At 46.2% G+C, this 144,179-nt stretch overlaps 1 protein-coding gene across 1 annotated transcript; it reads left to right on the forward strand.

Annotated features, from left to right (window-relative positions):
• Positions 1–34,104: 34,104 nt before the first annotated feature.
• Positions 34,105–121,568, forward strand: LOC131258567 (GATA-binding factor C). Its single transcript, XM_058259916.1, has 9 exons — positions 34,105–34,291; positions 73,001–73,314; positions 73,375–73,471; positions 87,903–88,048; positions 99,296–99,304; positions 112,705–112,839; positions 120,894–121,077; positions 121,206–121,393; positions 121,545–121,568. The coding sequence occupies exons 1-9, from the start codon at positions 34,105–34,107 to the stop codon at positions 121,566–121,568; spliced, it is 1,284 nt and encodes a 427-aa protein (XP_058115899.1).
• The last annotated feature ends 22,611 nt before the right edge of the window (positions 121,569–144,179 follow it).

The raw sequence follows: 144,179 nt of genomic DNA on the forward strand, positions 1-144,179 counted from the left end.
TTAGTTTTTTTATCCTACAATCCAAGCACATAATTGAGCTGGTCAGTGTAAAAAAAATAATTAAGGGATGGTTATGAAATAGGATTAGGTAAATGAAGATCCCAAATCAAACGTACGTTGCTTTTTTTCAAGTGAAATTATATCCGTCACATGTTTGATTATACTTCAAATGTTTCTTGCAACAAACAAAACCCATTCGCTCGGATTTATTGCGTTCAAACTTGTTGATGAATATTATTATTTTCCATTGTTTCGTGGTTCAATCATCGGTTGAAATATGGGCAAATTTTATCCTACCACCATGGACATATTTCATTCCACTTGTTCGAGCGCACACTGTTTATGTCCAACTCGTGTCTGGCCTCCTTCCTAATGCTTGCCAACTTTTTCACTTCACAAAAGCGTGCTCCGAGCCCTGAGATCTCCATCTTTGAGGCTCGAGATCACCGGGGGTTCGTCTGCAGCGTGTCAAACACTGAAGGCAAAATCGCTGCGAAACGAACGCCCCGTTCCAAACGCAACCGCGCTCGGAAGGACAAAAGCATCAAAAGGACGAAAGCCAAACAACCAAACAAACAGTCGTTTCGGCAAACAAGCGCAGCCCACCATCACCACCATCGGGGGCTCGAATGCGAATGAAATCATGTTCACCAACACATCGGCAACGGCAGAAGGATAAACGGGGGTAAAAAATCTGTCCCCGGGAAAAGGATGCTACTGGTGCTGCGGTGCGGCCGTTTCTGATGCTGCCCGTCCCGTGCGTCAATGTTGTCTAATGCGACAGAGCAACAGCGGCATTCGCATTAGCATCGAGCCTTGCGGACGTGCGGGACCAACCAGGCCAGGCTGGCTGGCTGGCAGGATGGCTGGCTGGTGAAAATGAAGACAATAGAAATACGCTGATACGGTCCCGCTGATAAGCGCCGAAAGGGAAATGTGCGCTTTGTTCAATTTAAAAAGGATAAGAAAATGAATTGATGTTGCCTTCGCTTCGCCTCGGCCCGGCGATGTTGGCGATGATGGCAGCTTTTGATGATGGTTTGCGAAGCATCTCCATCGGTGTGGAAAACATTCGGCAGCCAGAGTGGAAGGACGGGACGATACGGTACGAGGGAACAATAGGAAAATGCGATGCGAGACACATTGTAGAGACGAGAGCCGGGAACGCACGGCAGAAGTACAAGTGAATAGAAGCAAAAGGAAGCTGGGAGTGACAACAGTTTGGTGAAAACACTTTGGAGAAATTAACAAAGCGAGTTTGTTTTTTGAAACTCGTCCTCAACTCCTGAACCCTGTACAACCCCATGACGAAAGAAAGGAGGTGATAAGTTATAGCATTTGCCTGTGGAAATGAAGAAAGTTTTAGCAAAGAATCATAAGCATAAGGATTCGTTTCGAAGGCATGAGTATTCAAGGGAAATATTACGAATTTTTAAGTTATTAAACGATTTAAAAATTTGAATTCATAAATAATTAGAAGATTATTATAAATAAAAAGGTGTCTATCAAAAGGAGATGTATCATAGAAAAAGCATGAAAGGCAACTGTTTGGGGAGCCGAGTTTTCCAGAACGCTGAAATTTGGAATTGTATTCATTATGTTATTAAACAATTATTTACTTGTCTCATCAAATGCTTGATTACGTTTTAAATTTGCTATCAAAAACACTTGAAAAAGTAGGGAATGTTGCAACTTAATTATTTGGAATTTGATGGGTTTTGATGATGAATACAATAATTGACAATAATTATGCCACAAGAAAAAGTTTTAAAATTTATCCCTTAAGCTTAATCTGAGAAAGCAATAGTATTCACCTGAACCAATGAACACAAAACTATTGATCAATACTAGAATCTTTTCGTGGAAATTATGAAAATATATAGATTAGCAAAAGAAATCATAGATCTGTGTTCAAAGAAAAGTAATTTTCTTCAGAACTGAAACATCCTAAAAATTATGCAAGAAGTAATATGGGTGTGTAAAATATAAAAAAAAATTAATTAGTCATCAAATTTAATTAATGTAAATGAAAATACATAATCAAACTCAAATTCTTCGATTGTTGATGATTTCGCACGTAAAAATCACGTAAAGAATGTTGAATATAATTGTGGCGGATTCTCGTTTAATCTTAATTTAAATCTTATATTACCTAATAAACATTTGAACGGTGAAAAAGTTACGTAGTGCATGATTTTTAGCCTTAACTTATAGCTGCTTAGTGTCCTTAAACCGCCGCCGCTGTTAACGCTGTTAATTCTTAAACAAAATTTATTTATTATTTATCTAACCAGGTTATGAGACTAAAAACATCTGTGTCAAACCGGGAGTCAAACAAATTTGACCATTTTTTCTTTCATATCTACCAATAGGTCTCATTTGATTACCGATTTGATTTGTTATGACGTGCTCGATGAGCCGCAGTCCGTACAAGGATTGACATTTCCATCAACGTTACGAACCAGGGTGTTCTTTTTCCTTCAAAAAGCTTTATGAAATACACGTTTTGGAAAAGCTGACACAACCGTCCTGCATATGCCCGCTCACACGCTGTCCTACGCGAAATTTACGGCCCCCGATTGGCGTTCTTTTAGCGGACGACCTCAGCGTAAGGACATAACTTTGAACCTGCTTCCGTAAATCTCGCAATGTATAGCCCGGTTTGCGAGAGTTACAACGGTGTTTCCTCTAAATCACACCAGGCCTGGAGGCGGGAAACCCTTGTGCCGAGAACGTACAGCGAACGTTTAATAGTGTCAAGGCAAGGAAGCGGTTTTGATAGGCGGCACTACCCAAAAAACAACCTAAAAAAAGAAATTCTAACACGGTATCAAACTAGGGTTTGCGAAGGCGCATTGGGCCGGGGAAGAAAAACCCGAACAAAAAATCACTTGTATTTAGATCGAGATGACACTGGCACCTAAATCTTGTCGTGCCGGAAAAATCCGTCCAACAGAAGCATCCCGATGCATTTGCGGATGTCCAGCAGCCAGCAGGGAAAGCCTTCCCATAAATAAACCGATCCAGTCAAATCCCTCCATCGGCGTCCGGAATCTCGGGGCTGGAAAACGCATGCACGTGAGTGGGAAATTTGTGTGTGTGTTTGCGCTGGATTTTTTGGGAAATATTTTTTTGTCATCTACACCGTAACATCACGTTGCGCAGAGTTCTGGGAGCGATTTTTCGTATGTTGGTAACATGAAACGGAAAGCGACATCCGTTTGAAGGTTTGCACAATTGTTACAAGTATCTGTTGGGAAGTCGGTGAAGACTACAGTGAAGAACTTATGTTAGACTGTGTCATGAAAATATGATTTGAATTTAAATATGTGTAGATATACAAGTTGCTTAATGGTAGACAAAAAGATTGTTAATAATAATTCTTATGCTTTTTAAATCGTTTAAAATGTAACACTTCGTGAGAAGACTTGTAACAAAGAGTATTCATTCAATAAACAAATTGACTAATGATCATCGGTAATGTTACGCTGAAATAATCAAAACAACAGTAGTCAATCACTGTAAACATTCCATTCTAAAATACTACGGCAATGAAAAAAAAACCAAACTAAAAAGAGTCTAGAAATAAAACCGTAAAACTCCACCATATCCTTCACTGCAACCGTCCACCCTGCAAGTCTCGTACGGCCAGCATAACACCCCGCTCAGAGTCGACAGTTTTAAGGATCTTTTCATGTCCTTCCACGATATCCGGCGCGGATGTGCAGCTGAAATCTGTTAGTAAATCTATGTTTGTACGTTTGTCACTGTGGGCTCCATTTTGTGCAGCGTTTACCACGCGGAATGCATGTTTGCCGGTATGCGTTGTTGGGGCCGCCGTGTGCGCTTACAAGCAAGGGAAGTCAAAATCGTAAATCTTCTAGATAACGCTCCTTTATGCGAAACTGTCCGAAGAATTTTATTTTATTTTATTTTCACGATTTTCCTTTTATTTTCCCCCTTTTCCAATCATCCTACGCTGTTAGGATGTCTTTCAGTTGCGCTCTGCGCTTTAACTCCTTCTAGTAAGGATCCAAAACTTGACTTATGTCTGGGAGTCCTTGTAAACGTTTGAAACGTTTTACTTCTCGACTGGCTTACGATTCTCGAAAAGATCACCTCTTACATTCTTTGCAATATAGATCTTGATGTATACAAAATAGTAGTAAGGATAATCCAATATGAAAATTAATAAGATAAGTTTGAATTATTGTAAGTGCTTTGAACAAAACTAAAGTGAAAAACTTGTTCCCTTATCAATTTGAAAATGTATATACGCTTAGAGAACGTTCGTTTCATATTTGAATTTTATTTGAACGAATTATTATTACTTAAGCTAACGCCAATCGTTGCAGCTTCCTACTATCACAAGGCAACCATTTTACTAACAAACAACACGAACGTACGGTTCCTACCAGCATTCAGCTAGGCGAAGGAGATAGGACGCCCGGAACCCTCGTCCGGAAGATAGACTGCACCGATAAGCAATTCTTCCGAAATCTGCTCATAGAGCCGGCGTTCGCTGTGCTTACCGTTACGGTTCAACCTTTCAGCACTCTTCTTTTTTTTTTTTTTATTTTTTTAGCGGTAAATACGGTGAAACGCCAGAGACGTTCCATAGCCGTACCATAGCTTTTAGCCGTACCTCAGCCCTACTTGGTGGAATAGCTCCAAATCACGAGCAGACGGAATGCGAAGATGACATCCGCTTTTTATTGAAGTCGATCCGGAAGCAAAAATGCCAGCAGCGCGAACAGGCAGCCTCATGTCCGGAAGAACGAGCCAAACGAGACGAAACATTTGAATGGCATCCAATTTGCAGCTTTCAGCAGCATGAAAATAGGCGTTTGCTTAAATTTTCTTAAATAGATCTTTTAGGACAGCGGTGAATTTATTTAAAATTGTGATAGATTTTAATGTACAAACAAACTGTAAATTAATTGTTTCTAAACAAAAACTGAGGTATTAAAACTATGTCTAAATCTTGAAGTATTCATTAACCTTATTCAGTTAATATACCTATCCAAAATATCCAGAATCAAAGTATTTCTTCAAACCACTTTAGTATGTGTCACGAAAATAATGGAAAAAAATGATAAAACAATTACACAATTATTTCTTATCCTGCTTGAAGGAAGATGCAATCAAAGAATTTAATCACATAGAAAAAACAAACCTCAAAATATTTCTTCCTATTCTTTGCATCTCTGTGTGAAGATAGAAAAACAGAAACAAGATCAGCCGTGGAAGAATCACCCGAAACGAATACTCTAATTTTCCGTGACTAATTAACTTCCAAACACTGGTCCTTTCCTTCTCAAAACGCGCGTGGGTAACGAACGAACGAACGCAACCGATTCGCTTGGGAATGGCTGAAAAAAGGAAACCCGTGGCAAAAGCGTGAAGATTCGCTTGTCAAAACAATTTTCGGTACACGCGGAACGTGGATGAACGTGCGGTCGGGGTCGGGTTTGGGGGATGTAATGAGGTTGGTTCTGTTTCACCCGCTCTCACCAGCGCTCACCCGAACCTCGGCGGGAGTTCCCGAGAAACCGCAACTAATCGATTTCCGGTTTATTGCCGTGAAAGCGGTGGCCACGGCGCAAGTAGGTAATTAAATCGTTTCAGCACACCACGTCAGTGTCCAGTCAACGCTGGCTCAAGTCTCAACCAGGGAGAAGACATCGGTGTAGGAGCAATGTTGGTGCTCCTGCATCTAAAGACCCTTGCAGGGCGACACTGTGGAGTTGTTTTGACAGGTTCCTTCGTCACGCGGCCCGGCCAAGGGGTTCGCAACGAGTGGCACTCCGAGAGGGAAGGGCTGTGTTAATTGCGACATGGTCGGTTTATTTGCAATAATATTGGGACATAAAATTGGGCGCGCGTATGCAAAAAGTGCAGTTTACGAGCGGCAACGACGGGGCATCGGCTGGTAACCGAGATCCGCCAGCCACACGACCGGGACGTTTACGGGGGTTTCCGATTTGCGAAGCTTCCGAGAGACAATTTACTGCACCAGATAAATCAAAGTAAACTGCCCGACATAAAAGGCTCCTGGGAAAGTGGCGAACATGCGTGAGAACAACTCGAAGGAATCGTGCAAAAGTGGGTAGAATGTGTGTGGAGTAGGGATCGGCAGGAACATGGTAGGGCTCGGGCACTTCGATTTCCACCGATGCGTAATGATTTTCCTTAAGTACAATGCAAGTGAAAGGACAAGCAAAAGGGCTTCAAACGTCACAGATGCCGATAAAGCTTAGAAAGTTCAAAGGATTGCAACAAACTTGAGATATCAAAGCGACCCGACACTTTACTTTACACTTATACACAGCTATCGGACTGGATGACACCAACTCAAAGTTTGTATTGTATTTTTTATCCTTCATATAGCATTTGATAACTTGGAGCGAGTTGAACAATTGGATTAGTAAATGCATCAATGGTAACGATTCTCTTGAATTTCAAAAAACAATACCACAATTTAAAAAAAGATAGAAAAACATCACAAATAAAGACATTGTGAATCAAAATATTCCAGCTCTAATGAAAATGAAATTGAATTCTATTCTAATCATGATTTAACAACTCAATAGTGTTTCAGTTTTTAAAGAATTCGTATAAAAACGAATTGATCAAGAACAACTTTGTGGCAAAGAAATGAGAACAACAAAAATATAAATGAAGATATTATTAAAGCATGCAAATGCCAATGGCAATGACAACTTGAAAACGGGGGTTTGAAATCTACTAACGTTTTGGATCAACTTTAAATATTTACGCATTATAGAAACACATCAGAATCTGAGCCAACAGTAGAAAGTGAAATCAGAATAAAATAGAAATATAAAATTAAATATCTAATATAAAAATATACATATTTAAATAACTTCTTAATCTTTGACAATGTAATTGATTAAAATTTTGCGGAGAAGCAGCAAAACATCTAAATAATATTCATGCTTAAACTTTGTTTATCATGTTTTTGTTAATTCATAATTTTTACGAAAATAAGATGATGCTAGAACAAAATGTAGCTATGTTCAAGTTTTATTTAGTTTTTAGTTTTGTTGATTTCGTATTTAATTAAACCAGTCCCGTTAGAGTGGCGAAAAATACTTTTTTTTTCAATACTGAAAGAAATTTGATTCTTTTGAATTCATTGAAATGGTAAATATGCAAAAGTATTGATGCATGACTCACTGGAATAGTTTCACCAAAAAATTGCGGTTCAAAAGTACCAGAAAAAATGGTTCGTCTGATAGTTCTAGCATTAAGGTCTATATTCGTGACGTGATTTGTCAAACATAGACATAAGATTTTATTCAAAAAGAGTTGTAAGAGTATTTTATTAAAGACTAACATTTTTCCTTCGCCCTGTTATAAACACGAGAAAAATGAGAAAACCCCAACAAAGCAAAACTCTCAACGAAGAAATGCTCGTATTTTAGTAGTCGTAGAAATAAAAACAAAAATCCAAAACAAATCAACCTATTTGAAATGATACTATGGTATAAAAGTGTGTTATTTTTAATTCAAAAAACCTGAAGCTTGGACACACAACAAAACATAAAATCTATCACAAAAGACAATGCGACCAAGCCTCCAATTCTAATAAAATGGGAAAAGAACTTAAACTCCCAGTGATCCTTCACATAAAATGTTCCATTTGATGGCGTATTTGTTTTATGGACACTTAACCTCGAAATCGAAAAAAAAAAATACAGAAGAGAAACAAGCAACGTAATCCCCACGCAAACGTCACTACCTCGGTCCGTTGCTGCCATCCAGCGAACGTTTGCCTCCAATTTGTCACGTACACGTAATATCTGGACAATTGGGCCCCGCAGAACCCAACATGATGAACATGTTGTCTCAAGGACATGGGGTCGACCCTTATCTCGTTGGATTTACGTGTGGATCGCATTCAGAAACCGATCCTCAGTCGCCATTTTAAACAACTTCAAAAGCAAATATATCATGTCACACGCTTTCCGTGACAGCTTGCTTCTCGTGCGGGGAGGCCTCAAACGGCCTCCCGGCGTTTGGTCGGTTCCGGGGCTGGGAAATTTAAAATCTGTGCGAATCTCCCAACCCTCTTCCCGCTCCACTCGCTGCCTTTTCCTTCGGTGGGGAATTTTCTTTTCGATTCCACCAATCTCTTTCCTGGCAAAAGACGAATCCAGTAACCGCCTCATCCATTTAATTCTCATTTCGGTTGAACGTTGGCACGGAAGGCACCAGATGAACGGCTGGGGATTTCTTCGGTTGGGCTTTTCCTTTTCTTGTCACCCCTCCACCACCCTATCCTCCTGACGGCTTCCACCAGACAAACGCTAAGACGAAGGTAAATCATGCGATTTTCGGCTGGGAAAGGCATAAATTTTCCACCGCCTTGCTGTCAAGCGCAGCATCAATATCAGCAGAGCATCTTTATACTTTTACCCGAGTTGGTGGGCTTTCTTTCCTGAAGGAACAAAAAGAAAAACCTAGGAAAACTTTATCCATCCTCCATTCTCATCGCACCGTTACCTACCCACAGTTTGGCAGGACACAAAGGAACTCAAATACACACACATACACACACACACATACACTCAAACACACAACTTACGGAAAGCCCCAACATAGAAGCAGAACCGCCAAAGACCTCTGGTTCCGAAGTGGAAAACAAACGACACGGATCTTCTTCAGCGGCTTGCGAGCGGACGGCAAGTGGTGATGGAGGTGGTGGTGGAAGAAGCGATGGGTAATCTGCACCACCCGTTTTCCCCAACCCTCGCCCATGGACACGGGAAAATGGAAGCGAGGCGGTGCATGGCTCTTCTCTCGCAGGATCCGTTTCCTATCCGTTTGATTTCGACTTCTTATGCTTTCGGTACTATTTTATGCTATTTTATGCTGCTTTATTTCTACGCGGGCGTTTGCGCTGTGTACGTGTATGTGTATATGTGAGCGTGTATGCCCGTTTGTGGCGCAAACCTTTTTTGTTGCTCTCGTTTTATTTGCTTCTTGCCATCTTTTCCCGCTTTTCCTTTCCTCGTCGGTTCTCGCGCGCATCCCTGAACTTGCCATTTTTCTTCCATTTTTTCCGTCGCATCCCAGTTCCACACCTCACCCCTATTGAACACATACACCCATACACACACACCAACATGACACGATGTTTAATGATCGCAGATAAGGCAGGATATAAATTTTATTTTCCCTTTTTTCCTCCCACCATGCTCGCACCCACCCGGTTTTTCCTTCGCCATGCGTTTTCCACCGTCGGGTGGCGGTACGAAGCGAGATGAGCTTCAATCGGGGATTTAGGATTCGAATTCGAACGAAACACCAACCCGGGGAGCTAAACAGTGGCCCTCGTAAAGTGACAGACTGGGTGAGGGAGGTAAGGGGGAGGGAGATGGAGGCTAAGAATGGTGCCGGAATTAGGTTTTCGATTCGCAATCGAGGGACGGTTTGGTAAATTTTATCGAAGACAAAATGTTTCCCCATCGCAAGGGCGGGGGAGAATTGAAATGGCGTCTGCAAGCGTCAGCAATCGATGGAGGAGTTGGAGCTGTTGAGGGGCGATTTAAAAAATAAGCATTTTCTCCACACTCGGCACGGGTTGCAGTTCGATTTGTCAGCAAAGTCTTTGCAATCTAGAAGATAACTGTTTGTTTGGTGCAAAGCTGATGGTATGAAATAAAGTTGCTTTTACTTAATGAAGGAGTTTATATTGATGATATGTTTCGAAATTCGGTTCTAGTCTGTAACGAGATTCAATCGTTGAATTATAGTTACCTTAATTTTTCGTCAGCTCGCAAACTAAAAATAATAAAATTAAATACAATTTTATCAACGACTTTTAGGAAAAAAGGCAATTAATCATCATAAATGTTTTTGCTTAAGTAAAGTATGTGCCATATAAATGTGAAGTTGAAACCTCCAAATAAAGAACCTCCGAACCCAACGCAAAAAAACTAACTTGAACCATGAAACTCCTTCATTCCCGTAAAAAGACACCAAAAGTCGTAAAGTGTTCTCGGGCCACCAGCCAAGGTATTATTGGACATTCGGGCCGCTGGAAGCTGTATTGAGTCGAAAAATTGAAGATTTTATGGGCCCGTTAATTTGTTTCGTCGTAATTTTTGGCTCTGCCCGTGGGGTATTTAGTTTTGCGTTGATCGAATCGGTCGCCACATTTTGAGGCAAGGTTTTTGGGCTTTTGTCTTTCGCCAAGCGTGCCAGCAAGCGTGCGTCCAACTATTTTCCGGCCTCAATGGGTGGACATTAAATGGTGGTGCCCGATAGCATCGGTCGATTGTGCGTGATCGAGCGGAGATGGATGGAAAAATGATTTTACCGTTTGACCGGAGGAAGAGTGAAGAGAACTTATAAGAAAAAAGGAAACCCAAGTTTGTTAATGTCCACCTATCCACTTAGAAAACTGAAATCTATCCTGGTGGATCGTTTATTACCACGAATTCGCGGAACGCTATTCTATGGCTGAAGTATATTTTGAGTCATTTGATTTGTAGGCCACGCGTATCGGTTGCCTTTTTAAATGGAACGAATAAAGCCCTGTTTGGTTTTTGTTTTAGCACGAACTATTTATTGTGCATCATGTTTCTGGCGATTATATTTCACGGGTAGATATGATACTGGTTTGCAGGATTATTTCATCATAACAGAAAGCATAACAAACAGAATGAAAATTCTATCTGAACAGAGATTCCTGAAACATGAATGCAGTTTTTAACCGACACATTTTCCCATGTTACTTCATCTTTTCAACCCACAAAAAATGTTTCCAATGGTACACCAAGTGTTAAACATTGATTTATTATTAGTTAAGTGTACAATGGTTATGAGATTCTTTGTAACTAATGAAGGGTTTGTTAAAAAACGAAACAACTATATCATAATTGGTACGAGGCACGATTGCTATATCAGTTAAAAATGTGTAATGACAAAATGTAAAATGTAATAACTTCTCATTAATACGGCCGAATGTGCTGATGAGATTTAGAGTAGTATCAGCATCGATTGTGCCACAAAGAGTGTTTAGAATTATGAATGGAATTTGTAAAAATTAAGAAATTCACCGTCCAGAAATTACAATTATTAAAGTAGCATTACAATATAGAATGCTGCACCGCAGAATTACATTAAAAAACTCTTAAATTTATGCTCAAACATCTAGGCAGTACGATTAAAAAGGGTTGGTACATTTAAAAAACACATAAAAACTCCATGTTTTACTGTATGTGTAGGCAATTGAAGCCGAAATTTTAAACCATCTCAGCAAAACCTAGTCATGAGTTAAACTTCAACTTCTTTGTAGAAAAATATCGCCCAATCATCTTCGATGCCGATCTGCCACCATTGCCTTGCGTTGAACGATGATAATCTTATCCAGCGAGCAGTAAGTTGTCGCTCTTGATGGAAAACGCCATTAGCCATTTCCTAGTCACCATCGCGCAGCTTCCTTTTTTTTTTTAGATTCTCCAAACCCCAACGCAAAAACATAAGGTAACAAAGAAAGCCCGCCCGCTACACGGGCGACGAAACGTCATCCCACTCTCCGTTTGTCGAAGAGCAAGAGCACCGGCACGAAATACATTCTTTGGCGAATCGGAAAATGTTAAGACGCATGATTTCGGATTTTCCACCATCCCGAGTGCCATCTTGGGATTTCTTCATTCATCAATTTGACACCGAAAACATGCGCCCGTTACGGTGTGCTTTTCCAGCGACTCCATACATCAACCGTGGCGTTGGAAGCGCAGGAAGCGGGCGGGAAAAGACGTTGGCAAGATAAAGCGAGAAAATTGGATCATCAAACGCGCGCCCAGTGTGGATGAAGAAAGCGAGCACAGCAGCAAGACATTACAAAAAGTGCAAAAATTAACGCAACTTTGCAGGGAGGAAAAAATATATACACACATAAACAACACGGTTTTTGCAACGGATTTTCAACTCCACTGTTTCCCGGCAGCCATAACCAGCCGCTCGTTACGCTACGAGCGAAGCTGCGGAAAAGGTACGGCCACAATTTTCACAATCTCGGAGACGATTTTCCAGCACAAATTATAAAATTGGATTCATCCCACGCATGCGTTCTCACACGGCTTGCTTCGTTTGAGTTTCAACTCGGGTGAGAAAAGCGAAGCAGTGGACCAAGAGTTGCCTGGAAACGGAAAACGAGTACCATTTTCCGAGCCTCACGGCTCTTTGGAGAACGTTTTTCGCGAGAACTGTGCATGCAGCATGCTGGATGCTGAGACGCTATCCTTTTCTATGCTCTTGCCTTCTGCGAAACGCCATTTTCAAAACAGGCGGAGCCAGCGTTCGCTCTGTCATTCGAGCTACAGTTACCGGTTCACCAACCTTCACCGCTGGGAAAACAACATTGTGAATACCGGTTCGGCTAGCCTATCACAGCACGACGTGCTGTGTGTTGGTCACTAACCCATACGCAACTTACACCAATACACGCGCCGCATTGCCCGACACGCAAATGCACATGCGAGCATAACGACAAAGACTGTAAAAGTTATGTTTGTGAGTCACAAACGGATCAGTGCGAGCGTAACAATGCAATTGTTTGTAGTCGAAAATTGCATCTGTAAACGGCGTGACTGTAGTAAGGGGATGCAATCGATTGCATTAGTCGCATAACATAAACCGTGTCGGATGGCGCAAACGAGAATTCTAGGAATAATCCATGTATTTTAAGTTGTTAAATTAAAAGAAAAAACTTTGAGATTTGAAGAAAATAAAAGTACAAATTTTGTAGCAACGGCATGTTTATCAAGCATTAGGAAAACTGACCAAATACAGTACATAGCAAAATTAGTTATTAAAAACGAGATAATTATGTAGCTCTGTGGAATCAATATATTCTAAAACTTGAATCGCCCCCTCGAGTACACATCACTAGCCAGGCAGCTCCATTTGGCCCGCGTGGAAAAGGGGGAAAACTTTGTCACCCTTCAAAACTAAACTTTTCGACAGAGCCCATTTTTCAAACCTCCTTTCTCACCGTCCGCTGTACCCTCCGCCCCGGCCCCTATTCCCATTGCTCAGCACATTTTTCCCCACAAACGGACGTAGTAAAACCTTGGCTCGTACAGCTTTTGGAACGTTCCTTCGATGTCGCATTCTACGCAACCAACCGACGCTTGAAATTATCGATTTTCCCTCCACCGGCAATGGAGTCCGGTGAATGCGTGTGTGTGTGTGTATTTGCGAATACAAACACTCATACAGAGGCGTTGCCACAGGCACGTACCCAGGACATCAGAGACGTGCCTGCGAAAAGTCTGTTCTTCGGTAGTGTTTTGGAGTGTTTAAGCGAAGCGAACGCACACCACGGAATCGATTTACTTAACACCCGACCGTCCGGAGAGCGCACTGTAGGGTGGGCAGACCCAATACACTCATATGCACAGACGATCGAGCCGCTTTTATTGGCCGCCCATAAGGATGTCTTTATAACCGGACGTGGTGCTGGCACATAATCACTTTAAAAGCTTACGGTCTCGTTTCACGCTTTTCATCGCCTTCAATGAATTAGAGATACATCGTAAGTGTGCTTTTGTCTGTATATGTGTGTATGTGTGTGCGTGAGCGTGCCTTAGTGGGTGGGCTTCCCCAGAAAGAAAGGACCCTTTTTCGCTAGCCTTGCGGAAGGTCCTTTTATCCAGGAGCGTTGAATTTTGGACACATTGTACTAGCGTCTCGTAATGAGGAGCATACAGGACGGCATGGCACCATGCCACTGGCCAGCTAAAAAGAAAATAGGCAAAGAGGGAGAGAGAAAACATATAGATATCGTGAAAAGATATATATCCCCGTTGAAGGATCGGCAACTTTAAGGCGATAAAAGTGTCTGAGTTCCGACGTGCAAGACGTGAGACGGTTGGTGCCGAAATCGGTTCAATGAACCTGCTGGTAGTCATAACCCAGCCAAGAAGGGGTTTTATATGGTTTTTGTGAAGGTATTTAGCCATCCTTGGTACGGGACACTGACGGCAATGGGTTCGTAGCATGCGATATAGGACTGTTGAATACTAAAATAAGAACAAAAGTATTTTTTTCAAAGCTATACATCCGAAGTAAAAATGTGCTTTTATATTGCTTCATCTTAATATTTTTTAATAAATATTTAAACTTAAAAAAGTGTGCCGTCTAAAAACTAATTCTATCCGTGTTTTAATACCAAATTTAACAAAATAAAAAACTATAGCTATATTTAGTAATCATTTTGTCCTAGTTGATAAAGAGTCGAAAAAAAAACATTCGGTTTGAAGCTACTTAATACGAAATATCTAACTGAGCTGACTTAACCTTTCATCCAGACATACTTTTCTCAGGCAAAAGATTTCATTTGCATTTTTGTTATTCATTGGACGACATTTGCACAGTCTATGACGAGAAACCAGGTTTCGTAACGGGAGGTAAAGAGGTGATTCGAATGGAAAGCAAAGGTCTGAGTGGAAAATTCAAAGCTCACTCATCATGCAATTGACTATTCCGTTTGATATTCCAGACCGCAATTACTCTACCCTATGCACCTGTTATGTGCGATGACATTTAAAATTCTCTTTGCACCACTGCAGTTGAAATTTGCCTTTCTTTGCCAACTTGTACTTGCAACTCTTGCGGTTCCATAAATTCATCTCTAGGTCCCTACTTTTTCACAAGGCTTCTCTTTTTTTCTCACCCACTGAAAAGTTAAATCAGAGCGAAGAATAGCTTTGATGAATCGTTCTGTTTTCTTGGTATCGTTCAGTTTACTTCCATCACTTCATCTTCAAAATATTCTTTGGCTCATGTGAAGCAGCAGAAATAAATGCGAAACAGTTCAAAAGGAAAGTTTATTTATATGAGAGAATAGTCCATATATGAAACATTGAGACTCAGAAATGTTTGAAGAAAAATTTGCAGCAACAAAGAAAGAATGCTCTAATCTTGTTAATATTACGTTCAATAAATAAATTGAAACAAATATTCATACATAGATAGATCATGTTTTCTAAGTGTCAAGTAAAATACATTTCGCACATTTGAAAACCTACATTTTATTCTATGCAATATTGAAGAATTCAAACTGTACTTAGTTAAAGAAATGCATCTATAAGCTTGCTTTAAATATATAAACTTCTATAGAATCAATCGAGGTTTTTCATGTTTCGAGTTAGCCAAACTTCTGACCAACATCCGATAATGAGATTTGTAGATTAAACGTAAAAAAAAAAAAAAACATCGGCAAGCAAACAGAAATGCCCAATTTGAAGGCACCCGTTACGGATGGACAATCGAACGAACGGAACGGAAGCGAACGAAAATAATAATGAAAACATGCACCACAAGCATCAACGAAACGAATGCAAATTTATTTTTATTATTTCGATGGCTCACGGTCGGTTCTGTAATAATACTTACGTTTTCCCCGCGCACAAGTGCTTGCTAGCATTCCAGACTCGAACGACCATTCTTTCCTTCGCCCGTGGCTTATTGTTGCATGATTTTCGTTCGGTTTAATTTCCATCGAACTGCAAAAAAAAAAATAATAACAACAACATCCCACAACTGTCCTTTGCAACCGTCCTTACTGTTCGCCTTATTTTCAATTCATTTCGTTACATTTGTGTAGGCACGTCCTGCCTCGGTTCGCTTCACCCCAGCACGAGTTGTTTCCAGTTTAATTTTTCGGTGTTGTGTTGATTTTTGTCTCATTTCGTGGAAAATCGCTTCATTCAGGATTTGGGATTCGTTTTTGGTATCTCCCAGTTCGCAACCCACAACGGAATCTCCATTGGACTGCTTTAGACGCTACAAACTCTAGCGTGCTCGCTTAATGATCCCTTGAATCCGCTGGCAAAGGTATGAAGACGGACCAAACAGAAGCATTCGGTCAAGGTGGGAAGGAAATCGATGAAAACGGAAAATCTCATCACAAAGCAGAGAATTGAAACTGCAAAACCATAATGAATTCTTCCGAAGATGGTACAATTTAAATTGAGTATTTAGTTGTCTCTTCGAATGGGAGTAATGGAAGCAATACAATATTTTGTCCTCGAATCTACATATTGTTCAAGTGTATACCAAATTAGTTTATGAACATTTGTTTACCAATTACCAGAAACAATTGTTTGCTACTGAGTATTATAAAAAATAAAATGTCTTACTCGTATACATTGTTGAAATGTTCACTATATTTTTTTTTTAGAAAAACATGCTCTACTATATTACGAAAGTCTGAAATGTTTACTCTGATTTTTCATAACATTAAAGTTAATTTCTATCGGGTTACATAAAAAACAATCCACTAGAATTCATATGATAAATGTCATGAATTGACTTACGAATTGTTATGACTTTACGGCAAGATATGCTGTTTATTCAGAAGCTTTGAAAAGATTAATTTACAACCTGATACATAAGAAAACACTATTAAGGGGCGTATAATGTTTTCACTTAGTCGTTCAAGAATAGTCGCAGAATGTCACGGCTGCTTAGTAGAAGTAGAAAAATTAATGCCTTAGAAATAAAATTAGCTTTTTATTCATTTCTGCTGTATTCAATGCTTTTCCTCTTTAAAATAAATATCTCCTAAATAGTAAACTTTGCTATTTTGTTGGGCGCATCGAACAAGGATCGTTTGGATCCAGCCCGCATGAATCTAAAGCCGCATAAAAGAGCATTCCGAGCCCTGGAGGTTTAAATGGCTCCAGCGAAGCTATTGCTAAACAGTTCCCTGATGGCTTTTCCGAGCCACTGGACTTTTGCTTCTGATTTCAAACATTATTCCAAGCATTGCAAAGTAAGTACAGCAACGTCCTCTACTCGGGGGTTAGAGTAAAACAGGGTGCAAGTGAAGGGAAAAGAGCATCCACATCCGGCCAGAATGCTTTTGACATCATCGCACTGGCTGATGCCATTTTTCCCTTGCCAACCTTCGACAACGGACCCGGCCATGATTTGGTGCTCGGTCGCTCGTGCGAATGCTTAACTTCCTTTCTCCATCGGACACGGGATCTGCCCCGGGCCCCTCCCTGGCGTACCGTGTGGCCGGAAGTGAACCGATGGCTTTCGGATGATACGGAAGCGGGTGTGGGTGGCATGGTGCCGGGCATGGCTTGCAGTTTCGCAATAATTTAGTACCACGTCAAAAGCACAACGAGGCAATCATAAACATTTTTCGGTGCATATTCTTCCCGGCTTTCGTTTCGATGGGTTCCTTTTTTCCTCCCTTCTGTGTGGCATGCTCTATATTTCCCTCCCAAAGCTCCCACTTCCGTTCCCTCCAGCCCCGCACTCTTTCCATTCTAATGCACATCTTTCCACACCACGGTGGCCGAGCAGATTTAGCCGCTGGAACGATGCCCGAAGCTCGAAAGCTCAGCCGGACCTGATTTAGGCGGGCTTCGGCAATGCTTTAATTATGCAAATTAGGTCATGAAAATAATGAATTACCCTTTGGCATGCACCTTTCAGCACATTTCAGCAGCGCAAGACAGCGCTCACCACCGCGAAAACCTCGGCGTCTCGTCGTTGGGCTCGCGGCCTTGTTCTGGTATTGGTGGTGGTGGTGCTCGACTTTTTCCTCGCCTTTCGTCTTCGTCGCCGTCGCCGTCGTCGACGTCCACCGCCGCGTCGTGGTTCCGGTGGAGTGCGCTGGTCAGTTCCGGGAAGTGAAAAACATCGATGGAACAAAACAGCAGAAAAAAGGGAAAAGGAAAAGAATGGAAATGGTTAAAAAAACATCTTCCAACACAATCCACTAAACGTCGGGGGTCGCCGTTCGGATGGGAAACTAGATGCCCTTTAAAAACTGGATAGACGAAGTAGGGGAGCGGGGTCGGGTGTTGTCAGCCAGTTTTCCCAGCAAACGGTGCGGAATTTCCCTGGGCACGTTTTCATCCCTCACATAACGGTGTTGGCTAAGCAGAGGAGTTGTGTGGTTCAGTACGAGTCTTCGGGACAATGTCTTTGAGCCGACATTTTTCCCTACAAGTGTGACACTACAAAACATTGTATGGTTTGCATAATCTTAAACTTTTTCATAAACCCAAACCTATTTTGGTTATTAAAATTCTAGATGATATTTTCGTGTAAATGGTCTTAATGCAATAATTCTTAAGCCATTTGCTCATAATGTTGTAATTTCAATCATATACTAATTAATCATTATATAGCAATTTTCAATCCTTCATTAAAGAAATGGATGTCTTCAGGTAATATACTTCTTTAAATGGTAAAGCTACTATTCAGGAGAATGTCAGATGAGCACTACCTTTTACCATTTATAGCTTTACATAGCAGGTTGGAAGTTTTTCTGAGTGTAGGTTTTTCTAGGTGCCTAATTGCAAGTCAACAAAACAGCAAGATCAATTACTAAAAGCATTTTTAAACTTTTTTTAAAGGTTGTATCATTCAAAAATAGCTCTGGACTATGTGAGCATTAAAACACAAACAAACAAAACATAAAAACATTTTTTATAGGATTTAAATTGAAAATATGAGATCTCTATCAATAATGTGGAAAAATGTAGTCGAAGCAGTATAAAAAAATTTTCAGTTCAAGTCATTCAAACCAGTTTTAGAAAATTCCTCTAAAACTCTAAGCTCTAAAAAAAATCTTTAAAACACAAAACGTTAAAACAAAATGCTGGGTAAGAAAATACCGGTTGAACGAATCTTTCTGTTAACATTCAAAAACATAAGCTAATTTTTCGTTAAAAAAAAATAGTTGCTTGAAATAAATTAGTGTTAAAATGAGATGCTACTTCACTCACAACAATATAAATTGAAAGATTGGAACATTTTTCTCTGAAATAATAATCTTTACATATAAGTTATTTTCAAATTTATGCTATTTGAATATGATTAATGTGATGCGGCGACAATCTCGTACATTAGAATTGCAATACATCTTTCTCGTAAAACTAAATTCCTAATCCCGTGGCAAGCTGTTGAACCAAAACGAATAACCCTCCATATTGCATGTCAAATAATAGAGGCAAAGCACACATCTCCGACCACTAATGCCATGTAGGAAAACCCCATCGCAACAAAACAACAACAACAAAACTCACACACACACACAGACATACACGGCTAAAAAACATAGTTCAAACCACCCAAAATCCAAACAATGCTGCGGCCAAGCGGTAATGTGTCAGTGGAACATCTGTTAATCGGCCGTAAGATAAAATCGGCGCAAATCGCACATTCAGTCCGCCTTTTGGACGGGGCAAGCCCCGGAGGAAAACGGAAGGAAAACCCACCGAACTGCTTGGGTGCGGGATTCGGGCGTTCTAATCGCTCGGCATCTGCGCCGCACAGTTTCGAGTGACAATCGTGCGATGAAATCTCAACCACCGGAGAGTCCGACAACCTCGCGCACCGTTCAATATGGGACGCTTCGCTGCCTGCTTCGCCTGGGCTGTGAGACTTCGGGGAGGGGAGGGGGAAGAAAAAAAACCCCCTACCCACCGTTTAATGGCTGGACATTAGGTGGAAATTATTTTATTCGCCAAGCGGGCTGACAATCGGCGTTCGGTTGGAGAGATTTTCGGTTTCCCGTTACGCGAAAACTGCGTGCGGGTTTTCCACGATTGACAGCTTTAAGCCGAAGCGAACGATTGAAACCTTCCGTTCGCATTTGTCGGATTTGTGGACATTTTTTTTCACGACGGAGACGGTTGGCGAGATGGTTTCGGCAATAGTCATCGAAATTAACGGCCATAAAATCCTTACACCCCTTTCCCGCGCAAGCAACGCGAACAAACGCTGACCGTGTCCTGTCGAAATAGCGTCCTTACAAGCGTATTCGTTCGTGCTGGCTGTAGTTTCGGTGTATTGTGGCGTTCTGTCCGGTTTTGGGAAACCGTGTAGCGTGTGCCAGGGAAAATCGCTTTCCCAGACGCACCACCAAGAGAGCACATCTTCGATCTCTTTCTGTCGCCTTCTTTTTGTCTCTGTCCTATCGCTCATTAATGCTCATTTTACAATCCCCACCCACGATGGTGTTTGGTGCTTCTGATTCGCTAAGCGACCCAAACCGGTAGCAAGACAAAGAGTACCTGTACCAATCCCCCTTGGTGCGAAAGAGACCACAAATTCCCGTCACGCAGACTCCGCCTTCCGTAGCGAGAACGAAAGAGAACCCACGCGAAAAGGTGAAACGAAACGGCGAGATCGCGCAACCAAGAGCGAGAAGCGGCGTGCCTGTGCTTGCGAGGGAAAGAAGACATCGGCAACAGATAGTGCCTCTCCCTCACACACACACCAGCGCAAGCAGGCCGCGTCGAGTTCGACGTACACGGGGCGCCTCGTCAGTTGGTCGAAGACCGTTGGCGTGGTTGCGCGTTTTTGACGTTTCCTGTTCCGTTGTGCGCGCGGGGTCCGTTTCCCGTTCCGTTTGTGTGCCGCCGTGTGTTTTTCCGCATTCAGCGGTGCTGCAGGTCCGTCGTGCGTTCGTTATCCTGACTACTCCCATCGACGAATGTTAAACTTTGTGTAAAAATATCTGTGCAAAAGATTGGAACGTGCTGTTTCGTTTATTTGAACGAAGAAAAGTTTGAAACCCCAGTGGAAAACAAAAAAACATCACTAAGGGTGGAAAGAAAACAACAACTTGAGCATCCTTAGTCGCAACAGGACTAAGCAGGATTTGCGTGATGTACTGGAAGGTGAAGCAAACGCATCCGATGCGAAAAATAGTGAAAAAATAGTGAAAAGAAAAATTAAAATCATCAGTTTTTGACAGAGAAATAGAGTGGAGAAAAATATACCATCAAAAGTGCCGAATACACATAGAATCGAATAGTTAAACAATAACTAGGATTAAAAGTGTTGCAGAGTGGAATTTAATCATTATCACTGCGTGAAGAAAAATCGCTGGAATTGTGCTAACCCAGTTTGTGTTCGTGTGAAAAAAGGATAATCCTAGTACTGACGGCCACTACCGTCCCTGTGTGTTTGTGCGCGCGTCTGTCGCGTTGATCAACAACCCGTGCTGGAGGTTTTCCGCAACCAGAATCGCATTGCGCCGGAGTTAGCAAACAGAGTTTCACTCGTGATACTATCGCAGGTGAGCGGAACGGGCGGGTTTTGTTGTGCAAGGAGAAGGGCAGTGGATCACAATCTTAGAGAAAACAAAAATAAACGGAACCCCGGTTACACGGGGGTTTCCGGAACGCTGACGGTGCAAGTGGCTTGCTGTATGAAGGTCGGAGCCGGGAGGCTTCAATAATTCGGGAGGGCCTGGGGTCATAAAACGGTTAAAAGCAATCGAACGGCAATCGAACAACAAATCAAGAGGACAAGTACCATAAACAAAGTTGAAAACTCACGAGTGAGGCCCGGGAAGAATTGAAGAAAACCCTTTTCTTTCACGGTAGTTGACTGAGGTGGTTTATGGTGCGTTCGGCGTAGGAAAGAAATGTACTTCGAATTCGATTCGTTCATCTCTGTGCGTGCTAGACTTGGTCACTTTTCAGCTAGACACACGCACACACAACCACACACACGTACACACCGTGCAAACAACGTCTCCCGGTGCGCAGCGTACGTTATCAAGCTTGTTATCGGCGTCGTAAATTGGTAATAAATTTAAAAATTTTGACAGCCAAGTGCCCTCGATAACAAATTAATCATTGGAACGAACGAGAGCGTTCGAACCCTCGGTGCGGGAAGTTCTTCTTCCCTTTTTTTTCCTCTCTTCGGCCAGCACCATAATGTGCACCGTGTTGTATTGGCCTTATCGGAAACTAATTTTTGATAATGTACCAACCGGCTCCTAATTGTATAATTGATGTGATTCGGGACGGAAGCGTGTGATTTGCATACGTCTCGGAGCGTGTGAACTTCGGTTTAGTCAATTGACCATGAATGGAGTGCGTGCATCCTAACTAGGATGAAGAATAGGAATTTAGCTGAGGTTTGAAATACGATCGAATAAATTTGTGCTTATGCTCCGTATGAACTGGTTGTTATGCACCTGCATTCCCTGCGCCCGAACGTCTTATCATTCGAAGTACAATTAAAAAGTAAAATAAGACCACCTCCAATAACATGCAATAAGGTGCCCTCCAACGTCGTAAAGGATGGCGCAATGTCCGAGTCCAAGTGTTGGGAAAAATAAAACTGAAAACCTAGAAGACAGCAAGAATCTCTCCGAGAAAACAATAAAGCAAACCGCAAGCAGTATGGGAAGAAGAAAACACACCCAAAACGGTCGCTTATCGATCAAAAAATCGAGCGCTAGAAAGGTTGACAAGAGTGTCGATTTTTGTCTTGTATCACACTTCCGTTATCAAATAGCCTATCGCGCCTAAGATGTATCAGGTGTGCCCTGTCCGCGCGGCCCAGCGGAGGACCCCTAAAGTGGACCGTGTTTGCCTTTCGGGGCATTGATTTCCTTCACCCTCCTTCCGTCAGGGAAGTGTTATTTTACCTTTTCCAGTTCGACCGACGGCACTTGTTCGGCATTTCGTTTCGGGTGGAGGGAAATTGTGCGTACCGTTCGGTGGTGCGCTTGAGGTGATGTGTGATTGTCCAGACGAGACAGCCGTTTTGGGCCGTTTGTCAATATGTGTTGTCGTTTATGGGCGCTCTTCCTAGGCTTTTTTATATTTTTAGCAAGCAACACCAAACTGACCGACTTCTTGTCGGGACTTGTCGAACTTGATGCGCCCAATTCTGCCGCAAACAATGCGTTCGCTTGTTGTGCCGTGCGTGTAGGGACCCCCCCATTCCCCTTCTCACCTCGGCACATGACGCCCGGTTTGACGAGATAAGGGCACCTTAGGAAGGAAATCTACCACGACTGTGAAGACACCTCTCCGTACCGCCCACCAAGCCTGCCACCGAAAGGAGTTATCGATCGTCGTTTTCCCCCCTTCTGTTTGCTTCTGCTTGTGCAATCAAATTAATGGATTTAAATTAGGCACCAACACCCTTACCCACCTTCGTCCGGATCGGCAGGTTCGTTTTGTGAAACAAATTTGTTGATTTGTACACTCTCATCTCATTAGCGCTTTGGCTCGCTCGAAGGATCGGTGCATCATCAAATGATGCAAAAGATGGCAAAAAGCAAAAAACAACAACAAATGAGCAGTGATTACGCGTGATCAAAATATAGGAAATTACTTCTTGGTGAGAAGCAAACACCAACGATTTGCTGCAGGATTTTTTCGATGCGTGTTTTCGAGCTTCGTCGCTTTCATTTACGGTGAAGAATGTCGGAAATAATTTCGTACAGAAGTTACCAATGGTGAAAAATACGTTATCATTTAGTTTGAAACCTCTTCCCACCGTGTATTTGTTCCAACCATGGGAAACACAGTTGCTGTTCATATAAGAAAGTTCTTGAGGAAAAAATAACTGGAATCACTAGCTCGAGCTCAATCTTCCAACGTCCCTTGTATCGTTTGTGTGGGTTGGGATGAAGAATTAAAATTTAATTAATTCTCTTAATTGACCATGATTTGTTTCCGAACGGAGGGATTCGGTGCCGTCGGCTTTCTGACTCATTGCACTTTTCGCCGCTTTAGATTTTTTGTTTGCCGAGGAAGCATACGTGATCTTTTCCCTTTGACTCTTTCTTTTACCGGAGAGTTCCGCACGGTTCCGTGGCAACATTGTCCACCAAAAAAAGATCTTTCCTGCGATGGATTTCTTGGAGGATGTGCTCAGCCCCGGGAGGATGAGGAAGCTAAAGGGATTTCTTCGATAAGACCAAGCGAGCAAGTGGCAACGGAAGGAGGAAACGAATCAATAAATCAAAACATCACCCCAAAACTCGCCGCAGATCCGGGGTTTTGCCATCGATCGATCGATTGATCGTTCGACGGGAAAGAGCAGCAAGCTTCCCATACGGAACGGCGAACAATTCCCTCATTTGGGTCCGTTCGGGTTGCCCTTTCGGACGGTGCAAAATTGGTTTCGTTGAATAAAATAAAAAAAGACACAAACGAAGGAAACGGGAAGAACGGTCCATGGTTCACGGGGAAGGTGGTGGCAAGAAAAATGACTCCTTCACACCCCTCCTGCGGACCAGACTGGGAAGAAGCGGGATTGACCCCGGAGGGATTCACTTAGAGCCACGAAGCAAATTATCCGCCAAGTGTAGGGCACACAAACAATGCTCTCCGTAGCACGTTTCCCTTATTTCTTACCACACGCTCACCGGTACGGAGAGTGATGCATTAACGAGGCCGAACCGATTTCTTGGGACTCCCGGAGTTTTCAAAATAGGCTGTGACCTCCGGTGAACCAACGCGGACCGTGCGGACGGTACACTATTAGGAGCTAAAACAAACCACAATCGGACGAGTGGAAATGGTGGAAACAACAACAGAATCCCACCCGGGATCGGGAAGCCAAACGATGGCAGAGATTCGAGGATTTGCCTCGTTGTTGTTCTGTGGGTTTGAAATCGATAATTTTAATTTAACATTTTGACGCTTCGCCTGGTGGTGCCTCTTGTTTGACTTTGGCTCGGATCGTTCCACGCCGGACGGGGCATCGTCCATTTATCATCGTCCTAATAGACCTCGATCGATGCCATCCCGCTTCTCCGGAGGTCGTCGTGCCCGTTCCGAGAAATTCTAGCCTGTCGTCCGACCCGACTGGGGGTAGTGGGCTTTCCACAGCCGTTCCGCGGGCCCCCGGTGGGGTGTATTAATTAATTACTCAAACACATCTATTCCGAACGCAAGATGGTCCCGGCTGGGAATGCTGGAAAGAAAGTTATTGATTGTTTCGGTGCGTGTGTTGGTGGTGGAGGTGGTTGCATGAAGATTTCCTTCAATTTGGGATGTGTTTTTCTTTCCTACCTCCGTGGACGAGCCCCGTGCCTCGATCTTGGGACGGTGCCACCGGTTGTTGAAGCTGTCTTCGGCCGCGCCGAGTGCCGAGTCCCGCTGGGTGGTGCGAGTCCGCGTTGGGTGCGAGATAAAACAATTTATCACCATAAATTGGCCGCACGGCGAGCGCGATGGCGGGCGCGCAATTATGCCGAATGCTGGACGAACAATAAAAGCGAAGTAAAATCATAACCGGGGCCGTTTCGGGCGGGAAGGGAGAGGGGGGGGGGGGGGGTGGAGAAAAAAAAACGCACACCGGAATCGATTCGTATGATCGATGGAAAAGTGTTGCCAAGGGACAGGTAGCGAGAGAGAGAGAGAGAGAGAGGGGGAGGGAGAGCGAAAGAGGGGGGGAATTATTTTTTCGCGCCCATCGGAGGTCCTTGCCGAACGGAATGTGGTCGCGTGCGTGCATTTGTCTTACGGCCGGGCCGTGATCGTGTGAAAGATAGGCGTCCGAAAGGCGAAAACTGTTCGATGGTGGGGCCGATTCGGGTGGCCGAACACAATAGGAGGCTGCGGCTGAGTGATGTGATAAGTGATTGAGATTTATTGACTGCCGATCGCCGGACCGCTGCGGGAGGGAAAGACCATTAGGCATATTATTTTCTTCTCACACAAAACACTCACTGTTTCTTCTTTCCACGCAATTACCGAAACAAATCAAATAAATTTAAAAAGAGTCACTTACTAGCAACAGCGAAAAAGAAAATTAATTTTATTACATTTAAAACTTAGTTTTTCCCCAAACAAACCCCAAAAAGGGAAGAAAAGCGAATCAAAGGCCACCGGCAAACCGATTTCACGCCCCGAACAATTATTCAAATCAATCTAACGTTGCGATGCACATTCGAGGTTGTGCTTCTGATTTAAGCGAGCATTTTGTTTGCATTGTTTGTCGCTTTTATTTTTTTTTTTCTTGCCCATTCACATGATCTTTTATCTTATCCTTTTCTTTGCCGCCAGATGGGTTTGTTTGGGTCCCATGGTGATGGGTTTGCTGGAGCGCAAGACCATTTTTCCCTCAATCGTCACCTCAAAAATCGTCCACCGTAACGGATTCGAATCATGGAGCAGACGGGGAATTTAAAAAAAAAACAATAACCGTAAAAGAAACCTAAAATCTCTCCAGTAGGAAAAAGAAGCACCAAAAAACTGCGAGGCAGTTCCCAGTGCCGAATGCATAAAACAAAAAAAAAATCCGCCTTCCCTTAACTAACGCTCGAGAGCTTGTGGGTTTTGCTTTTTTGAAAGACCCGAAAAGCCACCCCGAAAAAATAAAAGACACAAACGGCACCAACTAAACCCTCGAGAAGACAGTGGAGGTAGGAAAAATAAAATAAAATAAACTACACACTCACAAGGCCCACACAGTCGACATAAATCCCAAAACCTTTCCCGACCTGTCAGCCAACGATTAAGACGGGCGCGGCATTTTATGGGGCCTCACCTCGTAGCTCGGTGGTCGGAGGAAGGGCGCGTGTGGTGCGAAGCCGTGGCTACCAAATCCACCCACGTGAACGGCAGCTCGATGGTAAGATTCGGGAGTTTGCTCCGATCCTCCCCCATGCCACACTGTCCACCGTTCGGCCGGTGGACCCTTTCGGTGCACTTGGTTGCGCAAATAAGTTGTCACTGTGTGCGAGCGGCTCGTGATTTGTGCGCACGATTCGGTCAAGTGATTTGCCACCGAAAAGCAAAACCACCAGACAATAACAAAAGTGGAATAAACACAGGCGCGCTCAGCGCTCGTACGCAAATAATGGGTGATTTTAGTTTTCAACCCTTTCCACGAGACACATCTCACAAATGAGATGGTTGGTGGTAGAGTTTTCCCCAAATTTTTCCTACCGACAAAAGACTCCGACCCATCCAAGACGGCGCGATGTTTGAGCTTGACAAACACACACACACATAGACACATCCCCATGAGGTGCTTTTAAGATTATCATAGTTCGATAATTTTGGTTTTCGGTTGGTTTGCCTCTTTATTAATTTTGGGTGAGCGTGGAACGTGAATTACGACGATTTGGTGAGTTTTCAGTGCATTAAAAAATGGTGGCTGTTATTAAAATAAATTCATGATGATCACCATCGTGGATCAAACATAAACGTTGAATTCACCGGCTCTTCATTGTTTCTGTGTCGTGTCAATGGGGCACCTTAAAAAGTTATGCAAATGAAAAACATTTAACACTCACTTTCATATTTTTGCCTAGTTGGAGGTGGGCCTCGGTCACATTTTCTTCTTGAAGCATTCAACGCACATAAATAAAGATCAAAGACATAAAACCAAACAAAAACAAAAACGATTTGCGAAGTGATATTGTGGGGGAAGATAAGGAACAAATGGGTTACGAATGGATTCGGTATGCAAAACGTTTGGTTGGGAAAATGGTTGAGTAATTTGGCAAAGTTGGTTATTTGAAGGAAAAGCTTTTTCCAAAATTTGGAAAGGCGCTTTTTGAAAGCACATTTGCTATGATTTACAAAATTAATATAATTGGGCCATAAAAGCAAAAGTCTGTTGTGAAATTATAGAGAAATATAAAAAGGCAACAAAGAACAAGAGTTTAAACCACGAGGAAATGAACAATGCTACTCGCTTGGGGATGGGAACAAGAAGTCACTACAAATCGTATAGCACCAAAAGAAGAACAACAATTAGTCCCTTCTCGGTGCGCGCTTTTAATTGGTGGAAAGAACAGTGTGTCCTTCCGTAACATTACACGATTTTAATGTGTAGCGCTTCCAGGGAAACCTCCATCCATCGGAAGCGTCGGAATCGTTCGCGCGCACCGCAACATCGCTATAAATCGCCATCGGAATCGGTGTGGACTCCCGTTTTCTGATATGGGCAGCCCTAGGTGTGTGTGAGTGTGTGTTTCACGAGGGAGTCGAGTTTAAATTAACATCCGGCAACCTGCTCGGATAAATCGACACACAAACAACAGAAGAGATAGAAGGCAAAAAATTAAAACAACCCAATGTGGGGGAAGGGGAACGGTTCCAGAGGATGTGTGGCCACCACGGGTGGGAAATTTACCACCTTCTCCGGCGGACGTCATCGTCATCGGTGTGGTTTCCATCATCATCGTCATCAGCGCACCATCGTCCGTGGTCATTTTTATCGGTAGTTTTCCATCGTTAGACGAACGCACGGCGGGCATCCCGTGGAGGCAACCGTACTCCTGGTCAATCCAATCCAATCCAGCCCGTGGTGGACGCGGACAGGATGGAAGGAAGAGAGTATCGGAAAGCATCTGCAGCCGCTCGCTGTAGTTGTTAGTCATTTGTAACTACTTTTAACGATCGGTTGTTTTCTTCACTCTCATAAAACTGTACTACAATCGTATAATACGAATTAACGACAGTAACGAACAAAATGATTTAACGAACGAGCAGGCCGTGCGCGGACGAAGCGAAAAAGGGGGCGAGAGCGAATGGGAGGAAATTAAGAATTGCGCCTCCAACGTGGAGAAGACATGGGCAAGCAAGAGAGATTTAAAGAAAAAATGTAATACGCAAGACGTACTAAACTTAATGTAAAACATAAAACCACGCTGACCAACTGGAACTGGTCGACTAATTGCGATTGGTGCTGCCTCCTCGTAGTAGCTTTTCATCAATTTTCCATGCTATCATTACCTCCAGTACCGAAGCAACGGGTTTTCCGAATGCCATTGACATGGGGTTTGATTCTTATGCTTAGTTTACACGACGCGCAAAACTGTGAAAATACAGGCGAAAATATCATTTTTCTGTCACTTTTTTTCGCTTCGTGTAGACGTTCCTATTCGTGAGCCGATGCAGATGTAAGTACATTCAATGTTGATTTGATTGTTTAACAGTAAAAAAAAACAGCACAAAGGTATTGTGTACACCGAAATCTCATCAACAACTACTGTACATCATCACAAACAACTATTTTCCATCCACTGGCACTCTATACCAGGTGCGCAAATTTTTGCAAATCTATTTTTCACTCGGCGACCGAAAAACAGATTTTCGCTTACTTTGACAGTTGACTGCCCATCTGACAGCATTTTACCGCTAACTCACAGCATTTTGCCGTTTGCAAAGGTTGCTTTGCGCTTCGTGTAGACCAAGCATTACAAAAAATAAATAGTTTTAAAAAAAAGAAGAGTTTTAACGAAGAATTGTTTCTTTTTTCGATTTTTTAATAAATCAGTATCCTAACACTGTTAGTGTTTTAATTTAGAATCTGCCATCTCCTATCCCACGGACGTCCAATCCTTCATTGGTGATGATTGTGGCATCCTTTTCGGCTTGGCGCTATTCTGATGATGTTCTCAATGCTTGGAGTTCACTTGTTTTGCCCCTTTTTATAAAGCCTATATATTTTTGGTGTGCGTTTCATTTCTTTTACGACACCGTCATGATTTTGATGGGACATATAACATGCACAAATGGGGTCCCTATTAGGGCTGACACCATCCCTGCGCCTACCCCCCACACCCCGGTTCGGCCGGACGATACCACTTTCGTTCGGCGTGGTACAGTTGCGTGGAGTTTTTTTATTGTTGAACTTCACGATGTTTCATTTTTATTGCAAGTTTTATTCATATAGTTTTTTTTCTTGCTGCTGCTGCTGGTACTTCTTAAGTTTCCACTCACTTTACGAGCCACCGATCCAAGATTGCCAACAATAGTACCCACGAGTGCGAGTGCCGGTGTACCACGCGGGAGGGCTGGCTTCGGCCGCCATTAATGTTATTATTTCACTTACTACTGTTTCTGGACTCGGACGAGTCGCAAAAAAAAACCATTAATGAGTGTTGGAAAAGACCGGCCAAGGGGCGAGTGTTTGGGGTGGAACTATTCCTAAGCTTGCCGGGCAACAGAAAATCCCTGCTCTCGAACCAGAAGCAAACGGGAAACTGTGGCCCCCGGAAAACCGGAGGCCGTCGTAAAACGAAGGGTACTATAAAATTACAGTACCAATTGTCGTCGTAAAACTGACAAAACATAGCGCGCACAAGAGAGTGAGGGAGAGAGAGGGAGAGAGAAAGAAAGAAATGGATCTGCTGACACACTGGAAGGCACATGATTTTCTTTTAATCAGCAGAAGCGGGCAGTGTTCTTGGAAGTTGAGGTGGGTCCGTGGTCAGGAAAAGGCACAAAATGGCGACCGTCCTTTGGGGCCAGAAATGCCAGGATATCAAGCGCATTTTATAGTGTTGTTGACACTTTTTTCGTCCAAGATCAGGGGGGTTCCTTAAAATCTCCATCTATGTATATGATCTACGGTAGCTGCCCTGGTGACAGTAACCTTCTTTTACTGGAGGTTAATGATGGCCGATGCTAATATATCTACGCCGCTTCAAAGAGAACTGCCGTAGGAAGTGTGCGGAAAATTATCTGATTTTCCTGAAGCTATTGCGACTCCAACAAATGTGCTTCCTCACAAAGGTTACAGCGTTGCGCTGCTTCCTTCAGTTGAGACACCGTCGAGTTGACTGACTGGTTGATAAGACCAACATTAGAAGCCTTCTTCCTTTCGCTTCCTTTTCCACCCGGCGACCTCCGAATGTGTGGATCACTCATCGCGGTATCGTTTTCAACTGACTGGTGATTTAATTACACTCACCATGCGTTCGTGTCGCGCACGGCGGCAACCAAAAGGGCAGCGCCATGTTGAATTGTGTAAAATTGGCAAGCGACACCCCGCCCGGCGCGGAAAACATGGCGCTCGGAAGAAAACCGACTAGCGTTGTCAATCGTTGTTGGTTGTGCCTTTTTTTTTTACTCAACTCCCCCACCTTCCTCCTATCGAAAATAAACACACATACACACACACGAAACACCGAGACACAAATAGCGACTTCCATAGATAAAGATAGAAATGGTCCCTCGCCTAGCTGTTGTGAGTTGGCTGCGTTGTTGGCAGGAAATGTCCCCAAACGGAAGTTGGCAAAGGAAAACTGAAATAGGGAAAAGGGTTTAGAAGCACGCAAACGACGACGCCAGCCGAAGAACCGGCCATAAAATTAAATTATTCAATTGAATACGACTTCCAATTTCATCGATTAGGTGTCGATGGAGGTGTCTTTTCGGTGCGCGATCGTTCTTTTACCCTTGGTTTTATTGGTTTGGTATTTGGAGGGTGTTAATCGCAGAGCTCTTTAACTCATTTGTGAGTAATAAGAATAAATTATCTGCATAAATTTGGTTCAAACAAAACACTTTGTTCAGTATTGTTATAAAAATTGTTGTAATCTATAGGCAATTTGTGAAAATAAGCAATGTTTGAAGTATTTTCGGCACAATTCACCTAACGTAACTAATCCGACGTAAATAAAGTAGCTTCACTTGCAACAGGCCTGTAACAATGTATCATCCATGGTGAAGGCCCGGTGCGATATGACGACAGAAATATGATATCGTTCACATTGTACCGCTCCAAATCGCACGGTACCTCAACGAGGATGACGAATCGAGAGGCAAAAGGCAGAACTGCTAGCCAGTGCCCGCCCTTTCGAGCCCTCACTCGACAAGGGGCCCAAAACGGGGCCGCACTTCACTCTTAACCTTGGGAAAACGTTATCCCGCTGGCAGATCGCTTACGAGAAGATCGGAACCCTCCCCGGGTGTATCGATTACGTCGCCGGAACCCGAACGCGCACTTACAACGCGTCTCTTAAACAGCTTCATTGTTGCGTCGGGACATTGTTTCGCGTGAGGAGTGGAGGAACGGAAAAAAAGCCTTGAGAGCGCCGTCATCCAGCCGAGCCCACCGAATTAGGAAGCGGGTGCTCGGGTAGGAAAATCTCTTCGAGAGGCGTGTTGCTACCCGGGGACGTTCCCGGCTGCAGGGATTGCTTTCCCACCACATTGGCTACATTGTTGCGCGGGGCCGGAAAAAAGTTGACATCGACACACAGGGAAACTATCAACTGCCAGATTGATACTTTACTGGATGAAGGTTGTTTTTTTTGCACCCATCGACGGATTTATACGCATGACGTACGACTGCCGTGTGAGCGCCATTTTGTTGTTTGAAAAGACGGCTCTCGTTGCCTTTCCCAACTGGCGCTTATCGTTTTATTGTCGATCGATTGCTCGAGAGCAACCGTTTGTTGATTGTACTGTCAAGCACGTTGCGCACTAGAAGAACGTTTCAATGGCGCAAAACGGGGACTCAAACGATGGAGAGCTCGTGTTGCTTCGAGTAGCTTTTTATTTCTTCGTTACAATTACATAACAACCATTTGTGTACTATTTGAATTCATTCCTCTTTCTAATTAATTAGATTTGTTTATCACGTGTCGAATGATTCTTCCTTCTTTCCCCGTATTTGTGTTCCTTTTCTGATAATTTGCCCGAAGTACAGTTGGCAAAAGTGGACTGACACCATTTTAAATACATCAGCACCTCTTCAATGTAAAAGCAACGCCAGCCGACGTCCACTCACCCCCCGGTGTCCGCTTGGAAGGGACGTGGACATCATTTCAATGTCATAAATTACGTGAACAAACGCTCGCGAGTGAAGGGGTAGGGAATGGGCAGGGGGCGATGCGCACGTTGATAGCGGATGGCAATCACCAGTTATCGGGTTGGTAGTACACGCTGATAGCATCCGCATTTATTTTTTCCTTGTCGGTGAGGCGCCACAAAATGGTTTTGAGGTAGAGATCCAGCCGCGGACATAAGTCTTCATTTTCGTCGACCGAGGAAAAAGAAGGAAGCTGCAAAAAGGAGCGTTTACCATCGGACAAGCAATCAGTGTCGATTGGGGGATCGATCTGCGGGCGAGTGGATGTATTTTAGAACGTTTCGAGGCGGCCTTTTTGTTATCGAAATTTAAGTCCAACTTGTGGTCATAGGAGATGTGAAATTTAAAGTGATAACAATATCACCTCGCACGGTAGATAAGGACTGTTTCTTCTTGTGACAAGATGGTTAACTGCAGGTGACCGATCTCCCATCGAGAGCCTGCGTTTAAATATGAATATATGCTACCTGTATGCTCCGTAAGAGCTTAATTTTCCAACCAACTTCATAACTAATGATAGATAATAATTTTCTTACTATTTCTCATTTTTTTCTCCCTCTTTTTCTTTCTCATTTACCAACAGCTTGAATAGAAACACGTTGACAGCCGCCAAAGACGTCGTGGAAGTGGAAATTCTACCAGCCCACCGATTTTTCACGCCACACGCCCAAAAAGCCCAACCCGAAAGGAAGGACGAGCGGGGAGAAATAATTTGTTTCACTGAATGAACAGCAAAATTTGTGTATAAATTACAACCCCCGAAATCATCATCAGCCCAACTCGCGGGAAGAAAGCGCGGGCCTCCGGAAAACCCCCCCGGGAGCACGCGAACGCGAAAGGAAACCCCACGGGGTGGGGAGGACGATATTTATCGTTTATTATTATTTCGTTTCGATGACGAATGAACAAAAGGAGGGCAGCGTGATAAATAAGAGTATGATTCCGTGATCCGCGTACGGGTTTTCGCAGATAAATCCTCCGCCGGACTCGCTTTCTCGCTCGTTCATACTCCACGCCTCCTGCTGGTGTCCTTCTCTCCGTCTGCGGCTGCACGCGTGTGTGTGTTTGTGTGTATCGGCGAATCGGAATTCGGTCGTGCTTGAGTTCCCGAGTGCGCGGTGTTTTCTACTTTTTGTTTGCGTTGAGCAGAAAGGGACAATTGCGATCCACCATTTTGTACGAGCTTCGAGCGCGCGCGCGCGCAAGACACGGTGCGTATGCAGTTGTTGTATGCGTCCAGGAGATTGTGCTGCGCGGTTGTGTGCGCGGTGACATGATCGTGCCGGAGCGGAAAGGCAGATCAGCTGGACCGGGTTCGCTGTGAGGCGGACGAGAACGGAAGGGCTTCGAAGGCGAGATCAGATCAGATTCGCGGATCGATCGGCCGAACATTGCGCGAACGCCCGCTCGCCCCGCTTGCGTGTATGAGTATGTGGTGAAAATGTCACTGGGAAAAACTGTCTGAACGGCGGGAACATCGAGAAATAAAGTCCCGCGCATCGTAACGAACTTAGGACAACAGCGATTTCTTCTAAGTTTTCGACAAAGATCACCAATTCGGCGAGTTATAAGAAGAGGAAGCTTTCCTCGTACCTGTGGCCGACCGTTCGGCAAAGTGTCCGTGTCAGTGTGTGTATGTGTGCGTGTGTGTGGGTGTGTGTACGGGGTTTGTGAAGTGAAAACTGTGTGAAACAATCGGCAACCACCACCAGCAGCACAATGGATATGACATCAGCAGCGGAGGCACGGAGCTGGTACGACAACCAGCGGCTCGGTGGGTCGCCGGGAACGTCGGCCGCCCTCGGTCACCAGACGGCCGCCGTCGATCCGTCCGAGATGAACCCGTTCTATCCGCTCGAGAATAGCTCCCATCGCCGGTACTACCCGACTAGCTACGGACCGCACGGTAAGTCCTTGTTGAAACAATCGGTGGGCCTCAAGAAGACGACGGTACACCGCAATCTCTAACGGGGTTCTCAAAGAGTGTACCACGTCGTACTCTTCCCCCCGGGTTTTCGAAGCCTCAAACATCGACGTCAAAAACCTTCGACAGAACCCGGTGTCCCATTGTTGGCGTTGTTTCAATTTCAATTACATCAAAAAAAGTAATTAACAATAATTACAGTCCAACCAGAAGAGGTTCGTTCGCTGGCTCACCCTTCGCGGCTGGGGAGGTGGGGGCCACACAGGGTACGTGCAGTGGCTAATGCACGTGAAGGTTGTCGGCGGGGGCGCGGGCAGGGTAAACTAACTGACGGTGGCGCAGGAAAACTGCAATTGAGATTTCCATCAAGAACAGCCGAGACGCTTGAACGCGTCGCGGAAATGTAATTATCGCACGCCAAAAACGTGTGCTGTACCTCCAACCGCGGCACACTACCGTACGTCCAACCTAATTTGAGGTGGCCGTTTGTGACGAGGGGCACCCGAAAAGAGAAAAAAACAAAAAAAAAAACATTAACTTGGACGCAACACACAATGCGGCGGCGCTACGAGCAGATTCAACGGTAATTACTTTATCATTGAATTTTATTTTGTTTTTTCCTCGACCACCGCGACCAGCATTGGATGGATCGGCGTATTTGGCGACAAGCGACCGTACGCATTTCGCATCATACCGAAAGACCGGGCCCACCGAAAACAAAAAACCGGAGGGTTCCATTACGTTCCAACCGAACGCGACAACACTTGGGAAGGTTCGTCGCTTGATGGGCCGTTGAAGTTTTTCGTCTCCGGGCGTTGCATGTCGAAAATGAAGACGCTTTTCGTGCCTGAATGCAATTCATCCGCCTTCAATGGGTCTCACTCCACACGCTTCTTACCCTTCCCCCCCCTCCCCGTGCACTTTTTGCTGTTCTTCGCGGATGGGAAAACGGAATCGTTTCTTTTTTTTTAATTTTAACTTCTCGCTTTTTCGTATGTGTGCATGCTAAAGTTGCCATGTCCCACCGCGGGTTTGGCTAACGATAGGGAAAATAGCTAGCGGACGCGTGGTGCTTCGTTCGGCATGCACCATCCGTGTGGTGTGTAATTAAAAGATGCTTAATCTGGCCGCGAGTAACAGCGCTTCGTTGCGATTGTGGCCAAAATGTTGGTAATTTGGCAGCGCTGGTTTGGGAAAGTTCTAGCACCGGAGTCGGACGGGAAAGCGGGAAAGATACGCCGTGGTTGGCAAAAGTTTTTGATGAGGTGCTGCTTGTGCTTGGGTGCATGTTGCAAGGTTGGGGTAAGTCGAGAAACCCTCTTTCCTGGCTGATTCCGTTGGACGAGAAAATCATGTCAGTTTAATGAAGCGAAGACGAGCGGTAGACATTAATCTAAATGTTCAATTCTAAGCTATCTTCCAAGAGGCTATTTTTAAGGAGCGAGCCTCACGCTGTTCCGTTTTAGAGCGGGGGGTTATTTGATCGGAGTCGTGCAGTTTCGTTCCCGGTTCTGATTAACACTGTGTGTTTTTTTTTTTGTCAGCAGCGAAAATGAAATTAAATGCGACTCCAAATTTGAACCCATCCTAGACGAAAAATTCTACTACCATTTGATTGGCTTTGATGCGCAATAAATATCACGATCGTGTTTCATTCGCAATCACCAGCGGGGTGTTCGTTCCCGGTCGGTTAATGGCTCCCCCGTTCCGATCGGGGAGGATTTTTAATTTAAATATTTGATTTACTTCCCGCTACCAGACGCACATTTACCCAAAAACCGCTGCCGAATCGGTTAACGGTCGAAACCGGGGAAGGTATATTCGTTGGCGCGTTGGGCGAGTAGTTCGTCATTTCGCTGTGAAAGCCCCCGGCGGGTATCTTCTTGGAGTTTCTTGAAGAGTTACCTTTCCGCAACCGGCCATTTGTTCCTAACCAGCATTTAATCGTTCCTAGGAGGTGGTAAATTTTTTACTGCTTCTGATTTTCGAACCAAGCCAAACCCCGGGTGCGCACGGGTGGCTATAAAAATGATAAAAACAAATCAACGAAATCCGAAGACGCAACGCAAATGATCCACCGTGCTAAGGGAGGGAGTAGAAAACAAACGACGAAGTGTGTCACCTGTAACATCTTTTCGACCCCTCGTGCTCCCACCTTTCCCCGGGTTGCGTGGAGCACCCAAAAAAAGGGTGCGGGTCACCAGCGAGTGATTGATTGATATCTCATCATTCTACCGAATTTTTAATGCCAAAACACAGCCCGAAAACGAGAGAGCTAAAGCGACCGTAAAGCAGACATGGAAAAATAAAAGTGTCCAGCCTCCGCTGCTGGTCGTAAAATAATCGATAGCACGATACGCACGTCCCGGCGTTCGTCGAGCATTAGCATTCGGGGTGGATTAGGCTTCCGTGAGTTTCCGCCGGTTTGAGGCATTTGGCCGGTGGACAAGGTCGAACGGAGCTTTCGTCCAACCCGCTCACTAGGAATCGAACCCCAGTCGCTTTATTATAGACTACAATTTTGAAACCATTTTAACGACGCGCTTGTATGAAACCATTCCTACTTGGAAGGGATCGGGGTGCATACCAGAAATGCGACTGAATGCCACGAAGATTGACTTCGTGCACGTCGTGACACTTTAGGACTGGGCGCTGGAAACTCCTTCTCCCCCCATCCACCCGGGAACCGGGTTCCAAACCCCTTTCCCCCGGTCGTTAGCGGGGCCTAATTCAATCAGCCCTCCGTCTAGCGCGCCAGACCGCAGCATAATGAGGCCGCTAGAGACGCCGCGAAGTGGCAAAGTGTCGCAAAAATCTCGATCGCGCGCCTCGAATGTGCTCCTTGTTTGGAGAGCGCCAGCTCAAGGAACAATCCAAGGCGCCTTGGAAGAAATTGGACGGAGACAAAAGGATGGGCCGCGCACGAGGAATGTATACGTCAAAATAAAACGAAAGGCTAGCGAGACCAAAGTCCAAACGAAAGAAGAAAAAAACACCTCCACAATGAAAAGAGAGCTTTCAATTGCTAGAGTATGCAATTAATTGCTACTTTCCGTGCGGTCGTGGTCACGGCAGCCGGGGGCATTAATCTGCAAAAATTAATCTGTCATCTCGGACTGATGTCTTAATTGAAGCTAATTACCACATTTGTGTCGGCCGGCGCGGACACTCTCACTCCCTCTCGCCCATTCCCTTGAATCGCTGTCGCTGCGAGAAACTGCATTAAAATCCTTTGGCGCAGCTGCTGACTCCCGGTGCTGGAGCAGCCGCCTGGAACGCCTTCCAGCCCAGCGCCACTTAAAATTCCATCCATCCATCCATCCATCCATCGGGTCCGATATGTGTGCCGTGTGTTCCGTCGATCGCGTAAGCATTTGACCTCACACACATGTGCTTTCTTCACGCTTCACCCCATTCCCCCCTCCCGGTTTTGTCCGGAGTTTGGAGTCCGGTGGCGGCCCAAAACATAACATCAAACTGTCATAATTCAATTTAGCGTTCCGGCTACCAAGTAGGCTTCTGGTTTCTGCGATCCGAACGCTGATCCGAAACACATGCGGAGCGCCAGGCCATGCCGTGCCGATGGGGCGGCCTCCAAACCGGCGGCAACAAACAAACGTCATCGTCGGCGGCGGCGGCGGATCGGCCTGATTTTTATTTTTCTCCGTATTTTTTTTGTTTTCATAGGACGATCACATTTCGCTGATCGCACCTTTGGCCACTTTACTCCGTCGGAGTCGCGCAAAGAAAGGCGAGCCAAAGTGGAACCGAAGGAGCTGGCGAGGCCTAAATTAAAGGCTTTTCTTAATAAACACATTAAAACAAATAGGTGCTCCTTTTTCGCCCCGTTTGATTTTATGCGGCAATATGTTTTTTTCCCTCTGTTGTTTTGGCCCCCTCTCTGCTTATCCTTTTCCACTGGCCCTGAGCGCCGAAGAAGATGACCATCAGCTTTGGCCGCGCAAAGGGGGTTTTCCCTGCCCACTCACACTCGGGATGGTGGGCGCTTCTCTAGTTAAAGATCCGATGTGCTCTAAATGTAACCAGACGACGAGGCCATTAAGGGAAAACGCCGCCACGGTCACAGGTTAATCCATTAAAAGGTTTTCCCTCCTCTCTCTCTCTTTCACTAGTAGGTGTTGGAAAGCAGCACGATTTCGGGGGTGAATGTTACGCAGGAGTTTCGCTGTGGACTGATTGTATGTTTCATTTTTTTGTTGGTTTTCTTCTTGCTGCTGGCCACGCATACATGTTCTTCTTCGTCTTATTTTGGTGATCGCAGTCCAGGATCTCTCTTTATCGCTTCGTTCTCACTCTCTTTATCACGCAAGCCCGCACTGGTGAGGGTTTAACGCTCCCTGCGTGTCAGCCTTCCCTCGGCGGTTGATGATGTTGTTAAGTACGGATAGCAAGACATCCTTCCACGCGCCCGCCCGCCTTGAGCTTCCTTAAGAACGAGACGAATCCCGGGAGGGATTGGGGGAGGGGTGATCTTATTTTCTCTTCCTACTTATCTCTGCCGTTCACTCGTGGTTTAAAATTGCAAGCTCACGCTAAATAAAATCAAATTATGTTACAACATTCACCCGCACCCGCCGAGTCGGGGGGTGAGAGGGATGTGAGCGGGGCGGCGTTGGAAGGGACCGGCGTGAGCCTGTCGTCTTACCGTGTCCCGACATCTGTGGCATGTGCGTGGTGATGTGAGGCACTCGAGGAAAAAAAACCCGTGTGTCGGAAGAAATTTCGAGGAATCCGAGGACTCGGAGGGAAAACGGCCTACAAGAGGGTCTGGGTGAGGGTCTTAAGTGAGGGGAAAATATTTTGAAATGTTTCCCGAATGTGGTGCACAGTCTTGTTCCGCACGCCAGTGAGTGGTTGGCGCCGAAAAACGCCAAAACACATTCCTCTCCGAGTAGACTACGTACAATTGCTGGACACGATTTTTCCGCACCGAAACAGTTTTCGAACGGAATGGTATATTCATTCTCGATCAACCCGGTTGCCTGTTGATTCCGGTAACCATTTTATTGGCCCAGTTTGTGTGTGTGCGGGGAGTGTTTGTTTTACGAGCCGAGCGTGTTTGGTTCGCCCAAACACCGTAGGAAGGGGATGCCCTTTTCTCGACTTTGGGCCGAGCTTCATCCCGCGGGTTTTCGGCCGGAGGAGCTTCCAATCACCATAACACTGCCGGGGCCACACACTCATTCCTTCGCTTAAGGTGTTCTAGGAATCGACAAGCGTTATCGCGATTGATTGCGACCACTTAAGATGGCCAATAAAAATCAATCGCCTAACGACGGGCTCGGCACGGCCACGAGCCATTTTCCCGGACGGGTCCTAGGTTTTCATTTTTATTTACCAAGTTTTTGCTCCACCCGGTTGGTTGTTTGTTTTTTTTTCCGTAAATCTTACGTTACCCTCACCGTTGGTGGGACTCGGACAAGTCAGCGGATTGACGAAAGCTCGTTAATTAACCCTGCCCAACCCCCCCTTTCGGTGGGCCGTTAGGAAACCTGCTCCGCTATTAACGAGCCACCGATCCGGACGAAACTGTGGAGGAAAGTGATTTTTCGGTGCCATTTGGGTTGTTTTTAACGTGGCGCGTAAAAGATGTCTCCCGAGAGCGCCGGTAGTGTGAGGCGAGGAGCGTTAGGAACGCTAGCTAATGTTAGCAAACCACCCGTTGTACATTAAATTGAAATCAAACCCCAAGAACGGTAAAAACTTCTTGGCCGGCATTCACAAAACAATAAAACAAACGAAGCTTCTTCACAAGATTAAATGCTGGTGAAATCTACTAAAGAAAGTATTACTTCACCCATCGATTGCTTAAAAAAAGGCCTCACCTGAAGCCAAAAGGAGGATTGGTGTCCGTCCGGTTTCATGTAAACGGAAACTTACATCAAATTAGTTCAAATTCGTCGATGGTAGAACATTTTGAGGCGGAAGTTGAAGGGAACTAAACTAGAGTTGTGTAGTTCAGATTCAGATTCATTAATCTGAATGATTCTCTACGTTTTAGAGATTCATGAATCTTTTCATGAACTGTGCCAATAAAAGAATCATGGAGCTTCATGAAAGATTCATGAAAGATTCATGCAGATGCATCAAGGCTTCGAAGGATTCAGAATCGTTTGGAGATTCGAATCCCAAAAGATTCATGAATCCATCTGAATGAATCTTAGATGAAAGATTCATATGAATAAATCTTGCAGAAAGATTCTTAAAGCATAACACTAAACTAAACCCCCCTAAAATGTTCGTAGTGGACACACTACACTCAAGGTGGAATCAAGCGCCTGATTGATCGCGTGCTCTCTCTGTGCGTACGTATGTGAGCTGCAAGAGGTAAAACACTATGTCGGGATCGTATGCGAACGATAACGATCGCAAGAAACGTGCGTACGGAACGTGGCCGCGCATGAGCAGGGAACAAACAAGACATGGTCCTTCGGAAAACGACGACGAAACGACGGTTAACAACTGATACTGTTCCGTCCTGGCAGTGTGTGTGTGTGTGTGTGCCGTAGCGAGATGCATCGCGTTCTCCGCGGTTAATGAGATTGTAATGAATCGAACGCGCTCATAGCGGTTGCATTTTACATCGAGGGCCGACCCGGGTCGCAAATTTGCCTTACGATGCGTGCACGCTGGAAGTTCACTGAAGCTGTCAATGGGTTCGCATGTTCGCTCGGTAGCACCGGAAACTGAAGCCACGGGCGCCTTCCTTGTACCCCTGGGATGTAAACGAGAGCCACTTGAGGCTATCCGTGTGTAAGCTAATCCCCTCCCGAGTTCACCGGGATCGGATGTATCCCTTACCGGGAGGCCGGGAACTTAAGCTCAGCTGCGCTTGTCACGGTAAGCTTAACCCTCGCCGGTAGTCCTCCGGGACCCTCGTCCCTATAAGCTAGCGCTCTATCCCTGACCGGAGCTGGCGCCACTCGTCTGGCTGGACCGTTTTGGCTACCCGCGCTCAAGTGGCCCCGAACTGATCCCCGACTGAGCCAATCGGCAAAGTCTTCCGAAGGAGAAGCCGGATCGCACATCATCGGGGTTCGGTAAGCATCGGGTGTGGATTTTGGAGTGCGACGCGCGAAAGGATTGACGAGCCGAGGATCGGCTAGCGGTGGGGTGGCTTATGTGTATTTATGTGCCTCACCCTTGTTTCCCTTCGTCATCTCCAGGGATCACCCTCCCGGGTAGTACCTGGAAGTTGCCTGCACTTTGATGCACTTGAGATTTTACGATTTGTTTTGACCATTAACGGGCGATGCCAAGAATGAACATGCAAAAAGGGAACTTGTTTCCGAGTCCAAGAGCGAAGGAGAGAGAGAGAGAAAGAGAGTTCTACACCATGTCCAGAGGAGGTACGTGAAATTCGCAATGGCGTACGGTGAAACCGGAAAATCAGGAATTTCTTCAGTTCTCAACTCAAGAGGGATGGTCCAAAGTAAAGGTTTACCATTGAAAGATAATTTCACTACATGCTAAAACAAGTTTTCTAGGGAAGGAGTAAACACTTTCCTTGGTATCTTCAAATTTAGTGATTTATTAAAAAGGTTAGTTTAAGCAACAGTCAGATAAATAGTTGTAGTAAATTGTAGACATTTAATCCATTTAAAATGGGGCTTAAAACAGCCAGTTAAGAGTGAATTTCGATCGCATAGACCATAATTTGCATATTTCATCCCTTCTGCTTTGGATCGTTGTCCGATCGGGATCCCTCCCATTTTGTCTACCAGATGGTCAACTAGCGTGAATCACGAACCACGAACCACGTACACGAATGATTTAAATATGAAGTTATAAAACAAGCTCGATACAACTCGGTTCTCACTCTCGGTTCTTGGACGCTGGGCGGACGCTGTCTTCGCCTGTAAACATGATCTCCGTGCTCGTAACGTGATGATGTTCCGCTTTTTTTTTTGTTTCTTTGTATGTTTCCTTCCAGCTCAGGTTTATGCAAGACTGAGTTCATATAAGCTCAATCCATTTTTCCAGCAATCCAGCTCATTCCAAAAGGCTTGAGGCTTTTTTCTTCTCATTTGCATGTTTTCCTTTTTGAGTGTGGAACCCATTTTAAATTTTTAATACTTACTTACGATGTACAACTAGCTTATAATTGACCAACAGTTTTTTTAAGTAGGCTATTCGAAGTAATTTGATGTCCTATTTTGCAAACGCAGGTGCTGAGTGGGACGAAACACCGAAAAAGCCCTCTCGAGGAAGACATTCAATCAGAAGAACCTCGACCGCTGGAAAATATTAACAAAATGAACCCATCATTCATCCCCGGCAGCTGCCAAGTGGCGCCGTCTCGTTGCGTGGCAAGGTTGGGCCTAGTTTTCCGCCCCGAAGGCACACGAAGGAAACGCAGCAAGCAAGAGGACGGGTGCCGCAAAGAACACGCGGAGAGACATCCGGAAGAGCGGAACACTTCCGAAATAGGCTCGCAAGAGGAAAGGCAACACGCGCTGGAAAGCTGGCCCGGAGGGCACGGTCCACGGAAAACGGATCGCCCTATGAGGGCTAGGGTCCTCGGGGAAAGGAACTCGGCCGGTTCGGTGGGAGCGTGCGAGCTCAGGTGAAATTGGTTGTAATTATGTAAAATGATTATTATAAATAATAATTACATCCAAGTTCCCGATGCGGCCGAGATAAGGTTGAAGTGGATTCTGGTGGCTTTTTTTTGTGTCGTTGCTTTCCTAAACAACTCTCGCTTTCGGGCGGAAAATTGGAGCAGATATACAGTTTTTTTTATCTTCCCCCGTTGCTGACAAGGGCCCAAGGGCTCCCAAGAAGGTAAATTAGAAGGTAAGCTAAGGGCTCCGCAAAGAAAAGTCACTGCAAGGCATACGAAATTTGAGGAAAAAAAACACCTTTTTCCCTTGTTATTTGCGAGGGCTTATCACGATTAAAGTACGGCTTCCCTCTTCGTTAGGCTGGACAATTTCGATTACGAGCCAGCAAAACAAATTGTGCCCGTGCAACTTGCGGAAGTGATTACAAGGTGGTACGGTAATGTGTGGAGTGTAGAAAAAAATTAATTTAATTTTCCAATCACACTACAAAGACGGGAAGGAGCTTGGAGAAGGGGGGGGGGGGGAGGGGGGGCAGCGAGTTTTGTTTTCAGCAGAAGCAATCTCGTTCACAATCTTTCCTTTTTCTCCCATTTTGAAAGGATAATTTTAAATGATTTGAAACTCCTAGGATCAGATAGTGCAACGTCCCGGGAATTGGGACAAAACACGGCGTTATTCTTGGCCTACAGAGTCTCCATAGTCCTTTGCTACATACATTTTTCGGGTGGTTTAAATTTTACTTTCAAATGTTTCCATTGCGCCACCGTTTTGTGACACGGCTAAAAAAGCGAAAACGAAATCGTTCTCTACCGTTCGATTCTCAATAACTGTCATCCGGGATAGGAGCAAAAGGTCTTCTGACACCTGGGAGAGAAAATACAAACCTTAGCGCTGGGAACAACAAACGGCAGTATCCAATTTCAATGATAATAAAGTGTTGGAACACACTGGAGGCAAGCGTAAACGTCCCTTATGCGTCCGAACAATGGGCAACCGCCGAAAAAGAAGCTCCGGTGGTCGGGCTGCAAAACGGTAAGATTTTTAACGGGGCGTTCCGAACAGGGGTGCTTCCCGGGAAGGAGTTAGGAAACTCGGGAAAACGAGATGAGCTCACCACCGATCCGAACAAAAGCCCAGCCGTCCAGTGAATAAATCAGAAAGATGCGGATTTTTCTGGACTAGGGTTAAGGCGGCCGGAGGGAAATGTGTGTGTTGTGGGACACAAAGGAAGTGTCAATGAAAAGAAACAAGATCACTCGAAGGTGCGTTTTCGAACAAGAAAGGTTTGAAAGTGTGTAAGACTTTTCTAGACGGAGCAAAAGGGTTCAAAGCCAACAAAAAAAAACCCTTTTCAGACAATAGTGTGACAAAGCCCTGTTTGGGGCGTTGCTCCATTGTCGTGGGAGAGCGTCATAAGAGTCAGCGAGGTCGTTAACGATTGACACATCATACACCACGTCCATCGACGCGGGTTTGAAAAAAGCCCAAGAACAAGGACATAGTTTTAACCATTTCTTGGAGAGCAGTAAATTTTTTTGTTGACCATTTGCAGAACGCACAAAGCAAAAGAAGGGAAAAGGGAAAACAAAACCACACACCCAATGCCCTTGGCGAATCCCTGCCGCAAGCGTTCCTCCGTTTAAAAACCCCTTCGATCGTCGATCTGAATAATAAATTAGTGCATGTTGTGGAAAGCTTTACGAACTTTGCCAACTGCGCGAAACCAAGCCGGACGACGTAAGAACGAGTGTTTAGATTTCCGCCATTCGGGTCCGGACCCCTGGGCGGCGTCGAAACGACCTGGTCAGAACCAGGTGCTACGCTGCAATCACCACCACCGCTGGCTTCCCAGCTGGGATTAATACCGGACGCCGGTTTCGAAATGGAAGGAGTTGGAAGCGACGCTCAGCTCCTTGAGATCATTATCCAGCGAGAAACCGAGCGGGAAAAGGGGGAAGGTTTGGAAGTGAAGAAACGAAACGGAAGGCCACTGGATACTGTGGCCAATGTGGTACTACTGTCAACCCCGTTGGGGGTTCGGGCCCGGTGGTTTCGAATGCTGGGAGTGCCTCAGCCTTCCGCATGCGACAACCAGACGCTCGATCGGGCCTCACGCTGCGATCGTATTATATTGAGAAATTTATCGTTATTTCTACTCTTTTCCCCCATTCCCTCGTCGCAGTTTCCGCGTGTTGAGCTGCCGTTTGCGTTGTTTTTCACAATCAACCCGGTTTGCTTAACAAGTGAGCAGTTGCTTTCGGGTAAACAGATCCCCCTCCGTACGGTTATTAATAAGCGTCGAAATTCATCTTTCGTCGTTCGGCAGCGCAACGAAGGACGAAATGAGTTGTGACTGTTTGGGTGGTTTGGGCGTTTCATCAACCAAAGGCAACGCAAAGGATATCGAATGATACCGAGACGGTGGGGGAAAGGACACCTCGAGAAAAGACCTCTAAAAAAGTACGTTGGCTTGAGAAAAAAGGGAACCTCAAATCCAACCAATGTGGACGCCATTTTGCACGAAAGTCATTGACATGCGGGAGACTTCCGAAATGGACCCCCACCTTTGGTCGTTATGGTTTGGTTTGGTGATATTTTGGTTTGCTTTTCTCACGCTTCTCGCTACATCTCCCCCTCGAGGGGGGGGGGGTCACCCACCAAATACTCTCTTCCTCACCAAAAACTTCTTACTTTAGTTCGTCTTTGCCTTCTCCATCGGCAATCGGTGGGCAAAATCTGCCGACTCGAAAGGTTCGCAAATCAGGCGGGTTTCAGCCTAGAAGGGACGTTAAAAAAGCGCAGCGAAAACCAGAAAAAAAGAGGAAACATAATTCATAAATCAAGCACACGTAATGAATTCTCAACAAAGCCCGGCTGGGAATTGGTCTTCAGCTTTTATGTTTATTTGGTTGGCCTGGTCTGGCTTTTCCTCGTGTCCTTCGGTTGTGTTGCCTTGTTCCTCCTTCGTTTCGTCTGCAACCGAATGCCGACATCGAAGTTGTAATATTTGGCACCTACGAGCTGTTAAAGTCCTGCTCCAATGGGGCGGCGCGAAGTCGGAAGAAGAAAAAATGCCATAAGTCACCGTGTAAAGGGTGGAAGGGTCCGGGGTGGATTCGGGGGGTTTTTTTTGCAGCACATTTTCCACGGCAAAGGAGTACAAAAGGGAAAACGGAGGAGCTACGCACACATTGACTACACACGTTAGCCCGGCCAGGTTCGCCAGGAGGTTCTCATAATTTATCAATAATTTATTATTGGCCTCGCGTACCGTTCGCCCTCCCGTTCTTGCCCGGGTGGGGGGAGTGGGAGAGTCGAAGGGGGTCCGATGCTGGGATGGGAACCTGGCCAAAACTCTCCTAGGCCTGGGACGCGCAAAATGTCGAACGGAATAAATTTGCCCGCGGTTTCCCCTGGCAAAACCGGCAACTCATAATTCTTAAGCCTGTCCGCCCCTCTTGCAAGTACATACATACAGGCGCATACATACACACACGTACGGTTAGGCTCCTCCCTTTCGCACGTGGGACAATCCTGTGGCGGAAAAGGCTGAAGTAGGCGAGCTTTAGGTGACGATCGTTGTCGAATTTAAAATAAATCGCCAAAAGGGGGAACCAACGGCCAACATCCACCGGAGCCACCGACAAATCTCTGGCTAGCTGGGCATCCTTTGAGGCGGAACCGTGCGACTGGCGAAGTCGTTTGGAGCGCGCGCGCGTCCACGTTCGTGAAGGTGTCAATTGACGTTTTTGGTCATGAATTTTAATGAGAACCCGGTAGAACGCCGAAATGCCCATCGTGCTGCCAATGTATCATTCTGACGCGGCCAGATGCCCGGGGCAAACGCCCATCCGGGAACTTCAAGCCACACCGAACAGTTACTTTTCCGCAGAACCAACCGAACTCTCCGTTCGCGGTCCGTTTCGTTTTGACAGCTGTCATAATAATGCGCGTATCCGCGCGAATGCCGGCGGAACATTGCGTTCGTGGAAAGCGAATTAAAAAGTCATTAATTGAAAACGATCCTGCTGGGGCGGGGGAGGCCGGAAAATTCCACTTCAAAGGCGAAGGTTCTGGGAAACTTTCGGCCGCTTTGAAACGCGAATCGTCTTGCGAGCATGCGTCGCTTGAGCAAGTGGATTTTAACCTGCAATGGGGACATTTAAAAAATGTGTTCACTTGTTTTTCAATTCAATAAAAAGGAATTGTTATTGAAACAAATTGATTATTCGCAAGTTTTCAACATGATATAGTTTGAAGAGAAAATCAACTAAAACACAATTGAATGGATGCTAAAGGATCACTAAAGGGTTAGTTTCGAACATTTCTACGAAACGATTGCAAAAAGTCGCAAAAAAAAGGAACTCAGGGAATGCAAAGGAACTTTGAAGGGTTGCGCTCTCATTTTTCATTTTTATTAATTAGTCCCATGCTGCCGACGCATAAGCCACGCCATGCACGTCACCATAACGGCACGGAAGGGACAAAACAGAGGCAAACAAAACAAACCGCACAGAAGAAAAAAAAAAAACACACGGAATGAAAACCAGAACGAAGCGAAACCGAACGGGCCACCGACAAAGCGACAGAACATAATCTCTAGATGTCTGGCGCTCAATTAATTCATTAAATATTTACATAATACCACTTGCCTGCCAGAGTGGCTGGCCGCGGGTGCGCGGGCATTGTTGCGCCATCCGGCGAAAGAATGCATCGCCACCGTCTCCAAGCCACCCCCTCTCCTGCCCTCCTCCCCGTTCCTCCACCGCGATGCATCTGCTGCGCCATTTGTGCACGCACCGTCACCGGGCGGCTTGCTCGTGGGCCTGGCGCTTGGTCGGCGCATTGCATCGCCCGGTTGGTGACCATCGTCGCAATTGCGGGGCGCATCGCGGAACGCCACAGAACGGAACGTGCACGCGCACACCACTGCGAATGGGTCGCGGGTCGAACGCTCATGGCCGCCATGCATCGCGGTGCATTCGCTGTGACCTCCCGCCCGGTTGCAAATTGCATGTGCATTAGCTGCGGCGGTGCCTATTATTTTATTAGCTTCATTTTGGGTATTCATTTTATAATAATATATACGAATGTTTATTGCTTAATGGTGGGCTTCGGTTTGGGGCCGTGTGGGTAGCCGGCACCTAACGGCCGCGGCGCAAAAGGGGAAAACAAACGGGGAACGGATCGTTCGATGGCGTGACGCGCGGTTTTTCCGTCCGGTGTTGGCGAAAATTAAAGTTTTCACGCGCGAGTTATGCGTTTTCCTTAAGGCACCCTCTACCCTGCGCACATCCTCACGCAATCGGACAAACCATGAAACACAGCATAAAATTGCACTCAAGTGTGAACGTCGGGTGGTTGCAAATTCCAGTGCATCTCGGAAGACGAAGCGTCACTTCGCACTTGCGGTGTTGTAATTGTCAATTGTTTTGGCGCGGGTATGACCACATGCATTCACACACACATATAGAAGAACGTCATGCAAAATTGCGTATTAAAGCGGAAAAGAAACATAGAGTTGCAGTTAGCATGAAACCTAGCGTAGTAAATAAAAGTGCGAAGATTTTCATAGCTAGGAAAACATCATTCAAAAAAAAGGAATAACCATTTAATGGACCAGAAAAATAAAATCCAATCCTTTTTTAAACATTTAAAATAATTTTAATTAAATCTTAATAAACAAAGAACCCTTTCTATCTGCATTGCGAAGAGATAAATATAAACTTATAGCAAAACTTGCAATATCTACCAATTAATGAATATCGTTTTTATATTCTGGTATGAAAGGATGTTCTTTTTAAATTGATATGACGAAATGTTTTGTGTTAATTTAATCGCATATTTTAACCAAATCATGTTTGGGTTAATATTTTCAGATAAAATTTCACTTTCATGGAAGGAAATTTCCTCTGAGACCTTAGGATGGATGTTGCTCATTTGTAGAACTTCTATTTATTGAGAAAGTCTATCTTATGAAAAACTTTCAGATTGTGACTTTCTACAGCACTTAATGTTGTTGAATAGGTCTAAGATCATGACTTATTTGGCTTTACTTGTCTTAGTGATCGGTTTAAATTGCTTGTATTGCTAATAAACTAATTTGACAGTATTTTCTTTCAAACACACTCTCAACGCTCCATCGAATGGTTCGGAAATCTTTAAATCTGGTCCATTCACGCTCATACCGAACTTCGCAATCGGTGTGCGGTTTCCGACCGTTTCGCGCTACCGAACGCGAGAAGCGGCAAGGTTGACGGGCCAAGGAAACATCCTTATGCGCCCGGGGATGGCGGGATAATGAAGCCTTAAACGGCGTTTACGCCGAGAATTGATCGGCACGCTATTTCACACCTCTTCGACCTCGCACCGCTTAACGCTTGTTTGGGTGTTTTGTTGCGGTTTTCCATTCCCTCAAAAAGTACTAACTGGAGCTGGAAACAACCCCCATGAGAGGTGGCACATAGGTGTGTATGTGTGTGTGTGTATGTGTACAAAATGCGTGTTTAAGATTGACCGGTCATTTTCCATACCAAATACAGGTGCGGGTAATGAATCAAACCGCTCATTTCACTCCCGTTGCGTTGGCATCGTACGAATTTGCGGTTGTACTTGCTGCAGTTGCACTTGCACCTTGGTCGGCGATAGAAAGCGTAGCACAGGAGTCGTTTAGCTCGACCGAGTGCACCATTATTATTGTTGCTTTTTTTTCCTTCTGCATTATGGATTGGACTTGACTCGCGCTCTTTCAGTTTCCCCCTATATATACCTTGCGTTTTATAATGGTTGCGTAACGATTCACGAGTGCATTTGGAGCGTATCCCACTCCTTCCGAGTGGCAAAAATAATGTAAGCAAAAGAAAAAAAAACGACCCAACCAAACCACTAAAATGAAACGCAAACCGTCAGCTCCATTTTTGTCGCCTATTCTCGACGTAAACGTTCTCGCTTTCGTTCGCTTCCGAACGCCGAGTGTACGTTTAATTATAATGAATGTTTGGAGAGGTGTTTGATTTTCGAACTGCATGCGATGGCATTTTGCAACCACATTTGCACACCTGCTTCTCCCACTCGGCCTTTTCCTCTCGGCCATCGGAAGCCATCGGAGTTGTGGACAAGTGGCGTTGCAAATTCCGCAAGCGAACCTTTCCGAAAACCCAGCCTAGGGCCATTCGACATCGGTCAACCGGAGTGGGCAGCAAAAACTCCCTCCAGGGGGAAAAGGAAGGCACTGCGGTGGGTTGGCAAATAATAGTGCCCTCCCGAAAACGAACCTTTAGGAGCGACCGGATGAAACCGGCCTTCTTTTCTCCCCCCGGGGCATCAAGGGCCAGCGTTCGAGGCCGCCGTTCGTCGTCTATTACTAGGCAGCCCGTTTTTATTACTTAATCTCGCGGCCATTGCAGCGTACCGTTGTGTTGACCGTGTGGGCGCTGGACCCAAAACCGTTGCACATTGCACTGTTGTCTTTCGCAAAAGGCTCGCAAAATGGCACTCTTCGCTCCGGGGGCCGAAGGGTGGCGTCGTTCGATGTTTCGGGGATGTGTCGGTTCGAGTTTGTTGATTTGCTTCGGGCAGCAAATGCTGTTGGTTGCGGGGCAAATATTCCTATTTGCAATGGACAATTCGGGGCCCGTTGGGAGTCGTTTAGAGATTGGGATGTTGCAACTGTAGGGTGTGGTTGCACGATGCGGTCGGTTCTCATTGCGAAACATGTTTGGAGGCGATGAGTTATTGTTTAATTAGATAACGGCACACGGACGGAGGCATCATTGAACAGTTGGTTTTGGTTTTCAGGCATCCATGGATGAGTAAACAGAATTTTAATATTTTGTTTGATTAAATAGACATTTCAACACCATATACAGAGCAAATGTAAATGAAAACAATACATTTCAAAATCTTTTAAAGTTGCTCGGAGTTGGAAAAATTAATCCAAGAAGAAAAGCTTAAAAATGGTAGTATAAAATACAGAAAGCTACAACATTGTTCATAAAGTATAATAGAGGAAAATTTGTTGCAAAGAACAGACTGTACAGCAAAACTGTCGTACTTCGATACACACAACAAAACAACAACATACTATCAAAACACCTGTAATTGAACCAATTGTTGACACATATGGTTCAAATGCCGAGGCACACGGACAGAGGCATCGTTGAACAGTTGGTTTTGGTTTGGTTTTTAGGCATGCATGAAGAGCGAAAGTGTATTTTGTTTGATTACACAGATATTTCAACACCACATACAAAGTAAATGTTAGTAAAACCAATTCATTTGAAAACCTTTAAAGGTTGCACGGAGTTGGAAAAATTGTTCCGTGAAGAAAATCAAATAATCTTATTGCAAAATTCAAAAAGCTACAAAAGTTTTCGTAAAATGTGACACAAGAATGTGTGTTTGTTGCAAAATACAAAATGGTCAGCAAAACTGTCGCACTTCGATGCCGCAACTAAAACATCCATAATTGAACCAATTATTGAGACATATGGTTCAATTGCCTAGCAATTATATTTACTAGAAAAATTGTCTAATGCGCATGCTCGCCACGTCATGGCACACCTCAATTTATCCTGCAACATTAGAAGAGCGAGAGCGGGAGAGCGCGAGGAAGCACACCGTCTAAACCTTCGCCAACCAAGGACACATTTACGACCAACTCAAAGCCTTCAAGCGCCAGCGAGACCAATTTATGACCGTTCGGAAAGAACGCTTCGATCCCACGGCAGTCGATAGAAACTGCTTATGCTGATGACGATGACGAAGATGATGATGATGATGGGGACGAAGGAGCGGCCACCGTTAAACGGCTCCGAATGGTGGTTTCATTTCGTTATGCTCGCCCCCTCCCCGAACGCCGGGTGAAGCGGTGGCGGCGAAACGGCGAATGGATTATTTATGCTTATGAACAAACGACATCCTCCTGTTATGTTGATTTGATGTCTGAATTGTGACCTGCTTCCGTCCGGCCCGCCTGCGCTCGGTGGAAAAAAGGGCTCCCAAGTGCAGCACTGTTCGTCCCTCTCGATCTCCCGTTGGTTCCGCAAGCATAAACGGGGGGAAAGATCTTGCCTTGCCAACGGACGGAACCTCCGGGAGAGGCACGGATAAGAATGGATGGGAAATAAAAACGGCGGAATCCGGCTTCCCCGGAGCACGCGAGAAGAAAAAGAATGGAATGGGGAAAAAAGGTAAATAAATAAATCAAATCGATTCGATCTCGATGAAATCAAGCTGATTAAAGTGATTATCACGTGAGACACACGCCACCCTGTGCGCGAGCCCGGACGGAACGGGATGCTGGAAAACTGAAATTCTTCGCATCCCTCGTCGCGTTTTGTGTTCCGTTCTCGCGGCTGTTGTTGCGAGCTTCTGCATCGGGGGGTTTTTCCTTCGACTCCAATTGGAGCGTTGAACTGAGCACATTAAAACCATCATACAGGGTGCATGCCCGCGCCAGGAGGAGACTTAAATCATCGAATCCTGGGCCCGAGACCGAAATACAAAAACCTTAACTTCTTCCAGCGCTCGCAAAGACGAACGAAATGGACGCGAAGGTGCGCACCGGCGGACTCGCGAGCAAACGATAATTATTCATCATTATCGTATCGTTCATGGTGCGCCCGGTTCCGATATTCCACTCGCTTACACTCTCCTCGCTCCGCTGGACGAAACATTCCGAAAGATTATTGCTATTATTATAAGCTACTTATGAATGAATCAGAGATGGAAAAATGCTCCAACGGACGGGAAGCGGACGGGCGGGAAGAGGCTCCGTTCCGCCCGGTCGATTGATTTCTCCCGGAGTCCCAAAAAGCCAGATGTGATAATTGAGCCTGATTTGAGGTGGTAATTGATTTAAATTGTAAGACGATTAAATGGTTTCTTCCGAGGCGCGTACGCCACGAACGTCTTCTTTAGTTGGCTTCTCCCAGACACGATGGGGGGAGGCGGGGAGGTGGGTTGTCAATAAAAGGGAAGCAGAAAAAGGCCGGAGTAAGATGGAACAGAAATTCATTCATCGAATTTCGGTTCGGTTGCGTGGTTTGGGAAGGCATTTCGATTCGTTTCCAGCGCTAATTTGATTACCCGTGAGCTGCTTGACACGGAACTCTTTTCCCGGACGAGGGGTTTGCGGTTCTGAGGGAGTCGGATTTGAGTTCGCCAGACACGCCAGACTCCAAGTCGCAAGGAGCTTCGAATCGTGTGGTGCGTTTTGCGCATCCCACACACACACACACACACACACACATTGGTTAAGGCAGCCACGTGGTTAAGTATCATTAAATAATTGACGCACCCATCGCAAGTAGCCATCTACACCTTACTTGATCGGCTTTTCTTTCTCGTTTTCCGGCGCACCATATAATTTGTGGCGATGTTTGGGTTTTTCGGTTATTGCGGTTTTGCCCTCTAACGCCCCACAGTTCGGCACGAGATCGACGACTGAGTCCGGTGCGTCTGGATTGCGGTTCTGTACTCTTATTTTCTCGACACCACGACGATTAAGAAGTGGCGATCAATGGCAACCCTTTCGACAAACGGGAAAAATCCATCCGGGTCTACGGAAGCTGCTTCAGGGCGTTCACCGTACGACTTCCAGGCAATTGAGCCAGATTCTGTCCAATTATTAGACTTCCCTTTGGTCGACAGGTTCGTTCGACAAGGCCACAAATTGTACCGAGACATAAGTGACGTCTTACGAGAAGTCAAATTACTTCTGTGGGGTGAAAAATTCCTCACCGGTGTAAGCTCGGGATATGCTTAGAGCCAGGAAGTCTGGAATGAAATAAAAGTGACCTTCAATAAAAAAAAGCTGTATTCCGTGTCAGCTGCTGCCAGGTTCTTACGTTTTTCAACCAACTCCTAGGAAATATTGCGTAAAGAGGAAAAATTGAACCTAATTGAAGCTAGATGCCGAGTCATGCACCGGAAACACCCTGACAGATGTAAGGCGGAGTGCTGCGGGAAAAGTACAGCGTTGGGTCTCGGTGCCATTTATGAGAAATTATGCGAGCGACAGCATTATACCAAAATTGGAGCATATCCTGGCTGGAAATAACTGAATCGTATGGCATTTATTCTTGTTTAAATCAACACGTTAAATGCAAAGTAATCGTCTGCGTGGTTCGCTTGCTCTCAATCAAAGTTTTGCTTCCTCCAGCGGCGGAGTTCGTAAATTATTCAAACGAAATCAATTCTCGGACTCTCTGTCTGCAAACGACACCCCGAAAACTGGACATTTCCGCAGGACCACACCGAAGACTCGACCAAGGGCATAAAACACATCACACCTTGTCCTGCGGTGACAAACAACTTGCCACAAACACACACACACTCACGCAGCTTCCTTCCTTCGGGTTCTGGCCCACCAGAGTGCATAAATCTAATTCAATTCAAATCAGTCAAGCGCACCGTCCCGGCGATACGCGCAGAGCTATCGGGTTCCGGCGATCGGTGCGATCGCATCAATCAAAATTCGCGGCAACGCCAGCGAGTTCCCGTACACCCGTTCTTTTTGTGTTTGTGCCTCATTTGAGCAACGCGTTTCCCCCGACGAAAAACATAAAGTGAAAGAAGGAGCCAGCATCTCACAAAACTGCAACTGGCTGCGCGAGCCGCATCGCGACGTCCGTTTGTCAATGGAAGGAATCGGTCGGTTGTCCAACCCCTTCCCTCCCTTCCACCCCCTTCGTATCATCAATCCCGAGCGAGTTCCATTATTTATTGGATTTTAATAATTCATAAATAAAATCAATAAATCTGCGAATCGGTGAAATCTTCGCCGCAGCAGCAGCAGCAGCAGCTCTCTCGTGCTGCGTGCAGAGTGTTATATCTTTTTTTGCCTTCCACCTCTCCACCCCTCCCACTCCTCTTTGTGCGAATGCGCCTCCCGTGGGCATCGAGAAATCATAATGTAATAAATTCAAGAATTCCAGGAGGTCCAGCTTGCCGTCTCCATCTTCGGCGCACGGGAAAGCGGGCGAGAAAAGGCAGTTGGGTTTGCGCACCGCAACGGCGGCTTTGTCAACACTACCGCAGGCGTCCTCGCAGCATCCTTTTGTGGTGCAAGGGGTGGAGGGGGAGGAGGGAGGGTGGGCCTTCTGACGCAGGCGACGCACCGGCTGCCATGGCCTCGGAACTGCTCGGACTGTTTCGGGCCCGGTCTGCTCAACTCATAAATCCGGAGCCAGACATTGTGGCGAGGTGTGGTTGGCTCTGCCCTTAACCTCACCGTTTTGGGGATCGAAGTGGATCGAAGAGGGGGGGGGTCTGCAGGTTGGCCAAAGTGAACCGGACAAACATTAAGCGGAAACAACAGAAATGACAAACCGAAACAATTCGGACCAATAATCCCAACCGGACGAGAGCGTAACAGGAAGACAAGCTCAGGCGCAGCATAAGAAAAAAACGAAGGGAAAACTTGGGCTAAAACAAAAACGTACAGCGATGCATGCTTCAACAAGGGCAGCAAAATGTTTCACACACACGCACGAGAGCAAAAAAAACGGATTCACAAACGAATAAACAACAATGCAGTCGCGCGAATCATATAAACTGTAATAAATAAATAATAAATTAAATAACTGACCGCCGACGCCGCCATCGCGAGCTCCAGGGGACGAGCATAAGTGGTGGGTTGCTAGGGGAAATGGGGATGGGAGAAAAAAGGAACACGAACGGGACAGTAAAGCAGGCATCAAAAATACAATGATAACGACACTTCTGCTGCGAAACAACGGCGAAACAAACGAGGAAAAAGAAATATAAAACAAACACAAAACCATGCAGCAGGGGGACAATCCTTGTCGCGTTTTCGCACTGCAAGACGCTGGTTCCTTGGGGGGTTTCTTATGCCACAAAGCATACAACAAAAACCTCCAACGAGATGAATTTTTGATGTGATTCCGAAGGAGTTTCATTCTCGCAGGATGAGGTACGAACCGGGGATGCTCCGGACGACTCCGTCAGCCCATCTTCAAAGGGTTGGCTCGCAATGATGAAGTGATGCTGCATCACACCCCCTTTCTTGGGGCCCGTATGTGCGGAGGCCCCAAAATTCTGAGGAATTATGCGGCACAATTTATGATGCGACTTTTCCGCGTGCCGCCCGGCCGGCGTGGAAGTGAAGATGAAAAACCGACGGGTGGGAAAGAAGCAACCGTAAGGAAAACACACAACCATCGCGCGGTTTGATGCTCGATCACTCGCGCAGATCGGAATCGATCTCATCGCACATAATACATGTGTAAGAGATAGGGTTTATTGTTAACGAGACAGCTTTGCGATATCGTGCAAGGTACTGTAGGGTTGGCATCACCTTCTTTTTTCTCTCGTGTTGTTGCCTCCTACTCCTCCCTTTCAGGTAGATGATCTTACGAGAGGCTTCGCTGCGATCGGTATCGAAGCACAGAAGCCGTGACTCGGGTGACGATCGAGGTGATGGGCTTTCGCATTCCTGTTGATCCTGGGAGACCGGCGTGGGGCGTCCAAGGAGGTGGTGAAAAGCATGCTGAAGTGCGTTGTATAAATAAAGATTTGCAGTCAATCGTAGTTCATTTATCATCGGGCACAGGAAAAAAAAGGGACCAAGACCGAGTGGCGGTTTCCTATTTCAACTCATCGTTCTGCGACTTGCGAAGGCATGCGAAGTTATTCTGGCGCAACCTTACATTTAATTCATAACGAACAAAAAAAAACAAACAAACACACGCTTGTGCACACATTTCGATGATAAAAATATTTGCGCCATCGCGGACTTACTCCTGTGAGCTCTACGAAATGGTGGGAAAACAGGGAAGAAGAGGTGGCTTTTTGTGCTAACAAATATTTTATCCGTTTCGGTGTTGCTTTCAGCGTTGACCAAAAACGGTACATTTCTGACCAACAGCGAAATAAAAAGCTCGTGATCGTTCGAAAAGCTACAAGCAAATTGTACGATGTTTGACCGGAGACTTCGGAGTCGCGAAAAGTGGAGTTGAAAGAATCTTTTTCTCGCTGCAGAAACGTTGTCCGAGTTTTGTCCAGCAAACAACAGGATGTTCGCTGCATTTTGACAATATTTCAAAACGTAACCGAGCACTCGTACACCATCTCGGGGAAGTGTGATTGGGAACATTTATGAATTCTTTTCATTCACGGTCTTCAAAGTCCATTCGAAGTGCGGTTCGGGAACATGATGCCTCAAAATTTTTTGTTGCAGACTGACGTGGAATAAATTCGATCAATTCGAGAACCAATTTGAAGGTGCGATTTTGGGAAGGCAGCAAGAAAAAAGGGAAAAATTGCCCGCTTTATTAAAAATCATGTTTTCATTTTGCTCCGGAACGCGAAGACGCGGTGTGTGTCGCATTTTTAAATGCCGGCCCTGAAGAAGAGGTGCCCAAACTGACGCATCACGAAATGGCGTCGGGATGACACGCAGATCGGTGCGATTGATTTTCGTCTTCGCTTTCCACCCGATTTGCTACTCGCGAAGGAAGAATTGACATATTTTCAACAATGTGCTTCAGTACGAATTTAATTCAAATTAATTTTTAAATTTTTAGTATTTTGAAACCCAAAAGATTTCTAGAGCTACAGTAAGAGCTTACAGTAAAAATAACAAAACGTAAAATGAGTTATCTTTTTTTAATTGCCTTTGATTGTGGCAAACAAAGCAACAGAATATTCTAGCCTCTGAAAGTATCAATTAGACCCAAAATAAAAGGTAATCCCTTCTGCTTGAAAACAATGGCAATGGCCACGGCTCCATGCGCACATCAATTTGTTTGTACACAGGCAGCGACAGTTATCTTAAAAATGCGTTAAATATCCTTCCATTACGAGCTCCGGTTTGCGGCTCCAATCGCCGGAACGGAACACGATACCGGTCTACCGGAGCCCTGTTCGGTTCCTTCGTCCACCACCAATTCAACAAACGGACCAGGGATTTCCAAAGGATCCATAATCCGGCCTGCACGGACAGAAGCGGAAGAAAACAATGACCATTCTCCCGCCGGCGTATCGCATGTTCGACAGCAGTCTCTGGTGCGATACGATTTCATCAGCATATTTCGGTAATAATCCCCACCGAAGGAAACAAAAACACCTTCCCTCGCACACCTCACGGTGGAAACGCGACCCAGCGGGGGGACAGTGGGTGAACGACCACTATCACATCATTTATTTGTCGGTGGAAATGTCGAGTAACAAAACGGGAGGAATAACAACAAGCGAAAAGAAAAATCTCTTTCCCATTCGTTTTGGTGGCAGTGGTGGAGAGGGCAGGGGAGGGCAGCAAACGACAAGACTGGCGCCATTTTTCAACCCTCTCGGGGATCGCCCCGGAGAAAGGGACGGGCGGCCGGGGGAGGGAAACAAATGGAAATACCACCATCGCCATCACACACCATTGAGGTTTGAGTAAAACATAACCTATTACAAATTGATACTTTGCGGTATTTGTTGTGGTGGCCATTGGTTCGGTCGGTTGTCGACGATCGCTGGCGGTGAAACGAAGGTGTATGGAAAACAGGCCCCAAAACCGTACCCGAACCCGGGAACGAACCAATGATGGACGGGTCCGCCACGCCGCGGACAACAATGTAACGAAATTAAGCTGGAAAACAACAAAAAAAAAAAACAAGCCACAGGAGACGAACCCCCGGCGAAAATGGATGAACCAGAAGTGAAGAAACGAAAAAAAAACGGCCACCCTTCCCATAAGGTAACTGGGCTTCCATAGTACAATTTCCATGCTTTGTGCGTGACTTTTCCTTTCTTTATCATTTTTTTTTCAAATTTTCCTACCCTACTCCCAGCCAGCTGGACAACCGTGGAGTCTTCCTCCATCCGGTAGGTCATTTTTTATGTTTTGGTTGTGCTTCGAACGCCACCAACACATGCAACGATCGGTCCCTCTTGTCCTCCCAGGGCCGGCACAAAGGCCCTACTTTGGCGGTTTCGACGTAACGCTCGAGTAACTTTGCGTTCGTGATCCCGTTTGGCGGTCGCATGGTTCGGGGTCGGTCCTTGCAAGGCAATAGGCAAATGGCGATAATTACTCCACCGATACACACACACACACTCTGATATGTTCAGCTTTTTGAACCCACGCAGACAGTCACAAGGGTTGACCCTTAATTTTTCTATCCAACCGGTGACCCTTTCCGGTACTAATTGTAACAATCATCACAAAGCTCCGCTAAGCTAAGGTCTTCCGAGTGCGTTGGAGTAGAAGTTTATAGGAGTTTTCTAAATGTAAGATCAAATTAAAACACAATCTTTTTTGTGTTAAATGTTACAGGACTTTTTACCCACCTGACATTTGTTTTGATTCCATCACCCTCGTTCGCGGGTTGGCCATTAACATAAATTACATTAAATAATGCAACGGATATCGGGTTCGATTTACCCATGCCACCCTCCCTCCACCCAATCCAAGGTTCTTTGGCTTGACGTTGGCCGATGGCCCAGTTTTTCTCCGTCACACGGAAGCCAAACACGATGCCAGTTTTCCATTGCGTGCGTACCCGTTTTCGTTTTCCCGTCCGTTGCTCCGTTGTATTCCGAATATTCATATACTATTAATCTTACTCCCGGGAGCTTGGTGTAGGAAATGGGCCACAATTTTGTGCAACATGCTATACGCAACACTTTGCAATCGCACCGCAGATAGAGCTACCCGGCTTTCGTGTCGCCGGCCGGTTGTTTGTAGCTGCCGTTTGGCGTCCTGTGGGAGTGTAAGAGGCTTGTACAAGTTTTTTTCCTACACCCCAAAGGGGTGGAAAATTTAAACTAAAACAAACAAACAACCATTCATTTATCACATGCCATAGTGTTTTTTTTTCGCCCGGTTTGTCCACCCGACAGACAGAGAAATCACTGGGGTTGGATACGGGGATTTCGTTTTTAAGTAATTAAATTCATTATTCCTATTATTCCACACAACCATTTCGTTGGTTTGAATTTTCCTGATAGCAAAATTATTAATCTGTAGAGGAAAGCGTTAAACCGAAGTGTTGAAACATCGTGTTATTATTATTTTATATATTGACATATGCTAAAGTTTCGAACAGTTTTTTACCATATTTTTCATTTAGTTGATTGTAATATACTTTTCACTGTGTACCACCCCACCTTCAAACGGTTCATTTAACCCATTATCCCTTAAACTAATAGTGCACCCAACCGGTGTTTCCGATCTAGATCGACAATCTTAATCCCATCCCTGTCGCACTCCTCAATAAACTATTTTTCTCATCTCCTTTCTCCAAGAACATATAACCCCCGGTGCTGGTAAAGCCCTTATGCCTTATCGGACCATCACAAGCGGGAAACGATGCGTTTCGATTTTATGCTTATCTCTACCGGTACAATCGAATAGAAACATTTGAGGGATGTCGTTGTTCTACCGGGAGAAGAGGAACAGCAAAAAAAAGATACGCGGGAGCAAGTCTACCCACTTTTCACAGCTTGAGCCGCCGCTATCCAGATTGTGGCCCCGTTGGAAGTGTTATTGTACTACATAAATTAGGCATGTACCCGACGGCGCCATCTTCCACGATTTTCACGCACGGAAATGTAACCACAGCGTAAACGAAACGGATGACTTCTCAGTGCCAGAGCGGAAAAATAGTTTACAGGAATTGAATCCCCGCTACAGGAAGCCGTTGGCCGAGGTTTCACTCGCAAGCGAAAGAGAAAACCAACCCCTGGCGTGCAGGGAAAAGTCCTGCTGCTCCTAGGGTGGGCCGAAAAATCCTCGGGTGGTTTTCGATTTCCGATTCGCTAAACGACGATTTCGGATCGCTTATCTCACCCGGTCCGATCCGAGTTTGTCAATCGGCTTAACGACGCCCGGAATGGAGCGGCAAGGGAAATGGCGCCGCCGGGTGTCGGACGGATCGTTGAGTGCCACCCGTATAGGGTGGACATTTATTTGAGTGAATAAAGAAAATGCTTAGTAGGGTACGTGTTGTATTAATGCAATTCACCCTTCTGCATTTGTGGTACATTTTTTTTTTCGGAACCGAAAAGGATGAGTTTCTGTTAAATGTCAACCACTTCACAACGAACGCCGACAGAATAAACCAATTGGAATTGTTCAGGAGAGGGGGGGACAGGATATAGGAAGAGTATGTTAGCTTTGAGGGGTCATTGGATTTTTCTTTGCGCCTCTTTAAAAATGGCATATGCATCCAATCGAAAGTGATTCTTTGTTCGCGCCCCATTTTTAACCAACGGATGAAAAATGAACCGTTTAAAACAGGGAACTTCTTCACACACAAAAAAACCCACTTCCTGGACAAAGAATCCAGTGGCAGATCCTTATCGGAACGGGTCCGTTTTCTTTTTTCACATCAGCAGCTCCTGCAAGGGGCTCGAAAATCCTTCTCTAACCGACAGTCCTCTGGACGTGGGCAAAATGGCGCTATGGGGCAGCTGTCAGTTTTCATGACCAATCTGGATGATGGCTCTCCATGTGCGTTGATGAGTTTCTGTGTGTGTGTGTGTGTATTGTTTTTCCGTTGCGTCACTCGTACACTGTTGTTACACCAAACGTACTTTTCCCGTCCCGTCCATTAAATAAAGGCCATTCCGGATGACGCGAACGTTGTCCTGGAAGGCTGTTTAGGTTTATATTTTTATGTGTCCCTATCAAAGGTAGGAGTGACTAAATAATAGACGACCGAAGGGGAAATAAACCCTCTCGGATGGGGAAACGACGGGAAAAAAACAAACCCACAGGATAATGATTAAAGGCGGTAATGATGTTTTCGTTTCTTCGCTTCTGTTTTATTCCATTCCTATGTCCTGGAAGGATAGTTCTCATGTGTCGGTTCGATGCCTCAAATAATGTGAGGTATTTTTAGAAAGCAAAGAACATACACATACACATCGTTATTTCGTGTGTGGTTTGATATAAATTTCAACAACTACGCATGTCCAGTTCGGTTTCGTTAGGAGCCTCAAATCCAATAACATTCAAGCCATCCAACAAAAAAAAGGAAGTTTTCAAAGCGTCTAAATGCAAATGGCTACCGAAACAAAAGAGGTAATAGATCAATAGTGTGCGATCAAATTTGTTTGTGAATAACTTTTCTAAATAGTGTAAGAGAATGTTTATTAGATAAGGAAATAAATAAATTGAACTCAGACTGTAGGAAAATGTAAAAGTAATTTATGAGAAAGCAACAATACTTTAACTATAAAGAAACTACCAGAGAGATTTACAAAATTTGGGTACGGGAAAAAAAATTATTAGAAGTAAACTATTCAACACGATTAAATTGTAAGAGAAAAAATGTGGTATTCTCCTCCATTTAAATTGCAGTAGAGTTAAATTAAAATGAAAATCTTCATCAATATGGAATTATGTCGCCATAATTAAAATATTGAGCTTGTGCTTTATCATTTGTATCCTATTTTCGAAATTGATTTGTCATCGCCTGCGGTTTGCAAGGTGCTCTAACAACCAACGCAATGTTCAATAATAAAAGGAAAACTACAACCACCGACAACACAGTCCAACAAGTAAATTATCCATCCAGAATAGCGAAGCGTGCCAGGCGAAGATGCCTCCGTGTGGCACGAAACCGGCCGCAGAGGGAGAGACATTCACCTGCTCAGGCCTAATGCGCCTCAGCTGATAATAAATACATATTTCCGTGCTTTAAAGTCTGCCCCTAAGGACGTGACCGGTGTAGCCGTCTCGACGTCGGCTGGGGCTAGCGTTTGGTGCCCGCCTCGGAAGTGAGGATTTTTTGTGTTTAATAAAACTTTTAAGCTCCACACGGAACGGTCCCTCTCGGACCGTCGTGTTCTTGCAATGTAACAGGTTCGGTTTTGATCGCGCAAACGAAGAGTGAAGCGAGACGAAATGTATGATTACAAAGAAAGGAACCAAAAAAAAACACCAAACAATGTGCGGCGTCCAAGGATCACTGACTTTTCGATTCCGCTTCTTCGGAAAGGATCGGTAGTCCTTAGCGTGGCCGCCAAGAAGGACCGGTCATAAATTAAGGACAAAAACGCACGGGGGTTAAAAACCTGCCGTCCACTTTATACCACGGGTGTGCGCGCGTATTTTGGGGCAAACGTTTTCTTTCGTCTTGCCTTTGCTTTCCGTTTGATATTTGTTTCGATCCTCACGATTTAGTGCGTCCCTTTCGGACAGGTGAAGGCAGGTGATTTGAACGCCGAACCATCGATGGGCTGCTAAAGGTGTTCTGCTGTGAGAGGGCGCTTGAGGGTCTGGCCGAAGTGTTGTAATGTGTGTAGAAATATTTTTCGAAGTTGACAGAGTTTTAAGACAGCCCTGTGCCTGACGGTGTATTTCTGGCGTATTAAAATTTCTGTTGATCAGCGATATGTTTTGATGGCTTAAGTCACACGAGGAAAGCCACGGTTTATTTGTTGTTTCACCTGATGTCGTTGTGAGCATTTTATCAGTGTTGTTTTGACATCGACATGTCCTACGGCACTTTGGATTTGATCACAGGAAAAGAAAAACGGGCATTTTTTGTTATACAAATACTTTACAGGCCAACATAATTACAGGCTTATTTTACAAAAAATAGTTATTGTTTTACAAAAAATGGGTAAAAGTGTAAATCCACATGTGCAAGTTACTTGAAGTGGATATATGTGCACAAGTGTAAATATGTGCAAAAGTCATAATTAAATTTGAATATGAATATCAATAAAGAGTGACAAGATGAAGGTTAGATTTACTAGGTGAAAGGTAATTGTTGTTTAACAATTTTAGAAAGTGAAAGTTTGGGGTATAAAGATCTCTCAGCTTAAAAAGGTCCTTCCACTTCCAACTTCGGTAAATTGGAAAATTTAAATTTTATGCACAAACGGATTAGTATTGCTCTTGTTTGTTTCCATTTTTGCACCCTGCGAATTGGTTCTGTTGATGATTTGTTTGCTGGCGCAAGTAAGGTGTAAATTGAGGACCGAAGAAAGTCAAGAATGGGGCGAGATGCGTAGAGAGAAAAACGACCTCCAGCCTCATCTATCAAACCAGCTCGGTGGATAGATGGATGAATCTCGCCAGCCAGATCGATTGACCATAAATGAAGAAATTAACTGCATTTCGAAACGGTTTCGCTTTATTGTTGCACCGTGCAACAGTTGTCTATCCTTGCTCGCAAGCGGGCGGCTTTTAAATTGTTTTTTTTATTTCCAACCTACACTTGCCTAGACGCATCTCTCATACGTGATGAGTCGCGGCTCCGTGCCACGTTTGTGCAAAAAAAGAAACCCAGCGAGGTATGCGGAACCGTCCGGTTGTTTTTTTGCGTCTTCGGCGAAAAATGGCATCACCATTTTTTAATTAACATTCATCATAACCACTCGCGAAGGTCTCCGGTGTGGGCCTTTTTGTGTCCCTATTTTCACTGCGCAACCAGCGCTGCCCGGCAAAGGGTAGGGGCGAGGAAAAATAAAACCATACCGAGCAACGCAACGCGACCAATTGCATGCTCCGGCATAGCAATCACGTTAATGTCGTGCGATCTTCATCGATTACCGGTTCGGAGCACCGTAGATGAAACCTGGCGCGAGGATGGAGAAAAAGGTCAAGTAGTCCGAGTGAGAGGAGGGAAGAATGCACGGGGAAAGTATGCGAAAAATCCCCACCCAACCCCATCCATTTTCCCTTCCCCACTAAGTGGTGCATTCTGACCCGATCGGTCCCGCAGTTGGAATGGAAAGCATCCTTTAATTGGAAGTGCGTGAACGATCCTTGCCGGGTTTTTTCCCCCTCCACTGGCCACATTTTTCTCCATTTCCCAGACGGCAATCGGAAACGTACGCATACGGGGAAACGGGTGTGCGCGTGTGTTAATTAATAATATGTTCGAGGCTCCAATCGCTAGCTCCTTTTATTGCCCTTCGCTAGCTGCAGTTTTTGGTGATCAACACTTAATTAATCCATTTTCACACCTTGGTTTTTGCACAAGGGCATCGCGCCATATTGGACGCGGGATCGAGCAGGAGTGTGGCATGCTTCCTCGTATGGTAAAATCGGAGGTTTGATCGATGCGTGGCTGCTGCATTCTGCATACCATGGGCAGGCTTTCTCGGGCTCGGCGGGATTGGACTACGTTTATGGACTTTTGGACCTGGGGCACGTAAACGCCTGTGCCTTGCACCTTATGAAGCTATTTCCAGTAGCATCTAATTGGATGGGTTAATTAAAATACAATGCGGAACAAGGCAAGAAAGTAGGCAAGCTTTTTTTATCGAGCAAGATCAGGTGTTTTTCAGTATCACCTCTGCTTCTGGCGTTCATTTTCACTCGTTTAACAATCAATTCGGTTGGAATCAAAAACAACATGCCGTCACTGCTTTCGAAACAGTCGAATCGATATCAAAGTCCCGCTCCAAAAACCAACCCCGTTTATACTTTCATCCGATTCGGCTGTGATCAATCAAAGCACAGGATGCCGAACCGATGATCCACCACAAAACAAAAAAAAAAACAGCAACTGATCCCTTCCGAGCATTCTAATCGAGGTCAATTACACGTTTTTAATGCTTCAATTATATTGTTTGCCGGACGAAACCGGACCGGAAAACGCACACCCGAACGATGCAGCTCCAGCTGCTTGGAAAGCAGCTCCTTTTTGTGCACATTTTGCGGGGGAAAATGCAACGGTAATGAGGCCTTCATTTTTTTTTTGTTGGCGTTGCCTCATCTTCCGTTTTTTATGCTGCCCTACACAATGCGGGGTGTAATTCTTTTTGTCTCAAATTCCAGCTCCCTTTCCCCCTGCCCGGATTGCATCGGCGCTTTGACGACCATCCGGTCGAGGGCCCCGAGTAAAGAAAGGAGAGTGAAAACGAACTTTGGAACGAAAAAAACCATCCAGACGCACCACAAACGAAAGAAGGGTTGCTCCCAGCTGCAGGTGAAAAATCGTCACATTTGCAAGCGCAAAGCGCAAGGGACCAAGATAAACAAAGGGAAAGGCAACCGAAAACCTTTGCTGGATGGCTTGAAGGACCTCAAGTGGGGCCAAATAAAAAAGAACTACTCCGCCGAACCGCGACGGAACAAACGAGACATATCGTTAAACGTGGACCCAAACAATGCCCTCCCCGATGTCCGTCAAGAAAAGGCCCAGCCTTTCAGGGATAATCCATTGATTGAATGTCCACCCGCGGGCCGCGCGCGTAAGACTCCATGGCCCCGGAGGTTGATTCCGATCCTTGCCGAGCTCGTCAAACCGGATGCTCTACTCAACTACCCGCACACCGGCCGTTCGCGTGGAGCCTTAAAAGGGATATGCTGACAAAAAGCCCCCAAAATTCAACCGATCAATTGAATTGAATGGTCGCTGCGCTTACTGTTGCCTCCCCCAAAATGCAATCCACTCGTTTCCTGCGCTTGACGAAAGGCTCCCGGCTGCGAGGGTCCGCAACATTGATTCTTTTCCCACCATTGAAGAAGGGCAATGAATTGAATTTACACAGTTTGACAGTTCGGACTTTCGGCGATTGGAACGAGGACCGTTTTTTTTCCAGCACGAGGTCCCTCGTTGGTCGATCGGAATGGTTAACAATGTTTTTGCCAGCTTCAGAACACCGAAATCCCGGGGCCATTTTCTTGCGCTCCGGTCCGTGAACGTCGGTCTTTGCTGTTGCGGCCCGAAAGTGATACCGTACCATCGCCTCGGCGAGCGGACAATCTGGAGGAATTTGACAAAGATCACATTGTATACAGCGGAAAGTATGTTTTAATGATCGGCCGGAATGCATTCGCATGGGCCGAGCTGCTATGGTCGTTCGGGGTTTAGTTTTTTCCCCCTCTTTCAATGACCCTTTGTATGGGAGTGTGGCTTCTGGGTGGCGCTGGTGGCGCTTTCCAATCGCGGTCCTGTCGAGATAAGGCTAGGCGCTCCCGAGCGTCCATTGAGCAATTTTTCGAAATAAATAATCGGCACACGGTGGACCAAATGAGAATCTTCGATCTAAAGATGAGCAATCAAAATAATTTTACCGTGTTTTTCAAACATTTTATTTTAACACGTTGAGTACCACGTCATCCAAAAGTGGGAGACAGCAGCAGCTAATTCTAAAAAGTTTATGACCATAAATAAATGAAAATTGAACATAAAAACTATAGTAATATTAAAATTAAGTAATTTGGGAAGCAAAGTTTTTGGTTGGCCTTCGAAAACCATGGGTTTGACAAATATTAAAACAAATTTTAATTAAAAAGATTGTGCTAAAAAATGGTGCTAAAAACGCTTGGTACTCATCGCGTTAAATTTGAGGAATTTTGTTTATGACGGACACCTGTCTTTGATAAGATTTATTTTATGAAACTAAATACTATCTAGAAAACAAATTTTTTTATTGGAAATACAATTTATTTACTAACGGCGTTTGAAATAAAACAAGTTACATTAGTTCATACAATATCAAAATATCAAAACACTCACCAATTAAGAGAATTTTTTGAGACCATTCCCTTCCGGGACTCGGATAAATGTTGCCGCTCTGGTCCACTTTTAGAACATTATTTTTTCCAAGAAATCCATGACTCTCGTCGGAACGGTTTTCGAGAAACATTAATGCTGCCCTCGTGCGTCCGTAACGTTGGGCGCACGGGTTCCTCCACGTCACGTTTCATCGCGTCCGTCGTCCGAACCCGTTTCCCGGGGGCCAGCACTGCTCGCGATTAGAACAACTTGTTCGCCCCGCCGTAATCTGATCTCCCGGGCGCGATGAGTGCGCACTCCGCGCTCGAAGCATCCATCTCCACGTCCCCCCGAAGCAAACGGGGATGAAAAAGAAAACATTGAATTAATTAAACAATTTCGCCGGATAGAGCGACCGAGAGTGAGCCGAACGCCACCGTCTTGCCACTCGATACACGCGGGAAAGCGAAGGAATCGAAGGCCCGGGTTCCGAACCCCGTGTCCTCCACCTTCGTCATCGTCGTCGAAACGGTGCGTAGATTTATAGATTTCGATCGTAATCGCGCCGATAGGAACGCCGGGAACTACGGCGACGAACCCGCGAGCGCGATACGGCGATAAGTGATCCGGGGGCCTCGATCTCCGGGGCTCGAGATCCAGATCGGACACCGCGATCTCGCTTCCAAATTAATCGTTGACACTTTGTGGAAGAGCCTTTCGTGGTCATGCCGTTGGTCAGCGATGATGAAGAAGTTCGCTGTTAACACAGCCATAGGCAGCTTCCTGCTCGGCGGGAAATCGGAGCCCCGGGGTGATGCGCGACGAAACGCGATGAAACGTTTTGTTCGACGGCTTGTTACTGGTTGCTCTTTGTTCGATAATGCTGAAATCTGAACAGCCGGTCGAAAGATGATACCAGCCACATGCTGTACATTTTCCAACCACATGGAATTGAGGACTTCCGCAAAATTCCCTTCAATACGGGGACTGTTCTGGCGCATATTCTGCACGGTTTCTCGAGTGTAATAAAACCGAACATAATTTGTCGAACATCTTTCAAACGCATCCTGACTTTGGAGGCGCATTCCAACATCAACAATACCATCGTTGGGAGATTGCAATCAAAAATAATGATAAGCATGAGACGCGAACCAATGCGACCAAGGAGTCAATCAATACCCAACCATATCCACTCTAATCCGAGCGTGCTCGACAATTCCGACGGGGCCAGTCCCTTTATCACCACGGCGATCCGAGTATCGGCAGCCGTTCCCGATCGCGCAAATTTCACGGCAATGCCGGTTCCGATCGGGACGTCGATCTAACAAGCGCGATACCAACCAACCCCGTCCAGAAGACGACGAGAAGGGAGGTCGTTTTCATCAGTCGCACGTAGCAGGGTTGAACTCCTCGGCCCAAACCGTGGCGTAACCCAATTTCGCTCGCCATCCTTTCAGATGTTTCGACGAAAAAACAATGATAAACATTTTTCGGGTGGAACGTGGAAATAAAATCTAACCCCCCGGGCCCCGGGGATGATCTGATCGTCTAAAGGCAAAGGATGCTGATAGTAATAAATTGTACGAGTACGTGTTCCCCGAGCATCGGAAGGATCGAGAGCATAAGGAGCTCTCGGGGGATGGGTGACCGTTGGTTGTTGGCGGGATAAATCATAACTGCGAGCCCGCACGTACACGTGTGAGTCCGCGTTGGGGGTGGAGTTCGGGGGGAGACTAACAAGCCCGAAGGGAGTCTGTGGCAAAGGCATCTCCCAAAGCAGCAACGTAAAAGAATAAAAAGAGATACGGCCCCGGGAATGGTTCGTTCGTGCTCTGAATCAAATCAGAGTGTCTTCAGCGCGCGCGCGCGGGGAGAGATGTCCCTCAACTCTGCCCCCCCCCCCCCCCCCTCGCACTCTTCCCATTTCCGAGGAAAACTCTTTCGAAGGGCTCCCCGATTGGAGCCACGACGACGATGACGACGCTGACAGGGCGGCTCTAGTTGGTCGAGTCGAGCTGTGTGTACTTTCAGCTCCTTTGGACGGTTGGTCCGCCGTGTTTCGAGCTCGTGCTCTCGTGCGCCCGTTCGCTCCATCGTCCGTACTGCGTTGTATTAATGTTATTACAGGTATTTATCATTTGTTTTCTTCTATTACCCACCACCCCATCCCGCAGCATCATGTCCGACTCGTTATGTTTATCCATTCCGTTTCTAGGCTCATCGCACACTCGACATGCGATGGAGGAACGAGGGGGGAGTGCTCGCTGTGTGAGCATTATAAATTTTATGATTTCATTGTTGTTTGTGCTTGTTAGACATGATGTGATGCTGTAAAATATGTGTTGCATTGTATCGCGCATCGGCGCAAGTGATTCTAGGCGGGAAAAAAGAGGGAAAACGGAGAAGGAAAAACGGAATCGGTTCTCTTGGTTGAAAGAGGTTCTGTTGCCCGGGCTTCTTGATCGTTCGCAAGGTTGGTCCCGATGCAAGCGTTTCATTGAGGAATTTATTTCAAATGCATGTGTGCTTTGAAGCTAGCACTAAGTTCAATAAATTAAACATTTTTTCACCCTCCCCATGGTTTTAGAATAGGACTCTCTCTTTTCCTATCTGGTCTTTACCCTTTTCAACGAATTGTCCATACGCATGTCCGGTGCATTTTTAAGAGTACAGCCTCGGAACAAAAAAAAACAGAAAACATGTCCCTCGCAGATGATCGATCACCTCGACTGGTGGAAAATCGAGAAGCGACGCATTATTAAAAAACAACTTTCATTCCGAGCTACTTGCAGCGCAACCGCCCCCGAAGGCATGTTTCGTTGAGGACTATCTAAAAACCATACTCACATACTCACTCATAAGGTCACACGTTCTCCGGATGGGTAGCAGAAGCACCAGCGGACTTTTAATCCACCCAGATCCAGCGCGCGATCGATCGATCATCTTAACGCACATAAATCAATGAATCACGCCAAGAAATGGTTCGGGACGAGAAGGAAAGAAAAGAATAGGAAAGAAAACATGAACGAACGCAACACATGGGCGCAAGCGGCTCCAGCATGGCAAGCCCGAATCCGAAACGAATCTCGCACACTCTCCATCATCCATCCACATCCGTCGATCCGGGATCGATCGGTCATAATTCTTACGCCCGGGCGCGTCGTTTTGGGTAGAACGGATCCTGCGCTACTCTTTTTCTTTCCGGGGACCCGGGGGGGGCAAGTCGCGGTTCGGGGGTGTTACGAAAAGGGGAAATATAAAAATCCACCTCGCACTGACGAGGAGTTAAGTTGACTCGGCTTGACGGATCCGTCATACGAGAATACACAAGAAGGCGTCACTGAGGGACGAAAGGAAGGGGGTGGTACACGAAGATCGGGGGCAATCTTGGGCGAATCCCTTCCGGTCGTCAACCGAACCGACCGGCTTGGGCTTGGCATGGGGCCAACTACCGACCGGGAACGGCATACGGTTCGCAATATTATTATTGTTATTATGATAATTATTTATTATTTATTATTATCGGAGTCCGCTTGTCTGTTGTTTTTTTGTATTCTTCTGCAATGTTTTGCGATGGCCTTGCTGGGTGAAAAGCCCCGCTCCTCGACAAATGCATCTCCCGGGGCACGAGATATATTTCGCCGGGGTCGTCACGTTTTCCCTCGAAAGGTTCACCCGCCGTACGGTTGAGGAAGTAATCGCAGACCTGTTTTCCCCCTGCCCGGCACTGAGCGGGAAGGAAAAAAAGGAAGGTGATTTGTTTGCGGGAGCATATTTGTTCGATAAGCAGGCACAAAAATCGAAGACAACATAAAATTTAACGAAACATTGATTTGCTGGCGGAGTGTAAAGTCGCAGAGTATTTGAAAAGAAAAAACAGCTCAAAAAACCATTGATGATTTAAAATACTAAAGATAAAAATGATAAAGAATAGATTAACAATAAAAAATAATGTATTATAAAACACATGCAATATTTTTGACGATCCTTAAAATCAGCAAATGTCATTCCAAACCGATCAATCTGCTTTTCGAAACGTTCTATGCTTTTCATATTCCGTCACAAAAGCACGGCATCCTAAACTTTTATCGACTTACACACCTGAGGCATTCCGTGAAACATCTCTAATCCGATCATCACGAGCCACAAGCGATCGCTTTGGTTTCCTTAAACATCAAACTCTGCCTCGATCGATCAATACGCGTACCGGTTCTTTGATATCTTCTCGTTGTTCCGATTGTAAGTAGAGTGGATTATGATATTTAAATGAAACCCCCTTTCGGAAAAGTTTTCCATTCATTTAGCGTGGTATTTATGTGTGCGTGTAACGGGTCCCTCGGATCGCAATACTGTGATCCCTATCGCATTGGCAGTAAGATAAATTTCAATCACTCTATTTTGACAAGTTCCACCGATTGCGCACACTTGCGTCGAGGAGAAAGAAAAAGGAAACAACCGCCCTGCCGTGGAAAGTGTTGGTGGTGTCGGAATTTATTACATTTTCCTACCGATCAATCGGCGACGAGTACGGGGCGAAACCTTTCGCCTGTCTGTCGCTTCAGTTTTAAGCGCTGCTTTAACGTCGCCGCGCGTTTGCAAGGTGTACGCGCCGCTAATAATTATAATCATTTATTATTATTGAACATAAATTTTTATTTCAAACTATTTTCGCTCCACCCGGCCGGGGTGACTTTTCTTCGCTTTTCTTTGCATTTTTTTTCCCTTCTCCCGCAATCCGTTTGAATTTCCCCCTACGGGAGAAATGGAGGCTGTGGTTTTTCTGGCCCAAAAAAACCCAATTGACAGGGGCCGGGCGGACGGGGGCAAAAAGCTGTCAGTGTGTGGCAGGTTTATGATCAACAAGCGCGAAGGAACGGTGCAGTGGAAATATTTGCAAACTGCATGCCACTCAGGGGGGAGTTGTCGAGGAAGGTCAGGAAGAAACGGGCCGTATTGGAACGAAACTGAGCGCATAACTTCCCTCCGGGCACTCCCGGTCCTTGGTGGTGATGTATGGGTCACTCGGCCTCAATGGAGTCACCGTCTCATAGTGGCCGACGCGATCGCTTCTTGCTCGTTCCGTTCCCGACCGTTAAGACAAAAACCCTGTGGGCTTTTTTCCGTCCCGCTTCGACGCTCGGTGGACTGCACGGCCGATCTTCGAAGCATCGGTGGGTCGAGAAAGGAGGAATACCCGATGCACCGTCGCCATTGCGTCGCTCGGAGCGTAGAAACCGGGGAGAAAACGACCCCCAGAAAGGTGCAGCATTTTTCATAATTCCACCCATTAGGCCGTACTGTTATGGCGAAAAATTATACTTTCCACGCTGTCACACGCTGGGGCGAGTGGCGAGTGAATGAAGTCACTGTTCGGTGTGTTCGGGTGGACGTCCCAGTTAGGGAACCTGTCGCATCATCGAGGCAGTTGTCCATAAATCGGCTTACTCTCACTTGCGTCGACCAAAGACCAAAGACGGTGCCCGAGGGCGCAAAGGACGCTGTTTCGGTTCCACCGGGTTGGGGTAATAATTTACGCGCGAGCTGGGGGGTTCCGGGTGGGAAGGAAGGAAGGGGTCGTCGACGGTGGAAAAGACGGTGTTCGAAATCGTTTTGTGTTGTGTTGCACTTTTGCCCCCCAAAATATGTTCGGTGTGTCTTATCGGTTCTTTTCTTTTTTTTCTTTGCAGCATCCCGGATGGCCTCGTCACACGTCTCACCGCAAGTCTGCCGGCCGCACTTCCACGGGCCCCTCTCCTGGCTGAGCGACCCGCCGAAGCCGATCGCGTCCGGCAACCCGTGGGGCAGCCCGTTCGCCTGCCCGCAGGACCCCCAGGACAAGCTGAGCCAGGTGCAGGGCGGCCAGGCCGGCCAGCACCTGTTCTCGTTCCCGCCGACCCCGCCCAAGGACTCGACGCCCGACTCGGTGCAGACGGCGCCCGCCGAGTACCAGGCCACGATCAACGCGTTCATGCACCAGGCGCAGGTCAGCTCGAACAACACCGTCGGCGGTGTGGGCGGTGGCGGCGGAGGCGGCGGTGGTGGAGGGGGCGGGCAGGGCCAGACGGCGGACAGCTGCGGGCTGGACGTGAAGCCGTGCCTGACCGGGGGCAACGGGGCGGGTGCCAGCGGAGGCCAGAACCAACCAAAGCAGCGAGAAGGTACGGGCAGCAGCGGGACGGCGGGTGGCAGTGGTGCCGGCCAGCACTCCAACGGGCTCGGCCAGCCGACCGGCGCCGGGGGAGTGCACGGCGGGGGCGTGCACGGTGGCCAGAACAACGCGACGGGACACACTTCCGGCGGCGGTGGAGGCGGAGGCGGAGGAGCCGGCGGACTGTTCGACGGGGCAGGCCAGGCGGCGTACGGGGGGTACGACGCGGGGGGGTACGGTTACGGCCACCACCAGCACAGCGGGGCCTCCTTCGGACAGTCCAACCCGCGCCCCGCCATGAACAGCCCGCACATGAAGCCGCAGCGGACGAAAGCGCGCACGAGTGCCGGTAAGATATGGACACGGTGGTGTTGGTGGCGGTTTTCCTTCGTTCTAGCCTAAGTTGTATGCTTTTGTGTCGTTTTCAGTTCCCTTAATATAGTTTTACGTTTACGTTGTTACTTTCATCATTTAAATGCTTTTTCAGTTTTTTTATACTTTTGCGTTCAGCAAAGCAAAACGTGGTTAGAAAATACCTAAATGCCCACCAAAATGCGGCAATGCACCAAACATAATACTCTTAAATGGTATCAACATTCTTCAACGCAGAAGAAAACGGTGTGTTTTTGTGCTTTTATATTGCAACATTTTATGTTAAAAAAAAGAACAACACTTCATAGTGAAAATATGTGTGTCGATGTAACTCCAACACCAAGCACACAAAACATGCGTTTTCGTTAGATCACCACGCACCATGTCTCGATGGTCAGTGTGTAAAATGTTTCCGCACAATTCTGCCACAAACAGGAGTCCTTTTTGGGAGTGTGCGCACACACCGCAAAGCTTTACGTAAAACTGTGGTACGAAATGTACGTGCGTAGATCAAGCTTAGCTTTCATAGGGAAGAATTATAAACACCAGAAGAAAGGCAAGAATTATAAATACCAAAGATGCAAAATGTTCATTGCATAAAACAAAACAAAATCAGATTTGTAAAAGAAAAACGCCATAAAAGTGCGAACATAAACAAACGCCTTCCAACTGGACAATTATTGGCATTTATTATTGCTTCTCCCGGGGGTTGTGCTCGTCTTCCTCAAGGCAATCGATTCTAAGCTGTTTCCTTAACGGGTTCGCTATTTACATGTGTAGTTGTTCCTTTACTCGTGTTACTAGGCTCGATAACTTACGCAAAAAAAAAATGAAACCACAACAAACTCGCGGTGCACTTCCTTGGCGGTGCACATTGAATGCAAAGCGCCATCGCGAAGCGCAGCAGATGCATTGTTTTAGTTACATAAACCAAACACAGCGAAACGCGTGCTTACACTTCCTCTCTAGCGAGAGGTGCTTTCGGGTTTTCTGCCCCGTTGTTGCCGGCATCTCGCAAGCTCTTTCCTCTGAGGCAACAGCAAAGCAAATAAAAACGCTCACGGAACGAAAATGCAACAACGACCCGTCGTGTGCACGCTCGCCCCTGCTCGCTCATCGATTTGCATCTTCTCATTACCGATGCGTTACCTCCAGAAGGCAAACGCTTTACAAACGATCCGGATGACGCCTTCCTCTGGTTCGTTGCTGTGGGTGGGAAAAAATACCCCCCCAGGAGGGTGAGGGTGGCGGGCGAGCGGCCGATGAGTTTATGCACCAAGGGCAACAAAACCGGCAACAATAGGGAAACGAAAAAAAAAACGTTAAGAAAAACAACGGAGCGCATGACGTCCACGCCAAGGAAGGAGGGAGGCCCTGAGGGAGTGGGTTGAAAAATGGAGCTAAGGAGCGAGAGAGCAAGAAAAAAATATAAACGCAACCAACTTCAAGCCATTCGTTCGCCCTAAGCTGAAGTCGCACATCCCCGGGGATGGTGATGCTACTGCACCACACCACACAACAACAATGGGGGAAAATGGAAACCAAACGCTGGACAATGGCAAAAATGGTCCACCCCAGCGTTTTTTCCACCCCCGCCCTTTCCACAGAGTAATAAAAAATTGCCACAATTAAACAAAATGAAACCAACATACACACTCGCCCGCGCATTTGCGAAAGCAAGGGAAGTGGGAAGGAAAAGAAAGACCAACAAATGGAGGGCACATTACAGAAACCCCTCCTCCCCCTCCCCTCTCCATAAAAAAAAAAATGTGGAACGCACTAACGGACAGGGCAGCAGTTTTCTTTGGTACAAAATGAATTTGTAGACATTTTCTTTTTCGGGTAAGCGTGTGTGTGTATATCCATTAACATGCTTTCCTGATGTTGCAGTTGCCTTTTTTCCAGAGGATTTTATTGGCCCCATGTTGAATGGGTTCAGGTTCAGGCATTCAGGCTCAAAATGGGCAAAGAGTTTTATATAATTAAACAAACAAATGGCCACCCGTGCGCGTTGAATGGGAAGATAAAGTTCCACCAGAGGTACTGACAACTGTTTTCCCGAGCCTAATCTTCGGTGAACAAAAGGCTTAGATTTAGCTCCATTTTACGTTGAAGGTAAGAGGTTTAAGGTCTTGCTCCAATTGACTTCTAAGATCTCGTAAATGAAGTCAATAATTCCATCGTTTGATTTCATGTTTATAATAATTTCAAAATAAATATGTTTCAAATAAAAGATTTTGCACGAAATAGGAAAATAGGCTATTTTATTCCATCGCCATTCCATCTGACAAAGGGGCAGAGTGCCGGGGGAGCTGAGGCCGGGCGTTACGTTTGGCGCATTTCAGTTCAGTGGCGTTGGTCGCTGTTATATAAGCAACACATTATTTATTGCATTCCCTTCCTCGTTCGGAAGGTGCATAATGCCCTTCGCGCATTCGCTCGTTTACTGGCTCAATCGAAAGTGTACCCCGTATGTGTAGGTGTGTGCGTGCGTGTGTGTGTGTGTATGTTATTCGCATTCTATTGTTCTTGCTGCGAGGTTATATGGCATCCAATAATAAACGGTACCCAGTAATGGCCGCCTGCGGACCGCGGAGAACTCGCCACAAAAAGCAATAACTGCACTGGCACACAAACACGGTGCACACACACACACAGCCCCGGCTCTGGCCCGGCCACCATTAGAATGTTTGGCATCTTCTCTCGGCGCGCATCAATCACGCCACAGCCCCAACGGGAACCTCCAGAAAGTGTGCGCGATTTGATTTAGAGCGGCAACGTTAATGGAACACGCTCGTAAAACAATAAAGCGGTAGCGGACCATCGGTTGGCCACCGGGTGGTTCTAGTTGACCACACCCCGCCAAGGACCGGCCACGGAACTGGCGGGGGGTGAAGCGATGGGGTGGCCAAAGGTTTCGCGTACGCAAAAGGCACGTTCCTGGCGCGTGATTTGAACTTTTCGGCAAGCGCAATTTATTAGGACCACTTAAGAGTTTCTAACGTTAACGCTATGCTAGGAAGAGAGTTGGCCAACTGTTGGTAGAACCAATGGCAGGTATCGGGGTTAGCCACCTGCCACCGCAAATCGACGTGTGAGTCGCTGGAATCATCCTCCCCGAGGGATAGACCCGGCGTGGAAGGTGGAAGCGGATTGTGTAACGGCTGACGATTGATTTGATCTTTGATGTCCGACTTTTCGGAACTCATAAAGCGAATGGGCACAGTGGAAGAGGAAAGAGAAGCCAAACGGTTGTAAGAAGGCGTAAAGAGAATGATCTTAAACACACCAAGTGCACATAGACACACACACACCGGGACTCTTGAGGACTTGTTCCTTCGGCCGTTTTCGGAGGTCTCTTCTTCGCGCCATAGCCACGAACTCTTAGCCATGGTAGGAACCCGTTGATCCAAGAAGACTGGTAGCCAAGAGTTGCCACTTGCACGTTCGCTCAAGGACACACTCTGAGTCGCGTCGAGTACACTTTGCCAGCGGGGTTTTGCCGCCAGTCACTGCCTACACTGGCGGCTTTCTGGCTTTGACGCGGCCTCAGCGGACTGAAGCCTTTTGCAGTGTCTATTTTGGTCTAGAAGAAATAGGAAAAAAGCACCACATCCTAAACAAAACACATCATGGCTATACACGCACGGTAGCGCTGGAGCTGTCGAGAGCTTCCAAGGGTTTGATTTCTCCGGCTTTTAATGAGGTCAACGAATTTCGGCAGCTCCAGAAGCGCGTTGGGTTTAGTATTCTTGGAACCACTCGCTGGAAGACGGTCGAAAGTTCGTTGGAGCCGTTTGGGATTATGTCATCGCGTAGTTTCGGGGCATCCGGGTGAAAACCGGTAGTTTGCGAATTGTTTGGTAGAGTTTGAAGGCAGGGCGTTAGGCGTTAATTAAAGAGAGCCAGAGTTCCCGAGATTTGATACACAAACTTGAGACACGCTCCTGATCACTATAACTGAACCCACCCTTGACTTTTGTGGGGAATTTCAAAATAGGTCAGGTGGAAACGCACCGGAATCCTTTTCGCCAACTGCTTCCATACTTGAACCTGCTTCTCCTAGTGAAGAATTACGTACCACAAAGCAAGCCACTCGGTACACTCGGTCTCCTCCGCTTCCGGGAGGCACTCCCGGGCACTCGGAGGCAGGCGAATGTTAATGAGAACTTGCAGAATGGCAGAAGCACCCTCCGCAATGTGGTCGGTACACAAATAAACTAGATTTATGTGATTTTATAATTTCGAACCACCGGTGCACCGAGCCGTTGCGCGTTGGTCAAGTGTATTTCCCGGGCAGCGGGACCTCAAGACTTTGCGATGCACTCGGCTCGATAACGCTGCAGAAATGGGTGCAGACAGAAATGGGTTTTTGTTTTGCCTTTGCATAAGACCCCGGTCGGTACGTTTGCATCTTCGTTGCACCAAAATGTTGCGCCACATTTGGCGGTGGTTTTTGTCAGGGGAAGTTGGTCATTTGCGGTTCAGGTAGAGTTAACATTTTGTGCCTGTAAAGCTCATTTATCAAGTCACCTTACGAAGGGGTGCCCAACTTTTACCGGACGAAAGGCGATGACTCACGTGAGGTAGCGTTGGCTTGCACAATCCGGACGGTTGTACAGTTTTGTTTTATATTACCCTTCGCACTAGACGGTTGAGAGACTTCTTGATTTATTCACAATGTATACTTATGTAAAAAGAACTTGTGAATCAATAAATCCGTAGAGCAAATCGATCGTGATGGACGTAGATCGTTGCGCGTTTTGAGACTCGCTTGATCGCACTCACGTCATCGAGGAGTATAGCCTTTGAACTGGACGGTAAACTCGAGTGGCCAGTGGCCGGAAAATGTAATCATATCAAAGTCCGCTTAGAACGGCAATAGGAAAAAGAAACACACTCTTAACCTTAACGCCCAATCAAACCCTGCCGCGCCAAAGCAAAGAAGCCGCCGTTCCGGCTCGCTGCGTCACCACCAAACTGGGGCCCCGCGTTCACGTTGTTGTTGGGGCAACAAAATCTACAAAATTGTTTGCTACCGCCTCGCCGGACTCGAAGTGCACGAGACCGAATTGCACTCGCTCCCCGGCCTCGGCTACAAGAGGATACACTACCCAGGCGAAGTAATAGTGTCCCTAAAGACTCATAAAAAGATAGAGCGAGAGAGGTGGCAGAGGGTGAAAAACAAGCGCCCATCTGTGAAGCATCCGAGGCAACCTGCACACTCACGTTTGGAAGCAATTGAAGTTTCGCATAAATTAAGATGAGAGTTGCCGGGCACACGCGCTGAGATGCGGCGAACGCAAGGTGCACAGAAATCCAGCAGGAGGAAGGAGAGGGGGGTTGGAGATCAGAAAAGAAAGGAGGAGAAAAAATCTAGTACATCCACACGAGCACTCACAACCTCACAAGCATCTTAACCTATGTACGGGAACTTGAGTCAGTGTAGCACAACAACGAAACCGCTTTGAAAGATTGCGTAGGGTGGTTTACTGAGGGGTGGTGGTGGTGGAGGGTAGCTAACTCTCTCACAACCATAAATTAAATCTCAATGCTCCATTGGCGAATCCGCTGACTCGCGGAGGGAGGTGAGCTGAGGTACGGGGTACGGGAAACCGTGCGGTTGCATTTTCACGGTTAAGACCATCACCGTCATCAGCGTGCACGTTCACACATTCATAATAGGAAATTCAAACTTGAACACGAAGTTAATTGTTGAAAAACAGTTCGCCGCAATGGGAGTACCGCCTCCCCGCATCGAATCGATCCCGTCCCCGCAACCGGGTTGGCCCTCAGGGAGGGCGCGAAGGGGTAGCATGAGCAAGGGCAGAATCGAAACCGTGGGGCGGAAGTGGCGTTTCGTTTAACACATGTAGCGTTTTTGTAGCGGTCTTTTTTTTCCGTTCGCCTTCGGCTGGCATAATGCCGTGAGTTTGGGGTTGGAAAAATACTACTACACACATAGTGTGAGTGCATGATGCACTGAAGCTAGTAGCGCCTAGTTCGGAAGGTTCACCAACCAATGTTGGCAAATGATGTCACAGGGCAGAGCGGATGAAGCACCATCGAGAGCATAATAAAAGCTGGTCCGGGCGGGCAGCATAGTGGCCTCTCGACGTGAAGAGCATATTTTACAGAGTGTGAGGCACAGGAACAAACATGGTGCTTATGTACGAGCACACGGGACGCTCTGTTGTTTGTGGTGATTGTTTTCATATTTCGAGCGGGTTCGTCGCTTGCTCATCGTCCCCCGCCATCACTCGATCCAGTTTGGGAAGTTAATTAAAAAGCCACTTGGGCTGAAAAGCACGTTTGCGAAAACTGGGAACTCGGGTGCGGAGGAAAATTGCAATTATTTACAATACCCCCGTTTGAACGACGACCCCGTCTATATGCCTCGCAGACGTGACATTTTAGGATATTGCAACATAAGAGGAGTTTAGTGTACGTAAACCGATAGCCGTGGAAAAGTTATCCACAAAGTTGTTTCCTCGGTGGGTTTTCCGATAGGTTTTAACAGAATGTTATAAACAGAATATTGGCCGGAAGGAGCTGATCCTGGAAAGAAACGGTTTCAGGCGTCAACCAACTGTCAAGCCGTTCGTTGGGACTGTTTTGTTGAAATTATTTATGCTGGCGCCCCGTTCGAGTGTGGCTCGCTTCCCGTCTCCTTTGGGCCTGAAGAGATTCTTCTCGCTCCCGAGCTCGGTCCAATTAGCCACCTGAGTTTCGGAAACCCAAATGCTGACGGTGCGAAAAGTTTCGGGAAAAGGAGCAGCAAAACGACGAGACCGAGAGCGGGAACCTGAAGAGAACAGCATAAATCTAAACAAACATATGCGCCTGTGAGGTGCTGAACTACTTCTACCTAACCTATTGGCACCGGCGGACGGTTCGTCCTCTTGGCCGTAGACCTGCGTGCTCTCACCAGCATCATCATCGACCATCGTCACCATCGTCTTCCACCAAAAGCGTTCGTTCACGAGAAAAAGGATTCGGGGTGGAACGACAGAAGGAAAACGGATTCCTAAAATCCATATATTTTCCACGGTGTGACAGTTTTGGGAATTTTCGGCGCTGTCGTTCGCTTGTCCCCTTGTTTTGCCGTTACACTCCCGCATTGTCGTGCCCTGCGTGCTGGGAGGTGGCCTCCGAAGGAAGCGAGTCTAAGAATTTGTTTTGGGTAGCATCTAACGAGCAAGAGACAAAACAAAATCAACGCATCACGAAGCTGCTGCAGGCTTTTGGGTTGTCTGTTTTCCTTTTTCTTTTGTCTTCTTAAATGTTGCCATCGGATTTCGGGGTCCGTTCTTTTGGGTTTTGTTTTAAGCTCCCTCGCACTTCATCCAACGATACGTACGATCGAACGTGCAGGAGTCACCAGAACCTCGGACTGCTTGTTAGCGCTGGCCAAGGGTTTTTCGCCCAGGTGATCGGTTGTTTATGGCAGCCACCGTGGCCGCACCGGAGAATCTGGACCACGGTGAACCCTTCACACTGTCCGATGCGAAGTAATTGGTTTAGAAGTGGACACATACACACACCGAACGGCTCGAGTGTACGTCTTGTGTGCTTGAAAGATATCGTACAACAAGGAAAGGTACACGAGATTCCGCACCGGGGACGAAAGCGAAGAAATCGTGGGAGATATGCTCACCGAGAAGAGCATACTGTACCCCTTATGTTGCACCAGAAGAAAGGAAAATTCGTGGGACGATGCTACAACCCACGAACACAGGTCGGCCAGGGCATAAGGCAAGGAATAAAAATTTGAGAAGCAAGTGGAGAAAGAGGGAAAATGGAACCCACAGGGGCGCGGGGGAAACAAACATGCAACTTGAGGAACATAAACGAGAAAAAAAGGTCAAATTTATTGCGCAATAAATTTAACTAAAAGATTCCTGAGAGATGAAAAAAAATAAAATAAAGGCACACAAGTGTCGCTTTGTGCAAGCCAGGACAAGGACGCGTTCTACGCAAGAAACTCTCCAGCAACACAAGTGCCATTCGGATGACAATTCCTTATGGCACCTTGTGGCTTTACCTGCGATCCTGGCGCTCCGAGGAAAGGTACCTTTCCCCAGGGAAACTCGGTTAGGCGAGCTTTGCTTTGTTTCTTTTTCTTCTGTTCATTTTATTCACCGCCTTAGAATGATTTTATGTTGATCGTTTTCTTTAATATTAATATTGTTGTGTATGCTTTTGTTTCTCACCACTACACAGCGTGTCTATGTCTTACTTGGAAGCCGTGTGTGTGTTTGCCTTCCAACGCAAATAACCATTGTAGAAGTGATTGTTTCAGTCGTCGTTTGTTTGTTGATCGATTAAAACTCATAACCGCCGTATGCAAACTCGAAACAATCTTATCAAACCACGATCCATGCAATAACCATTCATTACTGTTGTTTTATGGGAGCTGTTTAGAGCTCTCTTTAGTACATTATAATTAATCAAAGTGCGATACATGATACGTTCGCAAGCACCTGCACCTCAACCTAGACCGAGCGAAAGAAAAGGAAAACCAAATGGACCACAAAATACTGTGCCACGGCGCAAGTGTTAAAAAACGCATGAAAACCCTTACGGTGAAGCATATAAAACCGAACGCGGGGGGAAAATTATTCATCCTCGTGCCTGAAATAAAACATTTCGCCGGTTCGTACTGCGTGTTCGCGTGTCATACTGCCACCAAAAAGTTGGCCTTTGCGTTTCGGTTTCGGGCTCTAGCGCTCGAGTTGTGTGTGGTTTTTTGCTTCCCGTGCTCCATAAAAAAAAGAACCCAACCACACGTGCGTGAATGCGAGGTGATCGTAAACCTTCGCCAACGCCAACCCCAACCCCAACCGGGAAGCTACTTTCGCGTGCGTTCGCGGGCGAAGGTCATGGGAGCACCTGTTTGATAATCGTTCCGAAACAATTCAACCCACAACCCGGGCGGAGGAGTGTCATACGCTGGCCAACTTGCATAGCTCGGTGTGCAGATTATGCACCGGCGCTTTGACCTTCCAAAAATCACCAGAATTATGCCATCACCTCGGTGAGGCCCGTTTTGAAGTCGAAACGTCGTTACGCTACGTCACTCGCCGGTTAAACGGAACATTGATCCGCTTGATTAGCCGAGAATTAACTCATCAAACTGGGGTGGGTTGTCTGAGTCGCGGCCGCGTGCCATATTGCATGCAGCACAGAACGCTCGGCCCGGTTAACGCGCTTGCCTGCGAGGTGGTGCAGCTAATTAAGAGTTTTGCATAAAATTAACGCACGAGTTCACTGCCAAGGACGTCCGCCGGATGGCGATTGAAGGAAGGTAGCACGAGGTAGCTAATTTCAGTTGTTTTCGTTTCCCATGGCATCGATTAGCTAGATTGAATTGTACCACCAAACATTCCTTTCAGTTGTCATATCGTTGGCACAAAATGTTAGGAAAAATAGACGCTTCCACATTTATCTCAACGATTGAAGATGGTAAATTAACACTATAGAAGTAAATAAAGAAACAAACACCTTACAGCAGACTAGTAAACGTCACTAGGAAATGTCACAACACACGCCACAACAACCATCAAGAGAACAAGTTTATTATGTGTTTCTAACGGCAAAACTAGTGTACTTCGCAAGTTTCCCGCATTCCGCAGCCGATGCTGTACAAGGTGCATGAATGCGGAAAATCTGTCCTTTCACCGCACGGTTGTGCACCGTTCGGCTCGCCCTTGCCTACGTTCGCAATGGTTTTATTGCAGGGGCAGAACTAAGGAAACTTAGGAAAAAAAAACGATCTTGAAGACAAGTAGGACCAAATGTTTTCCGCAAGTAGAACTGTAGATCGAGTAGCAAACCAACGATCGGAGATGCAACGGAAACCGGGCAAGAAGTACCTTCACGGTAGGATTTTTCCCATAATTTAGATCTCGCAAGCGCAGAACACTCCGAACGGCAACGTCTCCGATCGTTTCTGCAGCTCGTTGGGATTTTCGGATCGTTTCGTTCCTTCTTCTTATCTTGTCCCTGTCCGAGATGGGCTTACCTGCCCGTCCCAGGCGAGGATTGAAATCGAGAGGACCCACCCCGCTCACGCCACGCCATTTGCCGAGTTCCCATCTCACCTGCGGCGATCGGAAGACGATCGGTGTTGGCAAGGAGATGGAAAAACGGAATGTTTAAATACCTGTAACTTGTCCTCGACACATTGTTTATACGAGTTAAACAAAACATTAGTCAATCGGACGGCTCCCTCCTGCCCAGTGGTCGCAAAACCCCTTCCGGATCGAATTGGGAACACCTCCCCGGGCTCAAGACGACGACAGTTTCCTCCGTCAAGCCTTTTCCTCGAGCCTCTGGCTGTGGATAAACACGGCGTAATCCCAACCGAGAAGGGTCGCGGTGGCGCAACACGAGTACCACCGAGAAACGACAACGATCCTCTCGCGTCGTACGTCGAGCAGGAGTTCTCCCATTCGCCGTTCTACTTCTACTCCTGCGCCCTTTTGCCTGCGAGTCCTTTCAAAACCCCAACGGACAACGCACGGTGGCAGCGCACTGGCGTAGCGATTTATTTAGGAAAGATCATTAAGTAACTGATTTATTATCGGTCACCGGGCAGCAACACTGCGCTGCAGCAGCTTTTGGGCTGTTGGCCAGCAACGTTTTGTCGTTCGGATGGCGTTTTTGGGCAGCGTCTTCGCGTCGAACCATGGAAAACCCTTGCCACTCGAACGACGATTCACTCGTTGTCGTCGTTGTGGTGAAGCAAGATCATCCAGAACCGTGATCATCTGCCCCGGCCGTTAGCCTGATACCTTACGGTCTATTTCTGGTGGTTTATTTTTTCTCAGAAACAGAAGCGAACAACCAAACAAAAGGGTCAAAAAACATAACGATCAAAAAAAAAAACGGGAGGAAAAGCCATCCTCAGCGAACGGGAATCCTGGGACGAGTGTGTCTCCCCACGGGGAGTGAAGCGACCCGCGCGACAGGGGTGGGGAGGGGCAGCCGACGGAAAGCTTCGAAATATAAATGAATAAAATTTTTAATTTATATCATCGCTACCGAAAATATGTACGCCTCCGGTAGGGTTCCAGAAGCGGGTGAAAAATGACGATCGTCTCTGCTCCAGCCTCTCCGCAGGTCTCCCAAAACACAACGATCCTATTTCGTAGCATAGCATAATTGGGCAGCATTCGATCTGGCCGGTCCGGTGCGAACGAAAAGTAGAAAGACAAAACTGCCCAATAGACAGCGCGATTTATGGATAGACGATTTTCCGTTCAACAAACAGGCTATTTTCGGAGGTTTTAACACACACCTTTTGTGTGGAATCAATGAGATCGAGAAGATGGTTCAGGTTTGTTCCTCGCAGCTTCTGTTCCTGGAACACACTTCGTTTGGCCAACTTGTTCGTTTTGAGATTGATTTTATGAACGGTTTTCAAGTGACAGCCAAAGCACAAAAATAAACACTTTTAACCATGAACGAAGGTGAATAAAACGAATATTTAAAAAAGTCGTTTTGCGAATACCTTGACCAGTTTTTGGCACACAACATGCACGAATTGAATAACACCGATCACTTTACGACGCGCTTCCGGTCCCGGTGACATCACAAACCGTTAAATAAACTCCTAACAAATTGGTTAAGCTTTCGGCGCCCAAATTAAGCCGGTTAAAGTCTGTCGTCCCCCAAGCGGACGGAACGAACATGGAAGCACTATTTATATCGGCGAGGCTAATAAGGTTCATAATTTTGTCCGCTCCTGAGCGGTGAAATATTTCACCCCGCTTCCCGTCCTATTAGCCCTACTTTGTTCACCCATCCCGGAGACAAAACCGCGCGGAGGAAAAATTAAGGTTCCACTCCGGATGGCCTAATGAAGGTCCCGAAGCGGTGTGCATCTTCAATCCCGGCTGTTTCGCGTAACGGAACCGTTACCGAGAGTCGGGACCGATCGCCTATTCTGCACCTGATATTACACCCGAACGCTTCCCTTCCCCGGGCGGGCAGGGGTTTGCTTGCTGCTTCTCCATTCGCAATTTATCAAGGCGTTCGGGACCCACGGGATCCCAATTAGTTCCCATGGGGGGTTCGCCCGCCGCTAATAGGGAGCCCCCGTCTACGAGTGGAGACCGCTGCGGTGGGATGATATATGGCACATACCGGTGATTATGATGTTATGGATGATGATTATTAAAAGGAATCGATTCCGTTTCCGTTCCCACCCCGGTTCGACCCAAGGTCAGCCGCCGCGTCCTTAACGATGGGAAGCGAAATCGGATAGCGCAGAACGCGGAGAGAGAAATGCACGTGGGTAGATCATCGTCACTCCCGGCGGTGGACGATACGCTGACCGTTTTTGGAGGGTGGAAGAACGCAAAAGTCTCACTGAATTTTTGGCAAGATTTTGCATCGGGTGTAGGAAGAAGCCGTCGTGTGACTTCTGGTTCGCTGTGGGAAATTGAAATCAAAACAAAAAACAAAGGTAACCTATGCTCACACGCGGCTGGGAAAAAAAATCAAATGTCAACACCGGGAACACGTTCAGCCCAAAACAAAAAAAAAAAAACGAAACCAAAATCGAACAACCTACCACCCCGAAAGCCGAGGGTAGCCAATGATCGGGGAAATAACATTCCGCTTAATAGATTCCTGTCCCATCGAAAACCGGCTACCATGCCGTGCCATGGCGACCGGGAGAGCCCCGGGAAGAAACAAACAATGTCTTATAAAAATTAACAAGAACAAGATACTTAAAAGCCAACCGGAGCGCGACCCCTCCTCTGCCCCTCGTTTCCGCCTTTGGCCACGGAAAAAAAAAATCACATAAATATCGAAGTAAAAATGTTGTTCTCTCTGAATAAAATTAACCTGCCCCCCCCGAGAACCACGGCTGGTTCGCTGGGTGGTGAGGGGAGAGCTGGCGGGAGGAGGGGAAGGAGGGAGGACACAAACCCCGGGTCGCGCTGGATGGCGTGCGAATGATACCAGCGGAAGCCGTCGTACCTCGCGGAGGACGTCACTCGGATCGAATGCGCAATCGATGTGTGTGTGAGTGTGTGTTTGTTGAACTGTCGAAAGCGAAATCGAGACTAATTTATTCCATAACTTGTTAAACGGTTAACTAATATTTGATAGTGGGCAGAAGGCACCAAACACGCTGACTAACTCTCTCTCTTCCTTCCCGCGAACTATCGGAGTGTTGAAGTAACTCCAGCCGGGCCCATGGGATGTGGGAAAACCTCTCCCGAGCGATCGATGGATCGAGCTTTGCTTGGGAGGGTTGAACGCTAGACGAACCAAAATAACCAAACCCAAAGCAACACTATCCGGGGCTCGTTCGTCCTTGTCGTGTCTGGTCGAGGGTAGCGTTAACAAACCCCAAACCGAACGGAAACAAAAAACGCTTCCCCGATACTCTTTTTCGATCCGCGCCTCATTCTCGTTCATTGGCGTCCTGCGTGTCTTGTCTTCGGCCACCTTGCCCATTCATCGTCAGCGCCTTCTATTTCCGCCCTCGCGCGTTTCGAGCTTCGGAATGTTTTGGAGACATATTTCTAGCGTTTTTCATCTTTTGTCGTTGGCTCTTCAAACGCCAGCACAGAGAAATGTCGCAAAGAGGCTCCAGCGAGGGAAACAAACGAGCACAGACACACACACACACTTACGAATAAATGTCCGTGGTTTCATTCCCTAATTTATCAACGTCAAATTGAAATTAATGTTGCTGCCGAACTAATTTAATTAATATCAATAGTCATGTTTAGCTTCGGGCCAAAACGTTGAGGAAGGAACGGTGAAAAATGCCCTTCAATTAAGTGACCTTGTTGTTTAACGCGTGGGGCATGATGTTTTTCCATTCTGGTTTTCTTTTCTCGTCGCAGGTATTTTCACCACATTTCCTGGTAAGAAGGTGGTATAACGCCATCGTGGAAGGGATTGAGTTTTGACTAGGAAGAAAACGGGAAGGAAATTCATCACCCGCCGACGACTAGAACCGGGTCGATAAGATTGATATTGTTATATTGTTTTTCCACTCTGCATTCTATTTATTTTTCCCTTCCCTTTGCTTCCCATTCCAGAGGGCCGAGAATGTGTCAACTGTGGTGCAACGTCGACGCCTCTATGGCGACGGGACGGTACCGGCCACTACTTGTGTAACGCCTGCGGACTCTACTACAAAATGAACGGCCAGAATCGACCCCTGATCAAACCGAAACGAAGACTGGTTAGCGTAAGTATCCTATCCGAGAAGTGTATCCATGTCCGACGGTTGTTATAGATGCGTTGCGTTTGGCGAGCTTGTTAGCAATCGGTAAAACAAGTGTCTTATGATTCGAGCTGGTTAGTGATCAAATACCAGCAAGTTATTCATTCGGAACAGAAAATCCGTTCTGAAAAATAACTGCCGTACAATAAAATATGATTTTACGAGCCCATAAATGTGGCTTGCGGGATACGATTACTTCATTCGCACAACCAAGCGAATGCGGTCATTTTTACACACACACACACGAAAACATAAACTCCTATTTAATATGCATTCCCGGACGAAGGTCTAACGAGTGTCGTTTCAAGCCTCAAACGATCATCATCTACTGTTGCAGCGACCAGCATTTGGTTGATTTTTCACACGTTCACACACCACTTCGGTATCGACGTGTCAATCAAAATTTTTATCTCCAACATTGATATGCCCTCCCTCCTTCGGTAAGACCGCCCGCTGAGCTGGGGCTCAAGAGAGCCGGGCCAGCAATTCCTCCAATTGTTGGGTATATTTCTATCAGCCTCACAAGCGAACGGCGCAAGTCCAGTCCATCAGCGCCGTTGATCACTTTCGATCCCGGGGGAAGAATGTACGACGAGCTGGTGCGTGAGACAAAAGTAAGATAAAGCCCCAAAACCCACGATGAGCGCGAAAGAGCACGCTGCTCGCTGTTCATAAACACGCTATATTTATGATAATTTTTAATTGTAAGTAGCAATATCGATGAGTATCATCAAAACGACAAGATAATTTTTGCATCTCGTTTTCCGACGGCCGAGATCCTTCGCGTCTTACGGATGACGCGATGTGGAGGATCGGTTTTGGGGTGGCATCCACTGACTTCGGTAGCCAACCAAACACGGCTTGAAGGTGGGAAAGGGATGCGCAGAGAAGCGCGAGATCGGTCAAGATGATCTTGATTGTCGGCAGGATCGTTTTATTTTCCTTTCTTAATATTTCTTCGGTGGATGTTTTATTAGCTTTATTTTATTTTTTCTTCACTGGTCCTACGACCGGCCGAACAGGGGTGGTGGAGGAATGTTGCCAACCGCGAAAAATAACCGAAGATGGTGACAAGTGTTCTGTTTGTACTGCTGCTAATTGGGTTGATCGATACCGATCGCAAGCCAGTTAGAACACCCGAAAACACGCCGTGCGTAAATTTAAATAATAATCATAATCCTACAGCGGTCATCGACCCACCGGGAAAGTGAGGTAGCATCGCAAGGACCTTTTATTCCGTGGGAACTTACAAGTACCGACAGAAAGGAGTCTCTTATGAGCGGCGACCCTGAATCTTTCGTATCGTTAATTCAATGCGGTCCCGGAACGGATTCGACCAGAACGTGCGTATCAATATTGGTTTCAATTTTAACGAGGTTTAGCCCACTTTCCAAGAAAACTCTTGCACTACTCTCCTTCCTTCTGTTCAGTTTCCCAGTTCTAGACGATACCCGTCGTCCCGTGCTGGCATTTCGCATTACTTTTGCTTTCTTTTGCGCGCGGCAGTTTGACTTTTACTTAATGGTGTTTTCCGCATGCCCGATCGAAAGGCGTGTTGTCCGATTATTGTCCGTCCGATGTTCTCGACTCGGTGCACGTTTTACCCTCGCTCGACCGTTTTCCCATAGGAGCTGGAGATTAATTTTCTACTTCGATTTTTACCTTGCCTGTGAGAAGGCGCGAGCGCTGCCAAAGGATGGATGTACGCGGCCTCCACAAAAAGCCGAAGCTCACCCGAGTGGGCTGGAACGGGTTCGGTTTTTGGGGATGGGCTGACAAGGGCACCATGTGTGAGAATTATTATCAAACTTGCATAAATCAAAGTGATGCATGAAAGGGGCCAGCTCAGGTACTAACGTTTAAAGTCTATGGAATAAAAACAGAAAAACATTGCCTCTTAAGCAATGGAAGTAGCGTACCAAGCTTACGCATACCTGGATAAATAAAACTAAGTCAAGACAAAGATTGAAAAACTATCCTGGGAAAACCTGGTAAGATGGAAACTGATCCAAGGTTAATCAAAATAAGCTACAATTAATGAAACACATCCGATCGTCTCTCCAAAACCAAAAACCGTGAGAGAAAAGCAACTCGATCCTTGCAGGTTGTGACAATTGAAGCATCCTGAAATCAATCCCCAAACCCGTCTTCAATCTGAAGGATGCGCGTCTCAACTCCTCTAAATGGGGGCGCCCCACTTTTAATTGCTATCGATCGATCGAGAGATCAATCAAAGCCACATCGCCAAGCCAGGCCAAACCCATTCTTTCGCATCGAATCGCCCCAGAATGGGATCGGTTTTGTGCGACGTGCGGCGAAGCAAATTGTAGGGTTGTGCTGCGATCCTCCAGGAAGGATTCTCCCAGCGGACAAACAATATGCCATGGGTTTGGGACGCTCTGGGGAGTGCAGTTTTTCCCATGCACACCCGAAGTGCATCCTGCCCCAGGAAAAGAACGACGAACGAATAAAACAACGGAGCTAAAATCCCATAAAAGCGAACCAATCTAACGAAGATCCCCGTGACCGTGAAGTAAGGCCACACTTGCGTAAAAAAAATCAAATTTCCTTTTGGAGCTGAACGAACGGTTCATCGGTTCGCCGGCTCCACGGTCTGGGAACTTCAATCCCGGGAGTCTAGACGACGACGCCGACGACGACGGTCGCACGGACAGGTTGTTCTCTCCGTATGTTCCCCGATTTAATTAGTTTACATCCGATATAAATAAGGAAGTGATTTAATTTATTTCAATGCTCCTACGGCTCAGCCTTTGGTTAGGCTTTCCGCCGTTCGTGTGCGTACACGCGGCAAACAAGCGATAACAAGCGCTGGCGCTACGGCGTCCGGCTCGGTCGGTTGCTCTCGGGAAGATCTTACGAGATCCTCCGCTTATCGCCAACCGCTGATCTCTTGCGCTCTCGCTTGCTGCCGTTTGGTGGTACGGTAATTTTTCGACCTCCGGCCAGGGGGGAAATGGAGGGTGCAGATTTCGGGACTACACAATTGACAATCGCGTACTGGCTCCCGGCCTTTCGTCGGAATCGTTCCTCGGAAGAGGCCTTTTGCCTTTTGATCCTCGAAGCAAATTTGCGTATTCAAATTAAATTACAATAAAAAACCGCCCGTTTCGGCTGTTCGATCGCAAATTGTCAGTACGAATGCCGGCAGGAATGTGATGTGAGTCGGTGTTTGATCCCCGGACCAACCACCGGGAAGGAAACCCGCGTGATAAGAAAGCCCGAAAACGCTCCGTTCCTTCGTTCAGCGAGTCTTTTTTTTTGCTGTGACCCAACATTGCCTAACCTTTGCAGACATCACTTTTCGGCGATTAACTAATTTCAAAAGGGATGGCAATTGAAGTAAAACCCTGAAAAAAAGTTGTGGCTGATGTCCGTCTGGTAAATGGCTCGAGGTAACTTCTAAGGGCAGCTGTAGGAACGCGCGCGTAAAACGAATACCGGCGCGTCTGGGGTCAACTTTAGGTCTGGGTGAAGCTTGTCCTTTTACACCTGCTTCGTGCTAATGGTCGTTTCCGAAGCAGGTTGTTATGACCCAACAGGGGGAAATGTTACGTAGCATGCAGTTTTGGTGTTTTCTGTCCGTCTGTCCGATCTTTGTTTTGTCCGATGTTTCTTGAGCGTAATTGTAACGTTAGAGATGATTTTCACAAGAGCTTAATAAGGCTTTTGAATACTTTTTAATTCTAAACCCATCATCGTAGTCTAGTTTGAACAACTTCTTCCACAATGAACTCATACTAAGACGTTGGTTTTTGGAGGCTATTGGCCTGACCGAAGTGTCTATCAAAAATTAAAACACAGTGTTACAAGCAACCAGTACAAACAGACCGACCGGTGGGTCAAGGCAACGACGACGTTCTGTTCAAACTAGATACACCTTGTTCACTGCTCACCCCGCTGCCAGCCGCCACCCGGCGGCCAGCAACTGTTGCGTCGTCCTGCTTGACAAGGTCTCAACTTGACAACTAGAGCAGACGCGTCGCCAGCGTGTGTGCGTGTGTGTGTGTGTGGCTGTGTGTAAAGCCTCCACGGCGCATCTTTTACGCCTTCCCTTCTTGACCGCTCGGACAGGGGCCCGACAAGCCGACGGTAACGGCGCCTTATCAGCTACATAGATCTTCACTTAATAATTGAGAATAGCATCCAAAGCGACGAACCCCAGGGCCGACGGACCGAACTCTGCCGATGCCGAAAAGTGGAGAGTAAAAAATGAAAACCACCATCACCACCACCACCGGGAGGACACATCGTGGGGCCAATGTACCCCTCATGTGGAACCAAGGGTGTTGCCGGGCGAGGCGCATGTGGGGTCTCTGTCGTGTCGTTGCTCTGGCACTTCCCGCCCCGGCCAGGTTCATGTACCGGTGACATGAATGGGCGAATGTGTAATTATTATCACCGCGAGCAGCAGTTTTTGGTGAGCTACAAGAGAGTCCTCCGCCGACCCTAAACGGGCCAAACCTCTCCCCTCACTTCCGTAACCCTTCGGTCAGACAAGTCAGTCAATGTCTGAGTGGTGTGGCGGAGGAGTCGGCACTCGAAGACCCACGCACCACTTCCACTGCGGGGAAGAAAGGGAGGAAAGCAATGTGGAAAACTGGGCGGAAGTGAGTTGCAACGGTGCCCGGTTGAATGTATTATGAGAAGGTCATTTGTTTTTTTGACAACGCAAATAGTACGAGCAGCGGAGTGCGTACTTTTGTCACAATTAGAGGAGAAATAAATGGAGATGTCCATGCTCTGGTGAGTTTGAGAGGGTCACACGGAATTGAATCAAATGTCGTATGAAATTGCATTTTCCTGTCGGTTTTAGGATTATTTACTTGCCTGTCAGTCAGTGGGTTTGAGAACTAAACGTATGTAGACGATAGTCATAGACATTCGAGATCTACAACGGTAATTAATATTCAAGCAAATTGATTCTTTGTAGTGGTTTTATAAATTACATCCTTTTCAGAGAGCGTGCGAAAAGATGATCAATCAACAGAAACTTGTGGATGAGGAAGTTCCTTTTTGTTGAAAATTGTGTTATTCACATTCTTTACAACTACGGAGTTTAACTAAACCCCGAGTAGTTTAAACACAAATACTTGGTACACTCAGTTTATCTAAAGCTATAGTCAAAACAACAACTATAGACAAAAACCGACTCTTGACTATACAAATTTATGAACGACACACTCCGCAGAGGACTCATTGTCCAGAATGAATGAATTTACTTTTCACCAAATATAGAGAATTTGGCTGTGATACAAATTTATAAAGCGTGCACGAAGACGAAATGGTTCGCGGTTCTACGGAATTTGCAAGCAACCTTACCTCAGAGCACAACCGTTCTGGACCCTGTATCTGTGCCCATATCCTCGTTTTTCTTCGATCATTCATGCCTCACTCATATCTTTGCGGACCCGTAGGATTTCGGTCCACGGTGGATAAAGATCCTAATAAAAAGAAAAGAATTATATTTTTTTCAAGTTAGGATAGGTGGATGAAGGTGGAAGTGGATGTGGTGCAAGGTGAGTGACAACATTTCACAGAACCTCAGATCCAGACGTTCGGGAAGTGACCGAATGGAAGGACGGAGGCAGAGACCAACAACCATGCACATACATAAGTCCCAAACATTTGGACGATCAAACAAGAACTCTTGACTTGTCCGGGCGCGTACAATAAACCATGATTCATGCTATATTAGTATCGTCGACAACGTCTTCGTCATCGTCGGACGTGCCTTCCCGCTCCAAGGGTGAAGCAGGAACGGCGAGGCGAATCGAATCCAAAGGTACCCACGCTCTGCGGGGCGCCAGACAACACAACGGTGTAGTGTTCCCCGGGATCGGTTCTCAGGATCGCTGGTACCTCGCACCCGACTCTCCGTTGCCGCTCATTTGCCTTCGGAGTCGCACGAAAGCTCTGGACTGGACGAAGAACGAAGCCCCAGTGGCGCGATGTACCTTTTGCCTGAGTTTATTGACTAATTTAAATTAATTTCTCATCGGCCCAATGGGCAGGAGGAGCCCAATATGTGGACATCGGAGTACGTCGCCATCGAGAGGTCCACAAACCCATTCTCGTGTGCTCGGGAAAGGCAAGTCCCTGTCCAAACAGTGACGACGGGTGGGTTATAAGCTTCCGTTTGGGTAGCAGGTTCCGGGGCCCACTCCCCTGTGGTGAACAAATCATGAAGAAAGAAAGGGGGGAAGTTTTAATTAGCAAACTGAGGCAGAATGTGCACGCCTGCAGCTTGCGGCGGTCACTTGTTGGGACCTGCAAAATGGGAGGCAACAAAGGAGGATCTTCCGATCCTTAGCAAGTCTCTCGGGGGTCTCACTAATCCGCGATGAAATGCCTCATCATGGTCCCATCGGGTGCAGCTCATCGAAAAAACTTAGCCCGGATGAGTTTCGTGAATACTTTGTACTTCCACCAGGGATCTCCTACTAGGGAGCCTAGAGCGTGGCAGCGCCATCTTCCCAGCTGGAAGTGCTCAATTATCCACTAATTACTCGGCGCAGGGTTAGTTTTCGGTCTTAATTGACAGCGACAACGGCTGAAAAAACAAAGAGCACGCTGGGTTCGGGCGGTGTTCAACGAACCACCGCGGGGATTTGCATCCGAGGTGAACTCGCGAGGGGGAAACGGAGAGCTATCAGTGTCCCATTTCGGGGCTTGACACGGTTTTCTAAAGCGTACAAGCGTTTCGGATACGGTGAGGGACGACGACACCGGGTGTCTGGGTGGATCACAAACGGCGTACAAATCGACGCGGAACTGATTACGGTAAATTGGAGGGCAATTTTCAAAGCTCGTACAACATGGCAGGGCACCGTCAGAGACTCGTCAATGGTTTCCCTACCCTCCCGATGGGTAATAATCGTCCGCTTGGCCGGGAAATGGTCCATCGAACAGAGCCACACCAGCAGCAGCAGAGATGCTGCCCTCTAGTGCTCGGGGCCAAACGGCGTCGAACAATCGAGGTGAAACCGAAGGATGCACCGAGAACCGTCTCCGTATCTGGACGGCATGTTCAGGTAGTAGGTCTCCACCTCGAGGCCTTGGACGCAATCGATGATAAATATATGCTAATCGCATTGGCCTCCGGTTAGTGTTTCGCAATGTTTACGCTGGGTAGCATTAAAATCTCTCCGACGCGCAGTCGCTCAGGACGAACGTTTATTATCCTGGGCCTGAATTCCTACGCCGGAATGTTCTCCCCGTGTTTGGGGTAAAGTATGCCGACCCGGTACGCTGAAGCGTTGGTTTGGTACTCCACGAAAGATGTTTCGTTTTTTCGAGCCAGCCATAGAAGGGAGTTCCGAAGAGTCTGAGCTCACTGCTGCCACACCTCACCCAGGGATGATGTGATGAAGAGCTGCGAGGCGGCATTCCTGAACGATCGACGGTGCATATGATCGCATACCGTCTCGCGTATGATGCACTTGAACCGTAGCCGTACAGGTGTTGCACGGTTGTCTCCGTGTCCCCGGGGTCGCCGTTCCGGGCTAACAGACACCGGTTGCGGGCAAACCGGTTCTCGCCGGCCAGTCATCATAATCTGCCCCGGTGTGTGGCGCCCGATCGTAGGTTCCGAAACGAACAGAGCTTGCTCATTTCGTCATGGCTTCCCGTGCGCGTGGTCGTGCCCGGCCGTGAGGGAAAGGACACCGTCGGGAGTGCACAGGCGAGGCTCCCGGTTGGGCACGAGCGTTGGATCTGTTTAATTCAATCTATTACAAGCCCGATTAAATCGGCACGATCGTAAATTAGTCGTGTGTGTTTGGTTTTTCGCGAGCGCCCCATGATGCGTTCATTAGACCGCGCATGTCTTCACGGGACGGGACGAACTCCTTCGTGATGGTTAATAATTGTGTGCAAAAGTGCATAAATTACCGCGCGAAACAATAATTCCCACCGTCCGCCTCCGATGAAACGGTGCGGAGTCGAGCGCGCGCGGGACCTCAAAGGGTCATTGGTGGGCCTCTTGGTTCCTCTCTCCCCCCCCCCCCTGCGTTCGTCCGTTCTGCCGTTCTGCAACCTTTGTGTGAGTCGCGCGGCCATGGACTTGAACAATCGAGCCCTTCCCGTCTCCCGCACCCCGGGCCTCCGGCAGGCAGTCGTCTACGCCAGCCACGTCCGTCAGTCAGTCAACCGCCATGTGGTGTGGCATGAATGAGCCGCAAATGACATTGAGATAATCACGATTCCATCTGGCTGCCGTCTTGCGTAGACACCGGGAATGTTCGGCTAGCGAATCCCCCCCCCCCCCCCTTCTGACCGATCCCGGGGAGCTCGATGGGGATCTATCTTCGTCACCCGCTGACGGATCTGATCTGTACCGTTTCCCTTTCGGTCCGAGACGAAGTTTCCGGCGGCGCACTTCGATGTGGCATTTTGGAGGAGTTATAGTTAAACTTCCCGGACAGGTTCGGACTGAAACGACGTCTGACAAACTCCTTCTGCTACCGGGTTTTCTATCCAGAAATCATAATTATCCGGGCGAGTAAACAAACCAAAAAAACAGGTTTAAATAGTACACAACGGGCAAAACCTCAATCGGGGCCGGAGGAAGTGGAACAGAACCATCCAAATGTCGCCGATCGCCATTTTGAACTTGAAACGGTGCGCACGGGGTTACCTAAATACGGCAAAAAAGCTGATTAAGAAGCCGGGGGAAAACTGGGCAAAAACCAACGAAAACCAAATAACGACTCACAGACAACTTCCTAATCTTTCCAACTCGAAGCGGAATCATGTCATCCGGGGCGCACGGTAATTGATTCAACTTGTCCTCCCGTGCTTCCGCTCCGCTTTTTTTTTAAATGCGCAATTTCCACCGAAGCAAGGGAAAAAGTTTTACAATTTCCCCCCGCCCCTCCTCCGCGCGGGTTGACAAGGATTCCGGGCCAGGTCGCTTCCCGGAATTCATTTGCATATTACACCGATGAGTCCGTTTGCTTCGTTTGAATAAATACTGCCTTCGGAATACGAATCCCGCGCGGAGGAGCGTGGTGTGGAAAGTGAAAGGAAGTCCACCGCGGGAGGATAACTTATTTTTGCTAGTCCCCGGAAAGATTTCGTGCCACAGTTTAGCCCTTCGCTCGATTGTGGTGCACCTGAAGCCCTTTTTCGCAATTCCTCCTATAACCGTTCCGGAGGTCGCAAGGTCGCGTCGGGTGGGTGGTGGGCTCAGTGGAGCGTGAACGTTTCGGTTTCTGTTTACCTCACCGTAGGTCTCGTACTCATCGCCATCATCATCATTGCCGTTCGTGGTGCGGACGTTCCGTTATGTTAATGATGGGTTAATTATTGGGTTATAAAATTTATCGATAAATCAGTTCTTTGCTCATCATTCGGGGGAATTCGTAGCGCGTCGGACTACCCGGCTGACTTACTGGCTGGCTGAAATGGATCGTCAGCACCCATCGTAAGGGCTCCGGTTAGCGGTTGGTTCTTTCTAATGAAGAAGAGTCGCTGGCAAAGCAACCAGTTCGTCTGGAACAAAGAACCGACTCAAACTTGAAGACCCGCTGAGTGAGCCGTTTGGTGAATGTATTGCTTCCGGAAGTAGGTCTTCCACCCGATGACAGTCGACGGACGGAACCGGCTGACATGTTTATCATCAATTGAAGCGAAGTTATTAGCATAGCAATCGGGTCAGCCGAAGTTTAGCCACGGCTGCCCCGCAAGGTCGGAGAAATAGTTGCCCGGGGAGTTCGAGTTCTGTACGTCGTTCGTGCTCACTGCGGTAAATTCGGGATGAATATTTTAAACCCCGCGCTCCCCGCCTTCCCGGCCGAAAACCCGGGCTGACGTCTTTATCTACCTTTTTCTTGGCCTCGGGAAGCATGACGTTGTTGGGTGCGTTTTTTTTTGTTTCCCTTAAGATTTCCTTTTACTAATTCGGGGAATTCATTAGTTTGGCCGGCCCTCAGGTGGGGGGTTATGTCTGCCCCGCGCTATGGCGTGTCCGGGGACACGGTTTTTATGTGGTTTTAATTGTGTCGAACACGTTTTAAACGACCACTTCAAACTACGAACGAGATCCCCAACGGCTGCACACTGCGGAGAAAGACTCCGGGCTCCGGGAGTTCAATTGGAGATGATCGTGAGTTCGGCCGTGCATCTTCCGAACGGATCGGACGAAGTCATGAATCGATGAAGGCGTCGTCGTCGTCGTTGTCGTCGTCCGGTAACCAAAAGCCTACCGAAACGGAACGGGAGAATGAGATAAAAAAGTAATTTAATTAATTTCCGAACATAAAATTTGCCGTCGTCCGGAAAACAAAACGTTCAAACAGCGTCGTGAGAGAAGCGGGCAGACGATCGAAAGGCTCCTTTTTTCCCCGAAAATCCTGATCGTCAACCTCGAACCCCGAAGGCCAGGCTCGTCCCCTCGATGCCGAGCGCTGGTCGATCACCCAGCCGAGGAGGGAAACCGATGGAGCACGCGAATTTCCAGCGAAATTGAAACGCGATACATTCCAATTAGCATTTCTGGTGACTCGGTGTACACATGGCGTTTGACGATGCTGATGGTGACGATGATCCTCGGCCATCGCTGGTGGATACCCGAGCGGTATGGTGGCGTGGTGTGCAACCATCAGCGGCACCACCTTCGATTGGATTTTTGCGGTGCAAACACCGATGGGACCAATAAATTAGAACCTAAACCAAACGGTTCGTTTCGATCCGGTGCCGAGGGAATCCTTTTTTAGTTCGAAAACACCCGATTGGGAAAGGAGATGTCTGTGTGTGTGTGCGCGAAAAAATCGGTTCATCCCCGTTGTTGCTAATATAGTTGTCAGCGAGGTTGGAGGGATGCGGTGTTAGGCCATCGCCGGTATTTTGTCACCGGGCGGCTGGAGATGGATGGTACGAGCTTTACGGCGCATACGAAGCCTCATTCCACGATAAGCCGGTCCAGTGGAACATCGGTGATATATGGTAGTGTCGGGAAAGGCATGCTCCCAGCAAGGCAAGCTGTTGCAATTTTCATGCAAAATATATTGCTACATTTTTCGAGCCGTTCCAGAAGGAAATCGCTGCGCACTAAGCACGGGCTGGCTTATCCAGAGTTTGTCCTCGGGGGTGTCAGGCAAATTCCTCGATCAAGAAAACACCTTTCGGAATGCCTGTTTGCACACTAGCCGGCGAGCCGTGTAATGCTGCTGCGTTTTGCGGAAGACGAAACAAGTCGCACACCATCGCTCCGGAAAGAAGATCGAGAGGGTGCGAACAAAGAAAACCGCCTCTACCCGAAGGCAACGGCGTGGAGTTGGGCATGAACTTTATAAATTTATAAAACTTTATGTAACATATATTTTAACACCATAATTTAACTACTGCCACTTGGTGCGCCCTGATCCCTCGAGGCAAGAGAAAGAACGAAAAGACAAACCCCAAAACCACACCAGGTCGAGGATGGTAGGGTAGTAGAATTTCCCGAAGGCTCTTGTTCATCCCTCGCGCAGTGATAATGTTTAGCTTTGGGTAGAGCTGGCTTTTGTTTTTTTTTTTTTTTTCAATTCGTTTGGTTTGGAGTTTCGCCTGTTTTGTATCAAGATGACCAAAGTTTTTCTTCACACCTCATCTTCCATTTGTTTTGATTCGCGATGCAGAAAGCCTGAAAAGTTTGCTGTCTAGGTATTTATGTCTTTCGAGATTATTTGTGGTTATTATATAAAAAAAACATTTTTTATGTTTTTTGCATTATACTGGTCTTTGGGGGTAGAATGTAACAAATCAATTGAAATTTGAGGTCAACAATAACAAACTCGAAATGAAAGATGTGATGATGGGTGCATATGAAATAAATGCAACATTGCTCCGGCATGGTAGCAGCATAAATCAATCCTATATGGGTGTTCCACTGGTGAAAAGGTTCATTTAAGTGTTTCACAAAGCAAAGAAATATCGTGAATAGAACTCATTGAACCTTTTGTGAGTATGCTGGATGAAGATGTATCCTGCTTGCCCATCTTCAGTTCAAGCTAGGAAAATTGAAACCAGCACAGCATGAAACATTTTGTCCTGTGCAAGTGTATTATGTTTGCCATCGGCTGTCATTGTTCACACGACAAGAGATTACAGTAAGAATAATAATTTAATTGTTGTGCCTTACAACAGTTGTGTTCACAACTAAAGATTTTGACTCTTTGAATTTTTCTTATTTTTCATTCGTTATCGAACTGTTTTTACACGTTATTTTGTAATGAAGTAAATGAATTCATTATGTATAATAAATTTAATCTAAAATAAAAATACCAAGTCATGAATATTAATTGCAATCTGGAATAAAATAGTATTTTAGTTCTAAATTCGACAGTTTTGTTCCGATATGACTTCAGTGTTGAGGAAACCAGATATGATTTTTCAAATCATTGAGATAGTCGATACAATACGGAACTATTTGAAAAAAATTTCCTATGGTGTTGGATCGGATATTCCTTACACAGGAAGTAATGCTCACCATTTCGTAGAAAAATAGAGGAAAACCAATCCCCCAAACGAGGCTTTTGTAAAAAATCGAAAAAAGTCATACGAGCGAAAAGAACATACGACCATATTAGCCTTTACCATGGAGTTGCTTCGGTTCAGTGTTTGCTTCACGTATAATCTGCGACTATGACACGCGAACCCACTTTGGCCCATTGTCTACCAGGAATATGGTTGATCCCCAGTGCCATCCTCTGCCCCATCCTCTCCCTCTCCACCGCCTTTCTACCATCGTCGTGACTAGAAACAAATGGTTATAATAAAATTACACTTTGTGTATCATAAATTCGCGTTAGCTCGGCATAACCGATATTGCTCGGGAGCTCGTTGAAAATCGAAGACTCCCAGCTCGAATGCGAAGAAGTAGGAGGTAAAACACCGTTTCGCTTCAGCCCAACGTAAGCTGGCGGGTAGGGCAAAAGAGGAGGCGTTCATGGGGGACAGGGGAACCTTTATCTTTTCCCTGTTTCCCCCGAGCGCTAAGTGAAACTTCGCATGGGCCAACTTTCGTACCGGGCCACGCGTCCTGTCGACGGCTGGGTGGGGAATGGTGGTTGGGTTGGGTAAATTACTACAATAATAACATAACCAGCAACACTAGCAGCGGAAAACACAGAAGTTTGGAAACCCCGTGCGATCGTTTGGGAACAAACCGAGCGGTAATGGAATTTGTACCGCTCAAGCGCAAGACGCCACGGAACGAGAACCTCCGTTCGCGGATCGAATGCAATCTCCAACCGTATGGCCCTCTCCTTTCCCCCTCGGATAGCTAGCCCGGGTTGAGCCCCACTGCCGGCAGATCCCATTTCCTTTATGCTCATCGGAAGGTATTGGGAGTCGTAGCGTAAATCCGACGACCCAGCCGTGCTCTTTTCGTGTACATCGTCGTCGTCGTCGTCGTTGTTGTCATCATCATTTTCAAAGTCTGCTCGTGGCCCGTTCTTTATCAATTTATTAGATTATAGGTGATTTTTATATGAACAACGATTGTTATTGTTTCAGCCCAGGGTGGGTATGCTCCTCCGTGAGCGCAAAAGAAAAAGTAAATAAAAAAGCAGCAGGCCGTAACCCCAAGCCACGCACCTTATTAATTTTACTATCCCCAGACGTCGCGTCCATGCGACCTGCGCCACATTGACTCGTTATCCACCCGCCCCGGCGGAGAAAGGGTACTTTTCGACCCGTATTGGCGTAGGAAAACCTACCGATACAATCCCGCACCGTTTCGTGTCGACGATGGGCTGCTTTCTGCGCGAGCTCACGTACGTCGAGCTCTCAATAAATTGCCGGTGAAATTACGCGACCGAAGACAAATAAGGAGCACGATTGGACCGACGGTGTACCGATGGCGTTGCAGGCATGGCCTTGAAACCTTCGGTTAACCTCATTCCCTGCGGAAGCTGGCGAGCAAGGGGCCCGAATGCTACCGATACCCGGGAGATAATCCCGGCAAACGACCCGCGACGGAAGGTCAACACGAAATTGCGGAAATTAAATGAAACGCAAACGGGACCGGTCGACAACGGGGTTGGGGCCCCTTCGGTCGGGGATGAAAACTTTGAAGGATTCCGTTTTTCGGTTGCATTTCGAGTTTGTTGGAAGAAAAATTAAAGTGTACAAAACTGGCAGGCTGCAGTCAAGGCAATTGCAATCGAATGACAAATCTCTGCCCCAAAGCTAATCCTCACTATTCACCGGGCCGAGCACCTCCGTGGTGGTTTCGTTCGCCGATAATCCGATTTGGCCGATTCAATTAAAAGGCCAAGAAGTCTCCCGGAAATCCCGCTTAGCGCATTCGATTGTCCCGCTGGGATTGCGTTGCGTCGGTATTTCACCAGCGGGCTGCACATGAGGTTTTATAAGCGGGATGCTGTTTGTGTACGGGGAGAAACCCTCAGAAGGTTGACATACAGAAAAATAAACCATAAGTCGAATGAGGCGAATAGAAACCGAACAAAAAATCGTCCATTTATAGCGACCGGGAGGAGAAGAAACGTCGAGAGGGACACTCGGGAAAATAATAGCCCTCGGTAAGGGAACGGCCGGTCCGGGGAAGCAGACCGGTAAGGAGTAACAAATACAAAACGGTGAGACAAACGGACGACAGCGCTCAAGAATATCGGTATGTCCCAGGCAGGCGAGCGCGAAACTTATTGCATCTTGTCCGCGTCGAGCAAGTGTGCGTGTGTGTGGGGGATAGGAACAGGCACAACTGGCAAAATATGGAATTGCAAACTGCAGAAACAGCACATTCCTTCCCTTTGAGAAGCCCTTGGGAAAGAAATGTAAGGCAAGCAAGCGGACCATACAAATAAAAAAAAACATAACACAAAATCTCTCACCGGACAACTGATTCAGCAAATCGAAGAAGAAACCAAACCCGCTATGAGAAATAAGGTGAGGAGCAAATTTTAAGGAGAAGCGCGCGAAAAGAAAACATGAAATAAACAGAAGTGCAACGAATAAAGTAACACACACAGCAAGCAATCGATCGTACCGCGCGATCAGTTGCGGGTGCGGTAAGGGGATTGGGTGTGAAATGAAACAAAAAACAGAAAAAAGGAAATTCACCAACTTGGGAAGCGATCGAGCGAACGGTGCAATTGTCACGCCTCTTTTCGATTTAAAATACTATATTAATCGATACGCAACAGCATATATCATGTTCTCGCCGTTTGGGCCGGGGGTTTGTTTTGTTTCTGCCCTCCGAGGGCAAATCATTTTTCTCCTTTTGCCGGTTGGAGTGGAATTCATCTATTTTGGTTGCATCTTTTTCTATTGTAAACGATTGTTTTTATTGCATTAAAATTATATTGATTTTAATTTTTTATTTTAACATAATATGTGCTTTTGCAAGATTTTCCGATTTGTTCATATGCATATTTATTTAACAGATCAATAGAACTGTATCTAAAACCTAATATTTCATCTTGTTTCATAGAGTAGTACTGTTGTAAATAATCTAAAAGTCCTTAATGAATAAACAGTATGTATTAAAAAGTATGCAAAGTCACTTAAAACTGCCAACAGACACGTTCGAACCATGTAAAACAATGGCACAATTTTCCTTTCTAACTTCACGCACCCAGTTTTTTCTCCTCCTTGTTTAGGTGTCGTGTTTTCTTTTCCTGTTCCGTTCGGTTTTGTGCGTCACGAGCAGCAGCCGACAATCCATTAAAGTCGAAACAAAATTTATAAAGTGCCGTTGTGCGCTCCACCGCCGTGGCCGTGGCGCGGACGGACATAAATTATGTAGGTGATGAATTTCCTACGGACGGACCGGCCAGAAGCGCAAGCCCGCTATACATATACATATTTTGTGGCGGGTGGCAATAATGGGAAACAAAATAAACGCTCGCACCCGATAGCCCAATTTAAAGGCGGCCACCAGCACCGGCCTGGGCGCAGAACATTTTCCTTTCGGCGAAACTCCCACTCCCATCGGCGGCACACTTGCTACAACTTTTTGCTTTCTTTTTTTTTGGAAACTCGTGGCCACAACCACGAACCCATCAGCTGCATAGTCACGCTGGCACGATGGTGACGGGGGAGAGGGGTGAGGGCGAAGGAGTGGATGGTTGGCGAACGGATCTAGTCGTCCGTGGCAGGGCGTTTTCATTAATAAAATGCCACCGGGCCGGCCAGTCGGTCAGCAAGCAGCGCCGAGTTTTCGTGGCGAACACGAAAAATGGTATGTCAAGAATTTTGACGTTTTGAAGACGTCCGTTCCGGGGCCCCGAACTGACCCTCCCGCCTTAGACGGGGCAGCTATAGCGCATGGAAACGAAAAAAAATGGGAGTCCAGCCGGCAACAAACACACACAAACACACGCTAGCGATGCTGTTAGTTACACCGGAATGGTGATGGATTTTGATTTTCTTTATTGTTTTTGTGTCTCCCGGGGCGGGTAGCGGGGGGAGAGTGGGCGGGTGAGTGGCATGGACCTCGTACGGCCACGCTTTGCTGGCTACCGAGCCACCGAGTTTTCCCCGCCGCGAAGAAGAAACCGGGTAGACGGGGAAACCTGGGTGTGGTTCCTTGGCCTCGGCGAAGGGGTTTTGGGAATGGCGTCAACGTTTTCGGTAGCTAAAACTTTTGACTACCGCCCGTCGGGCCGCAGTCCGTCCCCGGATTCCTGCCGTCCTCTTTGCGTCTCGATTCGATTTCTTTTTCCCGCAGCCGCTTTCGGGTTGTCTTTCCTGCCCGGGCGAACCTTTATCAAACCTTTGCGCGAGCGCAGACCGCGTATCAATCAAAGGGAAATTTCACTAATGGAAGCTGATTTATGTCCATCAAGCCATGAGTCAAATTAAAAGCCATTATGCTTGCCGAACGAGCCGCCGCGTGTCAACATGACCCGTTACGAACCGACGTCGAATGCTACTAAATTCGAATTTTATATATTCTTTTCCTATAACTCGCAACTATACGCTTTATGATTAGAAGCATATGAAGCAAAGTAGGATTTTTCCGACGGTATTCTCAACTTGTTTGCCACCGCTTCCTTCCTTCTAACGCTTTCCACCACATCGGTCGGACAATTTTTCCACCACCACCACCCCCTGGGGGACAGCACAAAATGGTAGCCAGATGAAATCGGTCCCCATCTTGATGCGTAGGCTCGAACGTTGGGTAAAATAAATCTCACCCCGCATTGGAATCGCGATTCGCACTGTGGAGGGAATTTTTGCGCAACTGCGTGCGTACCCAAACAACTACCATCGCCTGGTGGAACGCTGCGGGGCATGCGCGTATCTTACACTTTGTTGGGATGCTTTTTTTCCAACTCTCCCCACCTTGTGTTCTCAGTGAATGTGTGTTCCTTCCCAATCAAGATGCTGCGCTGTGTGTCTGTGATGCTGCGTTTGGACGCCAGGAGAAGCAGAACCCCGAAGCACGTCGCCCGAAGGGGTGGGTTGGCCAACCTTCCGAAGGGTTTACGTAATGGGCAACATTTTATTCCCGGTGCGTTGTTTTCTTTCTATTTCCTTTGCTACTCCCCTCCTGTTGTCCTGTTGTTTCGAGCGGGTGGAAAATGCCGTCGGTATTTGGGACGTTGTCGCGCGGGTAAGTTTCCTACCCTGGTTAACGAGCTCACACACACACACATACACACACGCGCAGGGAAAGGACTCCCTCACGAGAGAAATAACTCAACCCGAAAGTGACGTGCAGCTAGTAGGTGGCAGCTTCGGTTGGAGGGGGCCGCGGGGGAAATAAGATAAACTTTCTGACGGGGATTTTTCCCCATCTCAAAAGACGCGAGGGATTGAGAAGATTCCGTTTTTTCCCGTTCCCCCCGGAGGACGACGAGGACGACAAGACGCACACAGTGGTAAAGTTTTCCCACAACCACCACGAACACCAACACCAACACCGACATGGGACCAGCGAACCTCCGGAGGGACACCCTAGTTTTCCCTAGTCATCCTCCCCCCACTCATCTCGTTTTCCTTCACGTCAGCCGTATTCTACTTTCCTTTGACTTTTCCGGGGCGAAATATCTGGCACTGCTTATCTTGATGCTGCTGGGTGTGGAAATTGTTTGTTCTCCAAACATGTCTGCAGCATGAATAATTTATATCGTTTGGGGAATCCTTTTCTCGCATCGGGTTTCCCTGCCCGCCCGCCCACCCGGGCGGTGGAAAACTTTCCATCCACGAACGGTTGGCAAATGTCCTCCGGGTGGCCGCGGGCCCCGTCTCCGCACCACTGGTTGGGGTTCTCGCCTTAGGCGGTAGGGATCCCTAGTTTCTTCGACGGACAAGAACAAGGATCGCACGAGTGAAAAGCGCACGGGCGCTTCCGAAGAAGAAAGAAAATTGAGCGGCAGGAGGATCTATTCTGATTCCAAGCAAGCCAAGTGTGCGATTAAAGCTGGATAGAGGGCGCGCAGAGCCACAGAGGTTTTGGGTCGAGATTGTCATCGTTATCACAGCCCACACACACACACACACACACATACTGAGTGAGATTGTGCTTCAAATAATCAACGATACAATTTCATCCCAAAGTGGGCAAAGTCTTGCACATCTCTCCTGCTTGGATGGGATTGTAAGATGCTTCTGGGGGATTTTCGGATCTGGTTTCATTTTATTTTGACCCTGCGCAGACACACAGACACACACATACACTTGATTTGGGAAAAGGACTCCCGGCAACGATTGTCTTAGAACGTGTTCACAAAGTCAGGCTGCGAAGAACAAAGCAAAACCCAAGATTGGAGGGAAAATCCTTCCAATCCTTTGCACGCAGATATACAAACCCACCCTCCGCAAACCCATCGTGTACGCGCATGTGAGCCACCCAAAACCCATCCCATTTCCACCCACAACTCAACCCATGTCGCCCAGCCGACATCTTGGCTCGTCCCGAGGCGAAGTTCCGGCCGGGTGTGCATGCACGTACAAGTGACCCAGCTGTCAACTTTAATTGGTAGCCAGATCCTACCGGGCAGATAGCAAGTTATTTCGATTCTAATTTATACACGCACATATACTACAGGCCCCGCGGGCCCAAGGAGAGGCTGCCGTTAGGCGGAAGAAAAACGCTTCTTAACCGTTTCGTCGTCGTTGTCTCATTTCGTTTATGTCTCATTTCGAATCATTTCCTTCCTACCTGGCACGGCTCCAGGAGGGCCCCGGAGGGTTTCTGGGCGTGTTGTTGGGTGGCCTTTGCATCGGAATGATGAGGCGAGCTACCTTTTTCTACTCAATTGGAAGTGGAAGATGGTGTTTTGGGGTAGATAATCGGAACTGTTTTCTGCAAGACATAATTTGCTCAATACCGAAATAAGGGTTGCATTGGTATCAGGAATGTAAGAATTAAATTCATTGTAATAAACTGAATCTAAATAGAGTACAACACGATGAAAGTGTAATCCTATCGAGCGTGGAATTTAATAATACGATTAAAAATTAAAGCTCAAGCATCGTTCACTAACGAAACAACGGATTTGTGCTACCTTAAATAACCGATCGAAATCGATCGTACCTCACATCGCGGCCCGGTACGGTATCATTTTCGCACCCAATCAACATTGTCAAGCCTGTTTTATGCCACTCAATCTTAATGTGTTTCCCACGCGCTCCGGTTCCGGAGGGCTCGAAAAAAAAATAAGACCCGAAAGCTCACCACTGGTTTCGAGGCGAAGTGTCCGACGAGAATGGGGATGGGAGTAGGTGAAGCGAGGTGGAATTGATCATCTAGCGATTCGGAATGGATCAATTTGAACCGTTTAAATAGCACCTCACCTGGCGGATGTTGGGGGGGGGGGAAGGTGGTGGTAAAAATCGACGAGAAAATATTGCCTCGGACAACGAATATGACAAACGAACAAGGGCAGGCCTTGCAGGGGAGGGCCCAGGGGAGGGCACTAGTGGTCTAGCCGTCTCAAACGGCAATCGAACCGGAGGAACCAGTTTCCTCCATCGGCAAAGAACACCAGAACGCCAACCGGCTCGCCGCACACACACACGGGATCCAGGTTTTGGCTTTCCTTTTTTCCGTTTTCTGTGTTTGAGTGTGTTGATTTCCGTATTTTCCCGTCCGCCGCATTCCCCTCCACCGACCGAGGTGCCCACGTTTAATTAAAGCAGATTTTGGAAATCGATACTCGGTCACAGATAAAAACCAATTAATAACACCTTTGTTGACAGTTTGCCTCCTCCGTGGCTCGGTTTTCGTTCGGTTTCGGAAACATTGGAGTTCGAATCGCCGCGAATCGATTTGCGGGCGCCCGGGGGGTGGTGGGTGGGCGAAACACGGAGAGACCGGACACACCCGCATCTAGCACCGAATTTGACACCGGAACCGGTTCCGGATAGAGCGCGTTTTATGGACAAGGATTCCGTAAACTGTCCTCTACCACGCGACACACGGCACGAAGTGCGTAGGGCTCCCCCCAGAGAGCCAGTTTGGCTGTTCCGTTTATATAAATACTTCTTGTTTTTATGAATTCCCCTCGCCGGGTTTCCATCTTCATGCTCCCCGCTCGGTTAAAGCTCACCTTTGAAGAGTCTGTTTGACAGCTGAAGAACCCCGAAAGCAACCATCGGACCGAGCACGAAAGCAACAACAATTACCGGATTGATGGATTGGAATTGGATTGGATCGGATTTTCTAATGCAAACGCACACACACACACACACACACACACACACACCTAGTGAGGGGGGCAAACCCACACAGGCGCGTACACTCGAGGAGTGACATGCGTGAAATGGATTCAGGAACCGGTGGCACGATGACGTCCGACGACCGAGAGGGTTATGGTTTTAATTGGGTTAATGTCAGTTTGACAGGCGCGCGCTGGTTCTCGGTGGCGTCGTGGTGTTGTTGTGTGTTCCTGCCCGCGCTAGGTTCTGTTATTGTCAGGCTGTTGCTTACCTGTTTCTTCCCCACTTCTTCCCCGCGCTTCTTCGGTTCGCTCGTTCCCAGAGCCGGAGGTCATGCGATTGTGACCAAACAGGCAATATCGCCATCCATCTTTTTTCCTCGGTTCTGTTTTCGTTCAACGATAGACTCGCCGGTTCTGGGGCTACAGCATTGATGAACAACTTGTTTCGGTGGCGACTGTTGTCCAGGGGGAGGGATGGGGCATTGATTGACCACCTGCAACGCTTCCGCCGTCTGTCGCTGCAGACGGAAGTGGACCAGAGTTGCCACCCGAAACCCGATCGGAGTTCATCCATTATTCAAGCTCTCAACTGTAGCGGAGCGGTTTTTGACAGAAAGGACACTGGACTCTCTCCCTCTCTCCTTTAGGTCCATGTTTGGGCTTTCGACGTTGTCATAGCAACTCGGTTCGCATATGCTCACGCTCTCGACGCACAAAGCTGTCAAAACATCGTCACCACCACCACTAAACAATCCGCCAGCAGAAAGCATAATGCGCCATAGGGGGACGAATGCAAGTAGGCAACGAGGCTCCAAACTCCAGCAGCAGACGCCAAGCGAATTCTGCGATGTATCTCAACCTTCGCGAGCTGCAACTCCGGAGTAGATGTGCGATGCACAAAGCATGCAGCAGCCGCTTGAAAAACACGCCAACTCTGTCCAACTCTCCGTGCCTCTCTTGCTCTCGTTCACTCCCGGCGGTCGCATCTCTCGCTCGCTTCTTTTACGCTGCTCTCGCGTGACACGGAGAAAAGTAGGCGTGGAAATGCGCTCGCTTCGCAGCCGGTTTTCCTTGCTTCTACCCTCCACATCCCGTACTCCTCCGACGGCGTCAATCCATTCCGATTGTCTGTCGCGCTTGCAGCCCCCACCAGCACGGGGTGGGTGGGAGTATTTCAGGGCAACCCCAACGGTGGGTGGTGCTGGGCGCGGGAAAAACAAAATGGATTTTATCGATTTTCCACCACGTTCACCAAACGAGGGTGTCTGGGGTGTTTTCGGCCGTTTTTTTTCTTCCTCCCTTTGACTTCAATTCGACGCGTCGTGGTTTATGGTTGAGCTTTGGGATTCAAAATTGAATGGCACTTTTCCTCCCGACCGTAGTCCCGGCCAACGATTTGACAATGGTGTGCGGTGGAAATTCCTCGCCCCCCTCGCCGGTCCCATTTCCACGGTGGAACACATTTAATTTGGTTATAATTAATGCCATCACGATGAGCTCGGGAAATCGTGAATTTATGGGGACGCGCTACATTCCGCCATTTTCCCGTGTTTCCAGGAAATTACCCCTTTCTGTTGCTGGGTGTTGTTGGTGGCAGAGTGAAAGAGAGTGTGGCGAAACGGGGAAGGTCAAAACGACCGTAATGGGAATGATATTACCATCGGAATGCGTTGAACGGAAATGATCCGAAAAGCCATTCCTCGCGGGACCATATTGATCCCGGGCACATTACATTCCTGTATGTATTTTCGGCTGCTCGATGGATTCCCAGTGCGTGTTTTCCGAAAAAGGGTGGCCCAACGAGGCGGCGAAGGTGAGGCTAACGTCACAGGACAACATTTGAATAAATAGTCGGCGTCACGGAAATGGGATTTATATTGTAATCAAGACACAGTGCATGCCCCTTCTAGGCGACCAGCAGGGTGTGGTTTACTTTCGTTCTTCCATGGAAAGTTGTAATGAAGTTTGATCAGCAAAATGGAAACTTTTGTTTTGAGGATTGAAAACAGAAAACTAAACATACTGCAACAAATAGAAGCAATTATTTCAAAGCTAGAATTTATGAACCACGAACAGTTTGTTGCTTTTTAAACACCTTCAAACAAAGCAAGTTTACGCAACAACAGCTCATTAGTCTTTTTCGATGGTCATTTGTTATAGATGTACGAAAGTTTAGGGAAAAAATGTGGAAATTTAAAGCATTACACTCATCCATCATCCGTGGCATGGAGGAAGGAAACAAACAGCAAACAAAAAACGAACCTGCATTTATGAAGTGATTAGTATGTTTCCGTCCCAACTGGAAAACAGAGAGCCCAAAACAACAGAATAATAATTAATTCAGCTACGTTTAACCTTAGCACACGCGAAATAGTCATGATGATAGTTCAACATTCTTTTTTTATGAACAGAGAAAGAGAGCGAGAGAGTAGTTGACGTTCACTCCAGTTTCCCGTAAGCTTCACAAGAAAATTGAATTTATCATCTTGGTCCAGAATTAATTGAAACGAGTGAAAAAAGACAAGCCGCCCATTTGAGTTTAACTCCGTTCATCAAGCTCCTTTCTTTAAAACCAAAATGGTTGGTCCGTTTCTCAAACAAATGGAAACTCGAGTATGAAGTAATTTTTCATTTTCCGTCTGTTTCTGGTTTGATTGAATTGCGTATTTTCTTCAATTCAGTGTTTTTTTTTCCTCCAAAAAGCGTCCATCAGTCTAGGAGTTAAAAAAAAAATGTTTCGCGCGTGTGTTTGTTGGTGACTGTCAGCGATGCCATATTTCTTCGTGGTTTGGAAAATGCGATGACTAACGAACCGATTTACGGTTTGGCCATCGAGGCGGATGGTCTCGTGCGGCTGACGAGTGCTCATTAAATGGGCAACGAATTCGCCGTAATAAGCCTCTGTCGCTGGGAAATAAAGCTAATTCGTTTGATGTTTTACCATTCACCAAAATAGCGCCAAACTTTGACATGTGTTTTGAAACGAATTTCGAACATAGGAATTGTTTGTGACGTTGGGTGCGTGCGGCGGAAGGCAACAATGTCAAACCGGTCGGATCAACGGATGCTCGAGGTGCCAGCTGCATGTCGTACAAGCCGAACGACAAGAAGCCCGATCCCGATCGTACTCCGCCCGTTCCGTCCGTTTGCCGTCCAAACGAACATTACTCACTCGAATCATCGTTCGCGGCTAAAATTGAGCAAAATTAGACACCCGAGCGACCGAGGTGGCGTTGAACCGGCACCGTCCGATCGTCCCGCAACGACCTGAAATTGATGGCCTCGGGGAAAAGCGGGCCCAGCAACCGCAGGAGCGCGAGCGACCGTGTCGGTCGGCTCAAATCAAAGTCGCTTCCCGAGCTCCAAGCCCCTCAGCGCGGCGCAGATCGATCTCTGCGTGGCGTGGCGTAATAAATCAATTTCAGACGTAATTGTTTTCCCGAGGCGAACCGACCCGGCTGCGGCGGACACTTTTCCGGACCAGTGTCCCCTCCCGTCCTCCTCCGCGAGCGGTGGCAGCCGGTTTTCGCGTCGCTTCGGGGCGGTAAAATTCCAGAATTTAATAAATGTCATGTAGATTACGCGGTACTGCAACCTTCCCGCCCGTGGTGCAGATCAACAACTGTCCCATAGACACACACCAACACACAAGCGTATTATCCAATAATCGCCGAACGATCACATAATAGACACAAAGTCGAAAAGGTGCGCCTAACGCCCGGTGCGGTCTTCTTCGCCGAAGGGGGCCAGAAAACAAAAACCGGACCGGGTTTCCTCAGAAGGTGGGCTCACCTCACCGTCCCGTGCGTCCGGCCCGCGGGTGGGTAGAACACTTTCGGACCGCAGAGAAAAACCTCCTCAATGTCAACAATTACCGATCGCAACCACAACAGCCCCTGCAACGCACAGAAGTTTTCAGCCGTCCCGATAATGTTTGATGTATGATTGCTAATTTTTCCCTCCTCTCCCTTTCCACAGTCGCTTCAAAGTGCCGCCCGACGAGCGGGAACCTCGTGCGCCAACTGCAAAACGACCACCACCACCCTGTGGCGACGGAATCAGGGCGGCGAACCCGTTTGCAACGCCTGCGGACTCTACTACAAGCTGCACAATGTAAGTAAATCCACGCGGATGCGCACCCGGGGATCAGCACGGAAGAGAAAGATCTTCTCATGCGAGCGCCATAAATTACGGTCCGAAGAACTTAATCAATCCCGTCCTTCCCCCGTCCTCCCCACCGGTGAGGACGTCATCTTCGAAGACTGGGCAATAAAATGTATTCCGATACCGAAACTGCATCGACGCCAGTGGGAAAACCCGCAGAGAAGCGAGAGGAAAAGGGGTGGGAAAGTAATGACCCATTAATGGGAGGCGAGCGAATGGAAATCGGGGGTCGCCGGGGGAGTATTCCTTCCCCCTCGGCTCGGCAAGATGAAGATTTCGCACGCAAATGGGACACGGAAGCGATTAATATTCGTGCGCGTGTGATGAAGGATATCCGGGAGGACGATTTGTGTCCACGGTAGCGTGACATGAGCGTTAATGATGCCGGCTCCGGCGTGCATAACTTAGCGCACGGACGGACACTATATAGATATTTATACGTTTCCCGTGCTGGTTTCCCCGCTTTTCCATCCAGATGAACGAACGAGGGTGAAGGAAGTGTGGCACAAATGCCATCTCTCCATCTTGCAACGGGGCAAAGACAAACAGTCATAAATATGGTATTTTGTAGCTATCTTTTAATTGAAAGCAAGTGGCATATTTATGAAATGGGAAGCGGGGAGAGTTAAATCTAAACCACCCTTGGCCGATTAACGGATAAAAAATTGGAAATGACGCAAAAAAAAACACCCAACCAACCAACCCACTCAAATCTTTGAACAGGAAATTAACTTCATCCTCTAATCAGCCATCATCAGCCACAGTGCCACCGTCACTGATAGGGAAAAGAGCGATCGGTTCGGGAAAATCACCCTCCCTCGGGGAAAATCCTATGACGCGCTCATATTTCGGCACGTGTCGGGACGCAATTTCCCTCGGCGAAAAGCCCAAAAAATCACACACACACACACATGTGCCGTTGTATCTATTCCCTGGTCGTAGGGGGAGTGGATCGATCAAAACGTGCCCTCTGCGCGAGTGTCGGAAGTGAGAACCCCCCTCCCCTGGACAGAAGAGTGTGAATTGATTTAGTCCGAACAATTTCCAGCATCCGGCCACTTCATCCCCTGCGTAGGGGGAAAATTTGGAAAAGATTTTCCACCACCCCCTCCGAAGCATGCAGCAGGATAATCAATCTCATACAGCCTTCCTCCCCCACTGGGTTCCTCCCCGTGGTCCCTCCCTAACCGAACGATAATAGAGTGTAAATGGTTTGGGAAGTGAGATAAGATTGATTTACTCCCGATTCGCGACCGTTTGGATGTGTTTGGCCGTGATGTTTTTCTTTTTGTTTGTATGATAGCTACCCACCCCGTGGGGAGGGGTGGGTGGAATCCCTCCGATTCCTGGGTGGATGGTGCGATGAATATTTTAAGGGATTCGTGAAGCCATCCCTTGCGGTACAACCTTTGTTCTTCGTGCAATGAACGGTGAAGTGAAGCACGCGAGGGGATTTGGCCGGTACTTGACTGGATCTGGTCTCGTGCTAGGAGCCAGTAACTTGCCGCTCCGTATGGGGTTTTGTCACAGGATGTGTTGCAGCCACGGGTGGTGGGCTATCGAGGGAAAACTGCTGTCATTTGATTGAAGAAAAGAAGCACACGTTAAAGGGGCTGGAATTGTATCAGAGTTGAGGGCAGAAGGTTGCGTCACGTCGGGGGAAGAACCGAATCGATCGAAGGAAAATCGCCCCGCGAAAATCGCTGGAAAGGAATGTTCTGCTCATTAAAGGGCGCAAGGGATACGGAAAAGCCAAGCCGGCGCATCCGATTGAGGTGGTCACCGATTGACACCAAACCCATGCGACAAGAAGGTAGCGCACCTTTCGGACAACCACCACCATCATCATCATCGTCATCGTCATCGGCCACACAAGTCATTCATCTCGCGAGCGAATTGTCAACCTGTCGCCTGCGCCAACCGCGAGTGACGCTGGGAAAAGCGAAAGCATAATGATACCGCACCGGGTGCTCTGCAGCACTGTCGGGGCTTTTGTCCGTCAGGCCCGCCCGTTCTTTGAATGACAGTTGAAAAGACGGCCGAGAAAAGACGGCCACGGACACGCGAGTTTGTGTGTGTGTGTGTGTGTATGTTTTGCCAGGGCTTTAACAAAGCGTAGAAGAAAAATTAAAGACGGATCGGATGGAGAGGCATTCGAAACGCCACCACCAAACGCCGAAACGCCACTCGGCAGCACGTCAGTGTCAAGTAGTGCCTAGGGGGATGGGGGAGGGGGACCCAAGCGGGAAAAACGGCGATGGGACATTGCGAGGAAATTGGACCATTCGCTTGGACGGCGCTGGGACCCCCTTTTTTCCACAGGTTAAAGAGGTTTCGTCATTTTTTCCTGCGCCGTACTGCGCTTTGTTTCACATTGACAAGGGCCAGTTTCAGGTTTCCATTCGGTTCGACGTCAACTTTCCCGAGGCCGAATCTCCCACCGGGCAGGGTTGCGTTAACCTACAACCTGATCAACCATTAAAGGTCCGTTGGACAAACGCTTCGCAGGTAGTTAGAAATGTTTACATAAAAGTTGACAAGGAGCGCAAAATTGTATCTCCAATCGCAAACATTTAACTTATCGTTCATAAAAATGCATTATCGTAATTCCCGGTCCAACATCTAACGGAGCGTCGTTTCCCCTGCCAACGCCATGTGGGTAATTTTCCGGTGGATGATCGTCAATGGGGGAGAAAGGAAAATTTAATCCCGTAAATATAACAATTATTAGCGCAAGAAATGAACATTCATTCGAATAATTCCCTCCATCCTACCCCCTTCTACTTTCCACCAAAACGAAGCAGGGAACCCTGGACAATGGTCAACAAATGCTGTTGCTGATGGAAAAACCCCCCGTTCTACCCCAAGCCCAGCGTCGGTGAAATGGAAATCGAAAGAAAATGAAATATACATTATTCAAATTTATGCAAAACTGGCTGCGTGCAGGGTTGGCCGATTTTAGTTTGCTGAGGGGGAGAGGACTGCACGAAAACCGAAATAGTGGCATAGGGGGGTTGTTGCAGGGAAGCAAGGAGAAAGGAACGTTTTTGGATGGTTTTGGGATAGAAAAACAATTCTCAAAAAGAGCTGAATATGAAGCTACCCCCTTTCCGCACTGTTTTTTCCCAGCGTGGGAGGGGGGGGGGATTGGGGACGTTTGGAGCGGTTAAAAATAAAAACTAGCTTCAAAGTGGTAGGAAAAAACGCATTAAAAAATTAAAACTACATCAACTTCTAATCAACCTCCCCCTTGGGGGGGGGGGGGGGGGGGGGGGGGGGTTCCAACTCTTCAACCTCGCGTCCAACTTAATGAGTACCCAAGCGAGGAAAAGGAATGCAGCTGAGGAGGGAAAAAACAAGCCTACAGCGAGTGTCTGCGTGAACTCGTCACTATTTTCCGGTGATAACGGGCTCGCCGGCTTTGCCTGGCGGAAAATGGGGAAAAGCTCTTTAACTCTTGATAGCAACAACAGCGTTCCTCTTTTCGGCACGAGTTTAAGCGGAAAAAAAACACACACACACACCGGTGTGTGCAAGAGAAGAACGGAGAGGATGAGAGAGAAAACTGGAGAGAACGAGCGAGCTAGCACTGAAAGTGTAGAGTGATATTGAAATATTACCATGATGTGCCTAGCACAGCATAAATGAATTGTTATGGCCGTAATAATAGTAATTATCATTAAAATGTATGTGTGTGTGTGCTCGCCGGTTTGGTTGTTTGAGGATTTTAGATTGGACGAAGCGGATCAACCTCGGGCTGGCTCGGCTGGTTAATGAAATGTTTGGCTAGATTTGAGGAAGTATCATTTTCCCAAGCACCCGCCAACCCACCCGCCCCCCATCCGTCCCTCCCGCCGCAAAAGCGGGAACGTGGAAGTGAATTAAAGCAAACCCAAAAACGGCGCCAGCTCCACCCGTGGCGCTCGCCTGAGGTGGCTGATAATATGGGTTGTTTCGGGGGAAAATTACCCCATAACGATTTTTAAAATGTGCTCGTAGTTACATGTTTGTTTTGCACACACAAACACACACAAGCACGCACACCCAGGACGCATGGCATGACCATGGAAAATAAACTTTCATTCCGGTCCGACGGAGGTCACAAAAAGTGGCACTCTTCTTTTTACATTTGCTCGGTAACGGGGCCTCTTGCCCGTTTTCGACCCCAAATGAACGGAGATATCGCGAAACAATCGTCATACACCACGCTATGACTCAGAGGTGCTTCCTCTGATGATTTGTTATTTCTTGATTTTTTGATAAAATCTGTCACGTCTTCGGATTGTGTCCAACTGTGCTGATTAAAGCCGAACCGGCTTTCCGTAACGTGGCTGTTAAAAGAAATCAACCAGCCACAATTAAAGCTGATCAAGACTCGGATCCGATTAGGGATTCGTCAGGTCGGCGGCTTATCGCGGCACGTCGCGATCACTTGCTGCGATCTTATCGCAATCCTACAACAGGCCATTTGGGCGATTATAAAACGGTTCCAAAATAGCTTTCTTCCGATAACTCTTTTTATGTTCAAATCATCGATTGAAAGGAGCACGAGTCACGAGCATTAAAATGCACACACACCCGAACGAACCGATAAGCTTCCAGCCAAAGCGTCCGCCAAAAAATGACCCAATCTGAAGGGCACTTGCACGGTTCGGGCAGCCGATAGATAGCGCCGAGTGGGAACGGCACGATGGGTTCGATCAGCCTACGTGCGTCTTTATTACCACCGGTAACACCTAACCGATAACGCATCTTTATAGGGACTTTATTGGCCCGCGATTGTGTCCCGCGCGTTTTATGGCGCACCATCCAGTAGCCTCGTATCGGCTGTTTCCAAGAGTTGCCTCCCAAGATTTCGGTGTATTTTCGACGTCGGTTTGAGTGCAACGCGCTCGCGATCCGGGCGGTCGTCCGGGAAACGCCATCCGGATCGGTGATGCTCTTGTGCAATCTGATTAGAATGACAGCTGTCAATGTGGCGTTGATTGGGTCGGTTCGGTCGGAATGTGACCGCCCACGGATGAATGGGGGGCCCCGTGTGCAGCCGACGGTGGCCAAACCCTGGTCGGATAATGCACGTGCGATAGCTATCAAACATTTTCCACCCGCTCGGCGCGAACGAACTTAATTTGAATGACAAATCCGATAGCGATCGGCGGGATTCTTCTCCGCCGTCTGCCAAGGGTGTGTGTGTGTTTGTGTGTGGTTGTTGGATTCAAGACTGCGAAATGTCACGCCAACACTCGGTGCCAGACTCCAGAAGCGCAGTCATTGCAATCTAGATGTTATTTTCAACCCGAAGCGCACAAAAGAGGACAAGTAGAAAATTGCAGTGAGTTTTGTGCATTTGGTTCTTTTCCGCCATTTAAACATATTGCTTTAAACATAAATATGCAATTTAACTATGATTTTAATATGATTCCCTTTAAATTTCTTTTCCTTTCAAATTTGAAGACAAACTTCCAATTGCTATAACAGCGATAAAAACAAACAACCAGAAACGATTCAAATGTATAATGTGATAGAAATAAACAATCAAAAACGATTCAAATATATAATTGGCCAATGAAAAAATCGCTCTGAAATGACGAAACCTATAATCTCTGCAAAAGCAAATCCTCCGGTCTTTTGGAAGAGCCCTCCCAGAGCGCACAGTGGCGCAGTGCAGTAGTAAGTGACTCGCCAATGTAATTGATACCCTTGCGCAAACGAACCCGATGCCTTTGTGGTGGTAACGAAATCCTTAGGAAAAGAAAAGGAAAATGACAATTTTTGGCAACAAAAGCGGCTCGATCCACGGAGGGAACGGAAGGGACACATCGGACTTTTCTCCCTCGGAACAGAAACAGTTTCAATTGCAAACGGTATTATCCGGCAATCCCCTTTTCGGAAAGCGGAAGGACTCGCTGCCTCTCGCTTAAGCCGCGCTTGTTCCCGTGACATCGATAAGTGGTTTCAATTCATTCACCTCTCGAGCGATCCCTACCTGTTCAACCATTCATTAATGGCCATGTCCGTGTCTGTGTGTGTGGGTATGGGATTTTTTTTCGGTTTTGTTAAACAAACATAATACAACCCCTCACGTTAAGTTTCATCCGGAAAAACCCGCCCAAAACAGGCGGGAACGGTTCCTTTTTCGCACAAACCAATCCGTCAATAGAGGGATCTACCCGGCGTCGAGGGAAAGGGAGAACGAAAGTAAGCAACGCAAAATATAAATAAAGGAAAAAAAAGATCAAGCAAATTTGCGATCGTTGCGTTTGACGATTGACTGAAGACGGCAGGAAATGAAGAATTGCAGAAGATTGCAATCGCACCGGCTCAGAGTGGGTTCCCTCCGAGAAAGGTACACGTTATGGGGTTCACCTTTGCCCGGTGCAGGTTTGGAACGGACTTCTTATAGATCAAATGTTTAAAAATGGATCCCTTGCGGATGGTTCCATTTTTCGCTCTGCCCAATGCCCCCAATCGGGTGGTACAATAAAACAAAATAAAGAAAAAAACCCGCTCCACAACCGCTTACAAAATGCACTTGCACAACAGCAAATGACCGAAAATTAAGCAAATCGGGGATTTGTCGCCATCCTGCCCAGGTTGGCCCGGTGAAATCTGAACCTGACGCGCCACCACGGTGAGTGGGAGCGAAAGAGGGGGGAGGGGAAGGAAAACTGAAACTCCAGCGTCGAAAAGGAGTGCATTTGTGCAGTAGCGAGATGCGATGGAGATTGGCGACTCCGCGGGTTGTAGATCGTTATCCGAAGGCCCTATCCGATCGCGATCGAGGAGTTGCATTACGCTGCCGACGAAAAATGTGACCACAATCGGCTGAAGGAGGCTCATGGGAAAGAAGGGAGGGTGTTTTAGGGACGAGTGTAAACTCGATAATAAGCTTGCGACATTCGGCAAACATCGCTCCGGGCAAACTCTTGGCGGCTATTTTCGGGCGGAAGGTTTTCGTAATTAAAGAAATTTTTAATGATTCAATTTATCTTCGGAAAATCATCAGAACCATTTATCCCGCTGCGGTGCCATCTGCAGCCCTCCGCCCTCTTTCGGTGGCCCCCTGCTTCCAGATGGAGAAAGTCACCGCCACCAGAACTCCGAAAGTGCACCGAGACCGATTCTGGTAATGAAGTTAGATGTGGCGTACAGAACGCCAATTAACGCTTTAATAACTTCGCTCGATTTCACCCGCGATGGAGCCGGGTTTGTAGGGAGAGGTGGGAAGTGGGGGGGAGGGTTGGTTTCGGGAATATTCGCATTCGGCGGAATGCTGATTTGCATCAAGATTTATTTCGCCTGCCTTGCGTCGGCCTGGGCGGCCCGTTAACGGGGATGGTCGGCCGGGTTTTGAACGGCTGCTACTGCGGCTAATTATGACTCCCGGGACACCCACCCCTTCACCCCCGGCCCCGGTGGGACGTTGGCAAGGCGGGGCGCGAATTTGCGTGTGGCGCGATAGTTGAAAGAATCGACCCGATTGAGAAGCGAGTGCTGAGATTTCCCAGAATTCGCCCGCAACAGCAACAACGATCTCTCGTCATAGACGTTGTACGGTTTACGCCACATTTGCACCGCGGTGGACCTTCGGCGGATGCGGATAAAGCGATGCATCTGTGTGGCGCGTGCACCCATTCCTAGCACGCGCTCGCTCGTACGAAATGGGGGCCCTTCGTCCGGCTAAATCGAGCGGAACGCGCCGTGCCGCTACAGCGACCCGGGACACACGTGCCCTTTTTGCCGAGCCGACCGATGTGGTCCACTTCGGAGGTCCCGCCCGACGCTGTCGATATAGGAACGATGGAGAGACGAATCTTTATGGGATCTGGTTAATTTTGCATTTCGCGTAAGCCGCTGTTAACAAGGAACCAAAATATCCCACAATTTCTTCATAAAAGTTCATATGATTAACGCGCGTATAGACAGACCCATTATGTGCGCCATATTCTTGTCCGTTTTTGCTAATGTGTGTATGTGTCCTTCTTCCCTCCCTCTCCCCGCAGGTTAATCGACCGCTCACGATGAAGAAGGAAGGCATCCAGACGCGAAACCGCAAGCTCTCGTCGAAGTCGAAAAAGAAGAAAGGAATCCCCGGCTCGTGTCTTCCGCTCGGCAGCCATCTTGGGGACCTCATGAAACCGTTAGACCACAAGCCCTCCTTCCCCGGCGGATTCCCCGGCTCTATGGGTAAGTTAACCTCCCACTGTGGAGTTCATTTATATTGCACTTTACAGAGTTCATGCCAGTGAGTTGAATATTCTTACTAATTGCTTTGATTATTTTTTCTCTCGTCGCTTTTTTTTTGTATCGAACAGGACAACATAGTCATCTTTCCGGTGGACTGCATCCGGCCCATACGCATATGCACGGCGGTTGGTACACGACCGGCATGGGAGCCCTCGGAAGTTCCGGTGGACTCCAGAACGGGTTCGGCGGAGCTGGCTCGCTAGGTGGCGGTGTCGTCCCGCATTCGCAATCCTACCATCTAGGACTAAATTCAATGGTAAGTCTTATGGTTCAATTACATTCAGGAGTAGATAACTGCATATTTTGGTAAAATTATTCGTAGGAAGATTTAGAAAAAAAACTCGAAATATATAATTTCTCATATATCCTCTGTTTGATTCTTGTTCATTTTTGTTTGCGTCGAACAGAGTTGGCGCTCGGAGTACACGTGATGGAGTGCTAGCAACTTCAACACCAACCTCTTCGAGTTCAGCACATCGCCGAAGCTTCAGCAACAGCATCAACAGCACCAACAGCAGCAATCCCAGCAACACCAACAGCAACAGCAGCAGCAGCAACATCAGCAGCAACAACAGCAGCAGCAGCAACAACAGCTTCTGCAGCAACAGCATCAGCAAACCCACCATCAGCTGCAGCAACAGCAGCAGTCACCATCGTCCAGCTCGTCCTTGTCGTCGATAGCGAATGCGGCCTCCCTGCTGGAACAGCATCACCTGGGGTCGCTGCATCAGCTGCACGACCATCACCACGAGTCCGCCGCCAGCCAGCTGCACCTTCATCCGCATCAGCTGCATTTAGCGACCGCAAGTCAAGTACAAATCTAATATCCCCTAGCTCCCGTTATCCACCACGCAGCAGCACCGGAGCCAGCACCGAACGCTCTGCATATGCGTCAGTCATACTAGTCATACTTGCGAGCGTCGGTGACTGCTTAGGGCCCCCCCGCCCGCTAACACCGATTACCTTTGGTTGCGATCACCAAATCCTACCATTTCACAGCTTTTTGGGATTGTTTTTCTTTTGCACAGCGATCGCATGGTGCAAGCTTCTCATAAGTGTCCGAGTGAAATAGTACAACCTGACAAGGAATTTACGTCACGTCAGCTGACGATTGCAAGCGTTCTGCAAAGTTTTTTGTTCATGGAGCGCTACACCTTTTCAAACGAACAAACAAAAAAAACATACAAAGAAGGACGATCGTGCACCGGTTCAGTATTATTCATGATTTTCATAGGCTAGGCGTACGCATACGTGTCGCGGAAAGGTGCTAGGAAACGTTCGGGTGAATAGGGGAGGTTTGGAACCCCACGGGCGGGTGCGAATGACGCCTATTTCACTTGTTGGACGATGCGAAACCAAGGTTCCCTCTCCACCCCCTCCCACCGGTGGTTCCAGTGGCCATTGGAAGCCATAGGGCGCAAGCAAAACGAATTTAATGCCGGTAACGTGGCGAAGGTGGAACCGATCGCTACGAGAGCTGGAGCGCAGGATGAAGATGAACACGAGTGTAAACAAACGGGATGGCGGAAACAAACAAACAAACAAACAAGAAAAAACAGTCAGTAGTGAAATGAGCGAAACTGTGTGTGTGTGTGTGTTTGAGTGTGTGCTGGGAACGAGCAGCCTGCAGCGGTTGAAGGTTCCGTGGCTTGTAAATAAGATTTGAAATCAGATAAATTACCAATGTGCACCAGTTGGCGCACGGGAAGCACGCGGTCCAGGGGCGCAAACCGAAAGTAGCAACAAAAAATATCAAGAAAGGAAGCAACAACAGAAAAAAACGGGGTTTTGTAAGAATACTGGGAAATGATCGGAAGATATGGGGCAGAAAGCAATGGAATGGTATGGTGAAGGAGCAAAAAAAAAAACATGCAAAACAACTGTACATTCCTCGTTTGGATTGAGATGGCTTGGGTTCGCGAAAGTTAAAGAAAAAAGATGGAAAACAACAACACAACAAACAAACAGTGATGTAAGTAACAATTGATTAGCGGTAAGGAAATAGTGAAATTAAATATTTCAGAGTCGAACAAATTTCAAGCGAAGAAAGAAGGCAAGTCATGTTTCAACGAGCAAAGAAAACAAAATCAATAACCGAGCAGTTACAAACGGTGCAGAAAACTGCAACACTATCTATCGACACACTCAAAATAGACCTTCCAACTCAACCAGTAAACATGCCTGTAGTGGCCTCAAGGAGTTCAACAAACAACAAATTTCAACGGATGATTTCAACCGATACAAAACAAAAACACAATGCCAACCAAATCTGTCCCGGGCGCGAGAGGAGCCAAACCGCAAACCAGAACGTGGAGAAAAGTGCAATTTTCTTAGTTTGAATTATGTAGAAGAAAACCAGTTCAGTAACATCGTAAACCGGCATAAGTATTGCTTTATTCTTATACTGCCCGGTTGACGTATTCTAGCCAGCAGGAAGGAAGCTTCACGGGCTGAACTGGAAACGTGTGGCATGAACCGGGCGATCGCCTCGTTTAAGTTAGTTTTATTTATTTATCTATCGACATTATTTTATTACCAGTCGTTGTTTTGCGGACACCTTACCGCTCTCGATGAGTTGCAAAAACGCACGCAAAAGTTATTGCAAAATGGAACCCAACTTGCTAGACATCAAAGCAGCTGGTTGTAATACCGATTCCAAGAACGAAGAGGGAGCCATTCGGTACGATTTATGTGTTTCTTTAAAATTTATTTTTTGAAAACATAGTGCAACATGCAACGCACGTTGCATTACGCTGCATCTTCACTGGTGCAAACCAAATTTCATACTGTAATAGTGGAATTAAAAAAAAGGAAAAAATCAACCATAAAAAATACAGAAGCAGATGCCATATAAATAAGTAGACTGTAAAATTTATGATCGAATAGATCGGCAAAAACAAAAACAAAATTTGCAAACGTTCGTCTTGGGTGGGGGAGCGCAACATTCGGACAATGTTATGTACAGACACACCATTAAATTGAATGAATGAGAAAAAGAACAAAAACTATACCTTTAATGGCAAGGAAGTTTGTTTGTTGTGTATGTAAATGACGAGTTGAGGAAAAAGTAAGGGAAAGCCCACGATAAAGAAAAAAAAAAACTGCAGAAGCAAAGGCAGTGATGTGAAAGTGATCAACAAAAACAAATTCACAGATGAACACAAAACCAGCAAACAAAGAAAGAGGGTAAGAAAGTTTGTGAAAGGGTTATATTACACCTATTCTAAGGCCACAAAAACTTTTAGCGCAAATTATTGTAAATACTAGTTGCTAAGGGAATCAATGGTAGCGATGATAAGACAAGCAAAACAAGAGCAAACAGAAAAGCGTATTTAATAAGTAAAACAGTGGAGCGTTTGAAACCAAACGAGCAGTAAGCGAAATTGATTTACACCGTAAGGTGAAGCGAAACTTGGCAAAAAATCCTGCTAAACCGAAGACGACATGATACCCGCCAAGCTGAGAAAAACGGAAAAAAGCAACCAATATGAGCGAGCAAAAGTAACAAAAAAAAACAAGAAATTAAACACACAAAGCTCAACTCAGCCATCGCTGATTAATGTTGATAACGCACATAGTAACATTCATTACACAATGTCTTTTTTGATGTGTTGACTACTATACAATAGTATTACTGTGTACTTTTGTGGTAAGAAGATTGGAGCACCGCGGCACAACACAAGCAAACAAAACTCCCGTACATCCACTTCCGCACCCAATCCTCATCCTCGTACCCGAGCCCCCACCTTCCCCTTTACTCTACACCTCGTACAAGCAAACAATGAAACGGTCTCTATAAATAGGCGTATAGTCGTATATGGAAAAAACAGTATAAATATAAATGTGTAAATTATATAAAAAGAGATCACGCAGGTAAGGGAGACATTTAGGCGTAAGACCGAACCCGTTGTAGAATCGTGTGCCGAAAAACGTTATTGTGAGGTGAAACATCGGCATTTGGCGCAAAACAAACAAAGTATTGTAATTAATATCAGAAAAATGGAAGAAAGAATGTAATATTACGAAAAAAAATATTAATAAAAAAATACAAATGTACAAAAATACATACATATTTCCAAGGTGTTGCGTGTCAAGAAACTACATCCAAAATATTACAAAATTTGAAATATGTTCACCAAAAAAGGTTCGGTTTTCTTAAACACATTTCAGCAACTCTCGTGTAAGTATCGTACAATGTAGTAGCTTGATTAATATCACATTAGCTTTAAAATCTGGCACGGGTCCAAACGTGCCTGAAGGGAACGGATGCATATTTCCGTATTCCGATTGTCGAGTGCGATATGGGCTCCTAATGAACGACGTGTGCATCTATTCGGTTGCAGCATGCACCGATGCATTTCTTCTTCGTTTGGATGCGTAGGCAAGTGCTGCATCTGCTGATCTGTTTCTTCGTTTATCTTGTAAATTAAATTTAAAATGAACCACTTTCGAAAACGTGGCGGGGGTTAAGGCAACGTTTTTATTTTTACGTTTTGTAAAGCTAGAATGAAAAGAAGATAACCACCTGTACATATGAAGCAAAGTTATGTCATGCCGGGGTAATTCTTTACGACTGAATGGAGCACAACGTGCCCGTTTGGTTTGTCGTATCGTCTCGTTTCAGGAAGGACGTTAAAAACTATCCAACCTCTCCGGAAGAGCCAGGCATTGAAACGGATCGCACCGTTCGCTGTCCCGTCTTCGAACGCGAATGGTAAGGCTTTAAACGTTGAAGATATATCATAATTTGGCAGGTGTGCGGACCTCTGCCGGCAGGATACCCGCTTTCGGTTCGACTCTTCGGAAGGGGCTCATGTACCCTCGGGCCGTAAGCAAACGCCTGCTCAAAGCCGACAGTTCCTTGCCGCCACAAGGAGCTTCCCGAAGTGTGGCAAGGAAAAAGGAATCCCGAAACTCACCAGCTGATCGTTTGGCGTGAGCACAATTCGTTGTCTTAGTACGATCTTTAGCGCACGCTTCATCAAATCACGCAATGGTCTCGTTCTCCCGTAGTAACGTAGCGCGATTCGTCATAATTAAGCACCGTGCACCCTGGCACGAGCCGAAGCGAGCCGTACACAGTAAGAAGGCTTCATCTGGCAGAACCTAACCAACTTTACGAGGTCGCTTGACGGCGCGTCTTTTTAACGGAGACGACACGCAAAGCTACAACCAGCGGAGAGGTATTTTTACAAGCGACCTTAATCCGTACGTCAACCTGTTCGCTTGTGATTGCGGCCCGGTGTTGTGCAACGCACCCAGGTCAGTTTTGGATGACCACGTGCCACTGGAGGCCGGTGCAACTGTCCACGGTACACGTGAACCCATCGCAAGCGCAGAGACCCCGGTAAAATAAACTTCACAAAGCAACGATCCTGTACCTATCGTTTGTTGCTACGGTTTTTTTTGAAACCACTTCTTTACAACCATGGCCCATTTTTCATTTATGTTGCTACAAACATTCATCATAATTCTTGTTGCCTGGCCCTTCTTCCGAGCCTTATTCTGGGCCCCGGAATTCATGGACTTCCTTACTCGGAACACACACAAACGGAAGAAACCGTTTGTAACGAGCGGCTGGAGAGTTTTCACCTGCTTCTGTCGTGAGTGGAAGCAGCAACGAAAGGGAAATCATAATAAAATGATCCTGGCTGCGGTTCCGTGAAGGCAGCCGATGCATTAAAAATGTGCATAAAACATGCATTCTTGCACACCATTGTATTACGATTTTTATTTGACAATCATTTGTCGAAACAGTTTGCTGAGCCTTCAATATCGAAAGCCGTAAGTATTTGCCTTTCTTTGCGGCTTATTGCATCACCATATTGTATTCGATTGCGGTACAAATGGGCTACAAATACACTGATTCAATTTTATTCTGACCTCAAGAAGCTGGACGATTTATAAACACGTTTATTTTTAAAATTTTTCTGCAAAGATTTCGCCAAAGCAAACCGTAATCATATTTCTTGAACTTTTTTTTCTTCATCCGCAAGGCCATAAATCTGAATTGATTACTTATTTTCTTCAACTTAACTCTATCCCTGGCGTAAATGATGATACTTTTGGCGTGAAGCCTCTAATCAAGCATGAAATAGGGCGACCCTTCGGTGGACGCTGCAAAGCGCACCGAATCGCCAAAACCCGGCTGACCCTTGTCCAGTGGAATAGATTTTGGAACTTTGGTGATATTATTTTTACGATAGGATATACTGGAAAATTTAGGGCTTTCCACCGCCGGTTGGGACAAGTGAAGTCTTAACCGGACCTGAGGGTGTATTTGATGCCATTGAACAAACGGAGTGCGGATATCGATCGAAGAGATTAGAACAAGTTATTGCACGATTTAACCATGGATTGGAGGGATTTTACTGAGTGATTTGCATGAAATACGTAAGAAATCTTAAAAAGAATGTGCGTTCTTGCGTAAGAATCCACTATTGGAGAGAGGAAGAAAATTTCAAGGAGTTTCATACCTGTTTGAAACGTTTGAAATGAAATAAGAGTGTGAAAGAATAATATTTCAACAAACAATGACCGACGATTTTGTTGATAATGTTGGTATAAGCCAACACAATGTTATATTTAATCAACCAAATATCTCATTATAAGCTGGTTCGAGACAAAATATGCCTGAAAATGAGTAATTTATCTCTCAATGAATGTCGTCGGATTTTTAGATACTGCGTGATACCAACACGCTCATCATCATCATCATCAACATCGCTTTCATCATAGACACCATTTTGGGTTGATTTCTAGATCGCAATCCATCGAACTGTACCATCCATCCAACATCACGTGCCTAACGGTGAGTGATCTACTCTACAAAAGACTCAAAACTAACATCCATAACACCGAACGTCCGCATCGGTCTTTGCATCTTCCGAACAGAAACACTTTGATGTGATCGTTCGTCTTGATGCATGGCTAAACCAGAAAGAGAATCCACTTCGGGTGGAGGGCGCAAAAGGGTGTCGGAAGCAAGCAGCAAAACATATCGTTATCGCAAGCAGAGTCAAACGCAGGCCAAACCATTACCGGCGTTTCCACACCACTTAACATCGGAGCGGTCCCGGCCCGCATCAAATTTTCTATCAACCATCAACGATTCCTGGCGTTCTCTCGGGTCGATCCCGGGAGGGGTACCGGGGATGTTATCAAGGACTCGTGCCCGAGCACGCACGCACCGGTCCGGGCACGAGACGAGATGGATTCGGCCCGGGATCACCAGAACCGAGGCGAGATATGTTTGATTGAAAAAATATAATAAAAAGACAATTTTCCACATGGCTGGTGGATAAGTTAAAAATCTGATTTTCCGCAGGGGTGACTTTCGGGGCGACCGTGAATGGCCATCGCTCTGCCGAAGAGTGCCTTTCTTGGCGACTCCCGCTAGGATTCAGTTCTACTACCGCCGACGCTAGCGATCCCTAACACTGCGTTCGTTTTGAATGGCAATGGAGTGATTTCTAATCCTGTCTATCTTGTTAGTCGAACGGGCGGGTTTCCGGAAACGAGACCGGGATGGGCGTTTTGAATAGTGATACCTTGACGGATGACGTTACGTTACAAAGACGGCAGTAACGACTCCGGGCAATGCTGTTGGTGATGATGATGATGATGATGCAGGCGATCAGGGTGATATAATACGAAATCACACGGGTGCAACGAAGCGTCTCTACCACTTGAACTAATCAGTGTTCTGTGAGCGTTGGGTCTGGTTTGGCAGTTACCTAAAACTGAACAGGGAAAATGAATACCAAACCAACCAAACGACTAACTTGTTTTACACGCAGACAATTACCGGAAATGAAAGTGAGATGAGACCACGGCCGGGGCGGGTGTCGCTCATTAATCTTGGTGGCACATAATGACTTTTAAACGACAGTTTTGTTATAGAATAAAGCTTGTTTTTAAGTAAATATGCGCTTGTTAATCGGTAAACAACCGTCTACGGTCAGTATCAAAAGGAAATTTTGAGTTTCATCGAACGCTAGGACAAACAAAACAAACCAGAATTCAAAACAAACTCAAGTAAAATGAAGGATTTTAATTTACTGCTAACTAGGTTGTGGCAATTCAATAAATTGATATACTTGAAAAGCAAAACATGCATAGCCTTTTATATCATTCTACGTTTCTAAATCATTCCATCATTTGAAAGACCACTAGAAAATTTATAAAATTATTTGAAATCATAAACATGACAAGTTCATTAGCATAAATATAACAAATTTGATAAAGAAACTTTGCTTTCGATGGATTTAGTTATTTATGCTATACTTGAACGACGACTACCGTTCAGGTATAGCATAAATAGCTAAATCTCACCATTTCCAACTGTTAAATATAAAAGTTAAATTGAAGATATATGATTTATCAATTGAATATTATACGAAATATTTATAGAAAGTCCTTCAATAACTGCCATCTTGATTACAATAGAAAACATGCATACAAAAGGAAAGTAAACACAACATTATAAATAAAAGTAACAAACAAGGTAAATATTATGAAATTCACTTTTGCAATAATGATTATAGAATAAACGATTGAATTTTGACCGAAAGTTTAGACTAGAACATAAATGATATTTTTTGCTATGATATTGTGATAGTTAGTTTTGCGTACAATAGTAATGAATTTAAATATTTTTTGATGTTGTCGGATAAGTTATGAATTAATTTTAAAATGTTAAAAATAAGTCACAAAAAAACTTGATCATGTGAGGTCTTCAAACTAATTTTATCGGAATATTTGCAAGCAATAGGTCATGGAACATACATAAGAAAATGCATACGCTTCTACAACATGAAGTGTTTTTTAAAACTCACGTTGAATATATTATGAACTTTTTTGCACATATTATGACGTTTTAAAATATCTTCTTAAGAGACAGGTTTGTAGAAGGAGTTTCAAATGGTTCTTGGAATTAATCTATGGTAAATAATAGCAATTTTCCATACCAAAGCGGAACAGTATCATTGAAGTAGGTCAGAAGATCTCAATCTTTAAATCCGTGGTACCCCGAACCGAGATAAATGTTAATCGTTACTCATTAAGCACCATCCAACATTCCTGCACTTCTAAAAACCATTAACCAGCTTTAGGCTTTCCTCTGCTTGTGGATCTTTTATTATTTTCCAACAGCGGGAAAACCGTAAGAAAACAAACCCGGCAGCATAGCATCTAGCAGAAACGAGTTTTCCCCGTGCACACCAGCAGCAGCGACAGGGAGAACCTTCATGCAGAAATACCTTCGGTTTATTTTTAATTATTCAAGCATAATTTACGACAGTGTGTCGAGGCCACGGTGAAAATTAATTCGATGTGCATCGCCATCGCTGATTATCGCCCCCAATCTCTCCCTTTCGGTGGTTAGATTAGGTAGGAGTGCACACGGTGCGTTTTCGTCGGCAACGGTGGATGCAAATTTCCTCCGCGACCCGCACGCCCACGGCCGACCTTGGGGGTGTAGCGCGAAAATCTCTTCGCCTTCTGCTGCAAAACGGCACCGGATGGAAAAATCGCACCGCCTTCCGAGGGACAGATGCAAACGTTGGGTTTGTTGCTTTTTTTTGCGTTTGCTTGATTTTCTGTTTTTATCGTCATCCCTCGCGGTGTTCCTTCCTCCCGCCTGGCGCACTTTTCCCCCCTGTTTGGGGGGCTCTCTTTGTAATGCACTAAACGAAAATTAAAGTCTATGGTAATTAGTGAAATAGAACGCGTTGGGGGAAGGGCGGAACGTTGCGGACGCCAGTGAGAGGAGTTGCTACCAAAAACGAAGCCCTGGAAAAAGCAACGTCAGCAGCGGCCAGTTGTAGAAACCAGACGGGCCGAAGAAAAACGGCGAAAACCGTACAAACGGCCAAACGGTACCGACGCGCGTATTCCTACGCCTAGAATAGCCTCCGTTCGGCTTGGGTTCCAGCGGAGCGAGAAGATTGTCCCGATAAGGGGTTTTTGTGTGTCTGTATGTGGTGAGTAACTATCTGTGAGTAATTTTGGTGGGTAGGGGGGCGGCTTAAGAAGCGGCGGTGCAGTGTGGCGATGGAAATACTTCAACATAGAGCTCCGTTTGTCCGCCCTTTCGAAGCGCCCGTGGACAAACACTTGAACTCTGCGCTCTTCCGTGCTGCCTTCTTTCGCTTCCCGGGCCCGATTAGGGACAATCCTTCACCCCACACCATGTGTGTGTGTGTGTGCGTGCGTTTTGCGTTTGCATACTGCGTTTCCGCGACGAGCGCCGCTTTTTCCTCACGCCTGTGTGTTTTTTTTTCGTCCGGCGCGTGTGGCTCGGAATTGGTTTTATGTTTCTTTATGTTTTGCGCCTTTTACACCCTTGCGTCCGACCAAAAACCGACCCGTCCGATCAACGGCTCGCATAAAATATGTGTGTGCATGCACCAGCGCCCCCTTGTCTTCTTCTTGGCGTAACGACCTCTTGGTCATGCCTGCCCGTTAAGGGCTTACGAGACTTGTTTCCCTGTTGTACGTGGATAGTCAGTCCTCTCGTACAGGGGAGGGTCCGGTCTCGGTTGGGATTCGAACCCACGCCGTCGAGGTGCTGAGCCTCGGCGCTCATGGGCCGATTTTCTAACCGGCGCTACCGCTCGGCTGTCGCGGCCCCCTTGTACCTCCCCCCATTCCACACCCTCCCCTCGTGAGGAGACATGTGCGGTTTAACACATTCAAATTAGAAAACAAAACAAAACAACGGCGGCCCCAGCAATGGCAAGTACAACGGACAGCAAGAATACCACCGGAGAGATAGAAAAAAACCACGAACATACACACACACACGCACACACACACGCACAAACAATTTCCACGAAACTGGCCCCTCGAGCAACATGACGCCTTGCGAATGCCCTTACAGTCCTACATATGTATGCATACGTTATAAAAATTTGTTCGTACATAAATTAAAATTATGCTCATTTGCAACGAAGCGTCTCCCGCCTGCCACCCGTTCCCACATTCGCTCCCGCCCGAAGTCCCGACGCTTCGAAGAGAAAGGTAAACGGTGGAGAGTACAAGCAAAAACACGGTGAAGCTGAATGCATCGCGAATTTGCGAACATTTCGCAACGAAATCTGCCATTTGCAACCCCGAAGCGGAAGTGTGTATTGTTTCGCTGGAAGGAAAAACGAAAAACCCGCCGACTTTAGGCGACGAACCCTGACGAATGGAAACGGATGAAAATTGTCCCTCCGCAGTAGGGAGGCCTGCACACACTTGGGGCTGCATTTTTTTGTTTTTTGCGTTGGTGGTTCATTTTACGAGGGGTTTTATGTGTGCTTTGTCGTCGGTTTGACTGCCGGTGGATGGATTAACTAGCCCTTTCGGCCCGCCGCCTGAGAAACCCCTGTCACCAGATGGGGTCGAACAAACCGAAATATTTTCTTCGGCCCACAATGGAGGGTGTCCAGGTAAGCTGTTGCCTGGTCGCTGGGAAAGCGTACCCAACCCGTGGTGCGTGTGATCGCAACGACATTTTCCAAGAAAGGGGTACGAGCGCGTTCTAACAGCGTAGACCATTTCCCGGGGTCCCTGTTTTCCAGAAAATGTGACGAATGAAGGACGCCCGGCGCGCGCAACGCCACGAAAACTCCAATTTATAGCGATAATGCTTCTTTATTTACCAATTATTTATTTAAAATTAATTTTAATGAAGCCATAAAATTTACACTCCATGCATTAAGAGCCAGACGGAAAAAAAGAAAAGGTGGCAGCGGACAGCCGCAGCCCGAAAACATCTTGTCCGGCCCCGCCGAAACCCGCCGGGCCTATCCGGTCGCTCCGCTAGCGACGCATTCTTGGCATAATAAAATCGGGGAAGACGTTAGGGCTTTGCCCTAGGGGAGGGCTGCAGTTGGCTTTTCGGGCAGGTGAGGGATTTATGTTGTCATGTTGCGTTCGGCTGCGTACAAGCTCGACCGGAAACTCCCGAATATTCATCGGACCACTAGCGACGCACGTACGTCTTCTGCGAAGGGATGCATTCGAGGACAACGACCGGAAATTGCTCAACCGTCGGAATGAAGCAAGGAATGCAAATGTCCGTTGCGGTGGAAGTGTGTGTACGGTATGATTTTCCCATTTGTTTTCAAAATTTATATGATAGTGTTGTAAAAGTAATCCTCTTTTGGCGAGTGTGGGGATTTGTAATTTAAAAAAAAAACCAATAACAATTATCCTTTCAAGTTCATTGGCCTAAACAATTAGATCGATAGTTAGATAGTAGTAATAATTTGTAATGGTATAATTTAATTAAAAACTAATAAAACTTCTATTTCCTTCACAACGACACAAAAACTGACATTATTTTACACGAATAAATTTTGCATGATCCTTGCATCGTGAAGTAAAGCTTAGTGTTTGGATTGTAGATTTGATTATAGGTCGAAAATCCGACTCCAGCAGTTTATATAATGTTATGCTGATGTGCTATCTGAACCAGGTTTGGACATTCTCTAATTTAATATGATTTTAAAACGATACAGAAGAAAAACTAATAACTAATAAGCTTTTCTCTTCGAAAATTTAAGCTAAAAACTTTCAAGCAAGCATTTATTTAAAAAAGGAAGAAGGATTTAACACAGCTGATGACAATTGAATGCAATCAAATATTCGTAAAAAGTGCATTCAAACCTGTAAAGATATATTGAACTTCCCCTTTAGTTTATTCTTATATAAAATTAATTTAAAATAAAGTGAATTAAAAATAAACTTAAACTAAACTGTGCAATATAAGTGAAAAACTATTTTATTTACAACGTAAATCGTTGTTTGTTGCATCAAATGAGTGAGCATGAAAGAATGTCCAGTACCATAATAATAAGTTTTAACTTCGTTGCCGTGAGAAGAATCGGCAAGAGTTAAGATGTTCCGAAAGAACACTTAGCAAACCCACAAACCTACCGTCCATCCCTCGGGAAGATTTAATGAAGTACTTAAAGAAATTTAACCGCCCATTACAACATCATTCTTAGCCGGTTGAGCTTTTGCTCTTAATTTTTATTTGGCTCACAAATGACGAGAACACAGCGACTTACCCCATCGTACGAACGAGTCGCCGCAGAACAACGGCAGCAATCGGTACAGGTTAAAATCTCATAAAAATAGCACATTCCCCCGTGGGCCGTAAGGTGGACTGAAGCGTCCACTATCAACGTCGGTAAAACGCGGAATAATGCAGCAAAATAATCGTGAATATGAATATGAACACGTACACAAATACACGGAAGGGGGCGGCTATCAATCGCAGCGCCCGGCTCGAGCGGCCCGGCAATGGAAATAGAAATATCAGTTCCAGTACATTTTCCTTCCGGTAGGTGCTATAAAAAAGTGATGGATTGACATCGTAAAACTTACCGTAACTTGTTGAAACAAACGAGAAAAACAGCCACCCCCGGCCCGCAGAAGGGCCACCATTTTTCTGCGGCTGCGTTTTCCATTTATATATCGGTGACTTTTATCACTTCAGAAATGAATAATTAATTAGCGCGCACGGTTTCCACGGGCGACATGCGGGACGACTTATTCTTGGCGAGCCGCTAGCGAGCGGGCCCTGCCCTGAGGACGCAAGGAAGTTGCGCCACGCGGGGAAGAGATGAGCTTGAAAAATGTAGTTGATAAGTAATATTTATTGCTCCGTAAAGATTTGCCAGCAATAACCGCATGCTTCACGCTGCCCGGCACGCGGGCCACGGTCGAAACAACTGAATCTGGATACCGGGTGCCTCGGGCGAAGCCTCCTCCGAAGTAAGTAAGAGATACCATCGAGCGCTAGGTGAGTGGCGATTCTGCCACTTGGCTAGTTCTACCCATTTCGTAAGGTGTTCCGTGTTGTCGTTTGCCGTGGATAGCACGCCTGATAAGCCAATGTGTTGCTAGTCATGTAGGGCTGATGGTATTCTCACACGTCGTCCGTAATTGACCGATGATCGGAGACGGTTCCCGAAGAGGAACGGACACAGATTTTTGGTCATGTAAACTGCTCGCTTCACCTCTTCGATCGAGCTACAATCTTCTACAGTGCCAGTGGTTTTGATATCCTGATCGATGGCTCACGCTGCACAATTTATGGATAGCTCGAAATGAACGCACATTTTCATACAGAATAAATGAGAGCGCGTTTGAAAAAATCCTCCAGATGACTATGTTGCTGGAGGGGCAACATCGAGCGATGCTACGGTGCATAATTTATGAAAGAACCGATCCAATACACGACCCAATGCAGCTGCGTGCATCCAAAAGAACGTCCTTATTTAGCGTGTGCGATCGGTGTTGCGGTCATGTTAGCTTATGATTTTAGCATATCGCTACATCGGCAACCGAGCGACACCAGAAACAACAGGCAGCTCCATCACAACAGGAACGGTTGACGATAAAATGGTTTGTGACGTTTGTGAGCGAACTTTGCCTGGCCGCAAACCGGCGACGATCGATTGAGCATTGTGTTTGCCACACGCGACGCCGTTGTTTCGTCTTGTTTTCGTTTCCTTGCACCACCGTTGACCAATTTTGGGAGTAAGGAACCCCGCATCAAACATGACACCTATCGCAGTGCAATCACGATGCAAACGGTGATGCTCGATGTACATCGGAGTCGATGATGGAGTCGATGACAAGAATCATTAGTGGGCTATTTGCTATGCTATTATTGACTCGAGGTGGTCGTGTGTTCTGTGCCAAGATGGTTTGGTCTTATTGTTCATTCTTATGAGCCAGAATGCACGTGCCTTTTTTTAAAGACTAATATCGTTATTGAATCAACTACTATATACAACAAGATGTTACAATTAACAAGGATTTTGATGATGGTGATTTGTGTAAAATTGTCCCGATGAAGTTTTATATTATCAAATGTAACAAAAATGAGATGTACTTAACAGCAACAGATTATTGGAGGAGATCATACCATATATGCAAAATAGTACGCAAAAACACACGAATAAAAATAACATAATTTTGCATAATTTGGGAAAAAATGTATCATTGATTAAACCACACTGGAAACATTGTTAAATTAGTTTTTCTTTTTTTTCAGTTCATAGAGAATAGGAGAAAGTCATCTCAAATTTAAAAATGCTGTACTTAACGAAGTAAAAGAGAACTAAAAATATAACAAATGATGCATCTTCAGCATCTAAAAGATGGCAGGCGATACTTTAGTTGAAAGTTTTTATTGTAACTAGTGTATTGTTCCTTCAAGTAGGTACGATCAACCGAGTTTTTGAAACGATTATTTTTGTGTTGAAAATGCAGACATTTACAAAAGTGTAAAAGTATATTTTTAATACCGAAATTATGAATAACAATGTAAAACTACAACCGACCATCAGTTTCTCCTTTAACTACAGACAGTGTGTCCTCTTTTTCATTCCAAATAGTTGAAATGTTTGTTCATGTGCAAAGAATATTATCAAACTAAACAATTGATTTTCAAATGCTGGGTCGAATAACCGATAAGGCGAGCTTTATTTTCACGATGGAAACCATACAGCGTCACTCATAGTGTGTTGCGTTGAAAGATATCGTAACAAAAATAATGAAATTAGAACACAAAAATTATTTAAATGGAAAAAGAACCTTAATCCAATCGAATCCACCAACGTCGACTATCGTTCGCACCGTGGTCGAATGCAGCAGGTGCAACGATGCGTTTGCCCTCAAATATCCAAAACCAAAGTCGAGCCATTCCTGCCACATTCCGTTGGCAACCACAGCCCAGAAAGTCCGCCCGAAGGGCTGGTGGTGTGATAAAAGGGCAGAATACTCATTATTTTCATAAAAACATAATATTTACGATTATCAAAACGGGTGCATCAGTTCATTTTCGCACAAATTGTCAAACACAAAAGAATTGTTCAGTCGAGTTCGCATTCTGCATCGGCAAACCCGTACACCGAGTGTGGTGCGTACCGAGCTTATGACGATGATGATGCATCTCGCACCCGTTGCGAGTGTGCGTTTTTATTATTACCGGCTGTTTTGATACATTTTCCCCAAGCATCGTCCCTACAGCGTTAGCTTGGCGCTGGCATCGAACACACGGACACGGCTGGTGGTGGTTAGGAAAATCCTTTTCCCGCGCCTGCAACAAAATAGCAACCAGCTCCGACCGCCCGATGTACCGTCGCGTTCGTTGGTGGTATTCATAAATTTCGCGTTGCACATACTTCGTTTTTGTCTATGTTTCGAAATGTTCATTGTCATCCACCGATATGACCGGCGATGCTCGAAGATTCAGCAACGGTTGCCAACCCGGTAGGTTGGAGAGTGGGTGCACGAATAGGGGCTGAAAAAACCCATGGATTCTCCATTTTCCCTGCATTTCCCCGATGCAGCGATCAGACGATCGATGAGGAAACTGTACTGCACCGCAATGGCGTTCGTGCGGGGTTGGCCTGCAAACGGTTGTCACTAGCGACGCAACGAACGGGGAATGAGGCAGCCTGCAGTTCTATTGTTCTCCCGGCCGTGCACTCACGTGCACAGGAGCTGAAGTGCATAATGCCATTCAGGAGTTGACGAAGCAGAAGCAGCGGCCAAGCAAGCGTGCAGAATCCAGTAATTTACTTTTTCACCCATCGCACTATTGTGACTGGGGCTGATTGGTACGCCGTGTGGGGTTTTCCGGTGGTGGTGGTGGTAAATCCAGCCCGGTGCATCGGTATGCACTTACACATGGGTCCTGACATGGAGCCAGATAGGGTCTTGTGCATTGCTGTGTTGGCTTTGATGCTGTTTAGACCTAGACGCCGTGGACTTTATTTGTTTCCTTAGAGTTGCTACACCATTTTTGACACTAAGAAAAAGAACCAACACGAAATGTGTTCTATCAAGCAATATTTCATCAAAATTATACATATAAAATTGAGCGATATTGCAGTAATTGTTTGTTAGGAATCAGATTCCAAATGTTATATCTTTCTGCTAAATATCAGTATCAACAATAGTTTAAGAGGTCGTGGTTAAATCCGAAAAATGTGTTATTTGAAAATCACTGGTATCATTTACCAATTGCAATTAAAAATATTCTGAAAGTGAACGTTTCATAAAAATATACGATTTTTTGCTAATAATCTGTTCTTGTGTCATAATTTCAGAATAACCGTATACGTGATAATGTTTGCACCATTCAGTGATGTAAAGATTTAAACAAATTTCTACGATTTTATTTTTGATGTTTCTTTCGTTTTTCTTTTGTTTTTTTTGGGAGATGTTTTTCGCAGCCTTTAACGATGTTAAACATTTATCGCGTGGGTTTATCGCACAACAGGTCTTGAAAATGTGCTTTTAATCAATTTTCCTCCTTCCCCAAAAATGTCAGTCGGTTTTGCAACCAGTTCTGAGTACAGACCGAGGTATGGTACGGTTCGTCATATTATTAAATATATCATTTAACTGCAGACCATAAGAACATACTTTCTTAACATCCTGGTGTTAACTTCCGTATGTACGCTTTCGACTTCTGAAATCATCATTCATAATGGTTTTCATCCTCATTTTTATTATGTTTTTCCAGGACATCCAGAAGAATATGAGTTAGCAACTAATATGGTTATCCTGTGCAATCTTAAAAATAAAACTCGTAAAAAACCATTGTATCATCATTGACAAGAATGAACATAGAGCGATCACATTCAGGTGCAAAAAAACAGATGCAAAAACTGGCTTATTTACATACTTGAGGAGAAAACTAACTCTATGATTTCGTAAGTTAAAATGACAGGGTATGAAACTCCATACAATTAACATTATCACGTACAATGAATAAGTTTTAAGCTCATTTCTGTGGTCAATATTCACAATTCTAGGGTTTAGAATGTTTTAATTGTTTTCGTTTAGAATGTTTTAGACAATCAGCTGTCAACGTCAGAATCGATACAATTTCGTTTCAGTCGAAATCAGATTTTTTTGCAACTATGTTGGCCCACTTTTACATCAAAATTAAAATTATTTCTCGTGCACAAACAATTCAAGTAACTTGTTGATAATTCCTAAGAAAAAACAATTCCTTAAGAAAAACGTTAATTCCGATTATTTTACGCAGTGGTTGCTTATATCTCAAAGAAGGCAATCTAACTGGTTACAGCATGATATGTTGACAAATAGACAGCTTCGTAGGTTTTCATGATTTTCTCGAAATATATTTATACAATCGCTCCCAAATTTGGTATTTAACTAGATTAAATCCATAGTAACACTATAAAAAAGGTTAGGGCGCATTATTGTTTGAAATCAGTGTAATAATTGATCTCCTTTCTAATAGGCCAAAACTCCCTCACTAACCCTGTTTGAAATATTTTAAACTCATAACCAAAATCTGGTAGGACGAAATCTATTCTTCGTACAGTGATTTAGAAATATATCGATGTTTTATTGTGTCTTGTTTATAGTCACCGCATCATTGCTTAGCTGAAAGAAACATAACCACCATCAATGCCATGACAAGTGTTTTCCTCCCGCTCCATCATCAACATGTCCGACTAAGCCACGATCCTCGCAAACTACAATGTACCCTCGAAATGATTCTCCACTTTCCCCGGGCGATACGTTAAAGCCCCGGTATTGTACCGACACTGAATTACGGTACAATGATATAAGCAAATTCCAATCTTCCCATGGGTCCGCGGGATTCCACGGTTCCCAGCCGTCGGCACATGCGACCCCGGGGGAAGAAAACCGCGGCCCAAACAACGGCCGGAAAAGCCGTTCGAACAAAAGCGCCACGGTCGCCGTCAAGTCCGCGGTGGAGAGCGTTTTCTCTCCCCCTCGGCGCACAGCGGGGTGGATGGCGTCCCAAAAACCGTCCCGGGTATCAGGGGAAAAAGGTGGGGGCGGGCATCGGTGATCTATGCTGGTGATACAATGCGGCCCTCGCGGGTCCGATACGATTCATTTGCGCCCCACCAGCAGCGGCCGTCCCGACATCGGACACATCGGTGAAATCGATGAAACCGATCGGCTCTCACTCGATCAATCGATCGATCGATCGTCCGATCGATGAGCATACATATGTTCGTGCGGCCCTGCACATGTCCATTGCGCCCGAACAAATGGCGAAACCGATCGGGAATGAAGCTGATTACGAGATTTATAATTACCGAATAAAGGAAACGGACAATTGCTCGGAAGGGGGAAAATGGGACTGCGCGGACTGAAGCTAATCGAATCGGGCCCCGTTGTGGGTCGTGTGCGGGCAGAGGATGAGGAAAGACGGGGCAGGAGCCTCAGTATGTAGCGGCTGATGAATATCGTGGCTCTGCGAGAAGATTCACACTGATTGGTACCGAGGGGATCCTTCGCGATGAGATTCGAGAAACGAAATGGAAATACTGTTGAACACGTTCCGCTAGAGTTGGAGACCTTGATTGTCTAGTATTTCCTCTCAAACCCATCAAAACATACCAATTCCTTTGGAAAGGGGCTATGTTATGACCTGCGAGGAACCGAAGAAGGAACAAGGCAATCCGTGCACGAGGGGTAACATCTGGAGAATCATCGATGGCCAATAAAAAGCGACCTCTTTCTCATAAAATGAGCATTTTATTCTAATCGGCTTTTATATGGAGTTCGGTTGGAGGGAAACAAGCCGAAAAAGACTCCAACACATGGATTGCAAAGATTTCTTGAGCAGCACTTCTCTCTTTTACCCGAGATGCATTCAAAGGTCCGAGTTGAGGGCGTCTGTTCTCCAGGGACTCTTAACTCTTGGGAATATCCTGTGTAGAGAAATCGTAATAACGAATGTGTACGATGTCACAAGCAGCGAAAGCCAAGGAACCTGCCACACGGTATGGAAATGAAAAATTATGAAACCCAAAACGATCCTAGCGTTCGTCTCGACGACGATCGTTCCGTCGAATCACAAACAGGAATGGAAGAGAGACAACTAGACAACGACATCAGACGGCATGCAATCTACGCCCGGCAGAGTTCCTGGAGAGCCGATGGATCGTCTCGGAACACTAAACGGAACACACCTTCCCGGGTGCAAGTCATCGTTAATCTATTAATCAGCAAACAACACATTTACGAGGGCTAATAAACGGACAATCACGGGACTATATTGATATTTCATTTATCACACTGGCTGTGTTCGGAGGGCACTCGTAAGGATTGCTCGATGTTGGTACCATATTTAGAAGCATTCTACCTTCCTGAAGAGCATTAAATTGAACCCACGAAACAACGAATGACGAGCGGTCGCTTCGGGCGATTGGGAGCGTGGTAAGACAAAACGCCCGAGAACGAGATCACATAAAATAGAGAATAGAATTAGGATTAGGAAGTCATTCACACTTGATTAGCTTCATTGGAGCTGTACGGGGGCTGGAGCTGCAAGGAGAAATTTACAGATTGAACTATCAATTTGAGATGAAATCACACAAACGGATGCCAGTGGAATGTGCTGAAGGTGAATAATTTCCAGCGAACCATTAAACAGACGCTCTGGAAACAAAAATCATTAAATATTAAATATGCTAAGCAAACTGAAAGGAAACGAAAATGCGGTTCATTAATTATTGCAGCATGGATAATTTTCGAATTAAATCGATACCAAACAACAAGATGTCGAGGAGTGATATTTATGTACAGATCCTTGCATATCTAATTAATATAAACAGAAGATTGTAGTTTTAGATCTTTGGTTTACTTTTTGGCATTAAATATAATTTAATTTGCTAGAAAGTTTGAGGCAAGAAATTCTAAAAATAATAACCCGTCCATAACTGTTTAACACATTGAAATGTATTCGGTTTTGGGACAACCTAATCAACATTATGCAATGTTATGAACACCAATGGAAAGCTGTAGACTTTACCTAATTGTTCTGTGAAATAGCTTTATTATTTTACACGAACACAAAATTTTATATTTAACGAATTGTTCAAGTAACGAATTATTAGTTTTTGAAATCTAGAAACAGGTTCAATAAATTTTTTAATCTGTTAGTTATTTTTAAATCTAAAAATCTATGAGAACAAGGATTCCGTGATAGTGTTAAATTTTGAAAGAAAAAAAAAGCAACAACAATATTTTACCGTTTTATGGCCTAACACACACTTTAAGCTGAAAAAATCAGAAGCTTCTCACAAAAAATCAAATGAGAGTGTTTGCTTGGTATTTGGTCTGATTACTCGTGAAGTACAAGTTTGACACCATTTAAATTAGCCGTATGTGTTAAAGTTCAAAAGTTACTTAGCGTGGCCTACAAAAAGGCCCCGCCCATAACTGGAAACATTCACTTATAATTGTTTACACTTCATTCTTATTCAGGAGGAATAAGTACTCAACTAGTCAATAAATTTAGCCGATATGTACATTTTAATCTCTATTTATGTTTTGCAATCTTTTATTAAATGAAATATGAGACTCAAGTAATCTACTGTACCGCATATCAAAGTTGACCAAAGGACCCTTAATGATTTGTATTGTATTTTAAATATGGAATATATTTTAATATGCCGGTGTTAACCAGTTAGTTTGTCCCTATCAATAAGTGAATTATCCGTATAAATATTGTGTTCAATGGTGTGGTTTAAAATTTCCCTACGTGCAAACAGCAACATCTCGCAAACTAAATACAAAATCAAATCATGTGACAATAAATTTGATTATACAATAAAACAGATTCAATCCAACGAATTGACTGTGAAAATGCTGTAAAAATAACCGACGACATTTTATTATAATAAATATAAATGTTCAATCATCATTCTATATCACAGTTGTTTAGAGATCTTAAAACACTACACATCATTACGATACCGTTGAAGGTGGGAAAGTAATAACAAGTGGAGAGGAGATATGCTATCCACCTGTTAATATTTTCCCAACCTCCAACGGCATCGCCATACGGGAAGTTGAAATCATAAACCAGGAGTTACCGGGCGTAATTAACACGCTTTCCGAACGGATGGTTTGGATAAGGATCTCAATCCATCCGCACCAATCATCAACTCGCCGCGCGCAGCTGCTGTAAGACTGCGTTTTTTTCTAAGCATGTTTTTGCTGTATTTGTTATTGTTCAATTTTTATTGTTTGCATGTTTTCATCCGATGTCAAAGCAAAAAAAGGAAATCTTGCAACGATCCTATCGCATCGGCGTCGGCGGATAAGGGACCCACTGGCGAGCGGGAGGGTGACCGGGGCCGATGGGTGTCGAAAGTGCAACACCATCGGCCACATCATCATCGGCGCGGCAACCGTTTAATTATCGCGCAATCATAGAGTGTTGGCGTGCGGGGTGCGTTATTGTAGGTCAGTTTTAATTAGCAGGTAGCCGGCCAGGGGGTCTTCCCACTAACGCGCATCCCGCGAGCCGGTAGCAAAATGGCCGCTAAATTTAGCAAATGGCGGGATGTGTGCTGGCAGTCAATGTGATTGTCCGATTGGCGGGAACTGCGTGGGGGGAGGGTGAGGTTGGTTGGCGGGTGGGGGATTATAATTGCATATCCGTTTCGCGAAACAATCGCGTCAGCTTGCTTGCCACACCCGGAGGCGCCCGCCCGTTCGTGTGTGGAAAATGATTTTCCTTCACTGATTGCCATCAAACCCGGACGACTGAAGCGTACAGCTGCAGCATCGCTCCGTCCGTTCGTTCGGGTGGGAGAGAAGAGTTTTCCGCGGTGGGGTTTCATGTAGCAAAGTTTCATTTTTTTTGTTTCTGCTTTCGTACGCCTCAAAATGTAATTCACACGCTGGCCTTGACCAAATCACATACGCAAACATTGGCCGGACCCCGACACCCGGCGTTGTTGTGCGACGTGTCGAACCTCATCACTGGCATCCGCTTCCGTCCGAAGATGCACGGGAGGGGAAAACACACAAACGTGAGAGTGGCCACGGTCCAGAGGAAGGGTCGGGAGCGGGGTGATTGCATGGTTGCAGTATATTAAACATTGTGTCGATGTCATGCACCGGCCAGCGCTGTGGTGACAAGCAAATTTATGCTCGGAAATTGAGTGTAGATTGTTCTAGGTGGCCAACGGTCGGCTCGGGGTCCTTTAGGCCGGGTGGGC

Source organism: Anopheles coustani, chromosome 3 (genome assembly GCF_943734705.1).
Source record: "Anopheles coustani chromosome 3, idAnoCousDA_361_x.2, whole genome shotgun sequence".
In the NCBI taxonomy this organism is placed as follows: Eukaryota; Metazoa; Arthropoda; class Insecta; order Diptera; family Culicidae; genus Anopheles; species Anopheles coustani.

What these genes read in the sequence shown, in the direction of transcription:
- LOC131258567 (XM_058259916.1), top strand. Translation starts at nt 34,105, where the DNA reads ATGGATATGACATCAGCAGCGGAGGCACGGAGCTGGTACGACAACCAG. An exon ending in GACTAGCTACGGACCGCACG is followed by an intron (nt 34,292 to 73,000) that starts GTAAGTCCTTGT and finishes TTTTCTTTGCAG; the next exon opens with CATCCCGGATGGCCTCGTCA. An exon ending in ATCTAGGACTAAATTCAATG is followed by an intron (nt 121,394 to 121,544) that starts GTAAGTCTTATG and finishes TGCGTCGAACAG; the next exon opens with AGTTGGCGCTCGGAGTACAC.